Raw genomic sequence first — 144179 nt, 5'->3', positions numbered from 1 at the left:
GGTAAACATCGATAGACATCTATCCATATTAAGAATCAAGAAACTTACTTTATGATACATCTCACATTTATAAAATTAAAAAATTCATAGAAACTAACTAAATCGCAACTTTATTTTAAATTATCATTAACAATAAAATATTAAATCAAAACCTCTCGATTCTACATTTTAATGTCCAAATTTATCCCATATGAAAATAAAAAAATTCCAACCCACAAGGAACAACAAGGAACAACTAAATTGGTTTTTTCCATGAATTAAGACATTATGTAAACATTGATATTAAAGATTCAAATCCCCATAACTCGAGCCAACCAAAAAAAGGAAAATAAAAAGAATTATATTAGTATTTTCTAAGAGAAAAGGATTTCTTTTAAAGTGTGTCTTAAACTATTTCGATATGGATAAACATCTTTTCCAAATTCTTCCAACTCTTATCTGCGCCCTTTCTCTTTATATTATGAATCCATTCCTCGTAATATGTAATATTATGTGGCATGTCAATAGGTTTGATGTAGATTCATGTTCTACGAGGTTGATATTCTTGCATTCCCTAATCACTCGAGGCTTATATCTCGATTTATGGGAAACATCATTGGACGTAGTAAATAATTATGATAATTTCTTGAATTTTATACAATATCATTCCTTTCCCCACCTCCAGTGACTTGCACTACACTTATTTTGGTTTGTTTCTCCAACTTTCAAAGTTGCATGTTCATTCTTGTAGGGAGAAATATGTTAACAATCCAATTACAAATAGATATAATTGACTGAAAAAGATGTATACCCAAAATGATTATTATATCTAAATACCCTTTGTACTCAATTGAGATTTAAAAATTATATTTCCATTAAAACTTAAACTTCTCACCTTAAACATGGAATGTAAATGCTAGAATGTAACTTGTATGCAAGACCCATTTGTTGGAACTTCACACGAATGTTATGAATTCCCTCTTCATAATGGTTGGTAAATATTTTTTGATAAGTAATATTTACTGTAATTTTGTGGAAATATTTAAGAACATAATCCTTACTTTCACTAAATGGTAAATGGTTCATTAAGAAAAAGCATGATTATTATTTCACCAGAACTAATTTAAATCAAAGAGATTACCATTTAGGATATTATTTCTTCCACTTTTTAAGTAAGTTCTATAATATACATCATGTGTTGATAAAGTTTTTAATGTTGTTAGCACTTCGTAATTCGTCCAAACTAAGGAGAGGAACCCCAATGTAACCACAAACCACTTTAAAACTGGATTGTAGCCCTTCCAATTTCAGAGAGGGCTCTCTCTATATGAATCTTCAGTCTTAGTTCTTAGGCTAAGTATGAAGATCAGAGAGAAATATGTTTAACAGTGTGATGACAAGGAAGAAGGAAAGCCCATTGGCATGGAGTCATATTAACCTAATGATTTTTAGTGAGAGGATGAAAAAATGAGGAATATTTAGACAAGGGCAAGGTAGGAAATCCTTCTGGTGTTTTTTATCAAATTTCGTTGTAGAGGGGTGGGAAGAGGAATAGTGGAATCAACAATATCTAAAGCATCTAATTGAGGATGAATTCTAAATATCTCAATGGAAGAAAAACACTAAATTATTCAATAAGCCATAACATATCACTTAAAAAGTGAATTCTAAAACAAATTATGCTTAATTAAACATGAAGACGTAAAATTTTAAGCATGATTGTAAAAAGAAAAAAAAATCACATACATAGGAGAAAAAATCACCATCAAAAGTTGACACATGAATCCTTGAGAAAATAGACCTTGCCCTTCATCATCCACTGAAAACTTTTTAAAATGAAAAAGTATAATGCACATTGTTTGCTTTCTCTAACGCTGACCAACCAACCTTTTGCACGCTAAAATTAATGAGATATATACAATTAGATCATCCCTAGACTTAGGGGGTTGAGCTCAACCATTTCCCAAAATATAGAGTTAGTTAGATTAGATTTAGAAATTGTCTGCTTGGAAATAGGGACCAAATTTATGGAAACTAGAGGTCAAATATTAGATCATATCTCTTGAATAATGACATGTGTTACAAAACCAAAGGCAGTTTTTGTAGATGAGCTTGTGATTGATAGAAACCTCTCTCCATTTTCGAAAATTCTTCTCCATATCCTCGGAATTTGCACCCAAGGACCAAGGCTAAAACAAGAAATGATGAAATCTGCAAAATAGATTGTAAAGATTCATTCAAATATTTCAATATATGATACATGTGAATAAAAAGAAGGAAGGTTTTTTTGTTTAGCTTGTGTTTGAAAAAAGCCTCTTTTGGTTTTCCAATATTAATTTCCATTTGATCAAAAACCGATTTTGAAGTTAACTGCTAAAACAGTAAAAAACGTAATAAATCCCCTTCAGCCAAAACGCAATGATCTTCCTTTTCATATTATATGATCAATGCTTGAATTTTGAACCAGAAAGACACTTTAGGAAACTTGTCATAATCATATAAATTTATTCAAGAGATGGGGAGTTGAATTGAAAGGTCAAACAGTTGAATGTGTGGAAGCGCAACGCGTTCACTGCGCTACTTCAAAAGCACAACGAATTCATGATTTGCATGCTTCTTATCATCTCCTAGGCTTTTGAGTGTATCACGCGTGTGAAAAACAACCTGAAAATCATTAGATACATATTGGATAACATTTGTTGATACTGTAAACTCCCATCCTTGAAAAACATCACCAACAACATAAGTGTAGTGAATTTGATTAAGTGTTGGGGTCTCCAGTTGAGGAAAATAGCTTGTTGATGATGCTGACAGTCTTAAAAACCCTCTTGAGCCTCCATACACAGGAAATAGCAGCAAAACCATGATCCTTTATCAAATTTTAATGCTTTGACAATAGCGCAACAAAATGGAGAAGCACAACAACAACTTGTGATGAATAATGATATGATGGATTGTTTGATGTGACCTTGCAACTTACTTGAAAAGACACCATTGACTTGTCCCAATAATGAGAAAACAAAGGCCCACTACTATCTTCACTCATGTTTTGGATTAAACCTTATCCTAGACTTATTAAACCTAAACCCTTTTAAAATTTTAACAACTTGATTTTATTTACCAATCAGACTTTAGTGTATCCTATTGACACTGAATCTTGATCTCTATGAGATCATAGCAGCACCTTACAAATTTACCAAAATAATAAAAAAGACTAAGCTTCACTTTGACTACTATAAGATAAGGCACTAACAAATGTAATAAATTTATTATAGAAGTTGAATTGTTCTATTCATAAATGGCACACTGATTATTATTTCATAAAAACACATAAAAAAATCATATTACACTCTACTATAACTTTATTGTAAATGATTTTTTTTACTTGTTATCAAATCTAACTTATTCCTAATTTAAAAGAAGAGATTCTGTTAAACACACATGGAAACATAGAATAGGAAAGATAAGTCATGTGAGTTCATATTTTATTAACAGGAGATGTACATTTATAATACAATGTTGTGACTCTTGGGTTTCAGATCCCAAGGTCTCTTGGACTGCTTTTGTCCATTCGGCTTCCACACTAACCCATTAGGATTAGGTGTCCAACATTCCCCCCCTTAATCCGAAGGGTTATGTATGAGTCCAAGAAGAGAGCTGTAATACAAAATGTGCAAAAAATGCATGGCAGCACTAGGCTGAATGTGCTCTATGAAATGTTGGTATAAAGGGCAGTGGTTTAAGGATGACCACCAACACTGGAACGCTTAGTGCAGTTCCTGGAACTCTTCCAAAACTGGCAAGAAGCTGGAGTCTTCTGCTAGAGGAAGTGTTCTTAATCTGTGATGGTTTAAGGATGACCAACAACTCTGGAATGCTTAATGCAATTCCTGGAACTCTTCCAAAACTGGCAAGAAGCTGGAGTCTTCTGCTAGAGGAAGTGTTCTTAATTTGTGATGGTTTAAGGATGACCAACAACTCTGCGATTCCTGGAATTCTTCCAAAACTAGCAAGAAGCTGGAGTCTTCTGCTAGAGGAAGTGTCCCAGACTGCCAACTGAAGGCATGTTCAGGCATCTTTGTCTCTGGATACAACTCTGAAACTGGTGTGGTAGGTTGTGGCTCAGGCTCGCTTGATGTGACTTTGAAGCTTGTAGATGACCATCATTTCCCCCCCTGTCAGGTACAAGGTGAGAAGATGGAGAAACTGCAAGACTGTTCAATATTCTGGAACAAGTTCTGATATGTGTTTGGAATATCTTCTTGGCTGTTGATGCCCATTGCCAAGAAGCGATCTATCCAAGATGAATCTTTGTTCTTGCAGGATGTTTGTTTCTGAAGCATATGTGTGAAGAATGGCTGGTTTTATGACAATGCTTACATGGATGAAGATCAAAATAGTGATCTTTCAAATGGCCAACTCGATCAAAGTGTTGGCATTTCTCAATCTGTTGTTGTTGTTGTTGTTGTGGAAGAGGGGCAGAATCTAGAACAGCTGAAGCTGAACTGTCATGAGGAGCAAGTGAACTGTTATGAATGAATCCAGCACTCTGAAATTGAATGGGCTTGGCATAGTCTGGAATATGAAAGGACAAGTCCTTGTCATATCCAAGACCAGTTTTGTGCTTGTTGTGGACAAGCTGTTCCCAAGGTCTGATGATGGGCTTGGGAAGTGCAGTCTTAGTTTCTGCATCTGCATGTACAACTGTTGCTTTATTGGGTACTGAATGAACTTGAACAATATTAACTTGCTGTTTATGGGAGTCTGTTTCATTGTTATGAACATAAACAGGTTCAGAATGATGACTCCACTGCTGTAATTCTTCCTGCTGCAGTTTTGATTCAAGCTGCAAAAACTCTATCTTTTCTTGTGCATATTGCAGACATGTTTGAATGTCTGAAAGAGAGGCTTTGTTAATTTTGACTGTGTTGTTAGCAGTGGACATGATTAGAGTTCTCAATAACTCTAATATTCTTTCAAGCTTAGCCATTTTTCTACACCTTAAAAATTGATCACAACTACTACTCAATGCAGAAAAGTAATATCTACTCACAGTACAAAGACACAGAAAAATCCTTTGTAAATGTGCAGCAAATGAATCAAGGAACATAAACTATAATGAGTTTTAAATATAGTTCCACAACTGGGGCAGCAGCAACTGCAAACTTGTTTGGATCCTTCAAATACTCGTTCACTCTTCAACGTATATCAACACTTCAGTATCAGCTAGTGAGAAGAATATACATCCACACAAACAGCCTCTAAATGGCATCCAAATTGTGACAAACTCATTCTGGTATGGTAGAAACTGACCCAAAATACCAACAGACCAACCAGCACAGAATCTTCTGAACAATTGTAAGTACACGACAACAATCATACAAAAAATTATTCATCTATTGAATGTCATAAACAGCCTATTGTTCTGTCGAGAGGATAGCAAATATCCTTGCTGGCTAAAACTGTATAACAAGAACTAGTGATTAAAGGAAGAGCTAAGCTGAAAGCAAGCTTCAAGTAGAGCAGTGTAGCAAAAGGACCATGCTTCAACAATAAAAAACTGGCAGGCTTTGTCTCGGCTACATTCACTCTTATTTTCCTCTTTTCCATAAGGCCTTTTCCTCTATGTCTCAACGAAAGCAATTTGCATGCACCATGTCACGATGCACCCACTTGATCAAACCTACTATGGACAAGATCTATTATCAAACTGATTGGATCTATACCCCGCTGATAGAATCACTCATGTAGCTTCACATTTCATATTATCTCTCTTTGTAAGATTGAATTCGAATACAATGATAATTTTCATGCCTAAAACCCATAAAGGCATCTTTCTGGGACAAGAGTTTTGGATCCAAATATAACCAGATCCATTAAAAGATGTTACTTATCTTCAGGCACAATAGCATATATTATACGGTCATAATGAGCTTAAAAGAGAACCGCACTTCCTTCTGATTTGTTTAGCCAGCTTGCCATATTCATGCAATGACTGTCAATCTAGATAAACCTACATTCTCTGAGCGAGTACCAAGAACAGCTTCTGGACTTTTGAGCTCAGCTTCTGGACTGTATATATGTTAACAGGTTCTGGACTGCGTATATGGAATGGCGTTCAAATACCTTAATCGGAGCAGCGTTCAAAACTTATGGGATCTCCGTCTGGCACCACGAACATGGGAAGAGACCTGGGCTCATCACGCTTCTGCTGTGTTCACACACCATTCATTTATGAACATAAACAGTAACTGAGCTTACAAAATGGCAAACCCCTTCACCTTCAGCATGTCAAACCTCATTCGAAATTTAAGAACATCAGCTTCAAAACTTATTCAGGGCGCACACACCATTTCGCTGAGACCACTGAGCGCAACACGAATATGCCTTTTAAATCCAGCAGCTTCAAAACGCAGCAACTTCAAAAAGTATTGGCAGCGTTTAAAACAGTTGTGACACCATTCACCATCTGAATTCCATTCGAACTTGGGAAACACACCATATGACGTTGTTGAGAGAATACAGTTTTAAAAATTGAAATGACCAGCACCGACTTGAGTCTATCAATCCGAAAATTTAAGGTGCCTGTCGTAGCTAGATTTTCGCTGTGGAAGTCCGTGGCAAACCAGCTACAAGAAGAACCATTTCCCTTGCAAGGGATGGGGAAGAGGCAGTCTTTAAGCATCGTTTGTATACTAATATCTTGATTGAGACTTGCCCAGATCAAGATGAAGTCATCACGCTACTGGAATTTTGTAGCTGGCAGAATCAGTCATTCAGTTTGTGTTTGCTGCAGGATATAATGGAACTTGTGCAAAGGGCTGTAAATAATGAATTAAATAATCTTCTGACGCGATTACTGCTTTTGAATGATTCCCTACAGATGACAAGGCAAGAGATAGCTCTTCTTGGATTCAAGAATTTTCCTCTAGGAATTATGGATTTACTTGTTTCCCGGGACCAAATGAGTTCATACAAGCGTTACACTTTGCTCAAGTTTGTTGTGAAGCTGGTTGCCCGATCCCCAGATGCTCGTTTGCTACTTCTAGGGAAGCAGGTTGAATGGTCAATAGTTGTTGATTGGCTTCAAGATCATCTGGATACAGATATATCTTCTGTCACTTTACAGGGTTCTAGGGTATCAAATGGTGATATCTCTCGAAACCGTTTGCAGAGGACTAGTACATCAGAACGAACTCTTCACCAAGCTCACAATTTGTTCAACTCTTCAGAAGGAGATCACTAATATTCTTTCCTTATTTGGCTCCTTGTATTATGATGGTTCACAATTTTGGAGTTTTTGATTTTTTTTTTGAACTATCAAGCCAACAGCGTGAACTATCAAGCTTCCAGAATGTGCACTGATCTACAGGAACGTCCATCCGATTCTTCTGCTACAGCTTTGAAGTGCGCTCAATGCAAAAATGGGTATTGATTTGACACAGAGAGAATCAGGCAGAGCTGTCAGATACGTTAGGGTGGCAAGGAGAATTTTGGTGTATCTGAGCAACAGAAATCAGAGAGAAGGAACGCTAATGGACCGCTGACAACATTGTAGGAGCAGGTATTCGATGGGAATACCAAGCGTTACCCATTATCACGCAGAGGGCAGATGAGTGCAGGTGCGTGTTAGCCAGACTGTTTGCAGCATGAAATATGCATGCACACACTAATGACAATTCTATCTGCAGAAATACAAAACTGACATGCACAGAGAGGCCACAACAAGTGGCTCAAATTTGGGCAGGGCAGAAATTCGCCTGGTGCTCTGATACCATGTTAAACACACATGGAAACATAGAATAGGAAAGATAAGTCATGTGAGTTCATATTTTATTAACAGGAGATGTACATTTATAATACAATGTTGTGACTCTTGGGTTTCAGATCCCAAGGTCTCTTGGACTGCTTTTGTCCATTCGGCTTCCACACTAACCCATTAGGATTATGTGTCCAATAGATTCATAGAATATCTCAACTATTTCTAACAACTCATGACCTAATTTTTTTACTATTAAAATGTAAACATTAATTCTAATACTACTTTCATTAAATAGTTGACAATTCATGATCAAAATAGTGTAAGAGAAATACTACTAAAAATATATTGTTATTTACAAATCGAAATAAAAAACTAGCATTTATAATATAATCCATATACTAATATGATGTATATCGAACCTTAATACCGTACTATATATCTAATATTAATACCATGCTATTAATTTTTATCACATGCATATATATCGAGGTTTCAAGGTCCGTTTTTATCAAAACCTTTCAACACACTAACATGATTTTATCAAAACCTTCGTGGAATGGATAATTGTTTTGATGGTTGTTCATAAATACAAAGACATTACAATAGTACTAGTTACACGTCAAAGGGAATTTAGTTTTCTTGGTTTATTAGATGTTGGATTTAACACGTCAACAAGGGAGGCTGCGAGGCAGCAAGTCCCTGCATTGAGAACCGAACTAGATGTTGATTCTGTCAAACTGAATTGGTCATCCTGCAAAACTGAGCTTCTAAGCCTTGACCCATGAAGGAGCCTGTCAACTTCTGCCTTCATCACCAAGTAACACAGATGCTAGCCTGTAACCTTGGAACCTTTCACCGGGAGGGAAGGAAGGGGAGCCTAAATCTATCAGCAGAAGATGAAGCCTGTAACCTCTCACCTTTAGCCAGGCAGGAACCAGAAGCCAGATGCCTTTACCCTCTTGCCTTTCAACTCTAGCCTTTGCCTTTCAACTTGAACCTTCTGAAAGAATACAGATGCCTTTGCCTTAAGCCAAGTCCAACAGATGGAATCAGCCTTTAGCCTTTTCACCTTGAGCCTCACCTTCAACCTTTAGATGCCGGTACTTCATGTCCCACAGTTGCTTCTAGCTGATAGCTTTATGAAATGCACCTGCATTGAGTAGGCTCAGTTAAAGGCAGAGACGAATATCATTGTAGAAATTCATATAAAGGCAGACATTTAGCAGAATCGCAAATAGGAAAACATATCCAATCTTGAAAATTCTCTTAAAAGCTATATTAGTTGTACCCACTTAAACAGTGAACCAAACCTTACCGATACCCTCGAAATACATGGGTTTAAGAGCCCATTGGAATATAGAATAGACACAGGTTGTTTCTAACATGCTCTGTAATGTCAATTAAACCTGAATGGAGTAACATGAAGCACAATTGATGAATCTACCTAGTAAACTCTGGCAGAAAAATCGGCATATGTTTTACTCTTTACTCTAAGGATTACTTACATGCAAATTATAGTAAATTGTAAGTTTGGGGTTTGATCTATTGACAATTTTCTGAGTTTGGCTATTCAAGTGTATTGCCCAAGATGTAAATGGCACAGTTGTACACTTGGGCCAAACTGGTCCTGTGTACCAAGAAGACATTGAATAATAAAATTAGAATAGTACAGACGGAAAAAACACAAAAAAAAATCCATTAAAAGACAAATTCCGCAAATCTTTGCTTTTTCTGCATGGTTTCTTGCAAATCCAGCAGGTTCCCTGCTTCAAGTGACGTGAATTGCTGTAGTTATTCTGACATGTATCAGACTTGGTAAAATTGAGTGTTTGGCAGCTACTTTAGTAAAATAATTTTTCATAGTGTCTCCTGTAAGCTACTTTATTGTTGAAATTAGAAATGCACCAAAGAGCCTAAAAAGGAAAAGATTATATATATAGAGACACACCCACAACTTTATAAGATCAAAAGATCACCAACCATTCTATAATACTGTTGTATATTTCATTGCTTAAAAGTTTCCCTTCTTGTCAGTAGTTAGTAGGCCGGGGAGCCTTACAAATACACACACATTTTAGTGCCATTTTGTTTTGCCACAATGCCTGGAAATGGCATTTCCTAGCAGATCTATAACCGGTGATCAAATAATGCAGGAAGCAGACCTAATACAAAATCCTTGTTATAGAACTAGAATGAGTAGAAGCCTTAATGGCCTTCCAAACAACTTCAATATTGGTTTTATCATTCAGAATCTGAAATAGTGTAGGGCACAAGACTCATATATTAGAAACAATATGCAGTGGATAAATTTGGTGGGGAAAATACTAAGAAAAAGAAAACAATACCTTAAGCTTGAAAATCTATTATACAACCTCAACTGAAGTCTGAACATGCTTGCCTACAACTGAAATTGAATGAGAAGACAGCGTAAGCTTGAAAAGCTATTATATAACCTCAGCTGAAGTCTGAAGATGCTTGCCTACAACTAAAATTGAATGAGAAGACAACCCATAGACTTGAGTTCCATTTCGGTTCTCAGTAGAATCTTAGCATCATTTTCCTGGATTCATTATGGTAAAAAACAATGAGATTGTCCTTCAGTCTTAAATTATCTAGAAGAATTGAACTCTGACAGATAGAAGTAACAGTTATGCATCTATACAGAAAAGTTTGTAGCATTTATTGTTAAGTTTTCTTACCTGGTAAAAAACTTTGGGAATACGCCAAACATTATTGTACGAAACACAACCATTATTATACTAATCACAACCAGTAGAGCTCTGAGATATGCCACACCACTTGTGGTTTCTTCTTCCACGTCAAGCAAACATTTCTGTATACACTGCAGAATAAGAGGATGGTCCTTCATCAATGCAAATATCAGTTACATGCAGGTGGGTCACACATATGGCACTATGCATGGTGATCATGGCGACAAGTAAAATGGGGCCCGCAACAAGTGGAATGGTAAACTAATGATCATGGCGACAAGTAAAATCGGGCCCGCGACAAGTGGAATGGTAAACTAAATAAATATCATATATTTAGTAAATTCATGTTTTTCCTTGTTAATCAAGTGGTCATAACGCAGTTGAAGAAGGCTATGGAGGACAGCAGAGAAAATTCATCTACGGGTTTGCCAGTGTGCCATACCGTACGTGTCGGGGCTGCTTCGAGGCCATCTGTTGAGAGGGATTTACAAGTGAACACATTTGGTTCTATATATTTTAGTAACTTCCCAGAGTTTCAGCTCTCTGAAGCTTCTTTAACATTCTGGCAGGTTTCTGTGCAATTTTAATCCTGTTGTAGCCCATAATTTGGCGATTTTCGAGCCAGAATTGCCCAATTTTGAGGGATTTTCACGACGATTGGACTGAGGGGGTGAGCTCGCTTGAATTCCGATGGAAAATAATGGTGAGCTCCTGCATTATTCTATGAACTTTGATTTTTGTTCAACTTTTCGCGTATATTTTCACTCATTTGAGCTGAAGAGCCTTTTAAGAAGTGTCCCTGTGCTGGATGAAGTGCTAGTATGCAGAGCTGAGAGGAATTATGCAGACCTGAGAGGGGACACAGGACCTTTAGTTTACCCTGCAGGGTTCCTTTACTTTTACATGGCCTTTCAGTTTCTCACAGGCATATGCTTCTGAAACCTCCTTTACCGTTGGAAGAAACGTTCTTGGTCTTTGTTTTTGTATGCTTTCATAATGCAGGTCAGTAGACGCGCTGGTGGCCTCAATTGCTCCAACAGCCCATAGGATTACAGCCAAACGGTGGAGTGCTTCATCAGAGTATTAGCAACCGGTGACTTGGTATGATCTTCGAGCTATAAGCTTCCTCGCCAAATCGTTTATCTCTCTCCGGCATTGAACCGTACGAATAGAGTCTTTGAAATGAGTCTTATATATGTAAAAACAACTCCAATTCGATTTCTCTCGACCTGCATTTCTCCTTACTAATTAATAGCGAGTCAGGTCGATTCTTACAGTATTCACTTGTTTAAAATTGTATAATCTGCAATGCAAATTCGATTTTAGATTGCAAAGAGTTTTATTCCAGAAACATGTATATCAGGCTTTGTGTTAATTGTATTGAGTTTAAATTATCTGTAAATTGAAATGATATTATATATTTGAGGTTTATGGTGTTAAAAATATTTAAGTAAATGTTTTTTTTAAGTCAATCGACAAGAAATAGCAACCTAACCTTTGGTCGAGTGCATTTCCGCTCCCAACTGCCCCCTTTTCTCCTGCTGAATGGATCGTTGTCTCTAATAGATACAATCACTCATTGCTTTATGGATTGAATACAGGAGGGAAACTTGTTGCGGCTAGTGAATCCAGAAAGACTGTTAATCCTGTGCCAAGCTTCTTCCTTCGTCAGTTTCTTTCGTCAAGTCCGGATTGGTTGGGACCGCTTCCTTTTGTGATAAGCACCCGCCAAGAACAAAGCCAACTACCAACAACGTGGAATACAAAACAGAAAGATAAGTGTTAGCCAAAAACAAACCGCCATTGCAAGTTGCTCTACAGCAGGCCTCAACTTTTTCCTGTAGAGCATCACTGGAAGTTGAATGTTACATCGCTCTCTCATTGCTTATCTTTGCACGACATGGTTAAACTGTTGTAGTTTTGACAACAATGGAAAAATGAGATGACTTACCACCAGAAGCGAAGACAACCCAAGCCGCAGACTGGCTCATCATAGCTTATCTTCATTATCATGCAGAAGAACTGACGCAGAAGAACTTTGGCTTATGGAAAACTCTCTTATGCAATCTGGCAAAAGGGACAACTGTTCCAGTTTATGGAATGGAGGGAGGCCAGCAGAACACCTGCACCACCTTGCATCGACATGTACACCACCTCATGCACAACACCTGCCAACTTGCAAACAAACCTGCTATAGCCAACCTACAAACAAACCTGCAAACAAACGCAAACTAATGTTAGCGAACTAATGTAAACATACCTGTAACATTAATATGAATTCTTCGACCGCCACAGATAATAAACACGGTAAAGCTAAATAAACCTATGGTCCAGCCTCTTCTGCCTTGGGAAGAGGCCAAATAAGAGGGCAAACATGGTCACTTTCGAAAACTTTGGTTATCCCGACAATGGTAAACACCGCGCCATTTGAAAACTTTGGTCACCTTGCCATAATCCGCTTAAATTAACAACATAGCGCTTCGAATTAATGCTATAGCATCGCATATGGATTACTATAGTCCCTGGCCATTGCCAGATGGTAGGGACTAATAAATGTCTTAACTTCCATTATGAGTATTATAACTCAAAGGACCAGACATGTTATCATAATGTATTGGAAGACCCGAATAAAAAAATCTATGCTTTGCAATCCATTAACCATAACCAAGTTTAAAATTTCAAATCAGATACTCCATATTTTGTTACGAAACTGACAGTAGTTTCGTGCACCTAAATTTCAATTTTGTTCACAAATATATTTGCGAATGAATGTTTCAATGCGAGATATTCAACATCTAAATTGAAGCATTCATAAAGGAGCATAACATATTTCTCTAGCATTTAAATTAGTTAAATTTAAATGTTGAATAGTGGTCTATTCATTTAATATTGGTAGTACTCTAAAGAAAGGTGGAAGTTATATTATGATTCACTTTGGATATTGGTATGTGACCAACCCAATTTTTGGTTACCCCGAAGAGTTGATTACATTGATAAGACATTCTTATTAAAGTATTATTGATTGGTATTGATGCACCTAGAAGAGAGTTCCCATAGAAGGGAGTTCCCACATAAGGTTTATGAACTGTTAATTCGTGACTATACTGGTTAGCTCAGTCGCTGGAGTTACCCAAAGTGTTTGTGATTGCTATAACCAATAGATTATCTTTCTTTCCAAATTAAATGTAATTATGTGGGAACTGAATGAGTATTGATACTTTTATTCGAGAGCTTGGAAGAATAATAGGGAAAGATTGAGCATTCTACATATAAGATTAATGTTTTAACTGTGAAGAATGCCCCAAAGACTTTTTCAGTCTTCACGCCAACACACCAACTGTTCTCCTTGCAACAGCTTGTAGATGGCCATCACTGCCAAAATAGTGTTATGCCTAATGTAAGGATGTTGATGCTCCAAATTAGCTAAAATAGAGGGTATTAGGGGCTCAATGGAAGTCATGGAAATCGAAACCACGAAGACATGGAAGTCGAAACCATGTAGATTGTCCTGGCACGTAACACAAATCTTAGCAGTAAATAATGCTTCAGACGAAGCATATTAGCAACACATTAAATCTTGCATTGATTAAAAAAGTCAAACATGCCTTATCCACTGGAAGTTGATATATAGGCCTTTGGTGAATTATCCATTGGATTTTGTATTATATAAAGAATATTCTCACATTATCAAATCTGGTAAGATTAGAAATTACCACAACTTCAGTTTTGCTTCCTGCAACCTCTGTCTTTCTCTCTTCCTTTGTTGGGTCCCTATAATACTAGTGATTACCCCATTAATATTTTAGTTATACCCCTTATTTATATTGTTGTGCCCCTATTACCCCCCATATTGTTATTTCTGTGCCCCATAGAAGCCCCCTATTGTTATTTGTGTGGCTTTATATTATTATTGTTAGGTCGGCTGGATTATATTGTGACTCCTTAGACTCCTATATATAGAAAGGAGGTTTTGTCATTTGTATCATCCAAGAATTGTTCATTTATGTAATGTAAAGGAGGTTGCCCCCTCGAAGAGGCTGAATTCTAAGGCGTGGATCTCTCTTTTCTATCTTTTTGTGAGCTGGTTTCATAACATTTGGTATCAGAGCTTTGGATTCTAGGGTTTCGCTGCTCCAAACAGGTCATCGTGGCATTTTCACTATAACTTTTTTTCTGTGATGTTTCAGAAGTCGCAAAAAAACCCCATTTGAGAAGAATTTGCGCTGAACCTTGGGTCCGAATTTCAGAGCTTTTTGCGCGATATTTGCGGAGATATGATCTGAGGAAGTTGGCCTTTTTGCAGACTCCTGAATTACATTCAAAACAGGTGACCTGGGGAAAATCGTCATAACTCTCTCTCTGAGGATCGGATTGAAATTTCGTAAAAAGGTACAAAAAGAGGACGGACTGTAGTTTCTTGTATGTGTGTTTCAGATTCAAAGGTTGAAACAGTGACTCGTGGCACGTCGTACAAGTTCGCTCTACTGAACCAGTCTAAAAGCAAGTCACTGTGGGAGATTTCACATAACTCTTACTTGGAGAATCCAATTTGGCTCAGACTTGTGGCATTGGAAAGAGGACGCAAAAGGCTACTACAGGTAGCAATTTCAGAACTGGATGATCCAAAATTACAGAGATACATCAGATTCAATATCAGGCTTCTATAAAGTGAAAAAAGGTGTGTAGTTTTTTTTTAAAATTTTTATGTAAGCTTGGTTTAACGGAATTCAAAGGGCATAGTAAAGCATTATTATCGGTAACTGATGCCCCGAGGAAAGAAAATGCAAACACCTAGTAAGGAACCTGAAAGCTCTAGCATGACTCATGAAGAAGAGGAAGAAATGCTACATGATATATCAAAATTACAAGAACAAGTGCAACAAATGTCACGCTCACAAAAGCTAACAGAAGCTAAGATAAGTGGCGTGGAATCTAAGATAAATGGCGTGGAATCTAAGATAAAGGGCATGGAAACTAAGGTGGAGGATTCGATGGTAAATTTGAAGATAGATTTGAAGACAGACATGGAAGAATTGAAGAACTTGCTACAAGAAAGGGTCACTAATGGTGAAAAGGTAGTAAAGGAAACTCATGATGAGAACAAAAGAAATGTTAATCATGATTCCATAGATTCTAATGTTGGATCGAAGACTCACCATGTTCCAAAAATCGATATGAGGAAGTTTGATGGCAAGGATCCCGCCACATGGATATTACAGATGGAGCAATTCTTCGATCTCAATAATGTGCAAAACACACAAAAGGTACGTATGGCAACTTTATATTTGGAACCAAATCAGTTTGTATGGTATCAATGGCTTTGTTCTCGTAAACAATTTATCACTTGGGCAATTTTTACGGAAGAATTGATAGCACATTATGAGGATACAAAAAGCAACACTTTTTTTAGCCAATTGATAAGTCTCAAACAAAAGGGTTCAATAATGGAGCACATTGAGGAGTTCCAAAAATTGAACATAAGGGTAAAAGATATTCCAGAGGAGCATAGGATTGATGTGTTCATAGGGTCTTTAAAGGATAATATCCAACATGATGTGCGCCTTTGGGAACCTGATTCATTAGAGAAGGCATTCAGGTTAGCAAGAAAAATGGAAAGCAAAATTATGGCAACTAGGAAGCATACCACTCACAACTATAAAGATGGAAGTGTTGTTGCCCATAGTCTTCCACAACCTACAAGGTTGACACCACAACAATTGGAAGAAAAAAGAGCAAAAGGGCTTTGTTACAATTGTGATAGCAAATACACAAAAGGTCATAAGTGTGCTGAGAAGAAATTATTCTACATAGATTGTGAAGAGGAAGAAGAAAAGGAGCAAGAAAGGTCAAAAGAAGAGGATATATTCCAGGAACAAAGCCTAGATGAAGAACAAATAAATCCGACCATATCTTGTAATGCATTGGCGGGAATTACCACTCCTCAAACCATCAAGATAGAAGGACAAATCAAGAAGAAAAAGGTAATAGTGTTGATTGATTCAGGAAGCACCCACAATTTTATTCATTGTAGGGTAGCAAAAGAATTGAATTGCTTCCTATATCCAGCACCAGAGTGTCAAGTGATGATTGCAAATGGAGGAACAATAAATTGCTCTGGAAAGTGCCATAATATCAAGCTATCCATGGGAGAATATGTATTGACTAGCCCAATGCTTTCCATTCCAATGGGAGGTGCTGATGTTGTACTAGGAGTCCAATGGCTACAATCCTTGGGTACAATAGCTTTTAATTTTCAAGAACTTTTCATCAAATTTTCTTCGGAAGGAAAGGAAGTTGAATTAAGGGGTATTGCAGGGAAACCAGGAAAGATAATCAGCTCTAATGGTATGACAAAGCTTCTAAAAAAGGAGCAAAGAGGTGTAATTGCACAATTATGTTCGCTAGATGTTTCCACATTGGAATCATCTATTTCTCCAGATCTCCAAAAAGTCTTGGACAATCATTCCAAGGTATTTGAGACTCCCAAGGGTCTCCCACCTATGCGTGATCATGATCATGCTATTCATCTGATTCCAGGAAGTGTTCCTCCAAACATCAGGCCGTACAGATATCCCTATGTCCAAAAAAGTGAAATTGAACGTATGGTTGCAGAAATGCTAGAGGCTGGTATAATTCAACCAAGTCAAAGTTCTTTCTCAGCTCCAGTAGTATTGGTGCACAAGAAGGATGGATCATGGCGCATGTGTCCAGATTATAGGGAGCTCAACAAGCTCACTATTAAAGATAAGTTCCCCATTCCTGTTATTGATGAATTACTGGATGAATTGCATGGATCAATTTACTTCACCAAGTTGGATCTTCGTTCGGGATATCATCAAATCAGAATGAAGATTGAAGACATTCCAAAAACGGCATTTAGAACTCATGAGGGTCATTATGAATTTTTGGTCATGCCTTTTGGCCTTACCAATGCACCTTCAACATTTCAAGGTTTGATGAATTCAATTTTCAAACCATTCCTTAGAAAATTTGTGTTAGTATTTTTTGATGATATACTAATCTACAGCAAGTCTTGGAAGGATCATGTTGAACATGTTGACAGGGTGCTACAACTATTGGAGGAGAAACAATTATATGCAAAAAGATCCAAATGTTTCTTTGGAGTCCAGGAGGTGGAATATTTGGGTCATATTGTATCTCATGAAGGAGTTAAGGTAGACCCTAGCAAAATTAAAGCCATTAAGGAATGGAAAATCCCCACATCCATAAAGCATCTGCGAGGATTTCTTGGGTTGACAGGGTATTATCGCAAGTTTGTTAAGAATTATGGGAGAATAGCAGCACCTCTAACAACATTATTGAAGAAAGATTCATTTTCATGGACTCCGGAAGCAACAAAGGCCTTTGAACATCTTAAAGAGGCAATGTGCCAAGCACCGGTCTTAGCTACACCGGACTTCACAAAAACCTTTATTGTGGAATGTGATGCTTCAGGAAATGGAATTGGTGCTGTTCTAATGCAAGATGAAAGACCCATTGCTTTTGAAAGTCGTCCAATCAAGGGAAAGTTTTTAAGCAAAGCTATTTATGAGAAGGAAATGTTGGCAATACTCCATGCACTTAAGAAATGGCGACCCTACCTAATGGGAAGACACTTCAAGGTAAAAACGGATCATGATAGCCTTAAATACTTTTTAGAACAAAGATTATCCTCTGAAGAGCAACAAAAGTGGGTCACAAAGATGTTGGGTTATGACTTTGAAATCATCTACAAAAAAGGGAAGCAAAATGTGGTGGCAGATGCACTCTCAAGAAAGGATGAGGATGTGGAAGCATTGTTGTGTGCCATTTCTATTATCCAACCAGATTGGATAAACGAAGCAAGGGAGGAATGGAAGAATGACGAAGAAGTGTGGGCACTTATTCAAAAGCTACAACAAGATTCCAGTACTTCTGATACATTTAGCTGGAAAAATGATTCGTTATGGTACAAAGATCGCTTATACCTCTGTAAGAATTCCCAGCTAAAACAAAAGATTCTTATGGAATTGCACACTTCTCCCTTAGGAGGGCACTCAGGATTTTTAAAAACTTACCACAGGGTTAAGAAGGAATTTTTTTGGGATGGCCTTAAATCAGATATTCAAAAGTTTGTGGCGGAATGTTTGGTTTGCCAGCAAAATAAAGTTGAAACAATTAAGACACCGGGTCTATTACAACCTTTATCCATTCCAAGCCAACGTTGGGAGGAGGTTTCAATGGATTTTATCACAGGTTTACCCAAGTCTGAGGGAAAGAGTGTCATCATGGTGGTAGTTGACAGACTTACCAAGTATGCACACTTTTGTGCATTATCACATCCATTTAAAGCCAGTACAGTTTCTACTGCATTTATGGAAACAGTTCAAAAGCTACATGGAAACCCAAAGATTATTGTAAGTGACAGAGATCCCATTTTCACTGGAAATTTTTGGACAGAATTATTTTCTTGTCTTGGTACTCAGTTAGCTCATAGCTCATCTTATCATCCTCAATCTGATGGGCAAACTGAGATAGTAAACAAATGTTTGGAAGGATATCTTCGTTGCTTTGTATCTGATAAACAGACACAATGGGTCAAATGGTTGCCTCTGGCTGAATGGTGGTATAACACTTCCTTCCATACAGCAACAAAAATGACCCCATTTATGGCACTTTATGGGTATCAACCACCATCCATCACATCATATTTAAGAGAAAATTCTAAGGTTCAGGCAGTGGAACATCACATCAAACATCAACAACAAGTCCTCCAACTCTTAAAGGATAACCTCGTGTTGGCACAAAATAGAATGAAACAACAGGCAGATCAACATCGCAGTGAAAGAAGTTTTGATGTAGGTGATTGGGTATTCCTACGGCTACAACCATATAAGCAAATGTCCCTAAAGCAAGCTAAGAAGGATAATAAATTATCACCAAAGTATTATGGTCCGTACAAGGTGTTGCAAAGGATTGGTACTATGGCATACAAATTGGAGCTTCCTGCAGCTTCTCGATTGCACCCAGTTTTCCATGTTTCATGTTTAAAGAAGGTTATAGGTGACAAGCTCCCAATTCAAACAATATTGCCAGAACTTGATGAGGAAGGAAAAATTATATTGGAACCAGAAGCAGTCATAGAAACAAGAACTCGACAGCTACGAAATCGATCAATTTCAGAGTATCTTATCAAGTGGAAGAACTTATCCGCTGAAGATTCCACATGGGAGGATGAGAATTTTATGCAGAAGTATCCAGAACTACTCAAGCGTTGAGGACAACACTTTTTTGAAGGAGAGGGGCATGTTGGGTCCCTATAATACTAGTGATTACCCCATTACTATTGTAGTTATACCCCTTATTTATATTGTTGTGCCCCTATTACCCCCCATATTGTTATTTTTGTGCCCCATAGAAGCCCCCTATTGTTATTTGTGTGGCTTTATATTATTATTGTTGGGTCGGCTGGATTATATTGTGACTCCTTAGACTCCTATATATAGAAAGGAGGTTTTGTCATTTGTATCATCCAAGAATTGTTCATTTATGTAATGTAAAGGAGGTTGCCCCCTCGAAGAGGCTGAATTCTAAGGCGTGGATCTCTCTTTTCTATCTTTTTGTGAGCTGGTTTCATAACATCCTCCACTCTGATATTTGTGTCCTTGGCTTCCTCTTTTCTTCTACTTGAAAAGTTGCTTTCATGATAATACAATCTTCTTTCATATTAAAGCTTTGTTCTCCCTCTTGCCTATCAGCAATATTCCTCCTCCCCTTGTCCTGCATGGGAATGTTGCCTTCTGTTGTTGTTTCTTCCAGGATTACTGTCATCTGTGGAGCAACCTGTGAAGTCCCTACTAAGCTGACGAGATCACGGAGTCTGGAGGCATTGTAGTAGTATCTCCATTGATCATCCTTTGGCCAATGGAATTCCCCGTTGATCCATACAAATACCATGGGTATGATACAAATTAAAGTCCCTAGTACCGAATTCAAACCTCACTATCTCCTTTCCCTCTACATCTGCGAATTTCAAGTTCTTTATCTCGTATAATCAAATTTTCAAATGAAGAGTGGGCCATGGTCCTTTCTTCTTCTTGTGCAATGTTGTTGAAAACCTTGTGGCGAGATGGTATGATACTTCTTGCATGACAATCGTGTCGGTGACATACCTTGGTAAAACATGCAGAGGCTTCTTTCTGCCAAACACTCTAAGGAAGGTGGCACTTGGTGAGGTATACCAATCTGTGATGTTTGCTATTGGCTCCATTGCTTCTCGTGACATGCAAGGTGGATCTTCTTCAAAGATGAGATTGTATAGTGGGATGATGAAGTGGTCAGTTAGCTATGCCATTACTCCTCGATAACCATGGAAAATTTTAGGGGCTAATATTTGCAGATGGGCTATTTTTTCATTTTTTTTCCAAAAAAGAGATTCGCCAATTTCCATTTTTTCTAAAAATGATTTGCCCAAATTTTATAGTATAAAATTATTTTACCTTAAAAATCGCCAAAAATTTATAGTGAATATAGACAAAATCATTAGAAATTTGACTATTTTTACAAATATATGACTAAACATTTTAAAGTTTGCATATTAAAAACTAGTAAGATTCGCTAATGTTTCTTAACTTTAAGATACTTTTCCATCCTTAAAATTTTCCCTGTCGATAACTGCAATCTGAAAGAAACTTGCAATAGATATGTATGGAAGGATCTCGTGGTGTCCATGTCCAGTTCATGCCAAGGAACTACTGTTGTGCACATATTGCATCCAGTAAATATGCAGACATATCAAATCTTGCCCGCTCACCCTCGGGAGGACTTCGAGCCTGTGCGACATGGCCCTTCAACTCTTGAGCCAACATATCTGACCAGTTGAATGACTTCCTGTCATTCACCACCTAGTTCAATAAGACTTCCCACCCTTCAGGAAAGGTTTCCATGCTCTACTGACCATGGATCCTACAAGCTAAGATAACCAAGAGCTAGTAGGCCTTCTTGAGGGACTTGGTCTTGTACACATGGGTGGGTGTCTGTCGAAACTTTGATGGCTCTTTCACCCAACCTTTGAAAATGTCTCTTGTGTTCACATAGTTGTGGGTGGCATAGAAAAGTGATTCCATGCACTCTACTGGCTCGAGCAAGTGATACATGCATTGATAGTCTTCTGCCCAAAAGGTGGCAAGCTTATGTCCGATGGCACTGCTCAATGCCATCATCTTCTCATCAATGTGTGAGACAATCCAGTTGATGACATCTGCACACGGGAAGGATGCATACCTACATGAAACCTTGTATGGTCCTGACTACCGGATGCTTAGATACACTTGTCAGTCCTCTAAGTCTACCTCAAAGTCCTTTTCAAAAGCATCTTTAACCAGCTGCCATGGCAGTGATGATCCCTTTCTATAAATAGTTGAGTGTCTACATACACTGGAAAGTCTACTTGTGCTTGCTCAACTGCCTCCCCAATACTGCTTTCAGTGGTTTCTTTTGAAGCAACTCTCTTAGGTGCCATGGTAACAATGACTGCTGGAGAGGTGCTCAACAACTGTTGTACCTGCGGGATAAAAAAGATACTCATGGCAAGCAAATATCAGTCTTAAGAAAATATACTTACAAGGCATGATCAATCAGCAAACCGGGTATCTGATGGGGAGGATTGTGCAATTCTCATTGACAAGAGGGATAAGATTCCTGTGGGAACTACACACTGCGCAGTCTCAGCAATGAAGGTCAAAGCTTGTGGCTTGAAACTGCGCAATGCACAGTTTAGCCTGGGCAGTGGTTTGGGAGAGATTGCACATTGCACAGTCTTAGTGGCCATGATGACAGACTGGCTCCTGGAACTGTAGAGTGCATAGTTGGAGCCAATTTGTACTATGCACTGCGCAATTCCAAAGGCCAAGCTTGTGACTTGACCCTTAGGATTTCACAATGCCCAGTTGGGCAAAGTGAAAACCGACCAAGGAAAGTGTGCAAAACGAGGAGATCTAAGAGATCGTGTGATATTGAGCGAATATATGAGTAATTATGAGTAAATCAATGTATATCAAGTGCAACAATTACTCAAACTAATGGAAAATCAAGTATGTGAGGTGAGTCGTAGCAACGACGACCAATGGTGCAAAAATAGGAAAATTAATGCGACACTTGGGAAAGGAAATCTAAAACTAAAAGAAAAAAACTTCTACAAGTTAAAATAAGTTGAAAATCCATCAACCATGAAGATAAATAAGTGAAATAGCACTCAGACAAGCAAAATGACAGAAAAAGCAGTAAAATATGACAAAATCAAAACTCACCCGGAAAAGAGATGATGATCGCACCAAAGGTTCCTTGATCTCCTCAGAAATGCTAGATCTCCAAGATCAAATGTGAAAATGAGATACAGAAGCATCGATTAAATAGATTTGAGTGAAATAGGCATTATGACGCACATGCCTAAAATCAAGGAAAATTTTACACTTAGCAGATGTTTCTAAAAATAGTGAAACTGCCTCATTCAGGATACTAAAATAGATCCTTATTTTAAGGGATACTTTTTTTCTTTTTAACTTTTTTCTTTTCTTGGGGAAACTTTCCATGCAAACTACCGAGAAATATTGCAAAGTTCTGGGTAACTGGGAAACTTTTCGGCTCAGTTCATTATGCAGTTTCTGAGCTTAGTGAAGGATTGCAGAGTTTCTAGAATCAGTGTTGGGGCTGCCTTCCATGACTGCGCAGTTTCTGAGCTTAAGGCCTGCTGCTAATTAGGACTGCATGATTCCTATCATCAAGGCTGCTTTCCCTCAAGCATTGCGCAGTTTCTGGAGGCAAGCCCATAACTATTGTGATACCAAGTTGGCAGATTAGATTGTGTCTTAGAAGAATCAACTAAGTGTGAAAAAAAGCTGGCACAAGCACAAATGAAAATTATAAGTCTTATTCAAGGCATGGATGCCTGGATCAGTGTAAGATGAGCTCATGTGCATAAGAAGGAAGGCTCCAAAATCAAAGCATAGGAAAAATTTTGGAGGGTGGTTGTAGCCGCTAAAACACAACCCTTATACCAATTCTTAGAAACCAAGATAATATTGAGAGGAGGGTGAATTCATATTATATCCAATTTTAATAATTATAAACAATAACTAGTATTTCATGTTATTCATAAATCAATAAAATAAGCAACACATAGAAACTCATAAAGGCACTAGATGTACATGGAAACCATTAAAGCAAGAAAACCACAAAATTTGTATCTAATATTATTGTTACATCAAATTTTCTAGCTCCAACTAGAGGGAGACACCCATCCCCTGAATTTACAATCACTTACTTGAAGGAAGCACCAATTCCCTAATCTTCATAGGCTCTAACCTAAAGGAAGCACTGACTCTATGATCTTTACATGCTCTAACCTAAAGGAAGAACCAACTCCTTGATGTTTTATAGGCTCCAACCTATTTTACCCAACAATCCTTATTTCATTTTCAAACCCAAATTCACAGGTGTGATTTATACAACTTTGTCTTGTACAGCTAGCATATTCTATGATTCAATTCTTGTTCCAAGTCCACTACTCATCTTCACAAAAAAAAATTGAATTTTTTGTTGTTGTTACATGTCTCCAACAAACTTCATTTCACTACTTTACTTTATTCCTTCATGCCACAAAATACCACGGATAATTCTTTTCACAAACTTCATAGATGATCTCGGATTGCTTCCCCAACCTTAACTACCAATATTTGTGGTTTATTTGTACTCTCCTATATTGATCAAATATAACATCGCTGATGTTCAATCTGTGTTATTTAATTTTTCTTTGTTGGAAATCTAATCTAGATGACTTGGAGATAACTTGATTCCTTGGAGGGCTTAAATTGAATTGCATGAAACCATATTATGTGACCATATTCTTGAAATTTTTGATTCTCAATGACTTGTATTATACACTTTAGCCCCAAAAGACTCTTTCTTTATTACATAGGATCACAAGTTGTGACCCAAGGTTACTTCTTTATCAACCTGCCACTTCACCACTCATCAACATTTTCTCATGTCCTTTATGCTCCAACTTTAAATGGATCACAAACCCCTCCGTGCTTTCTTATCTAGTGCCTACAAAAAAGAGTAATGACCATGCTTTATTGCTTGTCATTCACAACTTTATACTTGTTACTTTTTGTTTTTGACAACACTTTACTAGTCGGGTGGTGATAGATAGATTGGAATATCATTCAACAGTGTTTCCATTTGATGGGAAAACCTTTTCCCAACGCTTCTCCACTTGCCACTTTACCATTTATCAGTGTTCACCAATGCTTATTCCCTTACCATTGGAAAATGGGTGGTGTTTGATGGCGCCACCTTCATAAACATATAAAAAGCCTTCCACAATAAAAACCTTTGCAAAATTGGTCCATGGCACAAACTTCAAGATTTTTCCACATCACATGTGATGTGTTAATCCACATCAACCAATTAGATCATGCCACATCATCATTACTACCATCTTTGAAGACATATCACTACCACATGTCACCATAAAAAAGGTTCACTTGGCTTCCCAAAAAGGTCAAAATTGTGTGCCACATGCTATGACCACATATTTCCACATGTCACTACCACATATCATTTGTTTAGTCAACCATGTCATTTACCTGCCACCTGTCTAGCTACATGGCATCATGAAAGTTGTGCCAAGGCTTGATTCTTGTCACCTCACTGATCTGTTCATTATGTGCACTTTACATGGTACTAGTGGTCCAATAATCACCTTGGTACCAAACCCAAGTGCCCTGTGACATAGACCTTGCCACCCTAGATGCCCTTGCTATTGTTTGTGCATTAACAAGACTAGGTGGTTTGAAAAGAACCTAAGCACTTTATCCTAGCACCTTGTAGTCACGGGTATGGACATGTAGCTTATCACTCCTATACTTGATACCCATTTCTAAGTTTTTAAATAAATTTCCTATCACATTTTGGTGTAACAACAATCCTGCTAGAAGCATGAGGCTTTTGGAACCTTTCCTTAAACTTCCAAATTTCAATCTTATTTTCCATGATATTCCTTTGGAGTTAGATCAAGTTCCATATGCCATTGGAAAGGTCTCTAGGAGGACCATTTAGTTTCCTCATTGGAGCTAAGGAATTGAAGAGAAATTCCCTTGAAAGATATAAATTCCATCATTGTCCTCAAGTTAGAAAACAATACATTAATGATAACATACTTATTTGTTAGGGGAAATGTTATTTATAAAATGATTTTTTTCCACTAATGTTATTTTGCAATATTGTTAGTTGGGAAGATGTTAAAAAACAAGAAAGAGTTTTTGTTTTTCAACATTGGATAAATATTTGTAAATGTATTAAAATAGTGTTATTTTTAAGAAATTGTGTATTTAAGATTTTTATTTTTATTTTCAAGAATGGATAATTTTTTTAAATGTATTGATATGATGCTATTTTTAAGAAAATTGTGTTTTTTAACAAATGTTTGCGTTGGATATTTTTTAACTAGGAGTCCATCTTTTTAGATTTAATGTTGCGAAACCCACATCCAATTCAACCATAATATTATAGTACCATCTTCCTTGTATCTAAAGATAAAGGTAAGCCAACCATTTACAAAGAGATGGAATCGTGGAATATGCCTAAAAGGTGATTATGTTCCATTTATAGTAATTCCAATAAGGTATTCTTAGAAAATTACCAATTAAACAAGTGCCCTATCAAATCTCACTTTTCCATTTTAACCAGTAGATTCATCTCAATATCCTCACCAAAAACCAATCTAACCTTGTTCTCTGGAGCTTCAATCCATTACACTATCAAAAGTCGATTTTCCATTTCAACCACTAGATTCATCTCAATATCCGCACCAAGAACCAACCTAACTTTGTTCTCTGGAGCTTCACACATTTACACCCCTTCTTACATAGCTTTACCTTTGAATAAACTCTCTCCACCATAGTTGTACTGACACCACTGAGTCCTAGGTTACTTTCAACCCTATTTTTAAATCCAATACTTCCATCTAACTCTTCAAACCAAGCTAAATTTTCCTTGTAATTCCCATAATCCCTACAACTCTAATATGAAGGGTTTGCAAGAAATAAATCCACAAATGATGAAAACCTTATGAATTAACCTTACATAAGGAAGAATTTTTATTTTAATTGTTTAATGTGATTTTTTCGTTATAACGAAAACTCACCTTTAATGTTGATAAAGGATTTCTTACAGACATTTCACTTTCAACTATATTGGTTGTACCATCTTACATTTGAGTTGAGCGTTGTCTAAAATATCTAAATGAGAAAAAGCATATCCCTTAGTCACCTAGTGTTCTATCCATATCTTCCCTGAAAATCACATTACAAATTCCCTTAGCGATAATGCATCTATCTTTGAAGGGTTATTTGCAACAATCAACCAATTCCTCATCAACTACTACGTTTTACAAAATCTTATCTCTAAATTTTCTTGCATATTATTCCTCCCAAGTGTTTTCCTTCATAAATCTTTTTGGAAAGCTTTCCCCATCCTCAAGAACTTAAAGCAAAATGACGTTGTTAGTATTTTCTATGTTGAATTTGTTTGGTACGACGTATTGACTGGGGCTCAGCAAAAATAGAGGAGAAATTGTTTGAAATGGTTGGGAAATTTTTTTTTTTTTTTGTTATGTTGAAATGGGTAGGTATGTCGTATTGTATTGACCGCCATTATTTTTTTGGAATTTGGTTGGTATTCAATTGATTAAATTGTCTTGAACTAAAAATTGATAAGGATGTATACCATTATTGAGTTAAGAGTAATGAGTGTTCTACAATCTACTAGGACATTGATATTGGAATTTATGTATGTAACAACATCTTAAAATATATATATATATATGTTATAGAATTGAAAATTAACAAATTTATATCTCAAGAAATTTGAGCTCATTCAATGCTTCATAGATTTCAATTCAAGATGGATTTAGGTTAATGGCATATGAAAAATTTATAATTAATTATAATATCTAGATCAACATAATTACCAACTTGATAAGGATTTTCAGAGCACTTGATGTAGCATTTAGATCATACCAAACTGTTGAAACCATGAACACCATGCTATGTATTAGAGAAGTTCGCATGTAGTCTTCTGAATGGATCCCTAAATCTTGTTGGCTCCTAAATCCAACCATTCAAGTTTGTTTCAATTTCCTATTTTAGATGGGATCACACTTGAAATATTACCCAGATCATAATTATACAGTTGAACAATCTCCCTCAACTTCCTCGATTATGGTGGTATTTTTCCTGACAATTTGTTATCCCCCATAAATAGAATCTCAAGAGGAGAGTCATTTCCAAGAGATGGAAGAATGTCTCCTTCCATCTTGTTGGATTCGAGAGCTAGGTAGTCTATGTTTTGTAGTGAGCCTAGTTCAAGAGGAATTGGACCTGTCATATTGTTGTGTCCAATGGACACTTCTTGGAGAAATGTACAATTTCTCAAAGACGATGGAATATATCTAGTAAGGTGATTTTCCTTCAAGCAGAGATGTTCCAACTTGCCCAGATAGTCAAACTACATTGGTATAATCACAATCAAGTTGTTAACTGATGATCTAATTCATTGAAGATGAGTACAATTGCAGAATGATTTTTGAATAGGACCCCATAGCAAATTATAGCTGAGATCAAATATGCTCAATGCTTTGAGTCTCCTTCAGGTTGAATTCTTCATGTGAAATTATTATGAGAGAGATTCAAAGTGTGTAATAATGAAAGGCTACCTAGAGATGGTGATACTACCTTCCAATATTAATCCAACAAGTTTTATGGCCACCACTCTCTTCATGCCCTTTCCGCACTAGATTCCATTCCAAGAGCACAAATTTTGTGAGATTTGTGGTGTCCAGTTGAGGAGGGATATAAATGGATCGGACATGATCACATATCTGAATGAAAAAAGCACTTGCACTTCCCTTGTGTCATGAAGTGTGTCCATGGGTGATGTCAACTCAAAGTCCTCCAGCTTCAGTTGAAAGTAAGTGCTTCTACAAAGGTCACTCATTTAAAATTTAAGGATATCGAACACTATCAAGTTAAAAAAACTAAAATGGGAGAGTGTATCTTGATCCTTTACACACAAGCTCTTTAATTTGGCATCTAAAAAATTCTTCCTTAATATTTGGACATATATGCTCATTGTGCCTACCTTTGAAAGCCAGGATAAAAGCATTCCCTTTTGCTAAATTTCTCTCTTGGTGAACCACATACCTTGGCAAAGAAGCTGCCTTGCTTTGACAATCCAATAAGTTTGTATGTTTTACTTACGGGTATCCTTCATCTTGGTGTCAATGATATGATTCATTGTGTAACCACCCCTCCCACATTTACCCACTTTTATAAGCTCTCAAAGGTAAACATGAGTTGAGTGTCACTATGATATGACCTAGCCTCCAATTTCCAGTTATGGAAGTGGGGCTTACAAACAAGAAGTAAACTGACATCCCTCAGAGACTACATATCACTCAGGAGCCTACTAACCACCCTAGGTGATCAATCCCTGAGTTGGAACTCTTTTTAACTACGTTTACCTCTCAACCGCACCCTTGACACACTGTGTGTGCGGTTATGAGGCTCCAACTACACCCATAAGATTTCATGTATGTGGTTATGACCAATTATGTGCATGTGGTCATGAGATCTATGCCACTTTTTCAGGCTAGCCTCAAGGCCACTATCCAAAACCACCTGTAACTTTACAGAATCATAACAATGATGATGACAATGCTAAACAATCAAAACTTGAGCAAGGTCTTGACCAATATGTGCCTAATGCAAGATAGACATTTCGTCAAACATATAGTAAACATATAAGCTACAGGTCATGAATGCATATATGATCACAACTTCTAAACTTCATATGAGAATCACGAGGAAGGCTCTATGCCCTCTCTAGCTAGCTGCAATAACACTTGTTAACTCACACATTCATCAACCTTCCAGTAACTTATCAAATCATGAACAAGATCCATAGCTAGAGGACATAATAGAACCATGCATATAATGAGAATAGAAACCGTGAAAAATCAACCATAAGATCACCATAATAACCAGTATTGGTGCTCATAGATCACAATAAGAAAATATCTCATATTAACATATTAATCAACTCAGGGATTTCCACATGCCACCTGACCATAGGTTGGGTTGAACCAAAACTCTCTTTCAACCAATCACCCCCACGCCATATTCCAAGCATGAATGTGGGATCATATGGGTTTAACCAAAATAAAATCAATCAGGGATTCCAAATGGAAAACCACCTCAAACCTCAAGCACAATTATCTCACCTATACATTCCAAAGATCACTAACATCAACCAGATTGGTCTGTACCCAGGTTGTCTAGGGCTCTAGGAACTAGTAGTTGAACCCACAGCCTCTAGGGAACCCAAGTTTTTTCAAGGTTTCAGATAATTTGTCCCAACCCATAAGCTCTAAGGACTAGTAACTCAACCGATAGTCTCCAGGGAACCCAAGTTGTTTCAAGGCTCCAAAGAATTTATTTCAACCAACAACCATAGGAAACCAGAGAACCAATTAGAAAAAAAAATGGGGAACCCAATACATGATGGTTATTCAATAAATGGCAAGGCAAGGTTGAAATCTTTGTCACTCTAGGAAAATATCCTTGTCAATGACAACTCAAAACCAAGGAACCAAATGCATATACCATGCTTCCAAAAAAAAGTAAGGAATGTAGAAATTAGGTTGTATATTTGAAACTTCTTATGAAGTTTTAATCAAAATCACAAGACATAAACCTACTCTACTACTTTGTGGACATTAATTCACAATTTAGAACAAAAAACACATACATGTAAGAAGAAATAATACACATTCACCAATTATTTTTATATGGGGAAAGTAATCTGCTAAAAACCTCAATGCCATCTTGCATTAATCAAATGAATAGAGATGTATTACAATTTCTTTGCTCAATTGAGAACACCTCGCAAGTGCATAACATATCTCTTTACTCATTGAAGGCCTATAACCTAGACTTAGTCAAATTTTTCCTCAGCTTGAGCTCTTATTTTCTTGTGTCATTCCTTGAGGAATTAGCCCCTATTATTTAAGAATTCTTGTAATTGAATTGTGCAAATCCTTAGGCTGATCATCTGAATGCATGCAACACCTATACACTCAATATTAGTCTACAACTAATGTTACACTACCTTGTAATCTCCACCTCAACTGGCTAACGTGAATTCTCTACATGCCCTAGATATTTTGGGTTGAATGATTAGTTAACTAGATGATCACTGAGTTTGACTGAAGTCCCATTGCTTAATTGACCTTCCACTAGTTCCTCCAAATGTTGAAACTAGTTTAACTAAAAACAACTTTAGATAACTAACCTTGATTGCTACAAATTAGCAATCACACATGCTGAACTAAACTCCAACTCCTTCAACTCGAATTAATTGAGTAAACTAGGTAACACAAGCCATGTCACATAATTTAGCATCATCCAAGCTGTCTCCTGATGTGGAAATTTGAATTTTCTCAATTTAATCAAGGCAAAATCAAATTGAGAATTTCATGCTACATTTTTCAACACTCCCTCTCAGAAATAAAGGGATTATCAACCACCCCTATCCTACACCTATGGAACTCGAACTTCCCTCTTGACAAGGCCTTTGTCAAAGTGTCAACATCTTGTTCCTCTGTTGGAATGTACTACTACAACATTATCTGCCTCTACACATAGTCTCTGTCACACAGGATGAGTCGATCTTGCGGACAAGATAGACCTTCCTAGAATCTAAAGAAGAACTAATGACAAGCAAACCAACCAGACACTATCTTTCTCTAAATATTCTTTAATAAACAAAGGCAAACAAGTGTTTTTAGGGCCTACCTTGGGTCCTTCGCAAGTTTGTGGATGCCCTCGCTCCTTTGATCCAAATGAGCTCCTTTGTCGCGAACCTGCAAACACAAACAAGGCAAACAAATTAAATAGCACCTGAAAAGCCAATTTCATAAAACATATTTAACATGAAAGTCAAGGAGTCCATGAAACAAATAACATAAGATACTTGTTGAGAAAAATGAGTTTGATTGTATTGATTCAAAAGAAGAAGAACTTTACAACCTGTGCCTTGACGCTATACAAGCTCCTCCCAGGGTCCAGCAAGAAGTCTCCTCTACTTTGAAAAGTTTCACTCACTCCCCAATGAAGCCAAAAAGTTATGTGATCTCTCCTCTTAAGCTCAACTAGGAAGTCTTAATTTCACCAGCATTTACCCTCAAAATGTTCAACTTCTAACCTCTCTAGTCCTCACCCCAATGCCTGTATTTATAGTGCAATGGAGGGAAGATACTAGTTCCTCCTTCAAAGGGATAAAGCCCTCCTTCAAAGGGATAGCTCCTTTAGTCAAGGGATTAGCTCCTTCTCTTTTGGGATGCATGAACCACCTCAGAGCGAACAATCCACGTCAAAATTCCTTCTAGAATCCTCTAGATTTTACCCAAAGTGAGTTTTTTAAGATAAACTTCGCGCCTTTTGACTTTCACAGGGGTACGCACCCACCCCTTTATAGACAGAGCGTGCAAATATGCAGTTGACACGAAAAAAGGGTGCGGGCCTGCAGGTGACAGTGAGAGAAAGTGCAGAACCAGAGTTTTTATTGATTTTCAATGTCTTTCTCTCATTTTCAAAGCTTGACTTAAAGAGCTGAGGTCTGAGACTTGCTTAGGAGGATAGTATAAGTGTTGATAGACCCATACTGACTACAGATAGTCATGGTGACGATATTTTTGTGTAACAGATTGCCCCCTAAAGTGCAAAGTCTGTAGTAGATGAGGATTTCATTTATCATATAGGAAGAGTGAAGTACTTTATCATTTCGAGGATCATCTTGTGGAGAGCCCGGTCGGAACCTGTAAAAAAATTCAATGCAAGATATATATATATATATGAGATCATATCATCACTGAGGTAGGCATTCCCATACTCAGATCAAAACTAACTAGAAAACTATCTACTGCTCTGATATAGGAATGATCTTGTAATACATCACAAGTATAGACACATGTAGACACAGTATGGACGCAGCCATCTGTTTTTGAATAGTCCACATCATAATGAATACAAAATTCCTCGCAGCCTGGATGGTGGAAACTAGATCCAGGGTCTTCATTTCTACTTCCCGAAATAGTACGATTCTATCCATGCGAATAAATGTGTTGAAGTCGAACATGGTAGAAACCACTTGATTACCAGTCAATGATGTAAACTGTTAACAAGTGTGAGAGAAACCACCATTAATGTCAATGGCTCTCAAAGTACCCAGTACAATCCATGAGATGTGAATAGATGTGTTGATGTCGAACATGTCACGGAATCCCTTGATCGAAGGTCAATGATGCAACCTGTCGTCAAAGGCGAGAAACCTGCCATTGAGGCATGCAGATCCCAAGGTACTGACGATTTCTAGATCATCTTTCTAGATAATGAGCTGAAGTCGATAGAAAGCGATCCATCGCAGGCAAGCCCACGACACGAAATCATAGATCAAGTTGAAGAAATTTTGTTGCAAGGACTGACTCAGGGATGGTCAATATGGATGACAGATATTTTGTAGATGAATGGCTTATTGGCAGTGACCTCTTGAACACATAACGACACAGCAAATGGTTTGGTGACAATTGACCCAAAGTTAATACCCAGAAACCGGCTGAAGACTTTCAATGTGGTTTGATCAACTGTTAGGCAAAGGATTTCCCAACCCAGGTGAATAAAAGTGTCGTGTTCAAGAGGGGTTACAAAGTATGACAATCAGGCTCATTTTTCTCATTTTCCCCCACCATTTCTAGCAAGTACCTCTTTATTTTTAACAAGCTTGAGGAGGATAACATTTGCTTGATTATAAGCTCATCCTTCGGATGAGTCCAACTTAGTTTAGATTCGAACCCTAAGAAGGAGTGGTTCGTTCCTGTTTGTAATTGAACAAGTCCTTTACTGTGAAATTTTAACGAGTCCAGTATAGGAGAAACTCGGCGTTTTTCAATTTTAGAGAGTCTGAAAAACTTAAGAAGACTCCAGGGTTGACCTTTTTCGTAAATTTGTGTCTCCCAAGCCCGAAAATGTATAAAATAATACTTGAGAGAACCGCTTGATCTTTCGACCAAGGAGTACTTTTCGTAATTAGTGCCACTGATCTGAAAAAGTAAAAAAGTGATCAACGACACGTCATTTTATAACCAATATCGAATCTGAAATGACAAAGATCTGACAATCTTTTAATGTTTTTACGGTCAGTAAAAGAGCTGTAAGTGGGCCGTCTTTTTAGTTCCATTTTAACGAGTTTAAAAAGAGAAAACTCGGCGATATTTTCATATTTTAGGAGTCAGAAAAGAGCTTAAAGGTGACTCTAAATGTTTTTTCGTTGAAAATGGTAGATTTCGCCTGAATAATCCGTATCCTGAACAAAAAGCAAATATTACTCATACCTGTTTGAAATGGATAAAAATATTGCAAAAATACCCTTCCAAAGTGAAACATAAACAAATTTGCAATTCATTTACTCAAAAAACTTATAAAAAGGGGCTCCTGTCAATTCATTTTTACCGTTTGAGATTTGGGTGAGAAAATAGTGCTTTTGTTCAGAAAACTTCCCGTGAAGATTGCGGAAAATCCAACCGTCGGAATCGAACGCCATCTTCTCCAGGTAATCCACATCATCCTACTCTTCATTTTTAACCGTTTCATTTCTTGTTTTAGTCATTCATTTTATTTTTTGGAGGGTTTCTAGGCTTAAATTCCGCGCGCGAGGGCCCGCAGGTGTAACACTGGTAACCCGCGGGCCCCGACTTTTTCTCCATTGGGAAAAAGCTAGGGGCCTGCACCTTCCATCCAGACCAAGCACATACCCACGCACTGTGTCTAACCCGGAGGGTGCGTTCCCCTCCGCGAGGGTTTTTAACCCAAAAACTCTCAAAAATGGACCAAACAAAATAATTCCTAGCAATTTAATTAATCTTTTTACTTGATGCAGAGAGTACATCATGCTAGATTGGCGTGAAAGAGAGCATGAGGACATGGATGCTGCCACATGGAATCATCAACCTTCACTTGATGCTTTGAGGGCGTGCGGCTTGTACAAATTCTGGACCATTCCTGGCATGAGGGCCCAGGTGGCTTTCTTACAGTGGCTGGTTGATAGATGGAGCATACAGGACCACTGCTTCTTCATTGGTGGTCACCAGCTTGAGATTGAGCTGGCAGACATATATTTCTTGACTGGTTTGCCTAAGAGAGGCGAAGACTTGACTCTTTCCAGGACTAGGCCAGGTGGCCAGTCTGTCGATAGCCTCTGGCTAGAGTTCTACAACAGCCAGGCTAGAGACAAAGGGATAGACATAAAGACCATATCCCGTCCTGAACTCATGGTGATTGCGTTTACTGTCACCAGACTTTGCGGGGCTGCCGCATTACATATTGCCATCGGATCCCAGATGCGTATGGCAGTTGATTGCTTTCGAGGCACCATCTTCAACTGGTGCGATGCTGTGTTGGCCAATGTGAAAGGCCAACTGACCAGGGCCAAGAACGGACGACTAAAGACCTTTGGTTATGGGGCTTTGGTCGTGAGTTTTGGCCTGGAGAGGGTTCCTATGCTGATCCCGCAGCACCTCACTGTTGGAGTTGGGCTTCCTCGAGAGCCCAAACTGATGCGATGGGTCACAGTTATGGCCCATCATCCGAACGAGGGGACAGAGGTTGTTCGATTCAAACCTGAGTATTTCCAATGGTTGGAAAACCAGGTTTTTTCCATTCAGGATTTCCCTTACGCTGGGGTTGATTTTCGTGGTGACCCAGACATGGCTCTTCCTCCAGGAGAGCAGTGGGATGACTCAGGTAAAATCATTTTCAACATTTTTCCTATTTTAATTTTTTTATTATTTTTCCATCATCCCAAAACTGATAGTAAAAATTTCAAAATCCAGATGTGGGTCCACAGCGACCAACCGCTCTCCGGCCTTACGAGAGGAAACAACCAGTTGCAGCCGCGCCAGCCCCACAGGACGAATCAGCAAAGGTTTTGGCCGAGTTGGAGGCTCATCTAGAGCGCTTGACAGGAGATATTCCTGAGACCACTATAGATGAAATTCCTCGTCGACTTCAGCGCTATGTGATTCAAGTCCCAGGACCTTTTAGGAGGTTCCTTTGCAAGGTGGCCCGTGCAGTGGTTTCTTATAGAGATCATCACCAGTGATAGGATGATCGCCTATTGTGGGCACAGATGACATTTTTGTTTTTTGTACTTATCATTTTTGCCGATCATAAGGTTTTTTTCAACCTATGATCGAGGACGATGTATTTTTTGACACACTCCTATATATATATATATATATATATATATATATCACTATTACCGGCTTATCTTGTTAAACATGTGTGATGAAATGTTTTTAAATTTACATGTATGATTATTGCAAATGTCTATTTAACATTCGAGAAGCAATTGCATCTGCTAATGTATTTAAAGATCTTGGAATATGCTGATATTCAATGTAATCAAACTCACGTTCCAAGAGACGCACTCTCAAAAATAATCTCAATAACACTGGATTTCTAATGGCGTATACTCTATTAAGCTGTGATACAATGAGTTCAGAATCTAACCTCACTATCAAACTCCGAATCCCAAATGAAATAGATTCAGATAATAACTCAATCACTGCACTATATTCGGCAATGTTGTTCGTTGTTTGACCGAGGCTTACCCCATGCATAGATACCAACTCGTCAGAGGGCGAATAAATAACCCAAGCTGCGGAAGAAATGTTCTGTGTATTACGACAAGCACCATCAGCAAATCCAATGTATGTTTGGAGAGGCATCGACATCTGCAATATCAAGAGTAAAACCAAGATAAGCAGGAATAATGACGAAAAAACACTCTCTAAGCTAAGCACACTTTTTAAAACTAAAACACACTAGCTAGAAAGAAAGATTAACCTAACTAAAATCTCCAAACCCATCTTTTAAGCATAATACCTCTTCAAGTAAAGACCATTTCTGGGTTTACCTAAAGAGTCCCCGTCAAAGTTTACCAATTCATAGGCCCCTTTTGCTAGCTTTCGCTTAACAACATAGGGCCCATGCCACATAGGAACGAATTTTCCAGCGCCTAATTTATCATTAGCTTGATCGTACAATAACACTAGGTCTCCTTCCGAAAAATTTCGAGGGGTCACATTTCGATCATACTGAGCTTTCATACGTTTCGCATGAGTTTCGATCGCCAATGTAGCATCACGTCGATTCTCATCTAATTGAGCTAAGTATAACAAACGTCTTTCCTCTTCGGAAGTAGCTGGAAGTAACTCGATGGCCATTTGCAGTGACGGGATTTCGCACTCAATGGGTAACACAGCTTCCAGACCATAAACTAGTTGGAAAGGAGTGAACCCTGTTGATGTTTTCACTGAGGTTCGGTACGCCCAAAGCACTGAAAATAGCATGTTGTGCCAATTTGACTGATGAATCCCAATGATTCGTCGGATCATGACGACTAGAACTTTGTTGATGGACTCAACCAGACTGTTAGCTTGTGGATAATAAGGAGTTGAGCTATCGTGACGCAAGCCAAGCTGGCCTGTAAGTTCTGTCGTCATAACGTTTCGAAAATGGCACCCATGGTCAGTGATAATCACTTGTGGAACACCAAACCTAGCAATTATATGATTGAATATGAAAATTGCTGCTGTTTTGCCATCTGCCTCAAATGTAGGCATCGCCTTGGCCCACTTGGTAAAATAATCTACTGCAAGGATGATATACGCATGCCCCCCAGCCGAGTGAGGGTTACATGTAATAAAATCGATACCCCATTTGTCAAAAGGACCAACGACAATTATAGGGTGGAGAGGAGCAGGTGGAGCGTGCATCTTTCGATCAAACACTTGACAGTTGTGGCATTTTCGGACTGCGTTAATACAATCTTTAAACAATGACGGCCAGAAGTAGCCAGCGCGCAATATCTTTTGGGATGTGGCATACCCAGACATATGACCGCCACACGCTCCAGATTGACAGTCATTAAGAACCCTTTCAGCTTCCTCATGAGTTAAGCAACGTCGAAAAACCAAGTCCGCCCCACGGCGATAAAGAGTATCTCCAATAATTCTAAATTGTTGGGACTGGAATCGTATTTTTCGACGTTCTGATTTTGAAATTTCCGTCCAAAAGGATTGGGTCTGGAGATAGACGATGATATCCCCATACCACGGATCTAAAGTGATGATTAGAAACAAGGATTCGTCCGCAATGGGCTCCTCCGCCACAGTTTCCGTGTCAGCACGCGGGAAGTCACACATTAACTCCGCAAAAACTAAAGATTTCTTAGACTTAGATTTTTCAAACTCCAAGTCGAACTCCTGCAGGATGATGATCCATTTGGAGTACTTGCCCCCTAGCAATTGCTTGGTCAAAATGTAGATCATAGGGTTGCAATCAGAAATTACTGTAGTTTTACGTAGTAGAATGTAGTGACGAAAATGTTGGACAACTTGAACAGCTGCCAATGCCAATTTCTCCACATGTGAGTATTTTAGCTCAGTTGGATTTAACGTTCGACTAAGGTAATATATCACATGTTCACTTTCGAATTCATCTTCCTGGACTAACACCATTCCAATGGTGGAATGCGAAGCTACGAGGTATAAGAAGTAGTCCTGGTTGTAGTTGGGAGGATGCAACAATGGTGCATGGGTCAATTCGTGTTTCAGTGCATCAAAAGATTTCTGAGCTATCTCATCCCAAAAGAATGAAGTATTCTGTTTTAACAACTGGGTAAAACCCTTAGTGACCTCGGTGTAGTTAGGAATGAATCGTCGTAAAAAGTTTGCTTTCCCTTGCAAACTTTGGAGTTGGCGAAGACTCGAAGGAGGAGGCAAATTGATGATAGCTTCGACCTTCGAGGGATCGACGCGAATGTCGGCTTTCGAAACTACAAACCCCAGCAATCGACCCGTTTCTATACAGAAGACACATTTGTGTGGATTCAACCAAATCCGATAATGCCTACACCTCATAAAGATTGCTCGTAAATGGATAAGGTGATCAGCTCGATGTAATGAATGAGCAGGCAAATCATCGAGATAGGGTTGCACAATGTGCTTGATGTCATGAAACACATAAGACGTCGCCCTCTGAAAAGTTGCTCCAGCATTCTTGAGCCCAAAAGGTAATTTGCAGTAAGCAAATGTCCCCCATGGACAAATGAAAGCCATTTTTGGTTGATCGGCAGGTAGAATATTTATTTGATTATATCCGGAAAAACCATCCATGAAGGAAAATATTTCGCTGCCGGCACAATCATCAATTATTTGATCGATATAGGGAGTTGGGTAATTGTCCTTTAGACAGGCTCGATTAATGTCCCTATAATCGATACATATTCTTATTGTCCCTTGCTTTTTATTCGCAGGAACAATATTCGATACCCAATCCGTTAACGGGATCGGATAAATGAACCCTGCTTTCAGTAATTTTTCAACTTTTGCTTTAATTGCAGTAGCTTTTCTCGGGTGAATCTGACGCAAACGTTGCCGGACGGGTTTACCGTTCGGGTAAGTTTTTATTTCATGAAAAACAATCGCGGGATCAATTCTTGGAATTTCCTCATAGGACCAGGCAAACACGTCGCGGAATTCTTGAAATAGGGCCTTATATATTTGAATTTCGTCATCTGTACACGAGGCACCTATATGAATGTTCTCAACAATTCCAGGATTAACCGAAATGTCAATAGGAACAGTTTGAGAGATGTTTCCCAAATTCAAGTCCGAATCATGACATTTCATTGGATTCTGAGGTTCCTTGACATATTCAGTCGTAAAAATTGATGAAAAATCATTTTCAAAACGATCATTCTCGGGCAAGAACGAAGATCTATGATGGAGATCTTCCCATGGTAAATCATCTACACATAGGATTTCACGAATTTGCTCATCAGAGTGAACAAGTTCAGGAAACGTAGTCGAGTCCGAGCTTGATGCGAAAAGTGATTCCTCACGGACCACATTCATTAAGTCAATTTGGGTTGAAGATGGGTCGGAAAGCGACTGCACGGCCTCATATGCAATTTCATATGGACTCAAAGGCATAGCATCACCAAATGAGTCTATCTCAGATTCAGAAGGGATGATCCAAGGATCATCATAAACAATGGTGTCTGATGTAATCATATGAATGGAAGAAAATGAAGACGATGCGTTGATCGGAGGAAAAGGAAAAGTTCCCAGTAAACTGGCATCTTTAACTAGTCCTACTCCAACATCCTTATACAGGATAGTCGTTTTACCGACATGCTGAATGCTTTCAGAAGAGGCTGGGTTGGATGAAAAGTAAGCCAGCTGGTCTATTGTTACGATATTTCCATTATGTGGAAACTTTATAACCTGAAAGACCGATGAAACGACAGCTGTCATAGCGTAAGACCAACTTCAACCCAAGAGAAGGTTGTAATCTAGAGGGGCATCAACCACCTCCACATCTAAATTAACGGTTTTTCCTTCAACCCCTATAGGTAGATCCTATAGAATGCCAAAAGGATGAAACCCACGGCCATCAAATGCCTTAAGAATCGTCGGGGATTGATTTAGTGAAGGAGAACCAAGCGATCTCCAACACTGTATCGACATAATACACGTTGAGGCTCCCTCATCAATCACAGTTCTATGAATAGGCCTGTTTTTTACTATCACTGGAATCTGGAAAGCCATTTGATGAGGCAAACGCAGTGTACTATTTTCTAGATCGAAAATTATTAGGTTCGGGTCCTGAACGTCAACAGCTCCTATAGCCGACAAAAGTAATTTACGCTGTGCTAGACATGATTGCAGCACTTCCAAAGCCGAAATTGCTGAGGGTGAAATAGCTAAATCCTCAACAATGTTATAATTCTGAGCCGCTCTCGCATGTGGATTGAAAGCAGACTTTCGAAGTATACCCTTGGCGGGCGGTTTGATTACTAAGTCTGGGTTAGGTTTCTCGATTTGTAGTGGATCGGAACCAGGTGCTGAGGTTGATGGGTTAGAATGAGAAGATTCTACTTCTTTACCATCAACAGGACTTTTACTGCCATAATCTTGCAATCGAGTCGCAATCCTTACATGGGACATCATCAATATGGGTTCCTCATTGGCATTTGAGGAAGAACCTATCATCTTACTGTCTTGACATGGAAAAGGATCCTTCAAAACAGCAGGAGTTTGGGAACCTTTGACAATCTTCGCAACCTCTGCACGATGAGGCCAGTCTCTTGTAAAATGATCTTCATCACAAATGAGACACGGATAATGAGGTTTGCGTTTTTCATCTTTGGATTTCGCTTTTTCAGGTTTCTCTTTCGAATCTTTGTCCGTTTTATTTTTCTTCTTCCCTTTCTTCTTTCCACCGGTTTTTGATTTAGCTGTAGATGACTCTACAACATGAATATCAGCGGAAACTTCCACGGAAGAATCTCCTGTCGGGGAATCAGGCAAGGTTATGATAGGAGAAGAATTCTTGGAAGACTTCTTCTTACTTTTAGTGTTAACCGTACCAATCATACCGTCAGCGGCATGAGACCCAGAAGGAGCTGCAGCAATTTGATTTTGCTTGGGAAGATCGGGGATTTTCTCGTGTAACGTACCCGACTAAGTATAAACTAAGTCAAGGTACCGTGCTTGAGCAATCACTTTCTCCTCAGTAACAACTCTGGCTTTAGCCACATCTTCAGTGATCTTTGGCAACAAAGACTTTACAGACCATTCAGCCAAAATTTGATTCGGAATAAATACCTTCACTAAATGCCGTCGACGTCTCCATTCATGAATATGATCGGAAATATAAGTGGACGTCGATTGCTTTAACGAAGTTAACAATTCCGTGCCATTGTCATATCTGACTGGAAACTGAAAATGAGTTAAAAACGCGGTAGCTAACTGACTAAAATTATAAAAAGTGCCTCGCGGTAAATGTACCACTTAGCCGCGAGACCAATCAGAGTGCGCTGGAAAAGTCTAAGACGTATCGAATCATCTGAAATGGAGTTAGACGCACACCAGAGGTGATAAGTCATCACATGGTTCGACGGGGCCTCTCCTGATTTGCCTTCGAACTTAGGAATGTCATTGGGCAACTTATTTGGCATTGGCGGCCAAAACAGAAGATAGTTGATTGGATCGTTCGTTAGGCGCGACAAGTCAGGCAAGTCCAAAGTTGCGATAAACGGTAATTGACGATTAGGGTCCCTAAAACTCTGGGTCATGAGACCAGCCCCAGGAGGAGGATATCCAGGATAACTTGGAATCGGAATTGCATTTGGGATATTCTATCCTCCCGGGAAACCAGGATTAACCGGACCGTACTGGGGTTGTTGAGGTTGTTGATATGTGTACCCAGGGTACGGTTGATACTGATAGACTGGCTGCTGCACAGCAAGACCGAATTGGTACTGTCCCTGGTACGGTTGATAAGTAAATTATGGTTGACTAGTGATAACCGTACTTAAACCAGGTGTCCTGCAGGCATCTGAACCGAAGTTTGAATTGTGGGTCCAGACTAAGGTAAAGATGCCTGAGGAGTTGATACAGGAACAGTAAAAACCAGAGCTGTCGATACTCCAGAAGTAGATGGGGTAGATTGAACCGATGTTGCAGCAGTTTCATCAGCCGTTTGAGGCGGAGTACGAGGCGCACTAGGCCCAGGCTGTGAAACTACAGAAGGTGCAGAAGTTTGAGTGGTAGACTGGATGGGTTGCTGGGGTGAACCAGAAACCAAGGGTTGTCCAGTTTGAGATGACAACTGCACATTCGGTTGCAACACCTGTTGAACTTGAGATGGATCCCACACTAAATTCACTCCGGGGTACGGACCCATTACAGGTTGAGGATATGGGGGACCATAACCAGGTTGAGGGTAAGGTTGATAATTCAGAGGCACATTTCCAGTTCCTTGAACATATGATTGACCGGAAGGTGGTTGGAAACCTGGGTTCGAGTACTGACCTTGGGGTTGAAAACCTTGAGGCACGTACTGATACTGGGGTTGACCTTGAGGTACATATTGATACTGGGGTTGACCTTGAGGTACATATTGAGGCTGGGGTTGACCTTGAGGAACGTACTGAACCGTAGGTATGTACTGTCCTTGAGGTTGCCCCCCAGACACAATTTGGGTACCTTGAGGTTGCCCCCCAGGTGATATTTGAGGACCTTGAGGCTGCCCCCCAGGCGGTAACTGGCCACCTTGGGGTTGAGGATTAGGAGTAGTACCTGACATCATGAGAATATCTTCTACACTCAACGGTTTTTTACCATTGTTTCCAGTTAATAACCCTTGTTCAATGGGTTGAGGAGATGCTCCCGCAAAAGTACCAGAAAGTGACTGATACCCAGAGGGAATAGAAGGACCGCCGTACAAAAAGGATTCTAGTGATTGAGTAAACATGGATGACTGGTTCGACATATTTAACGAAGGAAAATAACCTTCAAGTGTTGAGTGATAAGGAACACGAGGTGGTGAAAAACTTAACCCTGGGTTTTCCAAGTAATTAGTTAAAGAAAGATACCAAGTAGTGCTCCTAGGGGGACTGCAAAAAATTGATTCACGTTCCCTTAGATCAATAACAGGTTGATTTTCAGGGATATAAATGCCTACTTCTTCTGGAGTAGCAAGTTCTTCAATAGCTATCAAACCAGAAGGAAGATCTTGGGTAATTATTCTTTCTACCCTAGGTGAATCAGGACCACTAGAAGTTGAAGAGACAAACCCCGATGTTGGAGTAACAGGTTCAGATATCTCAGGTTCTTCACCTATATCACTAGTAGATGAAAATCTACCAGCAAGTTTGGAAACAGAAATAGATTGCGGATCGTAACCTATTACTAGAGTTTGGTAATCAGGATGCACAACCAATGAAGACTCTCCTTCTTCAGGTGACACAACTTTATTGCCACTAAGAGTGACAAGGACTTTCAAGCCTTCAAGCTGGCTCGGGACTTCTTCAGGAGGTTGGCCCCGAAGTCTACGGGACTTCCTCAATAAATCAGCCACGGTTACAAACTCAGGAGACTGGCCCCGAAGTCTACGGGACTGTCTTGGTAATTCAGCCACAGTTAAAAACTTTAACTACTTCACACGAAAACAAAGTAAAATCTCAATGAAAACCACCTAAAGTCTCTAAAGAACCAAGCAAATTTGAATCACATGCCTAAAGAATCTAGAGATCAAACACACACAAACAGTAACTTTCCGGACCGAAAACACTAGTTGGTGATGAAATCCAACGTCGCAGAATTCAGTACAGAAATGGTGGTTGGAACAGTTACCCCGGCAACCTGCTTAATGAATAGACTGGCACAAGTTCCTCCATTTAACCGTCTCGAGTGAAGTGAACCCCCCAGAAAATCCAAGTGAGTCTAGCCGACGTCTGCTCCAGGTACAGTGGGATCTTCTCACCACTATCACCTCAGGAAGAATCCTAAAGAATATGGTCACTAAGGCTACCAACTGAGACAAATACACCTGGGGGAACAGTCTACGATCTGATATGCATGCAAGGGCAGAGTACCAAGCTCAATCCCCTTGAAGGCTCCTTGACATAATCCAAGGTTTACCAACAAGTGACCCCAGGCTCCTCGACAATGGTTAATCCGAGGTTTACCGTTTTTAATACGTGAATATCTGGCGTCGTTCCCAATGAGGAAGGATTGATTCCCACACTGGTTCGGACATGATCTCGTGCTTCTCCTTTAAGAGGAGCTTTCCCAGAGCATAAATGCAACAATTGGATTTCTTCCTACCACAAGATTCAGCTACTTGTTTGTTTTACTTGTCTTGGAGAGTTAATTACTCTCCTACTCCAAGACACTAGCCTAAGCTAAATTGGTGTATCAGAGCCCTAGAAATAAAAATGTTACTAGATGAATTTTACTTTAAGCATTATTTTTATTGGTTTTTGTTTAAGTCAAGAGGTGGCGGAGATGAAACTCGTGGTGTAAAGACTCGACTCAAAATCACTAAAAAATGCACTTAAGATGATTAAAACAATCTTTTCTCTTCGATGAACTTCTAGCTAGGAAAGAGTTTGAGAATGCAAATACTTTGTAAACACAAATCTTTCTTAACAAACAAATTAAAAGAAGAGCTTTTCGTTTTTTCCAAAGCACTCAAAACGAGACAACTAGTTATTTCACAAAAAATTTCCCTTTTCTTTTCAAAGCACTCAACCACTACAAAAACAAACTTTTTTCAAAAGAGAGATTTTTATATTTTTCATAAAATACTCAAAACTATGGAAATGACTAACTTTGAGATCTACAAACTATAAAAACCTATTTGAAGTCAAAGCTTACTAGATGTATTTTTCGAGGATGTTTTACTTAGCAAAATGCAAGCTAAGGACTAATTTATGCAGAATCACAACTAGTCAAAAAACAACCAATCTTTCGTTTTCTTTTTAAAAAATGAAAATCCAAACTTTTAAACACAAGCTTTTCGAAGTTTTGAAATGAGAAAACTCAAAGCGGATTCCTCAACAAGGGGAGATTTCATAAATGGTCAGACTCATAAGAAGGCTGGTAGACACCAAGGTGATCTGAGGTCCCTACAGCTTCTAAGCTCAGAGCCACTACACAACCAAAATGAAAAACAAACCCAACAAGCAAAACTCCTAGGAATTTCACCTAAAACCCTAACACTAATGAAATTAAACCAAGGAAAGCTTTTGACAGGGAACCAGTAGGTCTGGGTAGTAGCTAAAACCTATAAACAAATTCTAAACTGATAAAAAAGAGAAAAATATAAAATTTCTCAAACTTTTGATAGGGTACGCAGGCAGCATGTTTACACAGGTGCCTTCACGCTCTGTGCACAAAGCAAAAGTGCGTACAAGTACACACTGTGCTTAACTCAGAGGGTGCGTGCCTCTCCCAAAACTATGAAAAATAAAAACTAATTCAAAATCAAGTAAATCTACCCAATCCCACAATCATCAAGTCAAAAACAGAAACGAAAACACAGTTTCTTAGGTCAAAGTAAAAACAAGGAAAACAATCAAGTCCCCAATGGAGTCGCCATTTTGTCACACGGAATGAGTCGATCTTGCGGACAAGATAGACCTTCCTAGAATCTAAAGAAGACCTAATGACAAGAAAACCAACCAGACACTATCTTTCTCTAAATATGCTTTAATAAACAAAGGCAAACAAGTGTTTTTAGGGCCTACCTTGGGTCCTTCGCAAGTTTGTGGATGCCCTCGCTCCTTTGATCCAAATGAGCTCCTTTGTCGTGAACCTGCAAACACAAACAAGGCAAACAAATTAAATAGCACCCAAAAAGACAATTTCATAAAACATACTTAACATGAAAGTCAAGGAGTCCATGAAACAAATAACATAAGATACTTGTTGAGAAAAATGAGTTTGATTGTATTGATTCAAAAGAAGAAGAAATTTACAACCTGTGCCTTGACGTTGTACAAGCTCCTCCCAGGGTCCAGCAAGAAGTCTCCTCTACTTTGACAAGTTTCACTCACTCCCCAATGAAGCCAAAAAGTTATGTGATCTCTCCTCTTAAGCTCAACTAGGAAGTCTTAATTTCACCAGCATTTACCCTCAAAATGTTCAGCTTCTAACCTCTCTAGTCCTCACCCCAATGCCTGAATTTATAGTGCAATGGAGGGAAGTTACTAGTTCCTCCTTCAAAGGGATAAAGCCCTCCTTCAAATGGATAGCTCCTTTAGTCAAGGGATTAGCTCCTTCTCTTTTGGGATGCATGAACCACCTCAGAGCGAACAATCCACGTCAAAATTCCTTCTAGAATCCTCTAGATTTTACCCAAAGTGAGTTTTTTAAGATAAACTTCGTGCCTTTTGACTTTCACAGGGGTACGTACCCACCCCTTTACAGACAAAGCATGCAGATACGCAGTTGATACGAACAAAGGGTGCGGGCCCGCAGGTGACAGCGAGAGAAAGTGTGGAAACAGAGTTTTTATTGATTTTCAATGTCTTTCTCTCATTTTCAAAGCTTGACTTAAAGAGCTGAGGTCTGAGACTTGCTTAGGAGGACAGTATAAGTGTTGATAGACCCATACTGACTGCAGATAGTCATGGTGACGATATTTTTGTGTAACAGTCTCGTAAATGGTGATACTATATATCTATATGCTTGGATCGATCATGAAAAACATGATTTTCAGAGAGCTTGATGCAATTATTATTATCACAGTCGATCATAGTTAGATCCATCATTTGAAAAAACAATCCAACAAGTATCTTTCTCATCCAGATTGCCTCACATGTTGCTTGACTGGCAGCCATGTATTCTGCTTCTGCTGAGCTGAGCACCACATGTATTTGCTTCCAACTGTACCAAGAAACCACTGCACACCAAACACTAAAAAATTCCACCTAGTGTACTCTTTTGATCTGATGGACTCCCCGCCCAATCTACATTTTTGAAGCCACATAGCTTCACTCCCTCTATCCGTCTGTACCATATTCAAAATTGGGTAGTGCCTCTGAGGTACCATAGAACATGCTTAGTTTCCCTCCAAAATAATTTGGTTGGCCTAAGCATATCTTGGCTCAGCTATTTGACTACATAACACATATTTGGTCATGTGTTCACAAGATAGATTAGTGAACCCACCAATTGCTGGTAAATAGTAACATCCACTTCCTCACTTGAAGTGGCATCCTCTTTCCTCTAGTTGGTCGCTAGAAGTGTCTTTATGGGTTTGAAACTTTCCATGTGAAAACTCTTAAGTATCATTGGCATAATTTCCCTAAGAGACAAATAGTTCCCCATCACCTCTCCATACTTCCAATCCAAGGAAGTAGTGCATGAGACCCATGTCATTCATTTCAAATTCTCTTGCAAGGTCCTTCTTTCAAGATCTGATCAGCTTCTCATCACCAGATAAAACTAAGTCATCAACATATAAGACAATAATCAACAATTTACCTTCTACCAAGATATGATAAATGTTTGCATCTGCTTCACTTTTGGTGAAACCCAAACCAGTGAGATAGCTATCAATCATGGTGTACCAAGCACAGGGTGCTTACTTTATACCATACAACACCTACTTGATTCTTCATACATGAGACTCCCGATCAAAAGTATCAAAGCCTTTTGGTTACTCGATATAGACCTCCTCCTCAATAACTACATTGAGGAGTGTTGTTTTTACATCCATCTGGTGGGTCTTCCACCCCATCTGTGTAACCAATGTAAGAATTGATCTAATGGATGAGTACCTTGCTACAGGAGCAAAGGTATCCTCATAGTCAATCCCCTCAACTTGAGAGTACCCCTTGGCCACAAATCTAGCCTTGTATTTTTCTATGCTTCTATTTGTTGCATGATTTACCTAGAAGATCCATCTTAAACCCACAATTGATTTATCTACTAGTATTGGGATGACTTCCCAAACAATGTTCTTTACAGCTGAATCATTTCCTCCACCATTGCATCAAACCATATAAATTTCTCTATTTCTTCCTCGAAATAGGATGGTTCATTCTCTACAAGCTGAGTCATTAGATCCATGTAGCTATTGTACCGATTGGGTGACCTTCTCTTCCTCTGCTAATTTGAAGGAGCACCCACATTCTCCCTCACATTCTACACAAGTATCTCAACTTTGCTGGTCCTTTTTCTACCTTCTATGGATGGTACTTCTTGAGTGGATGTTTCCACTCTCTTCTTCTCAATTTGTGGCTTCTCTACAACTTATTGATGTTCCTCCTTTGGAGCTAAAATCTCCTCCTCTGGTGGGATTTGAAGCTCCCTCTCAGGAGAGCACCACAATTCTTTGTCTTCATTAAATTTTACATCCTTTCACACAAATTTCATTATGAGGGATGGAAAGTACACACGGTAGTTGTGGGGAATTTATGTGTAACCCACAAATACCCCCAATTACATTGTCGACTCTGTTAGCATAAGGTTTACACCTTCATTTCAATTCATCAATGTCAGTCTATATTTTGCAAATCATAAATCATGTAAATGGAGGTGTTCTATTCATTATAAGGGTTACCAATATTAGGGAAATGTCTCATTAAAACTCTTTTACTTGACCCTAAGTCAATGCAAAATTTCTCTTAGTCACTTGACCTATAGCAAAAACTTGGGTGGCGCTACGAAATGTTTTCAAAACGCTTTTTGAAACAAATTAAAACTTGATTTCTGACCCGTTAAGTCATATTTTTTTAGTGCTCAAGAGATGGTTTGTAAAATAATGGTCCTCCTCCTGCATGATGTAACATTTTCTAGTAGTTTTAAGCCCATTTGAGTCGTTTTAATTCAAACCCAAATTTTCCCTATTTTCCTTAAAACAGAGTTTTCCAGCAAACCTAGATTTGTAGTTTTCATGTGCAGGAAGATTGTTGAGTGTCTTTCATTCTTCTGTTAGGGTATTTCAAGGTTAGTAAAAGTGTTTGTAGGTCTAGGAGCTTTGTAATACGGGCCAGTTTGGCCATGTAAAGAGATATAAAACCCAAAAGTTGATCAAAGTCCACCAAAACTTACTAGAAGGGTGACAAGGAGTCAAAACAAGTTGGACATCCTTGCTTAAGTTTAAAAATACATAGAAAAATTATTAGTTTACTTCAAGGGTAGAGTATTACATAAACCCTAATTTGGTTGCCTCAAACCCTAATGCTTCTTCAATAGTTTGGCTTACTCAGGTTAATATTTCAAGAAGTAAATTATTTTTAAATGTACTATGGTCATATATTAGAGGTTTTTATAGCTGAGGATGTGCAGAGCATACAAGTTAAAATAAGGAAAAAACAACCTTGAAAGGGAACAAATTTACCAACTAAAGGAGAGAAATGATTTAAGAAGAAATGACAACACACTGCTTTTTCCTATTTTGGTAGCCCTGTTCAAACAAAGATTCTAAGCAGCTCATAATTTTATTTTTTTTAAAAGGAGGTTTTTGTTGTAAACAGACTTTTTTCAAAAAGCCTCTTTCATATTTTACTCAGACCTCATGGTTTATAAGCTACAGAGGAATGTTTTAGGTCTTGTTTTCAGATTTTGTAATTCTGTATTTTCTTGTTTTAGTTATTATTTTCAAAATCCATTTCCGAACAGATGGAGATGAATGACAAGAGGTTTTTGTAGATATCATGGTTTTTAATATATGAATGTACCTTTGGACCATATGTTTAGGAATTTTCCAGATTTTTTGAAATTATGTTTCCTATAAAAATGCCAAGTCAACCACTGAAGGCCACCTCACCAAATTCGACTTAGAGAGAAAAATAAATATGGGCTTTTAGATCCATTTATTTTGGATCTTGATGGTTATTGTAATTAATGCTTCCCACAAATTGTGAATCTGAATCTCTATTGTATTTTCCTATATATTTAATCACAAATATTAAGAAAGGGTTGGATTTTCTAAAAATTATAGTCACTGTCTAGTGTTTTGAATGCTTCAATAATTTCATTATCCAAGAGCACTAGGTTCTAAACAGTGATATAAGGATTCATGAGATAGTGGATTTTAGTATCTATAGGCTTTGTGTTTTTAGATTTCTCCTTCAATAATCTCATAACTGCATTTCCTTCTGAATGTTAAATTAATTTAGAATTCATTATGTTCTTGATGCTTTGAGTTAGGTTTTCAAAGGTTCTCATTCTGATCTTCTTAATCCACCTTAGGATTCATTGTGAATGCCCTATTGTGGTGGATTATTTTTCTTTTTCATCGTCCATCTAACGAAAATTGCAAAGCTCTAGGATCTGTTATCAACCTTGCCTTTATCAATCCTAATTAGACAACAAGTTATCTTTGTAAGCCTATCTAAACCCTAGTTAGTTGACTCCATCACGCAATGAGCTATTGATTTTAGGCCCAACCAAACCCTACATAAACACAACCTATATAAAGATCTAGCCACAGTGTAAAGATTAGAGAGATCCTTCTTTGGATTGAAGGGGTTAGCCTTCAATCTACAAGTTGGATTGAAAAGGTTACCTGGAAATTTCTCTCCTACAACCAAGAGAAACTTTCTAAGTGCTAACATCTTGGAGACCATACCGATATTACAAAAGGTTTATCATCCCCATAACTCATTTGAAGATCATATCTACTTTCTAAGAGCAAACGAAAGGTTAAATAATAGATTGGTTGTTCGATTTGTCTTGGCGACTCTAGTTTCAGTGAGATCCATAATTGAAATTGTCACTGGTGACTCCGCAATATGAATATGGCTTCCATGGAGGCTTATATATCCATAAGGTATGCTCCTATGAGCTTCTCACATGTTCCTGGTTTTCCAAACTGTTTTCCCCGCATAGACTGGCAAATATATCTCCCAAAGTTCAATGATCAGGAAGGAGATGATGCAATTTTGCATCTGATTAAGTTTCATAGACATACATATAAGCTTGGGATTCAGTTTCATAATGATTGTTTAATGAATATGCCTAAGGTCGCGAAGCAGGGTCTGTCTCTTCTCTAGCGGGGTGATAAGGGAATCCACTAACACACGATGTAGCGATGGTCGTTTTCAGGCAAGAATCCCAGGCAGGGTCTAGTCTATTTGGTGGCCTAGCAATAGCGTAAGTAAGTGGTGGGAAATTCCCCACCCACAATTTGAAAGCGCGAAGGTCCGTTATGGACACCTTGGTAGACAAATCTATGTCATGGTATGAGAGATTAAAACCAGGTAGCTTATACTCTCTTAAAGATTTCCACACAATATTCTTGGAGTATTATGCAACATTTCATCCTTCTTTATCACTGTTCCAAAACTGTTGTGAGTATTGTGAGGATTTTATTCAGTACTTGCAAGATATTTATGATGATGAGGAGCTTATGGATGATGAAATTATAGAAGCCCTTTATGAATATTCTTCTCAACAAGAAACAATAGAAACTAGTTGTTGTGATAATCATAACAATTTTCAGCAAATTAGAGCTTCTCCCTTGACTGAAAATGAAATAGATCAGCTTCTTGGTGTAGACAGTCATGTTTCATCCCCTGAAATTGATGAAGATATGAAATAGGTTTGTCAACTTTTATGTGACCAAGAGTATAAGGGTAGTCCAACAATTGCCTCTTCAAATAAATCATTTTCTGAGTTTTTGCCCCATGATGAAATTATTGAAAATCAGAATTATGCAAGTGCTCATATTGGTGTTTTCTTACATTCACAAGGGAATCATGTACAATAACTTATTTCTCTTCATTCATCTTAAAGTCAAATTGACAGTTTTCAAACAAATTTACTGAAGATTAATGAGGCAAGATCAGAATTGTTTGATGAGAAAGAAAGTTTTTTTTAATGCATATGATGTGGTTGTCATATTTGAACCTATTCTATATGGTATAAAGTATTTTTCTAATGAGAATGATGAATAGTCTACTGCCATTTTTTTTTAGAATGATGTTGAGAATCAAGGTATAAAGCAAGAACAACCAACAACTGTAAATGAAGTTTGTTCTCTTGTGTTTTCTCATCAAAAATAGGTGAATTTTCATGTTTTCCATGATCAATTTATTGTACTCATCAGTGAAGGTGGTGTTTGTTTTGTTCATAAGCTCAAGCTTTGGATTCAATTTTCGTTTTGAGTTGCCATCCTTTACATTCCTCTGTTTGCTTATAGAACATGTGAACAAAATTTCAGTGAGTGGCCATCTCCTTGCCCGGCTGAACTGGAAATTTCGTATCACCTTATTGGGAAGACTTTCAGTAGGATAGTGTAGATAGAGGTGTGCAATAAGCTTGTCAGGGAAAGCATGAGTTTCAACATCTATTTCAACTTTTTGTTTTTCAGTATGCAGTAGTTTCAGGTCATTTTGCAGTTTGCTTTCAGTTGCAAGTCACGTTGGGAGAAACCCAATGGATCAAGAACAAGGTCTACATGTTCTTACTACCTCTTAGGAGACAGTATCCCCGTTGGAGACAGTTTTTAGCATCAGGTTTACATCTTCATTTCAAGTCAATAATGTCAGTCTATCTTTTTGCAAGTCATAAATCATGTAAAGGGGGGTGTTGTATTCATTATAAGGTTTTCTAAGCCTAGGGAAATGTGTCATTAAAACTCTTTTACCTAACCCTAATTTTATGCAAAATTTCTCATAATGACTTGACCTATAGCAAAAAATTGGGTGGCTATACAAAATATTTTCATAGCACGACGCTAAGAATTGTTTTCATAACACTTTTAAAAAAAACGTAAACTTGATTTTTGACCCGTCAAGTCATATATTTTGAGCGCACAAGTGGTGGTTTGTAAAATAATGGTCCTCCTCCTACATGATGTGTCATTTTCCGAAAATATTGAGCCCATTTGAGTCGTTTTAAATCAAACCCTAATTTGCCTTGTTTTCCTTAAAACAAACTTTTCCAGCAAACCTAGATTTGTAGTTTTCATGTGCAGGAAGGTTGTTAAGTGTCTTGCAACCTTCTTTTAGGGTATTTCAAGGTTAGTAAAAGTGTTTTCAGGTCCAGGAGATTTGCAAGATGGGTCGATATGGCCATGTAAAGAGATATAAACTGTAAAAGATGACAAAAGTCCACCAAAACTTACTAGAAGGGTGACAAGGAGTAAAGAAATGTTGGAAATCTTTGCTCAAGTTGAAGAAGACAGAAAAATGATCAATTTATTTCAGGGGAAGAGTATTACATAAACCCTAATTTTGTTGCATCAAACCCTAAAGGTTCTTCAATAGTTTGGATTATTCAAGTTAACCTTTCAAGCAATAAATTATTTTTGAATGTATTACGATCATATATTAGAGGTTTTTGTGGCTGAGGAAGTTCAAAGAATAGAAATCAACATAAGGAAAAAATAGCCTTGAAAGGGAACAAGTTTACCAACTAAAGGAGAGAAGTGATTTAAGAAGAAATGACAACACTCTGTTTTTTCCTGTTTTAGTAACCCTGTTCAAACATAGATTCCAAGCATCTGGTAATTAATTTAAAAAAATCAAAGGAGGTTTTTGTTGTAAACGAGCTTATTGAAAAAAGACTATTTCATATTTTACCCAGAACACATGGTTTAGAAACTACAAAGGAATGTTTTAGGCCTAGTTTTCAGATTTTGTAATTTTATATTTTCATGTTTTAGTTACTATTTTCAAAAATAGTTTCCGAACATATGGAGATGAATTTGGGAAAACCACAAGAGTTTTTTTGGAGAGAATGGATCAATGAACAAAAAACGCCTTCCATTTTATAAAATATATCATGGTTTGGAATATATGAATGCACCTTTGGACCCTTGTTTTGGGAATTTTCCAGATTTTTCAAAATTTTGTTTTCTAAAAAAAGGCCAAGTCAACAACTGGCATTAGGGGAATTTTGAGGTCTAAAATGGGGCTCCTCTACAACCAAAATAAACTTTATAAGAACCAATAGGGTTCAATATGATGATATCAACCATGGGGGATGATTCACCATTTTTGGAGTAAAAAAGTAAAAAGATAAAAGAATAAAAAATAATAAAACTACTTTTTCAACTTGTATTTTAAACTTATCTCTCTAAGGGTTTACTCAAATTTTGAGTGAGAGTACTCATTGGATTAAAAATTTAATTCCTCATCCAAGGAGTACCCATGTTGTATACTTTCGATGGACCGTGCTACATGAAAAATGAGAAATACATGAAAAAACGTGATTGCAATAACATTTTTCATGTATTTCTCCTTTTTCGTTTAGCACGGTCCATAGTGTATGGAACATGGGTACTCCTTGGATGAGGAATCAAATTCTACATCCAACGAGTGTTTCCACTTGAAATTTGAGTAAACCCATAAGGAGATAAGTTGAAAATACGAGTTGAAAAATAATTTTTTTCTTTTTTCCCTCTAAAATTTGATGATGTAATCTAATCTTATTTTATTATTTCCACTATTATTTTATAATTTCCTTAGGAGGCCCATTTTATACCTCAAAATTCCCCTAATGAGGCCACCTCACCAAATTCAACTTAGAGAGCAGACTAAAGATGGATTTTCATATCCATTTATTTTGGATCTTGATGGTTATTGTAATCAATGCTTTCCACAAATTGTGGATCTAAATCTCTATTGCATTTTCCTATATATTTCAACAAAAATATTAAGAAATGGTTGGATTTTATTAAAATTATAGTCAGTGTCTATGTGTTTTGAATGCTTCAAATATTTCATTTGCAAATATTAGTAGATTATAAACAGTGATATAAAGATCCATGAGATAGTCAATTTTAGTATGTAATATCTCCATGTTTTCAGATTTCTCCTTCAATAATCTCATAAGTACGCTTCCTTCTAAATGTTTGGAAATTTTAAATTAATTCAGAATTCATTATGTTCTTGATGCTCTAAGTTAGGTTTTCAAAGGTTCTCATTATGATCTTCTAAAGCCACCTTAGGATTCATTGTGCATGCCCTATTGTGGTGGACTGTTTTTCTTCTTCTTCATCCATCTACAACAAATGACAAAGGTCTAGGATCTACTATCCACCTTGCCTTTATCAATCTTGATTAGACAACTAGTTATCTTAGTAAACCTATCTAAACTCTAGCTATTTGACTCCATCACAAAGGAGCTATTGATTTCAGGACTAACCAAACCCTACATCAACAAAACTTATCTAAATATCTAGCCACAGTGTAAAGGTCAGAGAGATCCCTCTTTGGATTGAAGGGGCTAGCCTTCAATCTACAAGTTGGAGTGAAAAGGTTACCTTGGGAATTTCTCTCCTACAGCCAAGAGAAACTTTCTAAGTGCTAACAATATCTAGCTTCTTCCTTGATTCTTTGGAGACATGGCATTAAACAGAGGCTCCAAAATTCCTGAAGTGAGACATATCTGATTTTCTCCCCGAGAAAGCCTCCTCGTGTGTAATCATGCCCATAAATCCAATGAGGACTCCAGTTCTGCAAATAGACGATTGTGTTTCATGCCTCAAAGTAAAAATGTAGAGGTAGGCCTTGATCATGTAACATCACCCTTGCTTCTCCCACAATGCTATGCTTATTTCTCTCAGCCACCGCATTCTACTGTGGGTTGTGGGGTGTTGTCAAATATCCTCAAATACCTTCTTTTGCACAATTTTTTTAAATTAATTCGACACGCACTCACCACCATTATCGCTCATGAGAGACTTCACCTTCTTTCTCGTTTCTTTCTCAACCAGTGCCTGGAATTCTACAAAATTGGAGAATGTATCATCCTTCTTCTACATGACGAAGATCTAGCACTTTCGTGAGAAGTCATCAATAAAAATGACAAAATATTTGTTCCTGGTAGTGGAGTATTTCGAGAAAGGTCCACAGACATCAGAGTGGATCCTTTCCAGGATGGCATGTGCTTTATTGTCTCGATCATGGAATGTGGATTTTGTGTACTTCCCCAAAGTACATCATTTGCATACATCCTGATGCTCAAGTGCTCCTTTGGGGAGGCCTGTGGTTATCTGTTGCATGACCTTCAAAGCGCCATGGTGAAAATGGCCAAGTCTTCTATTCCAAAGTTCACTCACATCGCAACTCTGCACCTTCTCCACATTTGTGCTTAATGCATCACAATTCTCCAAATCTAGCTTCTACAGGTTCTTCACATGAACCTCGATTTTCTTCACCTGTCCCGTGGCTATGTGTCTCAGGAATTCCTTTCCTTTTTTGAAGATCACATTGTAACCATGAACTTCCAAAATTGCAACAAAGATGATATGTTTCTTTAGGCCCGAAACGAATACGACATCCTTAATCCTAATGGGGGAGCTCAACTCCTTATGAAAGGTGATTGTATCAGTCATGTTCATGTTATACCTTTCATCGTCCCCCATCTCAATGTGCATTTGCAAATATTTCTCTTCCAGTTCACCAAAAAAATCTATATTCCCCATCATGTGGAACAATGCACCTAAGTCCAAGTATCACACGCTCCCCATAACTATGTTGGACATGCATGCAATGAGGGTAAAGTCAAGCTCTAACTATGAATCCAAAGCTTCACCTACTGCTCCTCTTAAGGTCTTATTACTTATCTTCTTGTCTGGACACTTCGTGGCATAGTGCCCAAATTCATGACAATGGAAGCATTTAATTTTTGACAAATATTTCTTCTTGCCCCCTTGACTAGAATCTAGTTTGGATTGGGATCTCTTCCCTTATAACTTTTTCTCCTTTCCATCTAATGAAAATTTTACTTCATCCTCTCCCTTAAATGAAGTCCAATCTCTCATTAAGGGCATTTTGAGGTCTAAAATGGGCTTCCTAAGGAAATTATAAAATAATAGTGGAAATAATAAAATAATATTAGATTACATCATCAATTTTTAGAGGGAAAAAAGAAAAAAAAAAATCAATTCGTATTTTCAACTTATCTCCCCATGGGTTTACTCAAATTCTGTGCAAAAACACTCGTTGGATGGATAATTTGATTCCTCATCCAAGGAGTACCCATGTTGCATACTTTCGATGGACCTTGCTACACGAAAAATGAGAAATACATGAAAAATGTGAATGCAATCATGTTTTTTTCATATATTTCTCATTTTTCATGTAGCAATGTTCATCAAAAGTATGCAACATGGGTACTCCTTGGATGAGGAATTAAATTTTTCATCCAACGAGTACTCCCACTCGAAATTTGAGTAAAACCTTACGGAGACAAGTTGAAAAAGTAGCTTTATTATTTTATTATTTTTTAACCATTTTACTTTTTCACTCCAAAAATGGTGAATCATCCCCATGCTTGACATCATCATCTTGAATCCTATTGGTTCTTATAAATTTTATTTTGGTTGTACATTTTTCTTAGGAGGCCCATTTAGACCTTGAAATTCCCCTAATGAGTATTCTCCCTTATTTCCTCTTATACCAAATCGGACCATAAGTGCTCCCAATTCGATAGTTTCTCCCTCCTGTTCACTGAATCTTGATAATTATGTCAGCTCTTAGGAAGGCCCAGAAGGACTAGGCTTACATAGTATTTTTTAAGGACATTAACATCGACCCCGCCAAGTTCATCATGACAATATGTAAACTTGTTCATATACTATGGAATTGTGTCATTTGTCTACATCTTGATACTTCGAAGTTTATCCTTGAGTGCCAACTTCCTATGGTCACTATTATTCTTGAACAATTTTGTCAGCGATTTCCACATCACGAACAAATTTTCTTTTCTGTGGAGATTCGAGACAATATGATCTCGTACTCCCTCCAAGATTATTTTCCTCAGCTTGGCTACATCTTTCTTCCATTGAGCAAGGTTTTGGGCATCAAATACTTGAGATTTTACAACATGTGTTTTGATGTATTTAGTAATCCATTTTCATCCAGTACTGCCTCCATATGATCCTTCCATGAAACAAAATTAGAGGTGCCTACCAAGGCATAATCTAGCCTTAGTCCATTGAAGACCATCTTCTCAGCTTTGAAGAAATCCTACTACACTGATCTTCAAATTTGAACTTCTAAGAAACAACTTTGAATTTCTTGATCTAATGTAAATCTAGTTCTGATACCATGTAGAAATTAGGTTGTCTATTTGCAACTTCTCATGAAGTTTTAATCAAAATTGCAGGAAACAAACCTACTTTATTGCTCTGTGGACATTAATTCACAATTTAGAACAAAAATCTTGTACATGAAAGAAGAAATAACACACATGCAACAAATATTTTTATCTACATAAATAAATATGCTAAAAACCCCAATGTCTTCTTGCATTAATCAAATTAATAGATATGTATTAGAATTGATTTTCTCAATTGAGCACACCCTGTAAGTTCATAATCTATCTCTCTTCTCACTTAAGGCCTCTAACCCAGACTTAGTCAATTTTTTCCTTGTCTTGAGTTTTTATTTCCTTGCATTGTTCCTTGAGGAATTAGCCCCTATTATTCAATAAATTCCTCTAATTGAATTTCACAATTCCTTAGTTTGAGCATTTGACTACATGCAACACCTGTACACTTAAGACTAGTTTACAATTGATGTTACACTACCTTTGAATCTCCAACTCAACTGGGTAACTTGAATTCTTTGCATGCACTAGATATTTTGGGCTAATTGATCAGTCAACTAGATTATCATTGAGTTTGACTGAAGTCCCATTGCTTAATTGACCTTACACTAGTTCCTCCAAAAGTTGGAAGTAGTGTGACTAAATGAACCTGATATAACTAACCTTGATTGCTACAAATTAGAAATCACACATGTTGAACTGAACTCTAACTCCTCCAACTTTAATTTACTGAGTAAAATGGGTGAAACAAGCAATATCACACAATTTAACATCATTCAAGTTGTTTGTTGATGTGGAAATTTGAATTTTCTCAATTTAATCAAGGCAAAATCAAATGGAGAATTTCTTAGTGCATTTTTCAACAAGGAAATGACACATGCAACCAATTACCTACAAGTTAGGACTATTGTAACTTCTAATCCAACTATCTCCTTACTCTCCCTTGATTTCCTTTGCTTTCTTTCTCTAATCCAAGTGATTGCTAGTATGCTCCAAGAATTCTCTAAGTGTGCAAGAGTGTATGAGAGAGAGAGAATGAACGGAGAGAGCCAAACTGAACTGACCAAATCTAGAACTGACAAAAAAAATATGAACTAATTCTCTGATGCCTTTCTATCATTGATCTCCCTTTTTCTTTATTTTCATTCTGTTTTCCTCTTATTTCCCTTGCATGAAAATTTGTGCCTATCCACCTTCCCTTTCTCCTATTTTCCTTTCTTTTTTTAATTAAATGTCATTTATTGCTTCTTTTCCTTTTCCAATTTCCATAGCCATTAATTACACCACAAGTGATTTCCACTATAATGTTTTCCCACCATTCAGCTTGGAATACGTCTCTCGTGACCTTGGTCTTGTTTTTTTTACATGGAAAATCAAACAAGGGTTGTTACAAACCCCTCCCCCTTGGGGGAACACCAACCTCAGTGTTATATGACACTTATGACAAACAAAACATGTTTCCCATGGATATTTATAACACAGCTTGATGCAACATTTACATCATACCAAACTGTTGAAACCATGAACACCATACTACTTATTGGAGCTTTATAACACAACTCGTTATCATATTTACAATATATCATGTTGAGAAATAAAAAACATACTACTTATGGAGTTTTATAACAAAATTCATTACAGTATATACAATACACATATTCATGTATAAATATAAGTCAAAATACATAAACCAAACACATCTACTCAACCAACAAATAAAGAAAGATACAAGGCCCACATATGATCAACCATCTCCCATGTAGCTTCATCAAGTCCAAAGTGATTCAATTGCACTTTAACCTTCTCTAGTTATCGGCTCCAGATCATGCACTATTTCCACAACAACATGCACTGAGGTTCTACCAAGAATTCTCCCTCTAGTTCCACTTGAAATATAGACCAATTAATCACATGATCAACATCTTGGACATATCTCTTAAGAAATGAAACATGTAAAACATTATGGAATTTCACTATTGGCAGTAGTGCAAGTTGACAGGTCACTAATATAATCCTCTCAAGGATCTCAAATGGCCAAAAATACCAAGGTTCCAGCTTGGCACATGCCCCAATTCTCAAGGAGCTCCTCTTGGGATTGATACACAAGTACACGCGCTCCCCAACTTGAAATTCCTTGAATGTTCTATGATGATATACATAACTCTTCTCCCTATCCTGTACTGCATTTAAAATGCTCTTAATAACCTACATCTCTTATTCCATCCCATCTATCATATTCAGTCCAGTCATGACCCTGTTCACTGGATCACTCCAACTGATAGGATTATTGCAACTCCACCCATAAAGAGCCTCAAATGGGCTCATCTTCAAGGACTCCTGAGATCCATTATTATATGAAAAATCCACTAGTGGAAGATACTCCTCCCACCTCCTCTATTTATGCATGACATACATCCTCAACATACCCTCTCGAATCATGTTAACCCTATTTGTATGTCCATCTGTCTGTGAATGATCAGTTGCGCTGAAACCTAACTGTGTCCCCAAGCCTGCAAAAAACTACTTCCAAGACCTGGAAGTGAACTTGGCATCTCTATCTAATATAATCTTCTTGGGAACACCATGCAACCTCACTATCTCCTTGATGAAGATTTGAGCTACCTCACTAGTTGAATTAGTATACTTCACTGAAATAAAGTGAGCTACCTTACTCAACCTGTCAACCACAAACATGATGGAATCATGTTGTCTCGATGACCTCCAAAAACCTATAATTAATTCCATGGAAATGACCTCCCTAGGCTATAATAAACCATATGGATGCTTATACTCTTCGTTCACCCATTGACAGTCCAAGTATCTTGTAATAAACTCAGCCACCTCTTTCTTCAAATTCAGCCAACGATATAACTTCTTAACAACTATCAAAGTCTTCTGATATCTCGAGTGGTCTGAATACAACTTGACATGAAACACCCTCAAGATAATATTCTTGATCTCACTTCTATCTGGCACATAAATCATGTTCCTAAATCTAACCAAGCCATATTTCATGAGGTGATACTCCTCATCTTTTTCACCCTCACTATGTTGCTACAATATCTGCTTCAACTATTGGTACCTATCATCATGCTTCCCTACATGCGATAAGCGCTCTTATAAATTTGTCCCATATGAACTCACAACTGAAATTTGATTCTCCTACACTCTCCTACCGAGAGCATATGCAACCCTATTCTCCTTTCCTTCGATGTATATGATCTCAAATTCAAAATCACTTTGTGTAGCCAACCATCTAGCTTGCCTGGAATTCAGATTAGGTTGGTCAAACAAGTATCTCAACCCATTGTGATCACTCATTAGGATGAACCTCTTCCTAAGAATATAATGTCTCCACATCTTCAATGCATGAATGATAGTTGCAAACTCAAGATCAAGAGTCACATAGTTCCACTTGTGCTCATTTATATTCCTTGACTCATAGCATAATACCTATCCTTCCTGCATCAAGACTCCTCCAAGTCCTTCCTTGCAAGAATATATACAAACCAAAAACTCCTTATAAAGATCTGAAATCTTCAAGATTGGAGAATTTGTAAGAAAATATTTCAACTGTTCAAAACTATCTACACACTCCTCAGTCCATTTAAACGTCTTCCCTTTTCTTTCCAAATATGTGATAAGATAGTCAATCCATGAGAAGTTCTTGATGAACCTCTTGTAATAACCTGCTAATCCCATGAATGATCTGACCTCATCCACATTCCTAGGAGTTTGCCACTCCTTGGAAACAACATGTCCCAAGTAATGAATCTGAGACTGAAAGAAACTACACTTGTTGACCTTGGAATATAACTCATGCTCTCTCAATAATCTCAACACTATGGCAAGTTTCTCTGCATGCTCCTCCTCATTCTTTGAATATATCAATATGTCATCAATAAACACTATCACAAACTTGTCCTGGTAAAGACACAACACATTATTCATAAAACACATGAAAGTGGTTGGAGCATTGGTAACACCAAAAGGATCCACCACAAACTCATAATTTCGATACCTTGTATGGAATTCACTCTTGTATATGTCTTCTTATTTGATGCGCACCTGATGGTATCCTATTCTTAGATCAATCTTTAAAAATATTTCCGCTCCCTTCAACTGGTCAACAAATCATCAATCCGTGGCAACAGATACCTGTTCTTGATAGTCACTTTATTCAACTGCCTATAATTCATGCACAGTCTGAGAGTATGATCCTTCTTCCTCAAAAATAGTACTAGTTCACCCCAAGGCAACACACTTGGCCTTATATATCCCTCATCAAGAATTTCCTTAAGCTGCAACTTCAATTCCACCAACCATGGAGCGCTCATCCTGTAAGGTGCCTTAGATGTTGGTACTACTCTTGGCATCAACTCAATATAAAAGTCCACCTCTCTATTAGGAGGAAACTCTGGAATATATGCAGGAAACACATCCTAAAACTACTGCAAAACAAGATATGCCTTCAAGACTTCCTCATCTTCAAAATCCTTCCCTTTATCACTAGAAATATGAACAACAAACAATAAGTATAATATCCTGCAATTGTGCTTTGACTGCATAGTTGTAACAGTTCTCACTGATATAGGCTTCTTACTTCCCTGTAAAATTCTCCTTTCCCCATCATCATATAGGCACACAATAGCCTTATCACAACAGTCCACTTTAGTCATGTTGTAACACCCTCTTCCCACATTTACCCAAGTAACTGGCCAACTGGGGTAAATATGTGACGAGAGACTACTATGATTAGATTCCACCTCCTATGTGACCTTAAGGAAGTGTAATTGATGGAAACACAACATACAAACCTTCCACATCAGCTACATGACTCCTAGGAACCATCCCAACCACTCAGGTAGCTAGCCCCTGGATCCCACTTAATTTTTTGACAACTTGACCTCTAGACGCTCTCATGCTATAGACCTGCTATCATCTATGAGGCTTTGGACGCTCTCATGACAAGGCATGCTAGCATATAGAGACTATTTTTCGCAGTGTTTTCCCAGTGTCCTTGGGATTTGAGCCACTCTTTTAGGCCCAAAGCCTAGGTCACAACCCAGAATTGAATGACACCTTCAGAACATTAAGATAATAGGGAAACAATGATGAAAAAGTAAATACTTGAACAAGCCCTTAACCATACCTTGACTAGCCATGACAGCCATTTCATCAAACATATCACAAATATGTAATCTACAGGTGTAAACAATAGATTTAAGCATAGGGATCTCATACTTAAATGAGAATCACTAAGAACCAATGTTCCCTCATATCATTTGTTGCATTATCATCTATTAGGTCATATATACATTTTCCATTCATTTACAAGTAAAAACATGATGAGAGCCTATTGTAGTGGCTACAACCACCCTCCAAAATTTTTCCTTAGCCTGTTTTGGAGCCTCCCTACCAACCTTGACAGCAACTTGCCTTGCTTCGTCAAGTCCTCAAGCTTCAATGTCTTTCTTGCTCAATGGCAGTCTGTCAATCACAACTTGATATTTTCCCTTCACAGGCTGCTCATCCGGACTTGGTCCAGTTGCAGGCTAAGCAGCTTCCCCTTGAAAATTGTGCATTTCTGGAGGGAAACCAGCCTTCCCTCCAGAAATTGTGCAATCCTCTCTGGCAGACTGCTGGGCTCTAGGATTGCGCAATCCTGCTAGCCAACTCTCCCAGCAGGATTTGCGCAAATTTTCCTAGTAGCAGGTTGTTCAACCCAGTATTTACGCAAATCTGGATAGCAGTCAGCTGCTCTACCTAGAAATTGTGCAAATTTCCTAGGCAGCCAGCCCAGCTCCCATCCAAAAATGCACATTTTTCTCCAGTAGTCTCTTGCATGTGCAGCTAAGTTGACCAGTTCCGTCCGGGACCGAGCAACCCTGACTTGCATGCATGGGCTAATTCTCCCAAGGCAACATGCAAATGCATCCCTTGTTTTAGGGATTTATGTTTAGCAATTGGAGGTTACATGCAAGGATAATTTCAAAAACCTCCCACCAAGTGTCGCTTCCCCTAGATTTGTGGCATGCACGTCACAACCTCGATGTTATCAAAACTCATCAACCGGATGCTACAGAGCTCATTCCTCACATCAACCTTGTAGCTCTGACATCCCACATCACATCTAGGAGCAGTCGACACATTCAACTTAGTTGTTTTGGGGTAAGCTCGCTTCCCATGCCTTGTGCTACATTTATGTCACTTTTTGTGTTTTCGCTTGTGGGAGTATTGTTTGCTTGATTTCTTTGAATGCTTGTTGTTGTTTACATATATACTAGCTTGTCCTAGCTCTGTTTCAATTTTCATTTCTATCTCACTGTTGTCGCATGCATGAAACTGTTTTGCACGGATGTTCGCCCAACCAGCGAATTGCCTCACCCACATGCATGTTGATCTTCTTGCTGAATCTTTCATTCATGTTTTGCATGCACTATTAATCACTTCTAATCATGGGTTGGATTGCATGCATGTCATTAAGCGCACACATGCAATCCAACCCATTCAACACACTCACCAAGGCGAAGACAAGAAGCAAGTCCAACTGGGGTTGAACATGTACTTCGGCAAGTTGATGTGCATGACCACTAGCATACACTTGAAGATCAGCACGGACATTATGCATTAGTGTGTTGTCGGTTCAACTATACCCAAGAAGACCATGCGTATGTTAGCAGACGAGTTGGATGAAGGGGCCGAACCAATGCATTGGTTGCAACAGAGGCAAGAGTTCGCTTCAGCAAGATGTCACCATGAGGTGCATGCACACCATCACGGATGACCAAGCTTGGCATCAGCTCACCACCTTCACCGTCACAAGCATGTGAAAGAGTTGGTCTCATCATAGCGGACCGAGTGTAAGTAAGTTCTTGCAAGGCTTGCTCAAGTCATGTTGTCTCATATGAGTACATGTGCATTGTAATGTTGAGTCATTTCAAGTGTAAGTCAGGTGTCAATAGTTGGATGTAACAGTCATAGAGTAGGTGAAGAGTCATGAGGGTAGTTGAACTGTCACAAAGGGGAATGTCAAGGGACACCCCACCCTTTTCTATAAATAGTCCCTCATTACTCATTGTACGGCCTTTTGGTCAGCCAAGCTTCTACTAAGACTATCTTAAGAAGGCTTGGACAGTATTGTAATGTGCCTTGGCTTCTCCACTACATGGAGCTAGTACATCTCTTTGGAGGAGTAGGTGAATGTGGCTGTAACGTTCCACTATTGGGGCTAGCAGGTTTACATGGTGTATTGTATGATTGTGACTTACACTTCTTTATATAATAAGAGCCAGTACATTTTCATGCATATGTTGTTATTGTAGTTGGCCTGCTCTGGTTGCTTTAATGATATATGTTGTTTAACTTATGTACTTGTGTATGAACTGATTTGTATGCAATTATATGAATCTTGTTGTTAATGTGTTGCATATGTTGTTAATGTTTTCATCGTCCGTGTCAACTACTTTGCCGGACATCATATAGACCTTTCACACGGACCTTTCTATAACAACCATCACACTCGTCTCGGACTGATCCGTGAGTGTTGTGCGTGTTATCTTACCTTGTATGACGTGACTGTCGTATCCAAATGGACTGCTCCGCCAGAAGCTGTGCATGTCTTTTGTGTTATGTGTTCCTAGCCAAGTTGGGACTGATCCCTTTCAACCTGGAACTCACCTTCACCTTCTTCTCCCTTCGAAGTGTTAGAACCTCTCATACACCTTCCTTGACTCACTGCATCAGTCACAACCTTGCTACTGATAGAGTTGTCTTACTTGCCTCTGTGTAACATCACAGTCAAGGCATTACCTTATAACCCATTGCTGGGACTCCTACACCAAACGGTCTGAGGTCTAATTGGGACTTCCTACTGGGGAGATCCCCTTGACATGTTGGCAAGTCTAGCACCGTCAACATAGCCATACATAGCCATTGTCATAAAACAGACACATAAACAGCATAATAGCAACAGAAATACCAATGAAATCAAAACCGTATGATCCACATATAAACGAGTACAATAGTCATATAAATATAAGGAGAAATAATCTCATATGGATGATGCAAAATCCAAACCCAGGATGGGACTACCAGGCTCCATCTGACCATAGAATGGCTGAGCCAAATATCTCTTCAGCCATTCACCCTCGTGCCATATTCCAAGCGTGAATGTGAGATTCAAACTAGAAGAACCAACCAAGGCATCTTGAGGCTAAACCACCTCACCCTCATCAATAGAAACCAGGCTTTATTGTAATCCATCAAAGATCACTAGGCCAACACAATGAACATGTAATAACAGGCTTTACCATGATCTCCACCCAATCACTAGGTCAAACAAGCATGGATGCCACCAGGTTTCTCCACCTACATCATGAGGAATTTCCATATCTCCTAGTCTCTTGGGCTTTACCGTAGTCCACACCGTCTCACTAGGCCCTAAACCGAGACCCACTCTCTAGGCTTTACCACATATCTCAACCCAAGATTACAAGGCCCAACAGAGAGAAAACCACCTCTTGGCTTTACCGTATATCTTATCATTCACCGACAAGGATTCCTAGTCCCACCGAGGTAACACAATATTGGATTTACCGCAACCCACAGTCTGGTCAGGGGTTACTAGGCGAATCGTTTTACCATGATCCACAATCTGGTTCAAGGACCACTAGGCCATGTGCTCTATCATTTGGATATCCACCTCACTCAGCTTCAAATCCATTCGGCAATCCATCTCAACCAAACATGAGAACCCCATCACACCATGGCTATCTGGAAATGGCAAGGCTAGGATGAAAACATTGTCACACCTGGAAAAACCCATTCCATAATAGAAAAAGATCTTCATGCAATATCATGCATGCCAAATCTAGCAAGGAAAATACACATGCAAATTGACGCCCACAAAGAATATTGTTGTAGTTGCTTGATCCTGCTCTTCCTTGTTTGATCTTTGCTTCCTCTTGCCTTCTTTTCCTTTCTTGATCCAATGCCAAAATGATCCAAGAAAAGTCCAAGTATCCAAGAGTGAGAGAGAGAGAATAATGAGAGATATCCAAAACTGAATTGACAAAAGGTTACAAACTGATCTTCATAAGCCTTCTTATCAATCAGGCATCTATTTTCTTCATTTTCCATTATTTTCCTTCATTTTCCTCCTCACATGCAACATGTGACCTTTCACCTTCCTTTTCTCCTAATTTCCATTCTTTTCATAAATAAATGTGCCAAAAATTCCATTTTGCCTTTCCAAAGCCTTAGCCATTTCCTTTGTCAATTCCTTAGCCATAATAAACCAAATGAACACCCACTAGGATGCCTTGCCCACCATTCGGCTTGGAATAAGTGTCCCATCAACTGTGGTTATTATTTTTGGATTTATTAACTTTTATTAAATGGAATTTTCACCAGGGTTGTTACAAAACCCTCCCCCGTGGGGGCCACCTTCCTCAGTGTTCAACCAAACTTATACCTCAACAAAACCATTGAAAATAAAACATAATTCCCATGGAGATTTATAAAATAGCTCGATATAGTATTTACAATTATCACCCTACTGAGAAGAAAACCAACATGACAACATAATGACATGACATCCATACCGCTTATTAGAGATTTATAACATAGCTCATGGAGGTATTTACATCCATATACATCTGTACATATACCAAAACATATACCAAAGACATATACCAAAAGACCATACCAAAACTTACTTTCCTCAACTTACAAACAAAGAAGGATACATATTCCACACCTGATCTGCCATCTCCCAAGTAGCTTCATAGGGCCCAAAGTGCTTCCACTGCACTTTAACCTGCTTGATTGCTCGGTTCTGGAGCATGAACACTTTTTTTTGTAATATACACTGAGGCTTTGACTGGAATTATCTATTTGGTTCCACCTATAATACAAACTAGTCAATCACATGATTAAAATCTTTAACATACTTCTTAAGTAATGACACATGGAAAACATCACGAAATTTCATTTTCGGATTTAATGCAAGTCGATAGGCTACTGGTCCAATCCTCTCAACAATACTCAAGTGTCCACAAAACTGTGGTGACAGCTTGGCACATGATCCAATCCGTAAGGAGCTCTTCTTTGGTTTGATGCGCAAGTACACATGTTCCCCAACATGGAACTCCATGAACAACCTTTTCCGATATGCATAGCTCTTCTTCCTATCCTGTGCTGCCTTTAGATTATTCTTTATAACACGCATTTCCTATTCCATGTCTGCCAACATATCCGGTCCAATCAATACCCTATTAACTGGATCACTTCAACTAATGGGAGTATTGCAACTCCGCACATACAATGCCTCAAACGGACTCATCTTCAAGTATTCCTAATTCCCATTATTGTAAGAGAAATCTACCAGTTGAAGATACTCTTCCCACTTTTGTTGTTGATGCATCAAATACATCCTCAACATGTCCTCGAATATCCTGTTGACCCTCTTTGTTTATTCATCAGTCTGCGGATGATAAGTTGTACTGAAGGCCAACGCTATGCCCAAACTTGAAAACAAGTCCTTCCAAAACTTGGAAGTGAACTTTGCATCCTTATCTGACACAATATTCATTGGAACACCATGCAATCTGACCACATCTTGAATGAATACCTGTGATACATCGCTAGCCGAGAATGTATACTTCACTAGAATGAAGTGTGCAACCTTTGTCAACCTGTCCACAACAACTACGATGGAATCATGATGTCTCACTATCCTCAGACAACCTTTGATGAATTCCATGGAAATGACCTGTTGTTTCCACTCTAGAATCGAAATTGGTTGTAGCAGTCCACCTAGATCCTTACACTCTGCCTTCACATGCTGACAATCAAAACATCTAGCCACAAACTCTGCTACATCCTTCTTCATATTCAGCCAATAATAAAATTTCTTCACTATAGTCAATCTCCTCTAGTAGCCTGGGAGACCTTAATATGGTTTCGCTTGAAACTCTCTCAAGATCACCTTCTTGAGCTCACTATTGTATGGCACATATACCCTATCTCTAAATATGACCAATTTGTTTGCTGTAAGGAAATAGTTCATATCCTGTGCACTTGGTGTTGTACCTGTACCTATACCACTACTTTTACCTATACATGTACCTATACCACTACCTGTACCTATACATGTACTCTGCTACAACTTGTGCATAATCTCCATATACCTGACATCTTACTGACCTACCTATAAGATCTTGTCCTGTAACTCTGTCCCATAGGAGCTCATAGATGATAAGTGATTTACCTGTACCCACTTGCTAAGAGCATATGCCACACTATTCTCCTTTCCTTGGATGTACCTGATCTTGAAGTCAAACTCATTGATCGTGGTGAACCATCTAGCTTGCCTGACATTCAGATTCAACCAATCAAACAAATATCTCAACCTAATATGATCACTCATTAGTACAATCCTCCTGCCAAGAATAGTGCCTCCACATCTTCAATGCATGTATGATCGCTTCTAACTCAAGATCATGTGTCAGGTAGTTCTGCTCATGCTCATTTAGTTTTCGCAACTCATAACATACCACTTGTCCATCCTGAATGAGAAATCTACCAAGTCCCCTCTTGCAAGCATATGTACACACTAAAAACTCCTTGTTCGGATCTGCAATATTTAACACAGGAGAATGTGTCAACAACTACTTAAGATGCTCAAAACTAGCCTCACACTCCTCTGTCCACTCAAACTTCTTACCCTTTCTCTGCAATGATGTAATAGGATAATAAATCTGTGAGAAGTTCCTAATGAACCTCCTGTAATAGCCTACCAATCCCATGAAGGATCTCACCTCATCCACATTTCTAGGAGCTACCCACTCCATGATGGCTCTTATCTTTTATGGATTTATTTTGATGCCCTCCTTGGAAACAACATGTCCCAAGTAGTGTACCTCAGTCTGAAAGAAACTGCACTTGTTGAGCTTAGCATACAACTGATGCTCTCTCAACAACCTCAATATTGCTGCTAAATGCTCGGCATGCTCTTCCTCATTTTTAGAATATACCAATATGTCATCAATGAACACAATAAAAAAATTATCCAAATACAGATGCAACACACTATTCATCAAGCACATAAATGTAGTTGGAGCATTAGTCAAACCAAATTGAACTAAAACAAACTCATAATTCCCATTCTTGGTCCAGACAATTTTCTTGTAATTGTCATCATCTTTGATGCGTACCTGATGGTATTCGGATCTTAGTTCAATCTCCAAGAACATTTTTTCTCCCTTCATCTGATCAAATAGATCATCAACCCTCAGTAATGGGTACCTGTTATTGATGGTCACTTTGTTCAACTGCATGTAGTCATTGCAAAATCTGAAAGTACCATCCTTCTTCTTCACAAACAATACTGGTGCACCCCAAGGTGATACACTTGGCCTATTATATCATTTAACCGACATTTCCTTAAACTGCAAATTTAACTCTACCAACTTAGGTGTACTCATCTTGTAAGGTTCTTCTGATGCTGTAGTTGCCCCTAACACCAACTCAATAGAAAAGTCTACTTCCCTATGAGGTGGAAACTTTGTAATGTCCTCAGGAAATACATCCCAAAACTATTGTAGAACTGGGTACCTTCTCAAAACATCTACATCCTCAACTTCCTTACCTTTGTCACTATTTATGTGCACTGAAAATAACACACACCCTTTCATGTGACTACGCCTGACCTGCATAGCTGTCACCATACTAACTGATGTGGATTTCTTCTTTCCCTATAAGACTCTTGGTTCCCCATTTTCATCCACACACTCAATGGCTTTGTCATAACAATCTACCTTGGTTCTATGAAGATACAACCAATCCATGCCCAAAAAAATATTGTATGATCCCAATGGTAATACATTCAAATGTGTTGTGGTAGGCATACCATTCAAATCAAATGCACAAGCTCTTACCCAATGATGAACTCGCTTCTTTGTACCTGTATCCAACTGCACTAACCAAGATTATGCATGCAATTCCTTACTAAAACCACACTTATCCACCAAGTTAGGACTAACATAACTATAATTATATCCAGGTTCAATCAAAATAGAAATAACTTGATCACAAAGCTTACCATCCATCTCAATGATAGATGCCTGATGGTCTGCCTGTTTGTTATCCAATGCTGCATAGATACGAGGAACGCTCTAACCAACATCCCCAATAGTCTATGCCTCCTGCGCACTATATATATGAGGCCTAACACCCTGATTCCATGGAAAATCTCTCTTAAGATGCTCCTTACTGCATTTCCAACACTCCAACCGACCGATACCCTCACCTCTATGTTGTTGCTCCTGTGACCCATGTCCCTGTCTAGGTGCATTGAACCTCTTTTGCGGTGCCACATTTTCTTCCTCATCTACATTTTGATGCCTTGCTCTTTTTGGCTGCCATTTACCTTTACCTTTGTCTTTCCCTTTCCATCCTTGGTGATATTCATTCTTATGCTTTGATTGTTCATAACAATGCTTCAATTTCCCAATGACTTCCTCAAGTGACCAAGGCTCATCATACTCAATCTGATCTCTAAATACTAATGGAAATCTGATGACAAATCACTGAAATTTAGCCTTCTCTTCTTTAAAATACGGTACATACCTCAATAGATACAAAAACTTGGTAGTGTACTCTTCATCTGTCATTGATCCCATATTTAGCCAATAAAACTCTTTGGCCTTACTGTCATAGTACCTTTTTGGCAATTAATTCTTCTTGAAAAAGCCTCTTGAACTCATGCCAACTCAAGTCATTGGTCTTGATGTCTCAAACCTGCTTCACATCTTCCCACCAGATGTCTGCTTTACCTCTCAGGCTGAAGATGGCTAATCTAGCCTTCATATTATCTTTGTAATTATGAAACTCAAAGAACTTCTTCATCCCAAGTATCCAAGCCTCTACATCTTTCAGCTTCTTCACATCTCCATAAAAAGTAGGTGGCTTTGCTTTCTTAACTCATTTGGTAAGTATCCCCTATCAATCCTCCTGTAACTATGATAATGATGACGATCATAACGCCTATCAGAGTGAGAACTAGAATAGTACCTGCATCCATCACCTCCCTTATCAAAAGTATCCAACAATATGCCATCTCTAACAGTGTCATGCTTATCTAACTTGTGACCACCATGAGACCTACTTCCATATGCCCCATTAGTTATGTCCTCCTTTCCATGGTTGATCCAAAGTGGCCCTTGTCACTGCAATTCTGACAAACTCTGAAGAAGTATTGCATTAACCTCTACTTGTTTCTCTTATGCCTATATGATCCTATCATTATTTTCCTTACAACTCCTTATTTATTCCTTCAAGCTTCTCAATGTATCTTCAAAAATAGAAGAGTGGCCAACACTACGTTGCTCACTTGATTCACAGGGAGAGTCTTTGCAGTCTATCATCTTGCTAGTCATTTTGATCTTTCTCCTGCAAGGCATACTATGTTAGCTAAACCAAATCACAATAAACTAACGTACCTTAGCATAATTTGGGGAGGATATCTCATCTGCAAGATCATCAAATCAGTGTGATACATGTATAAACATAATCATAATATCATATAGACATATAATACATAAGAACATAACCATGTAACCATCAATCTAGCTAGAATCCAATCATCAATGCATGACCATATCAACTACACATACCATGACCTCATGCATGAGAAAAACAAAAAATACCTACATACACTGAAAATACGCAAGTGTACAACATGTAACCAATCATACAGTTATGACGACATGCTTCATAACAACAACATCCTCTTCCACATGGCGACATCACTACAACCATGTTTGACACCATGCATATGCAAAAAGCACATAGACCACAAGGATGATTAACACATGTGAAAACAACATGAATGCATCACCAACACACCACCCGTCCAGTCTGAGGGGTGAACCATGCTCTAATACCACTCTGTAACAAACTGCTCCCACATCTACCCAAGTAACCACCCAATCGGGGTAAATATGTGAAAAGAGGTTACTATGATTAGATTCAACCTCCTATGTGACCTTAAGGAAGTGGAATTGACATAAAAACAACATACAAATCCTCCACATTAACTACAAGACTCATAGGAACGATCCCAACCACTTAGGTAGCTAGCCCCTGGGTCCCATTGAAGTTTTTGACCACTTGACCTTTGTACGATCTCATGCTATAGGAATGTTAGTGTCCAGGAGACTCTAGACACTCTCATGACAAGGCATGCCAGTGTCCAGTGACTATTTTCCTCAGTGTTGTGTGAGCATCCCCAAGATTTGAGCCACTTTTTCATGCACAGAGCTCAGGTCATTGACCAGAATTAAATGACACCTTCAAAACAGTAAGATAATAGGGAAACAATGATGCAAAAGTAAATACTTGAACAAGCCCTTAACTAGACCCCAACTAGCCATGATAGGAATTTCGTCAAACATATCACAAATATGTAATCTACAGGTGCAAACAACAGATTTAAGCATAGGGATCCCATACTTATTCGAGAGTCGCTAAGAACCATTGTTCTCTCACATTATTTTCTGCATTATCATCTATTAGGTCATAGATACATTGTCCATTCAGTTACAAGTAAAAACATGATGAGAGCCATACATAGCCACTATCATAAAACAAATATATAACCAACAAAATAGCAACAAAAATACCAATGAAATCATAGCCATATGATCCACATATAAACTAGTATAATAGTCATATAAATACAAGGATAAATAACCTCATATGGATGATGCAAAATCCAAACCCGGGATGGGACTACCACGTTCCATCCAACCATAGAATGGCTAAGCCAAATCTATCTTCATCCATTCACCCTCATGCCATATTCCAAGCATGAATGTGGGACTCAAACCACAAGAACCGACCAGGGCATCTTGAGGCTAAACCACCTCATCCTCATCAATAGAAACCAAGCTTTACTGTAATCCATCACGGATCACTACGCCAACACAATGAACAAGTAATAATAAGCTTTACCATGATCTCCACCCTAGGCCAAACGAGCATGGATGCCACTAGATTTTTCCACCTACACCATGAGGAATTTCCCTATCTCTTAATATCTCAGGCTTTACCACAATCCACACAATATCAATAGGCCTTAAACCGAGACCCACTCTCCAGGCTTTACCGCATATACCAACCTAGGATTACTAGGCTGAACGAAGAGAAAACTACCTCTTGGCTTTATCATATATCCTGCCATTCATCGACAATTATTCTTAGGCCCACTCAGGCAACACAATCCTAGCTTTACCGCAACCCACAATCTAGCTCAAGGGTTACTAGGCCAGTGGCTTGATCGTGGTCCACAGTCTGGTTCAGGGACCACTAGGCCATGTGCTCTATCATTTAGAGGTCGAACTCACTTAGCTTCGAATCCATCCGAAAATCCAGCTAAACAAACCATACGGACCCCATCGCATCATGGCTATCTAGAAATGGCAACACTAGGATGAAAACATTGTCACACCTGGAAAAACCCATGCCATAAGAGCAAATGAACCACATGTAATACCATGCATGCCAAATATAGCAAGGAAAATACACATGCAAATCAATACTTGCAAATAATAATATTGTAGTTTCTTGATCTTGCTCTTCCTTGCTTGATCTTTGCTTCCTCTTGCCTTCTTTTCCTTTCTTGATCCAATGCCAAAATGCTCCAAGAAAACTCTAAGTGTCCAAGAGTGAGAGAGAGAGAGAGAGTAATGACAAAGCTCCAAAGCTAAAATGAAAAAAGGTTACAAACTAATCATCATAAGACTTTTTATCAATTAGGCCTCTATTTTCTTCATTTTCCATTATTTTCCTTCATTTTCCTCCTCACATGCAACCTGTGACCTTTCACCTTCCTTTTCTCCTAATTTCCATTATTTTCATAAATAAATGTGCCAAAAAATTAATTTTTCCTTTCCAAATCCTTAGCCATAATAAACCAAATGAACACCCACTAGAATTTCTTGCCCAACATTCAGCTTGGAATAAGTGTCCCATCAACCGTGGTTATTATTTTTCCTTTATTAACTTTTATTACATGGAATTATCACCAGGGTTGTTACCCCTGTGAATGAACCACTGATCCATGTCAAAAATAATACTATATGAACCTAAAGTAATCAAATTTACATGTTTTTATTAGGCATATGATTTAGTTCAAATGCACAGTATATCACCCAATGATGAACTCTTTTCTTGGTCCATGTAGCCAACTACACCAACCAATATTTTGCATGCACATATTACATCTAAATAATGGATGTCTAATGATCAACCTACCTATTATCCACTATTGCATAAATCTAAGGAATACTCTGACCAACATCCCCAACTATATATGTAACAACCCTAGTTAAAAAAATCATGCAAAATATATAAATACCATGAATTTATGGGATACTTATTCCAAGTTGAATGGTGGGTAAGACATCCTAGTGGGTGTTCATTTGGTTGTTTACGGCTAAAGGGAATTGGCAAAGGCAATGTCTAAGGGTTTGGAATGACATGAGGCATTTATTGAAATTTTATTTATGAAAATAATGGAAATTAGGAGAAAAGAAAGGTGAAAGGTCATAGGTTGTATGTGAGGAGTAAATTGAAGGAAAATAATGGAAAATGAAGAAAATAGAGGCCTCATTGATAAAAATGCTTCTGAGGATCAATTGGGAAGGTTTGATCAGTTTAGCCTTTGATCTCTCTCATACTCTTGGACATTTAGAGTTTTCTTGGAGCACTTTGACATTGGAGCAAGAAAGGCAAAGAAGGCAAGAGGAAGCAAAGATCAAGCAAGGAAAGGCAAGATCAAGTAGCTACAACAGGCTTCATTACAGGTATCGACTTGCATGTGTATTTTCCTTGCTAGATTTCGCATGCATGGGATTGCATGTGTTTCTTTTTTACCATAGCATGGGTTTTTCTAGGTGTGACAGTATTTTTAGCCTAGCCTTGCCATTTTCTGATAGCTTTGATGAGATGGGTTCTCTCATATGGTTTGTGTTGGATGGCCAGATTAGATTCAAAGTTGAGTGGGGTGGATCTCCGAATTGACAAAGACATGGTAGTAGTTGTCCCTGAACTAGACTAAGGATGCATGAAGCCATTGGCCTAGTAACCCCTGAACTGAACTATGGGTTGTGGTAAAGCCAGATTGTGTGCCTCAGTGGGCCTAGGAATCTTTGTTGGTGGATGGCGAGATATAAGGTAAATCCAAGAGGTGGATTTTCTCTCCGTTGGGTCTAGTGATTCTAGGATGGAATACATAGTAAAGCCTAGAGAGTATGTCTTGGGGTACGGCCTAGTGATCCCTAGGTCAAACTGCGGATGCACGGTAAAGCTTGAGAGACTAGGAGGCACTCAAATTCCTCATGGTGTAGGAAGAGAACTCTGGTGGCATCCACATTGATTGGTGTTTCTGATGTGTTCTATGAGTCCCATGTTCATGCTTGGAATATGGCATGGTGGCGATTGGCTAAAGAGAGACTTGGCTCAATGAATCTATGGTTGGATGGAACATGTTAGTCCCATCACCAGTTAGTTCATTGCATTGATTAATGAGAAATTACTTCCATTGTTTTCATGTGTAAATGTACTGACGTATATATGGATTTTGATGGTTGATATGTTCATTGTATTTATGTTCCTATTATGTTGGTTATAAGTACATTTTATGGAAGCAACTATGTTTAGCTCTTATCATGTTTTTACTTGTATTTGAATGGATATTGTATCTATGAACTAATAAGTGATAAGGAAGAAAAAGACATGAGGAAACAATGGTTCATGACGATTCTTAGATAAGTATGGGTTTCCTACACTTAATTCTATTGTTTACACTTGTAGGTTACATGTTGACAATATGTTTGATGAAATGCCTGTCATGGCTAGTAGGGATCTGGTTAAGGTCTTGATCAACTATTTTTCTTTTGCATCATTGTTTCCCTGTATTTTACTTGATTCCAAGCTTTCATTCCATTATGGGCAGTGGCTTGGGCTCTGGGCCTGAAAAAGTGGCTTAATTTTGGACGTTGTTGGCATAGAACTGGCAAGTTTGGTCCACAGTCATTAATAGGCAGGCCTATGAGAGCGAATTTAGGTCTCTAGTCACCTTCTTGCCCATAGGATGAGAGTGAATATAGCCCAAGAGATCCAAAACAATAGTGGGACCCAGGGATAGACTGTCTGAGTGGCTGACTTGTTTCTTGAGCATTCTGTTGATGATGTTAAATGACTGTGTGTGATGTTTTGTCGATTCCACTTCCTTAAGGTTACCTAGGAGGTCGAATATGATCATAGTAGCCTCTCATCTCATGTTTACCCTAGTTGGTATGGTTACCTGGGTGGATTTGGGAGGAGGGTATTACAGAGTGATATTCGAGCATGGTTCAACTCTCAGACTGGATGGGTTGAATGTGTTAGTCATGCATGCATGTTAGTTGCATGTGTGTCTCCTATGCTTGCATTTCATGTGCTTGTTGCATTTTCTTGATGATTGATTAGGGTTGTAGTATGGTTATCATGGAGAATTTGATATTGATTTTCAAAAAATTATTTTTCATGAGTACGTGATTGGTTTCATATGGTCATATGTCGCTTATATGTTGAATTTATGTCAGCTACTTACATCCTTGTATGTTAGGTTACATTTTTGAATATTTTGGATTACATGTATCAGTCTTGTAGGTTGATTACAATAATTGATTGCTTATGTTCGACTACATGCATCTATGCGTATGTGTGGTTGATTTGGAATTGCTTATGCACATTGTTGGTTGCATGTGGAAATGTGTACAATGGAGTAATGGTTGTTTTCATGCATGAGGTCATGGTTTGTTGAGTTGATATGGACATGCATTGATGACTAGACTCTAGCTAGAATGGTGTGTATATGGTTTTGTACTCATGTGTTATATGTATATATGCAGTTGTTATGCATGTACGGTCTTGGTTATATTTATGCATGAATAGTAGGTCAAACATGCTTTGTGAAATCATTGTATGCAATTTAGGTCATCATGGTGTTATTGTTATGTTATGATGCTGTTGTAGTGGCTACAACCACCCTCCAAAATTTTTCCCTAGCTTCATTTTGGAGCCTCCCTAACAACCTTTCACAGCGCCTTGTCTTGCTTCGTCAAGTACACAAGCTTCAATGTTTTTCTTGCAAAAAGACAGCTTGACGATCAAAGCTTAATGCATTCCCCTCATAGGTTGTTTCTCAGACTTGTTCCAGCTGCACGCTGAGCAGGTCCCTAAAGAAATTGCACAATTCTAGAGGGAAACCAACCTTCCCTCCAGAAATTGCGTAATTCTGTCTGGCAGCCTGCTGGGCTCTAGAATTGCGTAATTCTGCCAATCAACCCTCACAGTGAAAATTCCACAATTTTCCCCAACAGGGCTGCTCAACCCAAAATTTGCGCAATCCTGGGTAGCAGTCAGCTGCTCTACCTAGAAATTGCACAAATCCTCAAGGCAGCTAGCCCAGCGCCCATCCATAAATGTGTGTTTTCTCCTAGCAGCTTGCATGTGCAGTTGGGTTGACCAGTTTCACTCGGGACCAAGGAACTTGAATTGCATGCATGACTTGCTTTTTCCTATAATAGGAAAATGCAACATGCAAAGAACATCCCTTGATTCAGGGAGCTATTTTTAGCAGTCAAAGGTTACATGAGAGATCATTTTAGAATCTTTCCTCCAAGTGTTTATTTTTCCTAGATTTGTGGCATGCACATCATGAGCTTCAAATTTATTTATTCAATGCATCAAAGCTCATTCTTTCACATTGATCTTGGAGTTCTGACATCCCATAGCACATCCAGGACTCTTCGACACATCCGGCTCAGCTATTCACAGGTAAGTGGTCTCAACTTGTATTTTTCAACATTTTTGTTGCTTTTGTCTTTTCACTTCTGTGAGTGTTGTTTTCTTTATTTCTTTGGACAATTGTTGTTGTTTACATGCATACTAGCTTATACTAGCACCGTTTCAGTTTTCATTGTCGTCTCACCGTTGTTGCATGCATGAAACTGTTTTTCACGAATGGTCGTCGATTCGACAACTCACTTCACCCACATGCATGTTGTTTTGTTTTCTGAATCTTTCATCCAATGTTTGCATGCACGATCAATCACTTATGCTTTCACTCAGTATCGCCATGCATTCACTTTCATATTTTCTTTCAGTTGCCCGTCGGCGGGTCTGGGCAGTCTTGGCCTGGGCTCTACCTCACCAAGACAACATTGCACAATATCTAGAAGGAAGGCTTTGTCTTCCTCTCTAGAAATGCACATTTCTTCCCAAGAACTATCCTCTAGGACTGCTTTGCACATTTTTGAGGGACAGTGACTGTTGGCCCAAAAAATTGTGCAATGCAATCACTGAGCCTGCAGTCATTGCCAGTTGGAATTGTGCATTATGAAATTCCAACAGTCAGTAGTCAGCCAGGATTGTGCATTGCACAAAATCAGCATCCAGTCTTCCCTCCCAGACAGCCCAGACTATCTTTTGTGCAATTCTGACAGCCAGTCACCCAACCTCCTAAAAGAAATTGCACAATCTTTGCCTATTATTTCCTAGGTATGTGTTATGTCATTCCCCAAATTTGCTTTGGTTTTCACTAACAGATTTCTTGCCATGCATGTTGCTTTGTCTCTAGATATTTCAGGTGTTCATCCACCTCTTAGCAGTACAGGATCAATGGCCTCCAAGAGAGAAAGATTGAAGGACACTAACGGAGGTGCAACTGGGGTAGCAACTAAACAGGTTTCTGCATGCCAACCAATCTATGGGGATACCAAGTTGTTTCTAGACAAGGACATCAAGATGAAATGGAAAGAAGTCAATAAAGCATTTTCAGGCACTTTTAGGGAATACCTTGAAGACCACCAGGTGTATGTAACATTCACAAGTCCGGCTTGTACCGGATTGCATGCAGATACCCCGCATTCCCATCCGTGGACATGATACATTATATCGTCTCACACACTCATCCCGAGATGATGAATTTAGTAGTGTCAGTGGGATGAATATTGCAACCTTATAGGCATAGGATTATGATGATATGTATGAGATGTTGAAGCCTGTGACTATCATGGAGACTCCCTTCAGCATACCCAACAATAATGCCGACTCCAGAGAAATCTTGAAGAACTGGGTAAAGGAGCTGGCTAGATTCAAGTTGACACCCAACCAGATCTACAAAACAAAGATACTACAGAAGGCATATCAGTACTTGGTCATATTTTCATGTCGACTGTGTGGCCAAGAAAGCACGGAAACCTTCCCATAGAGTTGGGGGATCATGCTGGACCAACTGGCTAGAGAAGGAAAAACATGTAACTGGTCCAGCATGTTGGCTCATCAGTTGAATGAATACGTAACGAGCACCCAACAGTCACCCAAAGGTATGCAAGTAGAGATCTAAATATCTGCCTATATCTTAGATGAAATCTGTGCCTGATAGGAGTTCCTAGGTTTGGAGTGGGCATGGTCACCGGCAGAGATTGCTATGAACACATATTGTAAGTTCTTGTCCGAATGAAGATTCAGACGAGTTATCACATGATTTTTTGATCATGTTTTCACCCCTATATACAAGATGATCTTCGAACATTATCCACCCTGCATGTCGAAGGCAACAATGGAGGCACTCATAGACATTGCTGATTGGTATGCCTCACCGTCCGACACCTTCATACGAATGTTCAACGCGGAGAAGCCTCCGCATGTTCTACCGAAGTTTTCCTTGGACATACTCGTCATGTAGGAAGTAGCATATCACATCTCGGCAGGATTGAAAGCTAGACTGCATCGGTAGAAGAAGGCACCTTGGCCTGCTCTTCCGCTGCGCATCGGGTTATACGAGATACATAGTTTTAAGCAAGAAAATGTCAAAGCAGAACAGATGAAGAATTACTCATTTGACCTTGGAAGTTACAATCCTTATGACCCACATTGTGTTGTGAAAGATCGTTGCACGAGAGAAAAATTCAACTGGAACCACATGGCATTTCATTGGGCGGAGGTGGACCCATGGAGATATTTCCACAGTTTCTCCAGACCCAATGAATAGGTCGACTTTTCTATGGAGTGGTTAGCGAAGCAACATGAAGCAACATCCCAAAGAGAACCAGTAGCAGCAGCAATAGTAGAGGTAAGAATACAAGTGTGCAACAAGGGCAAGAGGAAGATTGTCAATTGCATGGAGGAAGAGAAAAGTTGCAAGTTTTGAGCAGATCCACTTGTGGAGAAAGTGACTTTGGCTATAGAGGCAAATAGGCAACAATGCGACAAGCGAATCATGCAAAGGTAGAGGTAGAAGAGAAGGATGGAAGAAATAGAGAAGGAGATGCATGAGTTGAAGGAGCACCTACGGAAGGAACAAGAGCTGCACAAATAGGAGAGGAAAGCGCAACAAAAACAAGTACAGTAGGGGGCGCAACATGTGAAAATAGATGAAATAGCACTCGTACAGGTAGTGGATTCATAAAAACATCTGGCATTAGGTATACAGGGTGAACCATCGTAGGAGTATAACTTCGCTCGTGAGATAGAGCAAGCACTTCAACAGTTGGATACGAATATGGAGAAATGGGAATGGGAATAAGACATTGACCTCATGCCTCACCACCAAGAGGTCGACTTACTTGCTTCACTGCATCCAGATGATGAGCAAGTCTCAAGTGACCAAGGAGGCACCGAGATCCTTGGAGATCAACCGGAAGGAGAGATGCACAACATCTCATTCGATGAGTCTCAACATAGAGTTGTGCAGTCTCGTAAAGTGTCAACTCTGGATGATCATACATCTCCTATGCTAGTTGAGGAATGAGTGATCGTGTTTCGCATGCGCAAACATCAAGCATCCTTGGCCGATGCTACCAGAGTGTATGCCAAAGGCACTAGCTCAAGTGTTCACTTTTTGATAGCTGAGAATGAATGAATGGCTAAGGAACTACAAATAGCCAAGAAAGGAGGAGAGTTGGTGACAGCGTCCGCCCGAGCTGAACTGAAGAAGGCAATACTAGATGAAGTATTGTCCCTTGACACAGTTATGCGAGCGTTGTATTCCAAGTTTGGTACCATGCATAAGGTAGTCATCCATCTCAATGGATGGCAGCAGCGATGTGCTAGAAGAGCACGTATCTTGGCAAACTTGCATGCTACTATTGATCACATGCAAACATGGATGATGAGATACAAGGGAGCCTCGCTTCACTTGCCTAAGATGATGAAGGTCAATGAAGTCGAGCTGAAGGCACGTCTTCGGAGTTAGATCCGGAACAATGAAGAGCTCCCGCAACTCATCGCTAGTATACAGGCTTCCCATGAATGTGTATTCAAGGGTATGGATGTTGTGGTGCACGCACATGCGATCCCATCTATTGGGACTCTCACCTAGGCGAAGACAAAGGCACAAGTCCAACTAGAGCTTGACTCGTACTTCGACGAGTTGATGTGCATTGCCACCAGCCCAGACTTGCCCATCAGTGCAGACATCGTGCACAAGTATGTTGTTGGTTTGGCCACATTAAATACAATGATGTGCATGATTTCAGACGAGTTGGACAAAGGAGCCCAAGCAGTGTACCCAGTTGCTATGGAGGCAAGAGTCAAGTTCCAGAAAGATGTCACCTTGGAGAAAACGGACACCATCAAGGACTACCGGTCTTGGCATCAGTATGTTACTGTTGATCATCATGAGGATGTTGAGGGGTTGGACTTCCATGGTTGTCTAAGTCAGAGTGATGTCTAGCATGGCTTTCTTAATCCATTTTGTCTCACATGGGTACATGTGCATTTTAATGTAATGCCATGTCAAGTGTAAGTCAAGTGTCGATAGCTGGATGTAACAATTCTAGAGTAGATGAAGAGCCATGAGAGTAGTTGAACTGTCATGAAGGGGAATGTCAAGGATCACCCCACCCTTTTCTATAAATAGTCCCTCTTAACTCATTGTAGAGGATTTTGGTCAGCCAAGCTTCTGATAAGACTATCTTGGAGAGAGCTTGGACAGTGTTGTAATGAGCCTTGGCTTCTCCACTGCACAGAGCTAGTACATCTCTTTGGAGGAGTAGGCAGTTGTGGTTGTAACGTTTCACTGTCGGAACTAGTGGTTGGACATGGATGTATTGTATGACTAGAACTTACACTTCTTAATATAACAAGAGCCAGCACATTTCATGCATATGTTGTATTGTATTCTATGCTATCTGGTTTACTCTAAATGATATATGTATCAGTTTACTTATGCATGCATGTATAGCTATTTGTGCATGTATATGTGAATCTGTCTGAAATGTGTCGTTGGTTTAACCATCTCTTTGGATTGCTAGCTAACTTACCTTCCATGTTGTGATGCATCTTTGCTCATGTTTTCCCTTCTTAACTGCATGCTATCACAAGTTTCCAAGGGGCGCACTCATCTCAAACCCATGTGTTAGAACCTCTCATGCACCTTCCTTGGATCACTGCAACTGTCACACCCTTGCTACCAATAGAGTTATCTTACTTGTCTCTGTGTGAAATCGCGGTCAAGGCATTACCATACGACCCACTGCTGGGACTCCTACACCAAATTTTCTGAGGCCTAATTCGGACTTCTTACCGGGGAGATCTCGTGACATGTTGGCGGGTCCAGTACCGTCAACATTTATGGTGCTAGAAGGAGGGCCAGATGACAAGTTGTTTCCTCTCATCCTGTTTTGGACCTTTGCATATCTATCATTGATTCTTGCACTCTCCTCCCTCAACGATGTTTTTCCAATCACAAATATGTCACCATCCTGAGGGAGTTTTTTGATCACTTGTCCAATTACACGTATGATGGTGAAGGCGAAGTGACCTAGCCTGAGTTCTTACATGACTTTATTTCCATGCTTCATGAGGAAGATGGATGTTTTGACAAACAGGCCAGCTTGCTACTTGCATACACACTTCACGAATCTCCACATCAGTGGTTGCGCAGCCTAACGGCTAACAACATGCACTCACTTGAGCACTTATGTGATCTCATTGAAGACACTTTCTATCATTTTGATCCAGACCATATTGACCAAAAGCTTTTACAACAACGAAAGGCTCCACATGAATCGGTTATGGATTTTTGGCAACGCTTTCGTGACTTGCAGTTTCAAGCTCTGAAGAGCCAAATTAAATTTTTCTATCTTTGCGATGGATTTGAGTATTGCGTTAAGAAATCTACTCGTCCCAAGAAGAAGTTTGAAATCAAGCCTCACTCAATATTCTTCAGAGATGGAGCTGCACAATCTCAGATGGAGACGGTCACTGTCACAAGTGACTGTTTGCCGTCCTCTCATCAAACAACCCCACCACTTCAGAGCGATGTTGAGGATCATGCTCACACACCAGTTTAGCTATCACATCCTCCCATATCACTTCGCTTAATTTTCACACATATTTGGTTGTGAGTCCATCGAGTTGTCATATATATCTTCCTCCACAACCTTCATCTTCGCACTTGGTTGTTCCTCCGGATGATATTGTCTTGTGTTCTTCCATCCCAGACTCTACACTTGTTATGAATGAGGAACAAGCCACTGATGAAGTTGGTGTTGCACAACCATCATGCACTGTCATTCATGAAGAGTATGAGTGGGAGCTTGAGTATAAACACTCAGCGAAGGGTGACTCCCTTCCATCCGAGCCCCCCCCGTTCCTTCCTGACATCTTTGGTGAACTTGCCATCCATGATTTCGCATGTGTATCTTCATCCATGGATGCACCCATTATTGATCACTCACATGATACACTGGATGTCAATCCATCATCTGAAAATGAAGAGGATAAGTTATTCATTGAAAATCCACTTGTTCTTTCATCTGCCTTTTCCGGAAACACAGAGGATGAATCTGTTTGCTTCTCATCTAGATCATGGCTGTCGTGATCCATTTATTTCCATATTCGGTCATGACCATGATTCTATCACAGTTGATTTTTCGAAGCCACTGGTCTGTGATGATCTATCTGACGATGAAGTTGAAACATTCCAAACTGTCGAGGCACTTCAGCCTGAGCTGATGGTTATGTCAACCCTTGCTGTCTGAAGGTTGGTTTCACTTCCAATTAGGAAATTGTTCAATCACCTAAGGCTCCTCATCACTCATCTGTATGCATTGAAGATCAATCTCACACACAGATCATGCTTCCTCCACTCGAACTACACGATCCTATCACTCATGCATTGGAGGAATCTTACATTGCAAGCACACATGTACAATGCAAGTTGTCTTTGTTTCTTTCGTTTGCTTGCATGTCATAGTCAAGAATGTGCATATGCCTCACAACTGCACACAGTGTCACACAGCACTTGTGATATGTCCACGGACTTCTTGTCATATACTTGCACTCACTTATGTCCTGTGGGCACTTTGAAACATGAAGTGTGGTTGTCTTCATTGTTATATCTTTCTTGCTTGCTGGTTCACACAACTAGGTTTCTTGCGGACCAAGCCTTCACCAACATGGGTCAACCAATGCGCCAATGGCTGCATTGGAAATATCACTTCATGTGATCAGGCCCATGCACCGTTAGCTTAGGAGTAGGAGTAGTGTTTTCTTTCAGTTTGTTTTCTTGCATGCTTGTTTGCTTACTTTGTTTATTTGTTTGTTTGTTTGTTTGCTTGTTTTCTTACTCGCTTTGCTTTCGCTTTTGCTTCTACTTCTGCTTTGCTTTGTTGTTTATTGTTTGCTTGTTTTGTTCGTAGGTTAGTTTCACATGAAACCATGTATGACTCTTGAAACAAGCTAGGTAAAGTACAAGAGACCTTGTACAACTATCACTACTTGGTTATCTGTCATCCTGCCTTTGTATGAAGAGCTTGTTACTTTTAGTCCATGATACATCGATGGAAAATACGTATTGTTTGAAGTGAGCCTTGGTGAAAACAAAATTCTTGTGTGCAAGCGAGTGTCACCTACTCTAGTCAGTTGTTTTTGGGTTAACCCTTGTCAGCTCAGTCAAGTAGAGTAAGGTGAGGGGGAAAACCTTAACAGACACATCAAAGGTATAATACACTACTTCTCTATTGGAACAACATCTTTTTCTCTCAATAAGTCAGGATCCCTCTTTTTCCTCTAAAATGAATAAGTGTTATGCACAATTATGAAAAAATAAAAAAATGAAAAGTGAAAAAAACACAAAAATGAAAAATGAATAAGGCGAAAGAAGATAAAGGCTTCCTGTGTAGAGAGGTGATGCAAATAACTCCATTGAAGTACTGACCAGGCTCGCTGGTACGGAGCCATGCTTTTGTTCCTATGTGACTCTGTCGGGGTATTGTCCAGGCATGCTAGCAGTGGAGAAAGAACATAGATGAAACTGAGACTCTGATGACTATACTGCTTGTGCACCAATATACCCCTCAACCCCAATTGAAACAACTATGTTGCCTTGGCTTGGAATGTGTATCAATCGACCAAGAGCTTGGCAGATGCTACATCTTACAATCAAGCTAGTGTGAAACCAAGATGAGCTGAGAACTGAACAATACTTCCGGAGGTGTTAGACTTGTTTTCACGAACAAGATCCATTCAGAGAGCTGGAGTTCTACCAGTGTGTCACCAAGTGTTGTAGCGGCTACCACTACCCTCCAAAATTTTTCCCTAGATTCGTTTTGGAGCCTCCCTACCAACCTTTCATAACACCTTTTCTTTCTTCGTCAAGTACACAAGCTTCATTGTTTTTCTTGCAAAAAGACAACCTGTCGATCAAAGCTTGAAGCATTCCCCTCAAAGTTTGTTTCTCGGACTTGGTCCAGCTACAGGCTGAGTAGCTCCCTCAAGAAATTCCGCAATTCTGGAGGGCAAACAACCTTCGCTCCAGAAATTTCTTAATTCTGCCTGGCAGCCTGCTGGGCTTCAGAATTGCGCAATTCTGCTAGTTAACCCTCACAGTGAAAATTGCGGAATTCTCCCTAGTAGGGCTACTCAGCCCAAAATTTTCACAATCCTATGCAGTAGTCAGCTGCTCTGCCCAAAAATTGCGCAAATCCTCTGGGTAGCCAACCCAACTCCCATCCGGAAATGTTCATTTTCTCCCAGCAGCTGAGCAACATCTTGCATGTGCAGCTGGGTTGACCAGTTCCACTCGGGACCAAGGAAAATTGACTTTCATGCATGACTTGCTTTTTCCCAGAATAGAAAAAGGCAACATGAAAAGAGCATCCCTTGATTCAGGGAGCTATTTTTAGCAGCTAGAGGTTACATGCAAGATCATTTTAGAATCTTTCCTCCAAGTGTCGCTTTTTCCTAGATTTGTGGCATGTGCGTCATGAGCTTCAAGCTTATTTATTCGATGCGTCAGACCTCATTCTTTCACATCAATCTTGGAGCTCTAACATCCCACAGCACATCCAGGACTCTTTGACACACAGCTCAACTATTCACAGGCAAGTGGTCTCAACCTGTCTTTTTCAACATTTCTATCACTTTTTGTGTTTTCTCTTGTGTGAGTGTTGTTTTCTTGATTTCTTTGAACACTGGCTATCATTTACATTCATACTAGCTTGTACTAGAACTGTTTCAGTTTTCGATTCCATTTTAATGTTGTCTCATGCATGAAACTGTTTTTCACAAACGATCGTTGATTCGACGACTCTCTTCACCCACATGCATGTTGTTTTGTTTTCTAGATCTTTCATCCAATGTTTGCATGCACGATCATTCACTTATGCTTTCACTCAGTATTCCATGCATTCACTTTTAGATTTGCTTTCAGTTGCCCGTCGGTGGCTCTAAGCAGTCTTGGTCGAGACTCTGCCTTCCCAAGATAGCATTGCGCAATCTGGAGAAGGAAGGCTTTGTCTTCCTCTCCAGAAATGTGCATTTCTACCTAGGAATTGTCCTGCAGGACTAATTTGCACATTTTTGAGGGACACTGACTATTGGCCTTGAAAATTGTGCAATGCAGTCACTGAGCCTATAGTCATTGCCAGTTGGAATTACGCATTGTGCAATTCCAGCAGTCAGCCTGGATTGGGCATTGCGTAAATCCAATAGCTAGTCTTGCCTCCCAGATAGCCCAGACTGCCTTTTGTATAGTTCTGGCAGCCAGTCACCTAGCCTCCCAGAAGAAATTCCACAATCTTTTCCTATCATTCCCCAGGTATGTGTTATGTCATTCCTCGAATTTTCTTTTATTTTCGTTGACAGATTTCTTGCCATGCATGTCACTTTGTCTCTAGATCTTTGAGGTGTTCATACGCCTCTTATCAATACAAGATCAATGGCCTCCAAGAGAGAAGGATTGAAGGACACTAACAGAAGTGAAACTATGGCAGCAACTGAACAAACGTTCACATGTCTACCGATCTATGAGGATACCAAGTGGTTTCTAGACAGGGACATCAAGCTGAAATGGCAAGAAGTCAATGAAGAATTTGCAGGCACTTTTAGGGAAGACCTTGAAGATCTCCAGGTGTATGTGAACATTTAAAAGTCTGGCTTGTACCAGATTGTGTAGGAATTTATAGGATACCCCATGTTCCCATGCGCAGACATGATACACTGGATTGTGTCACACACTTATCCTGAGACGATGATTTTGAGCAGTGTCAGTGGGATGAAGATTGCACACTTCTGGGAATAGGATTGTGATGAGATGTATGAGATGTCGAAGCCCGTGACTATCATGGAGACTCCCTTCGGCATACCCAACAACAATGCCAACTCCAGATAAATCTTGAAGAGCTGGGTACAGGAGCCAACTAGATTCAGGTTGACACCCAACCAGATCTACAAGACGGAGATATTATGGAAGGCATATCAATGCTTGGTCATATTTTCATGTTGAATGGGTGGCCAAGAAAGCACAAAAACCTTCCCATAGAGTTTGGTGATCGCGCTAGACCAACTGGCTAGAGAAGGATGACCATGTAACTAGTTCGACATTTTGGCTCATTAGTTGAAGGAACAAGTAACGAGGGCTTGACAGTCACCCGAAGGTATACAAGTAAAGATATACATGTCAGCCTATATCTTAGATGCAATCTGTGCCTGACAAGAGTTCCCAAGTTTGGAGTGGGCATGGTCATCGACTAAGAGTGTTGTGAACACATATTGTAAGTTGTTGTCAAAATGTAGCTTTAGAGGAGTTATCACACGGCTGTCCGATCATTTTGTCACCCCATTTTACAAGATGATTTTCGAACAGGATCCACCCTGCGTGTCGAACGCAGCAATGGAGGCACTGATAGACATTGCTGATTGGTATGCCTCACTGTCCAGCACCTTCATATGAATGTTCGGTGTGGAAAAGCCTCCACATGTTCTACCGAAGTTTTCCTTGGACATATTCGTCATGAAGGAAGTAGCATATCACATCTCAGCAGGGTTGACAGCTAGACTGCATCGGAAGAAGAAGACACCTTGGTCTGCTCTTCCGATGTGCATCAGGTTATACGAGATACAGAGTTTTAAGCAAGTGGATGTCGAAGTAGAACAGATGAAGAAGTACCCATTCAACCTCCAAAGTTACAATCCATATGACCCACATTGTCTTGTGAAAGATCATTGTGTGAGAGTACAGTTCAACTGGATCCACGAGGAATTTCATTGGGCGGGGGAGGACCCATGGAGATATTGCCACAGTTTCTCGAGACCCAATGAATAGGTTGGCTTCACTATGGAGTGGTTATCGAAGCAACATTAAGCAATATCCCAAAGAGCACCAACAACAGTAGAGGTAAGTATACCAATGCACGACAAGGGAAAGAGGAAGATTGTCGATCGCATGGAGGAATAACAAATTTGCAAGTTCTGAGTAGATCCACTTGTAGAGAAAGTATCTTTGGCTATAGAGGTGAAGAGGCAACAATGTGACAAGCGAATCACATAAAGGTAGAGGGAGAAGAGAAGGATGGAAGAACAGAGAAGGAGTTGCATGAGTTGAAGGAGAAACTATAGAAGGAACAAAAGTTGCGCAAACAGGAGAGGGAAGCATGGCAACAACAGGTACAACAGGGGCCACAACATGTGCAAATAGATGAAACAACACCCGTACAGGTAATGGATTCATCAGAACATCTGGCATTAGGTAGATAGGGTGAACCATTGTAGGAGCAGGACTTTTCTCGTGAGATAAAGCAAGCACTTCAACAGTTGGATATGGATATGGAGCAACGGGAATGGGAATAGGGCATCAACCTCATGCCTCACCACCAATAGGTCGACTTACCTGCTTCACCACATCCAGATGATGAGCAAGTCTCAAGTGACCAAGGAGGCATCAAGATCCTTGGAGATCAGCCAGAAGGAGAGATGCACAACATCTCATTCGACGAGTCTCAACATAGAGTTGTGTAGTCTCGTAGAGTGTCAAATCTGGATGATTGTACATCTCCTACACAAGTTGAGGAACAAGTGATTGTGTCTGATGTGTGCAAACATCCAGCAGCCTTGGCCGATGATACCAGTGTATGCCAAAGCCACTAGCTCAAGTGTTCACTTTATGATAGTTGAGAATGAGTGAATGGCTAAGGAACTATAGAAGGCCAAGCAAGGAGGAGAGTTGGTGGCAGCGTTTACCTAAGCTGAACTAAAGAAGGAAATACTAGATGAAGTATTGTCCCTTGACACATTTATCCGAGTGTTGTACTCCAAGTTTGGTACTGTGCATAAGGCAGTCGTCCATCTCAATGGATGGCAACAACGATGTGTTAGAAGAGCACGTATCTTGGCGAACTTGCATGTTGTTGTTGATCACATGCAGACATGGATGATGAGATACAAGGGAGCCCTGATTCACTTGCCTAAGATGATGAAGGTCAGTGCGGTTGAGTTGAAGGCATGTATCCGGAGTTAGATATGGAATTATGAAGAGTTATCGCAGCTCCTCACTATTATACAAGCTTCCCATGCATGTGTATTCAAGAGTATGGATGTTCTGGTGTGCGCACATGTGATCCCATCTATTAGGACTCTCACCCAAGCGAAGACAAAGACATGGGTCCGATTAGAGCTTGACTCGTACTTCGACGAGTTGATGCACATTGCCACCAACCCAGATTTTCCCATCAGTGTAGACATCATGCACAAGTATGTTGTTGGTCCAGCCGCATTGAAGACAATGATGCATATGCTTTCAGATGAGTTGGATAGAGGAGCCCTAGTAGTGTACCCAGATGCTATGGAGGCAAGAGTTAGGTTCTAGAAATATGTCACCTTGGAGTACACAGATACCATCAAGGACTACTGATCTTGACATTAGTATGTTACTGTTGATCATCGTGAGGATGTTGAGGAGTTGGACTTCCATGGTTGTCTAAGTCAAAGTGATGTCTAGCATGGCTTGATCAAACCATTTTGTCTCACATGGGTACATGTGCATTGTTATGTAACGTCATGTCAAGTGTATGTCAATTTTCAATAGTTGGATGTAACAGTCATAGAGTAGATGAAGATTCATGAAGGTATTTAAATTGTCATAAAGGGGAATGTCAAGGGTCACCCCACCATTTTCTATAAATAGTCCCTCATAACTCATTGTAGAGGCTTTTGGTCAGCCAAGCTTCCAATAAGACTATATTGGAGAGATCTTAGACAGTATTGTAATGAGCCTTGGCTTCTCCATTACGCAGAGATAGTAGATCTCTTTGGAGGAGCAGGTGATTGTGGCTGTAATGTTCCACTGTCGGAACTAGTGGTTGGACATGGATGTATTGTATGACTAGAACTTACACGTCTTAATATAACAAGAGCCAACATGTTTCATGCATATGTTGTATTATATTCTATGCTATCTGGTTTACTCTAAATGATATATGTATCGGTTTACTTACGCATGCATGTATACTTATCTGTGTATGTATGTATGAATCTTTCGGAAATGTGTTGTTGGTTTAATCATCACTTTGGATTGCTAGCTAACTTGCCTTCCATGTTGTGATGCATATTTTCTTGTGTGTTCCCTTCTTAACTGTGTGCTATCACAGGTTTCCAAGGGGTGCACTCCTCTCAAACCTTGTGTGTTCGAACCTCTAATGCACCTTCCTTGGCTCACTACAGTTGTCACACCCTTGCTACCAATAGAGTTATCTTCCTTGCCTCTATGTGAAATTGCAGTCAAGGGATTACCATACGACCCACTGCTGGGACTCCTACACCAAATGGTCTAAGGTTTTTTGGGACTTATTACCGGGGAGATCCCCTAACATGTTGGCGGGTCCATCATCGTCAACAGATGCTAATGTGTTGAATGAGGTAAAGCAGTAAATGCAAATCATCAAAGTGAAGTTGCAGCATTGGACCTCAAGGCAAGAGCATGTTGTCATATAGGTTTGTGTTGGGAATGCATGTATGTAAGTTAAGGATTTTTATATGCATTAGGGTTATATACATTAGGTTATGTACACGAATTTTGATGTTATGGTTATGTACCTCATAGATGATGATTTATTAGCATAGTCATATGCACATGTGTCAGATAGTCAAGAATAATAGTAACATGTGGTTGTAAGCATTATTATTGGTTGTTAGGGTAGATAACTTGATGATTTTGTTATATGATATGTTGTTGATGAGTATGTTATATGTTAATTTTTTATTTTTATATGACAGTTAGCTTGAAGATTAGGTTTTATGTTGTTGATGAGCACGATATATAGCTTATTATTGTTATATGCTATTATCTCGATGATTAGGGTTATTCATTGAGATCTTGATGTTGTAATTTGGATTGGTCATATGTGTGATGGTTATGTTCATAGCATTGAAGATCTTGATGTTATATGTATTATGTTAACCTAGTTTGACCTATGCAGATAGTTACGGTTGTGATATTCAGGTATGAGCCAACATATTTGTGATATGGTGTCATACTAATCTACACTGATCATACATATGTGATTGTTATGCATGAATGACAAATGCTTATGAGCTTATGATGTGAACATGTTAGTTATTTACTATTATGGATATAATGATTTATGTTTGAGTTGATATGTTGTGAAGTTGTATCATGTTAACTTAGCTTTATTGTGTAGACAAGATAGCCTCCCTTGATATACATTAAAGTATGAGTTTTCTTATGTCGTATGTTTGGTGCTTAGTTGTTTGATTATGACGTTTATTGTTGTTTGAGTGTTTGGTGCCTAGTTGATTTATTTAACATGGTATGTTTGCAAGTGGGTTGAATGTTTGATGAATTAAATAATATGAGTATGATTTCCAATGATCTTGCTTTAAGATGGTTTTACTAACACATATGTGTTGAGAGAGTTGATATATACTTGAGTGTAGTAGGTGATAGTTGCAACATTGTGTCTAATGACTACGAGTTGACTATGGATTATGACATGATTGTTAGTCTTGTTAAATATTGATTTCAAATTGATATATATGATTGTCTTGATATTTGGAACATGTGGTTGACATGTGTGAACAGTTGCAGGAAGCATGCTAGTATTAGTCTGACAAGGTAATAGTTTATGTGTTTATATCACTAACATTCGGGTGATGTGACGGTGCATAATAAAACTAAATTGCAACAAGGAAAAGTTCAAAGAAAGGAATTGGGCAATAATTCCTTTGGCTATGTTCAAAAAACCTAATTCCAAATGAATGAGTGCTTTGCCTACAGGAAGTATTCTTAACCTTAATAATGTTTGACATTATGTGGATACATGCTATACTCATGAACATGTACTTGACATGTATATTAGCTAGTCTTTAGTTATAGGTGGATCTGTCAAAGGATTGGAGTCCCTTGAATGATGGCATGGATGTGTTTAGTTGCAACCAACGTGCTTGGTACAACAAGATGAGGTAACTAGTGTATTGTTATCTTTATTTATGCACTAATAGTTATATGTTAACGACAACACAATGCAAGGATTTTCATGGCAAGAGAGGTTGCCATGAAATCTTGAAGAAGACTCAGGTTGATCTTTTCTTGGGAACCATGGGTATTGAGTCATGATGTTTGTTGATTGCTTAGGGATCTTTTGGTGAATTGTCATGCTTGATTTGCAGTTTTGTTTGCATATTGTGCTTTTATTCTTTTGTGATTTTCTTGCACTTGATTTTTGGTTTTGTTTGTGTCTAGTGCATGACCATGTCACTTGGGTTGTGGTGTCGATTATTGGCTTCATGGTTTCCTTCTTGGTTGTTTTTTGTATTGCCTTTTATGTTTTGAGTCTTTGGAATTGGTTGGGAAAGAGGAAAGTTGATGGATCTCGGGGAGAGTTGTGTAGTACCCAAAATGTAATGTAAGATTTAGATGAAGCTATGTGCATGAGTAAGTGCGGGAGATGGTAAAACTATGACAATCAGTTGGATTGGTTGGGTCCATTGGTGTAAATGGATAATGGTAGTATAGTCATGAGAAAGGCAACAGGAAGGTGAAGTAAATGGATCTAAGGTGTCAGATGCCTTGGCTATGTTGGGAACAATTATTCTCAATGTTGTGCATGTTGTGCACAAATAAGGAAGTTCTCTTAACCTAGACCTTATAACATCTAGAAATTTTGTTGTGATCATGATTATGCTGATGTTTATATGAATACATGTATGTATGTATGTATGTATGTCATTTTCTGATACGACCATGATTTTTTAATGCTAATGTTTATGTATATGTATGTATGTATCTATTATGAAACCAACTCACAAAAATATAGAAAAGAAAGATCAACGCCTTAGAAATCAGCCTCTTCGAGGGGGAAACCTCCTTTACATTACAAAAATGAGCAATTCTTGGATAATAAAAATGACAAAACCTCCTTCCTATATATAGGAGTCTAAGGGGTCACAATATAATCAAAGCTGACATAACAATAATAATATAAGGGCACAACAATAACAATAGTGGGCTTCTATGAGGTACAATAATAACAATATGGGGACAATAGGGGCACAAAAATAACAATAAATGCTACAATGACAATTGTAATGGGGGAATCACTAGTATTATCGGGACCTTACATGCCCCTCTCCTTCAAAAAAGTGTTGTCCTCAATGCTTGAGTAGTTATGGATGCTTCTGTATAAAATTCTCATCCTCCCATGTGGAATCTTCAGTGGGTAAGTTCTTCCACTTGACAAGATACTCCGAAATTGATCGATTTCATAAATGTCGAGTTCTTTTTTCTGTGGCTGCTTCAGGTTCCAATATGATTTTTCCTTCCTTGTCAAGTTCTGGCAATATTGTTTGAACTAGGAGCTTGTCACCAGTAACCTTCTTTAAGCATGAAACATGGAAAACTGGGTGCACTCGAGAAGTTGTAGGAAGCTCCAATTCGTATGCCATAGTGCCAATATTTTGCAACACCTTGTACGAACCATAATAATTTGGTGATAATTTATTATCCTTCTTAGCTTGCTTGAGGGACATTTGTTTATATGATTGTAGCCGTAGAAATACGCAGTCACCTATATCAAAACTTCTTTCGCTACGATGTTGATTTGCCTGTTGTTTCATTCAATTATGTGGCAAAGTTAGGTTATCCTTTAAGAGTTTGAGAACTTGTTGTTGATGCTCGATGTGATCTTCCACTGCTTGAACCTTAGAATTTTCTCTTAAATATGATGTGATGGACGCTGGTTGATATCCATAAAGTGCCATAAATAGGGTGATTTTTGTTGCAGTATGGAAGGAAGTGTTATACCACCATTCAGCCAAAGGCAACCATTTGACCCATTGTGTTTGTTTATCAGATACAAAACAACGAAGATATCCTTCCAAAGATTTGTTTACTATCTCAGTTTTCCCATCAGATTGAGGATGATAAGATGAGCTATGAGCTAACTGAATACCAAGACAAGAAAATAATTATGTCCAAAAATTTCCAGTGAAAATGAGATCTCTGTCACTTACAATAATCTTTGGGTTTCCATGTAGCTTTTGAATTGTTTCCATAAATGCAGTAGAAATTGTACTGGATTTAAATGGATGAGATAATGCACAAAAGTGTGCATACTTGGTAAGTCTGTCAACTACCACCATGATGACACTCTTTCCTTCGGACTTGGGTAAACCTGTGATAAAATCCATTGAAACCTCCTCCCAACATTGACTTGGAATGAATAAAGGTTGTAATAGACCTGGGATCTTAATTGTTTCAAATTTATTTTGTTGGAAAACCAAACATTCCACCACAAACTTTTGAATATAATATTTAAGGACATCCCAAAAAAATTCCTTCTTAACCCTGTGGTAAGTTTTTAAAAATCCTGAGTGCCCTCCTAAGGGAGAGGCGTGCAATTCCATAAGAATATTTTGTTTGAGTTGGGAATTATGACATAGGTATAAGTGATCTTTGTACCATAACAAATCATTTTTCCAGCTAAATGTATCAGATGTACTGGGATCTTGTTGTAACTTTTGAATGAGTGCCCACACTTCTTCATCATTCTTCCATTCATCCCTTACTTCATTTATCCAATCTGGTTGGATAATAGAAATGGAACAAAGCAATGCTTCCACATCCTCATCCTTTGTTGAGAGTGCATCTGCCACAACATTTTGCCTCCCTTTTTTGTATATGATTTCAAATTCATAACCCAACATCTTTTTTACCCATTTTTTCTGCTCTTCTGAAGATAATCTTTGTTCTAAAAAGTATTTAAGACTATCATGATCCGTTTTTACCTTGAAGTGTCTTCCCATTAGGTAGGGTCGCCATTTCTTAAGTGAAAGTAGTATTGCCAACATTTCCTTATCATAAATAGCTTTGTGTAAATACTTTCCTTTGATTGTACGACTTTCAAAAGAAATGGATCTTCCTTCTTGCATTAAAACAACACCAATTCGATTTCCTAAGGCATCACATTCCACAATAAAGGTTTTTGTGAAGTCCAACGTAGCTAAGACTGGTGCTTAGCACATTGCCTTTTTAAGATGTTCAAAGGCCTTCGTTGCTTCTGGAGTCCATAAAAATGCATCTTTATTCAATAATGTTGTTATAGATGTTGCTATTCTCCCATAATTCTGAACAAACTTGTGATAATACCCTGTCAACCCGAGAAATCCTCGCAAATGCTTTATGGATGTGGGGATTTTCCATTCCTTAATGGCTTTAATTTTGCTAGGGTCTACCTTCACACCTTCATGAGATACAACATAACCTAGATATTCCACCTCTTGTACTCCAAAGAAACATTTGGAGCTTTTTTCATATAATTGTTTCTCCTCCAATAGTTTGAGCACCTTGTCAACATGTTGAACATGATCCTTCCAAGACTTGCTATAGATTAGTATATCATCAAAAAATACTAACACAAATTTTCTAAGGAATGGTTTGAAAATGGAATTCATCAAACCTTGAAATGTAGAAGGTGCATTGGTAAGGCCATAAGGCATGACCAAAAATTCATAATGACCCTCATGAGTTCTAAATGTTGTTTTAGGAATGTCTTCAGTATTCATTCTGATTTGTTGATATCCTGAACAAAGATCTAACTTGGTGAAGTAAATTGATCCATGCAATTCATCCAATAATTCATCAATGACAAGAATGGGAAATTTATCTTTAATAGTGATCTTTTTGAGCTCCCTATTATCTGGACACATGTGCCATGATCCATCCTTCTTGTGCACCAATACTACTAGAGTAGAGGAAGAACTTTGACTAGGTTGAATTATACCAGCATCTAGCGTTTCTGAAACCATACGTTCAATTTCACTCTTTTGGGCATAAGGATATTTGTAAGGCCTGATGTTTGGAGGAACACTTCCTAGAATCAAATCAATAGCATGATCATGATCATGAATAAGTGGGATACCTTTGAGAGTTAGAAATACCTTGGAATGATTGTCCAAGAATTTTTGGAGATATGGAGAAATAGATGATTTCGATGTGGGAACCTCTAGCAAACATAATAGTGAAATTACCCTCATTGTTCTTTCTTTAGAAGCTTTGTCATTCCATTAAAGTTTATTATATTTCTTGGTTTCCCTGCGATACCTCTTAATTCAACTTTCTTTCCTTCTGAAGAAAATTTCATGAAAATTTCTTGAAAATTAAAAGCTATTGTACCCAAGGATTATATCCATTGGACTCCTAGTACAATATCAACACCACCCATTTGAATGGAAAGCATTGGGCTATTCAATACATATTATCCCATGGATAACTTGATATTATGGCACTTTCCAGAGCAATTTATGGTTCCTCCACTTGCAACCATCACTTGACACTCTGGTGCTAGATGTAGGAAGAAATTCAATTCCTTGGCTATCCTACAATGAATAAAATTATGGGTATTGCCCGAATCAATTAACACTATTACCTTTTTCTTCTTGATATGTCCTTCTATCTTGATAGTTTGAGGAGTGGTAATTCCAACCAATGCATTACAAGATATGGTCAGATTCATTTCTTATTTCTCTAGGGTTTGTTCCTGGTGCATATCCTCTTCTTTTGACGTTTCTTGTTCATTTTCTTCCTCCTCTTCACAATCTATGTAAAATAATTTCTTCTCGGCACACTAATGACCTTTAGTGTATTTTCTATCACAACTGTAACAAAGCCCCTTTTCTCTTTTTTCTTCCAATTTTTGGGGTGTCAACCTTGTAGGTTGTGGAAGGCTAGGGAAAACAAAACTTCCATCCTTATAGTTGTGAGTGGTAGGCTTCCTTGTTGCCATAATTGTGCTTTCCATTTTTCTTGCCAACCTGAATGCCTTCTCCAATGAGTCAGGTTACCAGAGGTGAACCTCATGTTTGGTGTTATCCTTTAAATTCTCTATGAACACATCAATCCTATGCTCCTCTGGAATATCTTTTACCCTTATATTCAATTTATGGAAGTCCTCAATGTGCTCCATCATTGAACTCATTTGTTTGAGGTTTATCAATTGGCTAAAAAAAGTGTTGCTTTTTGTATCTTGATAATGTACTATCATTTCTTCCGTAAAAGTTGCCCAAGTGTCAATTTGTTTATGAGAGAAAAGCCATTAATACCATACAAACTGATTTGGTCCTAAATATAAAGTTGCAATGCGTACCTTTTGTCTGTTTTTCACATTATGGAGATCGAAATATTGCTCCATCTGTAGTATCCATGTTACGGGATCCTTTACATCAAACTTCCTCATATCAATATTTGGAACATGGTGGGTCTTCAATCCAACGTTAGATTCTATGAAATAATGACCAAAATTTCTTTTGTTCTCATCATGAGTTTCCTCTACTACCTTTTCGCCATTATGAAGCATTTCTTGTAGCAACTTTGCCAAACCTCCTTTCAAACCTTCCATGTCTTTCTTCAAATCTTCAATGTTTAATTCTAAACCATCCATCACAGATTTCATGCCATCCATCTTAGCTTCCAAACCATTCATCTTAGCTTCCACGCCTTTCTTTAAAACATGAATCTTAGCTTCTGTTACCTTTTGTGAGAGTGAAATTTGTTGCACTTGGTCTCGTAATTTTGATATATCATGTTGCATTTCTTCCTCTTCTTCATGAGTCATGCTAGAGCTTTCAGGTTGCTTACTAGGTGTTTCAATTTTCTTTCTTCAGGGCATAATTAATGATAATTATGCTTCACTATGCCCTTTGAACTTAAAACTAAATTTTTAACCCAAACTTATGCAAAATTTTAAAAAAACTACACACCTTTTTTCACTTTGTAGAATCTCGATATTTAATCTGTTGTATATATGTAATTGCGGATCTCCAAGGTCTAAAATTGCTTCCTAAGGTAGCCCTATGAGTCCTATTTCGAATGCCATTTGTCTAATCAAAATTGGATTCTCCAAGAAAGAGTTATTCCCAATCTCCCAAGATGACCGGATTATATAATTTTTCAGTACAGCGAACTTGTACGAATTTCCACCTGTCACTGTTTTGACCTTCGAATCTAAAAAAGATACACCAAAAACTACAATCCGTCCTCTTTTTGTAACTTCTGACGAAATTTCAATATGATTCTCAGAGAGAAATTTATGACTATTTTCCCAAGGTCACCTATTTGTCATGTAATTCAGGAGTCTGCAAAACCCTAATTTCCTCAGATCATATCTCCGAAAATATATCGAGACAAGATCATAAACTTGGACCTGAGGTTTAGAGTGATTTCAGATAAAAGGGTTTTTTTAACTTCTGAAATGACACAGAAAAAAGTTATAGAGAAAATTCCACGATGACCTGTCTGGAGCAGTGAAACCCTAGAATCCAAAGCTCTGACACCAAATGTTATGGAACTAGCTCACAAAAAGATAGAAAAGAAAGATCAACGCCTTAGAAATCAGCGTCTTCGAGGGAGAAACCTCCTTTACATTACACAAATGAAAAATTCTTGGATAATACAAATGAAAAAGCCTCCTTTCTATATATAGGAGTCTAAGGGGTCATAATATAATCAAAGCTGACATAACAATAATAATATAAGGGCACAACAATAACAATAGTGGGCTTCTATGGGACACAATAATAAAAATATGGGCACAACAATAATAATAAGGGCTACAATGATAATACTAATGGGGGAATCACTATTATTATAGGGACCTAACAGTATCCATGTATCTATGTCACTGTTTGACAGGGTCATCAAGAATCGTGCTTCTGGAGGAATGATTGCTTACACAGGCGAATGACAGGAAGAGGTTGTTGGCTATGAGGAATCAAGAGGGAAGAGAAGCCTAACAAATATACAAGGTCATTATCATGTGGTTATGAGTTGATATTATGTGATTATATTATGTCTATATTATGAACAGGTTATACTAAGGGATACAACAATGAAATGAAATCCATGTGGTCTATAGCATGTTGGGACAAGCATGGATAAGACACTGGAAGCAGGGTTGCTTGGTAAAGAGTCAGTATGGTTTTCAATGTGTGGTACTATTTTTGTTCACATGTTGTATATGTTGTACATGTTTCATCAGTGATATTGTGCGCATGTGGTGTTGTGTATACATCAAGTGTGTACATGTTGCTTATGAAACGTTATGTATAGGATGGTATAGATAGTGTTGTTCGAATGTTGCTTATTCAGTGTTGGGTATAGATGGTGTTATGTACATGTTGGATATATGGTGCTTTGTACATATTTTACTGTGTGCATAATGGATATGCGGTGTTCTATGCATATGGTGCTCTACGCGTGTTGGATATACGGTGTTGTGTACATATGATGCTATGTACATGTTGGAAATATAGTGCTATGTACAAGTGACGTTGTGTGTAGGTGGTGCTATGTACATGTCTTTCATGTGGCGCTATGACTCATAGAAAATTTTAGGGGCGAATGTTCGCCCTTTGGCGAAATTAATGGGTTTTAAATTTTTAGTGGGTGAATATTTTGTATCATAGTACATTTTTACAAATCACTTCAAATAGCCCACCTTATTTTAAGGGAGAGGGTAAAAAAGGTAAATTTAGCCCTTGAAATTAGGAGTTACAACCTTCCATTCGCCCATTTTCAACAATAGGTTTTATTTAAGTGAATCCTATGGGCCAAATACCATATTTATAAAAGAGGTATGGTAAATTAATAAAAATATCAATAAATGAGAAGTATGGTAAATAAATAAAACATTTTTTATATTTACTCCATAAGTCACCTTATATACATGCAAGGGTGTAAACAAATAAAAATATAAGTAAAGTGGAGGTATGGTAAATAAATAAAATGTCTTTTTATACTTACTCAAAAGGTATGTTAAATAAATAAAAATATAAATAAACTAGACGTATGGTAAATAAATAAAACCTCTTTTTATATTTAGTCCATAACCCTTTTATTTAAGTGAATCCCATGGGCCAAATACCATATTTGTAAAAGAGGTATGGTAAATTAATAAAAATATAAATAAATGAGAGGTATGGTAAACAAATAAAACATTTTTTTATATTTACTCCATAATTCACCTTATATTTACGAACACTCAAAAAATGCGTTATAATTAGGTGAAACCTATGGGCAAAATACTATTGGACAAATACCATGGACTAGATTGTTATTAATACCATGCAAAAAAACATTATTAACCCTAATATTAGTATTAATAAAAATAAAAATGGCACATGGTATTGACCCATGGTATTCACCAAAATGGCACATGGTATTGACCCATGGTATTAACTTGGAATGTAGCCTATTTAAATGGGGGAATTAAACTAGCATAGATCCATCTTTACTTTGGATCTACTAACCCCCGAGAGGTAAAAATATTTGATCCTCAAGAGTAAAATTGGATGTTGTAATTTAATGTATTTTAAACATTTTAGCTTGGTTAAAAAAAAATTAAAAAAAAAAATCAACTATTAATTTTGTTAATTTTTATAAACTACTAATAGTAATTTTTAAGCTCCAGGTTTATGATAACCCATGGTAATACCAAGATCTTACAAGATTTTATAATTAAGTAAAATATTCGCCATGCTTGGTGAGAGATTCGCCAAAAAATATATATATACATATTATATTATTGATAAAATCGCCTTCCATTTTTCCTATATACCATGGAGATTCGCCCATTTATTATACTTATAAATTTAGGGGGGGTTCTTAAAATTTTCCTTGCGCTATGTAGATGTGGTGTCGAGTACATGTCATGCATGTGGTACTGTGTACATGTGGTATTGTGTACATGTTTTACAGTGGTGTAGTGTACATATGGCGTTGTGTACACGTTGTGCAGGTGGTGTCATGTACATGTGATGTTGTGCACACGTTGTGTAGGTGGTGCTTGGTACATGTGGTACTAGTGTACATATGGGATTGAGTGCATGTCGTACATGCTATGTTGTGGGCATGCAGTACTATGTATTTGTATTGTGTAGTCATGGTATCGTGACATAGGCATTCATTGTGTTGCACTCTAGACACGCATTTGTGTTATGTTGTACATTGTGCATGTATATGTATGTACACTGGTGTAGGTGTATGTGTTGTATGTCAGGTATAGGTGCATACGTTGCATGGTGTTGTATGGCGTGTGTGGTTTTATGTGTGTGATGCACACTATGGGTATGTGCACCTGGTGAAGGAGAAGGAACTGGGAGTTTGCTAGGTGTGGCAATCAATCCTGTGTGTGTACAAAAGAACAAAGGAAAAATTAAGGCTCGGTGAAGGATAAGTATCAGTATTTTATTTCATCTTTATTATACATGTGGTTTATGATTATGGTGTATGCTGATTATATGTGATTTATGATTCTGGTCTACGATGATTACATATGATCTATGATTTTGGTTTATGATATTTACATGTGATTTATGATTTTGATGGTTATGTTTTGAGCTAACCTGATGTGATATTTTTATACATGTTGATTCAATCATATATGCTAGTTTGACTTGTTGTGATAGGAAATGAACAGGATTGCAAATGTACCTTATTGACGAGCTACCAATGAGGTATGATCTGAATTTATTTCAATTTATTTTAAATCTAATGGAAGTTATGTGCTTGGTATAGGAATGCATGAACATGCATGGTTGGGTGGTTGAAATTGACTCCAAGAATTGGCAGTAGCAACAAAAGAAATTGGAACATGTAACAGTATGTTGGTAAAACACTTCAGGAGCAGGGCCATTGTAAGAAAATGGTACCCAATATTGTCCATTGATTTCCATGAGCATGTTATGACTGGTATGATGGTTTTTAGGTAGGGATGTGCCTTGGTTTTTGTATCTTCCGATGCGAGGAAGCCTTGCTAAGGGATGGACTTCCCAGGATGGGGGTGCCAGCGGAACTTGGAAGGTGAGTGATTCCACGAAAGAGGGTGACCAGATTCTCGAGGGACTATGTAGAAGAGAAGGAAAGGTCACAAATGGATTTGTTTTGGTCATTAGCATTACTATATGGAATCAGATGCACATTGGGGGTGCGCCCTAGAACAATGAGACGGTAACTGTTCGCTGAGAGGAGAAGTGGCACAGGATTGCAGTGTTGGACATTGGATGTAGAATTGACTTTACAGTGGATTATGGAATTCCTGGGAAGGAGGTGAATCCTGGTACTACTTTTAGGCTGGAGGTGTGAGCCTATGGGTTCCCTTGTTGATTGATATGGGCATTGTACTCTCTTATTTGTTGGTTTAGTAAATTTTGATATGTGTATATGTGTGTATTATTGTAAATACTGTAATGAGTTGTGTTATAAAGCTCCAGTATGTGGTATGGTTGTTATATTTTCATGTTGTGATGATGGTTTTCTTTTGAGAAGATCTTTCATTGTAAATACTACAACGAGTTGTGTTATAAAGCTCCATGGGTAGAATGTTTTGGTTTCAGAAGTCTTGTTGCTTATAGGTGTCATTGACCACCGAGGATGGTGTTCCCCCAAAGGGGAGGGTTCTGTAATAGTCCTCATTAAAAAACTCATGTAAAATATATAAATACCACGAATGATCGAGACACTTATTCCAAGTTGAATGGTGGGTAAGACATCCTAGTGGGTGTTCATTTGGTTATTTATGGCTAAAGGGAATTGGAAAAGGCAATGGCTAAGGCTTTGGAAAGGCATGAGGCATTTATTGGTATTTTATTTATGAAAATAATGGAAAATAGGAGAAAAGGAAGGTGAAAGGTCACAGGTTGCATGTGAGGAAAAAATTGAAGGAAAATAATGAAAATGAAGAACATAGAGGCCTCATTGATAAAAATTCTTATGAGGATCAGTTGGGAAGGTTTTATCAGTTTATCCTTGGAGCTCTCTCATTGTTTTGTCTCTCTCTCTCATGCTCTTAGACACTCTTGGACACTTGGAGTTTTCTTGGAGCACTTTGACATTGGAGAAAGAAAGGAAAAGAAGGAAAGAGGAAGAAAAGATCAAGCAGGGAAAGGCAGGATCAAGCAGCTACAATAGGATTCATTATAGGTATCGACTTTCATGTGTATTCTCCTTGCTAGATTTGGCATGCATGGGATTGCATGTGTTTCTTTTCTATGATGGCATGGGTTTTTCAGGGTGTGACAAAATTTTTAGCCTAGCCTTGCCATTTCTTGATAGCTTTGATGTGATGCGTTCTCTCATACGATTTGTGTGGGATGGATGGATTGGATTTGAAGCTGAGTGGGTTGGATCTCCTAATTGACAAACACATGGTGCTAGTGTTCCCTGAAACAGACTGAGGATGCATGAAGCCACTGGCCTAGTAATCCCTGAACCAGATTGTGGGTTGTGGTAAAGCCAAATTGTGTGCCTCAGTGGGCCTAGGAATCCTTGCTGGAGAATGACGGGATATATGGTAAAGCCAAGACGTGGATTTTCACTCCATTGGGCCTATTGATTCTGGGATGGAATGCACGGTAAAGCTTGGAGAGTATGTCTCGGTGTAGGTCCTAGTGATCCCTAGATCTGACTGCGGATGCACGGTAAAGCCTAAGAGACTAGGAGGCACTCAAATTCAAATTGATTGTTGTTTTTTATGTGTTCTATGAGTCCCACATTCATGCTTGGAATATGGCACGGGGGTGATTGGATGAAGAGAGACTCGACTCAGCCAATCTATGGTCAGGTGGAATGTGGTAGTCCCATCACTAGTTGGTTCATTGCATTGATTAATGAGAAATTACTTCCATTTATTTTCATGTGTAAATGTACTGATGTATATATGGATTTTGATGGTTGATATGTTTATTTTATTTATGTTCCTATTATGTTGGTTATATGTACATTTTATGGCAGCAACTATGTTTGGCTCTCAGCATGTTTTTACTTGTATTTGAATGGATATTGTATCTATGACCTAATAAGTGATAAGGCAAAAAAAGACATGAGGAAACAATGGTTCATGGTGATTCTCAGATAAGTATGAGATCCCTACACTTAATTATGTTGTTTACACCTATATATCACACGATGACAATATGTTTGATGAAATGCCCGTCATGGCTAGTAGGGGTCTAGTTAAGATCTTGATCAACTATTTACTTTTAAATCATTGTTTCCCTGTACTTTACTTGATTCTGAGCTTTCATTCCATTCTCGGTAGTGGCCTGGGCTCTGGGCCTGAAAAAGTGGCTTAATTCCCAAGGTCGCTGGCACAAAACTAAGAATTTTGGTCTGCAATCATTGGCAGGCAGGACTATGAGAGTGACTTTTGGTCTTTGGTCCCCCTCTTGCCCATAGCATGAGAGTGACTATGGCCCAAGAGGTCCAAAACAATAGTGGGACCTAGGGAAAGGCTGTCTGAGTGGCTGAGTTATCTCCTGAGGTTTTTGTTGATGATGTTAAATGACTATGTGTGATGTTCCATCGATTCCACTTCCTTAAGGTTACCTAGGAGGTCAAATCTGGTCATAGTAGCCTCTCGTCTCATGTTTACCCCAATTTGCAGGATTACATGGGTGGATGTTTGAGGAGGGTGTTACAATATATTCCTCCTAAGCACTCTAAATCTAAGGTATGCCACCCTGGTGCGATGGGCACTCACTTCTACAATGCTCCCCGCCACAATTCCAACACCTCAAAGGTTTCCTACCATTATCCTTATTCTACTCCTTAGGATGAAATCTATGTCCTCTGTCAACTCCATTGAACTTCTTATAAGGTGCTACATTCTCCTTGTCACATGCATCCTTTGGTCTTCTTTTCTTCTTAGCCCACTTTCCTTTAGTCTTCTCATTAAATTTCCATTCTTGCTTAGGTTTAGACTTGCACTTTGACTGGTCATAACAATGCTTTAGCTTCCCAATGAATCCATCCAATGATTGAGGCTCATGATACTCAATCTTATCTTTAAATTCTAAAGGAAATCCATTGATGAACCTTTGGACCTTTGTCTTCTCATCCTTAATATAAGGCAAATACCTCAACAACTCTAGAAGCATGGTGATATACTCTTCATCTAGCATGAAACCCATCGTCAACTCATATAATTCCTTGGCCTTTCCATCATAATATCTCTCAAACAAGTACTTATTCCTAAAGAGTATTTTAAACTCATGCCAACTCAACTCCTCTACACTAATGCCTCTGACACGCTTCACATCGCCCCACTAGATATCTACTTTTCCCTTGAGATTGAAGATAACTATCTTGGCTTTCATATTATCTAAATAATCATGCAATACAAAGAACTTCTTCATCCCAACTATCCATGATTCTACATCTTTTGATTTCATCACATCCCCATCAAAAGTAGGAGGATTGGATTTCTTGAACTCATTTCGAAAATAGTACTTCTCATTCCTCATATAAGGATGTTGGCAGTAGTGATGATGATATCTTTCATAACCAGAACTAGAATAAAATCCATGAGTGTTAGCCTGCCTGTCAGGTGTATCCAAATATATGCCACCTCTGACTGTGACATCCTTGTCCAACATGTGCCCTCTATGAGACCTACTTCCATATGCCCCATTAGTATTTTTCCTTCAATCCATGAATTATCCTTAGTTGTCCCTTATTCTACAAATCTAGAAGACTCTGAAGGATGACTACATTAACTTTTTCTTGATTTTCCTTAGCTCTAACAATTCTTTCATGTGCCTCAATCAACATGTTATTATCTACATTGCAACTTATAATCCCTACCTTCAAACTTATCAATGTATCTGCTAAATCAGGAGAGTACTCTTCTCCTTTCTTCCCAAATGAACTTTCCCATTACATAGAATTCACATTAGGCATGTAAGGGGAGTCACATGAATTGTAGTCCAAAATTATGCTCTTGATCTCTGATCTTCTATCTCCTACAAGCATGTCATGTTAGTTAAACCAAATATAGACATAATCAAAATCATACCTTAGTGTGTTTCAGGGGTTGTCATCTTGTTTGCATAATCAATCCAAATTAGCAAGATATAGATAAAAAATTACAGCAGCATACCAACATCATTCATGATAACACAAAAATTCAATAATTACCACAATAATGCATGCATACTAGACACATATACAAGTAACATGCATGTATAACCATATGCATTTAGCCAATCCAGTCCAACTGTTTGAACTTAGAAACTCGGATACCACTTTATGGTATGAAATATCACTCAAAAAGAACAGAACCCACTCTGGTACCAATTTGTAACCACACCTCCCACATTTACCCACTTTTAGAAGATTTCTAGGGTAAACATGAGTTGAGTGTCACTATGATATGACCTGACCTCCAAGTTCCAGTTATGGAAGTGGGTCCTACAAACTAGAAGTAAATTGACATCCCTTAGGCACTACAAATCACTCAGGATCCTACCGACCACTCCAAGTTATCAATCCATGAGTTGGAACTATTTTTTTCACTTGTTTTACCTCCCAATAACACCCTTGAAACACTGCGTATGTGGTTATGAGGCTCCAAATCCACCCATAAGCCCGTCTGCATGCGGTTATGACCAAAATTTCTTTGTTTTGTGCATGTAGTTGTGATATCTATGCCACTTTTTTAGGATAGCCTCTAGACCACTTCTTAGAACTATCTATAACTTTATATAATCATAACAATTATGATGGAAATGCTAAACAATCAAAACTTGAGCAAGGTCTTGACCAATACATGCCTAATACAAGATAGACATTTCATCAAACAGTTAATAAACATATAATCTATAGTTCATGAATGCATATCTAATCAAAAACTTCTAAAATTCATATGTGAATCACTAAGAAGGCTCTATGCGCTATCTAACTAGCTGCAATAACACTTGTTAGGACACGCATTCATCAAACTTTCAGTAACTTATCAAATCATGAACAAGAGGCATAACTAGAGCACATAATAGAACCATACATATAACCATCATATAACCATAATAGAAACCATGACGAATCAACCATAATAACCAATATAGGTGCTCATATATCACAATAGGAAAATATCTCATATTAACATATGAAAATGCCAACCAAGTTAGGGACTTCCACGTACCACTCAAAAATGGATTAGGCTTAACCAAATTTCCCTTTAATCCAATCACCCCCGCACCATTTTCCAAGAATGAATGTGGGATCATATGGGTTAAACCAAAATAAAACCAATCAAGGCTTTCAGAAGCCAAACCACCTTAACCCTTAAGCACAATGATCTCACCTATATGTTCAATAAATCACTAACATCAACCAAATTGGTCTCTACCCAAGTTGTCTAGGTCTCCAAAAACTAGTAACTCAACCCACAAGCTCGAGGGACTAGTAACGCAACCCAAGTTGTTTCAAGGATCTAGAGAAGTTTTTCCAACCCATAGCCATAGGAAACTGGAGAAAAAATTAGAAAACCAAAAGGGGAACCCACTACACCATGGCTATCCACAAAATGGAAAGGAAAGGTTGAAGTCATTGATCTCCCTTTTTCTTCATTTTTCCTCTAATTTACCTTGCAAGCAAATTTGTGTCTCTTCACCTTCCTTTTCTCCTATATTCATTTATTTCCATAATTTAATTCCATTTATTTCCTCTTTTCCTTTTCCAATTCCTGTGCCAATTTCCATAGCCATTAATTAAACCACAATTGACTGCCACTATAATGTTTTCCCACCATTCATCTTGGAATATGTGTGCCATGACCTTGGTCCTATTTTTATTTACATGGAATATCAACCAGGGGCAATTACACATTACATCCTATTCATTGTAGTCAGGATCTAGTTCTATAGGGGCCAATTGCCTGAATGTTCTAAGATGTCCAACAAAAGTGGAAAATAAGGTCAAAATAGCTTCACATTAAATATTGGGTGTAATCTAAGGAAAAGGGGAATACCTGATTCAAAATCCTTTTCATCCACAACCTTTTTTATTGTGTAAGAAACATATTGGAGTGGTATAAGCTTCCTATCGGGTCATATGTGTTGTTACTTTTGTAAATTCAACTACACCATAACACCACCTTGAAACTTGTGTGGAACTCAATTTTGGTCATGTTGCTTCTTATATTTGGCATCAAATTTTGTAAGATATCTTGAATATGTTGTTGGAGTTGATGGATTTTTTCAACAAATGTAGTTTTTCTATTGCCTAATCCTAAGCATTGGATGACTTTGTCATTGAATATACATTGTGCAAAGCTACATCAATTGAGATCAATGGTTGGAACCCAAAGCACACTTTAAAAGGATTATGGCTTGTTATCACCTGGATTGAACGTCAGGATGAAGGAAGGCAATGCCAGGGTAACCACAAACCATGCTTAGCCGAGTAGCTAGCCCTACTAGGCCGGGAGAGGGATCTCTCGTAAGGATCTCAACCAAGATGACTGGATCAGGAAAATGATTTTAGGCTAGGTATAGTAGAACGAAGTTTTGATTGTATTTTGAAGGGTTTTTGCCAGATCAGGAGGAGCTGGACAGTTTAGGGCTAGGGAATTAGGTCATAATTGCAGGGTGTTCAATGGGGCAAGGTAGGCATAAGGTTTAGCACTCTAGGGCTTAATGGGATGAGATGTTTTAGACTGGTGAGAAGCTAAGAAGAGCATGTGAAAACCATGGATCCTTCCTAGACTGTAGAAAACATAAAATGGTGAATGGTTTCCCAAGGCAGAGCATTGATGTAATGAATTCTGCCTATCAACTTGAAAACATTCAACTAGAAGCAATGAAATGATTAATGGAATAAATAAAACACATTAACATATGATTACAGAAGAATAAACTGTACTAAAACTCCATACCACATGGATCCCATAAAAATAGCTGCAATTCTTATTAATCTCCTACTAAACTGCTACAAATGGTGTACAAACAAGGTATGAGCATCCATCTGAGTCCAACCCTCTACAAAGAGAAAGAATAAGAAGATATAGGCATTATTTCAACCTCCTCCCATCCTTAGGGGTCGAATCCATAAGATGAGGAGCTAATCGAACCAACACTGAACAAGAAACAGGAATATAGGAATTTTAACAACTTGCCTCTAAAAGTGAAAAACTGATTCATTTGAGCTCAAATTGACTTCTAATGTAATGAATCTACCCTATACTACTAATTATCCATCATATTTACATGCCAAGTCATCATTTACAATGGTGAAACATCCTCCATGAGTGAAAATCCATGAACACAGTTAAAAAATGGAAAAATAGCCATCTTGTGCAAATTTTCCCTACGCGCAACGCCACTGGCCCAACGTGCAGTGCCACTTTCAAGTCCCTTGTGGAGGCTTTCCCGGAATCCAAATTGAGCTCATCATAGCTCATTGGAAATTTTGTCAAGTCTACTTTCCAAAACACCTAGAAATTATTCATTTGGAGCTCATTTGACCCCTCAAAAGTTGATTCTCCCAAGCTTGCTTCTGTGTGTCCAAAATTGGCAGAAAGGTCATTTTTAGGGTGTTTTTTGACCTTTTGGTGGACCAATTTTGCCCTAAAAACTTAGAAAATCCATAGGTTGCATGTAATCATCGCTTTGAATCCAAAAATTCAAGCCATTTGTCCATTGGATGCCCCTAGGAAAAGCGCAGTGCCAGTGGCGCTGCGTGTTGAGTCAAATTTTCTGTGTGTGCAATTTCCAAAATTTGCAAAAAAAAAAAAAACTCCTCCAAACCTGACCAAAATTGGTGAGCAGCACCACCATCAAGCATCTTGATGAGCCAAGGAAGCTTCAGCAAGCAAGCTAAGCTTATCCTCCTCTTTTTTGCCTTTTAGAGCCCACCTTAGCCTAGCTTTCATCTCTTTGGCCCTATTGGCCTTCTCATCTATCCATGTTTGCAAATTTTGAGGTTGTGCACTCCTAGAAAAGGGATGAAGGAAGTGAGCAAGAGTTATTAGGAATAAGGGAATGGGAGATGACCTTGTGAGGTGTTTTGTGGGCTAGAAAATGAAGGGGAGGGTATGAATCATGAAAATGAGGGAGGGCTTGGTTTGTTTGAGGTATTGCTTTTTGGGAAGAGGTATAAACAGATGTGGATGTTATGGAATAGGGATAAAGGGATAAAGGGATAAGGAAAGATTTTATAGTTATAGTGATGGGTGATAGTAGGAACAATGGGCATTTAGGGTTTTAGGCATAACTAGGGGCAAATCTAGGGTTTCATATTCACCATGGGGGATGATGTTCAAAAGTTTGAAATGCAAACCAAAACTGTAGTGAGGGAGGTCAACTTACTTCAAATGAAGGTAAGTTAGAGAAATTTTTAATTTTATTGAAGTTTTGAGGACTTTCTGGCCCTTCTGCTCAACGCGCAGCGCCAACCACAAATGCGCAACGCCACCTCCTGAACGGACAACGCCACTCCCTAAACGTGCAGTGCCACTTCAATCTGACTTTTGACTTCCTTCCCGATGTCCAAATTGAGCATGGGATAGCTCATTAGAAATATTGTCGAGTCTACTTTCCAAAACATCTTGAATTTTTCAATTTGGAGCTCATTTGCCCTATCAAAAGCTCAATCTCCCAAGACTGGTCAAAATGTGCAGAATGAGGTTGCCAAAATGCAGAGTTCTATTGCAGTCAACTTTTGGAGGTCTTCCTCAACTCCAAATTGAGATCATGATATCTCATTGAAAATATCTCTATGTCTAGTTATCATTTGACTCATCAAGCAAGTCTTTTGGACATTCCATCTAGGAGAAAATTTGATTTTACCAAGGTCACTCCAGAAGGGCAACAACTCTCCTGTGGCAAATGATTGTTTGGACATTTCTCCCAAACCATGAGACCTGTGTAAAAAATGAAGGAGGTTTTTCTTCTTGGGTATATGGTGGAAAAAAATCTCTCTCACATTTGTCAAATTCATCTTTTCTTGCTCAGAAACATCATTTGAATAAAACCTATCCCGATGTGTGGAATAGGGGATTTGTAGAAATGAAGGGAAATGAAGGGGATGAGGGGCTTCTAATTTCTTGAGAAAATTTTGGGAAGTATGGAGGGATGTTAGGAAGTAAGGGAAAGTATAATTTCAAGGATTGAGTGAGGGGAAGGGGTCAAAAAGGGAAAAACATAGGCCTAACCTAGAAAAGTGTCAAATTGTAGCAATAGGCTAGGGTTTGTGGGAAAATGATGAATTTGAGGGATATTAGTGATGGGAAGTGTTTAAGAAGGTATATTAAGGATAGGGGAAGGTGTATGAGCATTAGGATACAAGTTTTTATTGATGATTTGACCATCCAAGAAAAATTACCTTCAAAACCCTAGGAGAGGGAAATGAGCCTTACCTAAGCACAACTGAAGCACAAACAAGGTGTAAAATGACCCATTGGAACCTAAAATAATGATGAAAACTCTTTGAATGATGGTACACTCAGCCAAATGGTGACATGAACCAATACTTGAAATACTTTGGATTGACCAAATTTTACTTGAAGACTCATTGAAATGACAAATTTTTGACTTTGACACCCCAAGACCACTTTATAAGAGCATATTTTGATCACTGGTGGAAGGCTGCAAAGACTGACACTAACATGGCCAATAAAGTTGGATATTTTATACCTATGTTAGACATCTATAATCCTTTCATGCCATGTACATGGATCCCTGGAGTTGTACATGTGCAAGATATTCACAATCATCCCATTAACCACTTTATTTTGTCTATATGTTTGGAAATGAAAGGCAGATGATTTAGTCAACTTATTACCCATTAAAGGCCATAGGTTAGATGAGACGCTACTAAGGAAATTTCTATTCCTATTTGAAATAATGGTATGAGGTAGCTCAAAATGAACCCAAATACACTGAGAGAAGAGTTTAGTCAACAAGGCTACTCTTCTTATGTGGTACCAAAATGGAATCTTAGAGAATCGATTGAAAACCACAAACATAAAATCATTACCATGCTTGGTGGAGGGAAAACATTAAGTGTAATCCATGGTGACTAAATTGTGGGTATTGTTTGGGGTAGTTAGAGGAATGTCCAACTCCTAATTCTTAATGGCTAGTTTAGCAATGGCACGGGAAATGCAAAATATGATATAACAGTGGACACTCCTTCCAAGATTTGGAAAATACAAATAATTTTAAAGTATTTCTATTTTCTTTTGCACACCAAAGTGCCCTATTTCCAAATAAACTTGGCATGCTTGCTTGAAGGAAAAAAAAGGTGGTTCAAATAGCGCAAGAGTTCATATTTTAATTTTAAGTATAGAACGTGTTTGCTTGTGATCAATATATGGCATGTAGTAGTAAAGTGGGAGTTGTGGTTATATAATTGTGGCTACTCATCAGTCTAATTCCCACAAGAGTTCATAATTGTGGTTAGTATTGTAACTAGGGGATAATTTAGATGGTATACAATGTAGTTGGTGCTACCTTTATTGTACTTACTATTGAAGTCAAATTTTTGTAGGTATGTATACCATTTACTTTTGTTTTCATAAATTGAATAGGCATGCGATCAATTTGGATGATTATATACTTCCCTAGAATATAATGCTTCCATTATCAACATGCCTACCCGATGGAGTACATCTCCTTCTCATAGGTGGGATATATGTAGACAATATGAAAGCGTATTTCACTATGATAGGACACCAAATTTCCTTGATGATTAAGGGTTGTACTGATAGCATTGTCGTGTGCATTTGACTCAATCTAAAAAGGCTATTGTAGGACTAGGAGGGTGAGGACTTTTGAAAATCATAGGTGATGTTTGAGATCCTAAAATGATATTTATTATGGCTTGGACTATGAAAAAATTACTTTATCTCCACCCTTGGTCACTTTTCTTAAGGGGAAAGTGATATGAGACAACCCCAACAAAAACCTTCGATAGAAGTTACGAAGGCCCAAGATGTTGTAGAGATCAATTAGAATTGTTAGTGTTGGCCAATCCAAAATTAATTCGATCTTGGCACCCAACCATGATGTATCCCAAATATTGAATTCTCTACATGCCAAATGAGCATTTCTCTAGATTGGCATATAAATTCTATTGTTACAAGGTGCTAAATACCTACTGAATGTAGTAGAAGTATTTGTCCCGTTTCTATAAATATTAGGATGTCATCAAAATATACGACCACAAAATAGCTTCTAAATGGTTGTAGGATATCATCAATCATCTGCTTGAATTCCTTTGGAACATTACGAAAGTCAAAGGGCATAACCATTGGCTAAAAAGGCATTTTCTGGATTTCAAGGTTCTCTTCCACACATTGGTTTATTCAATTGGAACTTGGTGCGATTTGGGTTGTAAAAGGAATGAAATGAATGGTCAGAAATGGAATGAAGCACACACATAGAAATATAATAGAAAACATAGATATATAGTGAGAACCTAAATTATTTTAATAAGCAAAATAATATAATAATATAGAACACAAACTAGCTAGAATGGTGGCAGTATCTCCAAAGAGAGAGAAATGGTGGCTACATGTATTTGCCAAAAGTTATTACAAGAGGCCAAAAGAATGGAACTTTTACATAAAGAAAGAACCATAGAGGTAGAAAACCCTAACCCTAGAAAATGAAGGTCCAAAAGGTTTTAGGGACCCTAGGTGTTTAGTTGGCACACTGAGGATTAAAATTTTCAACTATGTCCAAGGAAATCCATTGCAACCCTTATGGCCAGAAAATATCATTTAGGGCCTAAAATGGCCCTAGAAAATTGGGACCTAAAAAGCCATTGAAAATCTGTCAAGAAGATAGAGAACCACTGAGGTAGTGGAAGAGGTGGGTAGACATAGATATGTACCTATATTAGTATTTCCCTCTTAGGAAAAATTTGTTTCCATTTCATTAATTTTCTTCATCGAATGAGGAAAATTTGATGAAATTGGCTCTTGTTTAGCCACTTTCCTTGGTGAAGAAGTTTCCTTTCTTTAACAACCCAATGGAGTTGTGTTCATTGTTGAAGGTATCATGCATCCTAGTTCATGTGACGTAATCCATTTTAGCATTTTTAATGCAATCAAGATTGAGTTATATGGGGCCCAATTTCTTAGCTTCCTCTGAGATTTCCAAAGAGGTAGAAAATATGGATTAAGTAGCTCCACATTAAAGACTACATGTAAGCAAAGGAAATGGGGAATAATGATTTCAAAAAAAAAATTCACCCATATCATTTGTAAATGTGTAGGGAACATATCGTATTGGTCATATCTTCTGATGGGTGGCTCTGGTACACTCTTTCTATAAATGCAACCACACCTTATCACCAACCTAAAACTTGTGTGGATCCCGATGGTGTTCATGTCACTTCAGGTACATGGCACTAGCCTTGTACAATATATCTTGAACATATTGTTGAGTTTGTTGGATCCATTCAAAAAAAATTGCTACTTGTTGGGACGAGGTCCACTGGGTCAATTTTGTTAAAATATTGTAAGTCTCCGCATTTTGAGGAGTGGAGCACGAGTAGTGTAGGTCAAATAGGAGTCAAGGGTTTTTAGGAAGGTCAAAACCCCTTATATTTTGGTATTGTTATAAGATCAACCCATGGTTTGCGGACTATGGTATTGTAATAGAAAAGAGTTTAAAAAGGTGTCTTAGCAAGTCTAAGAATAGAAATCACTTGATGAATGAAACACTTTTGAGTCTGTAATTGTAGATCTTTTTATTTTTTGGCGAAGGGGAAGGCTCTTGTAGCTGAGTGCGTGCAGACCTTGGTAAGTCTGGAATTGAGTGCGTGGGCCCCTGCAACTATGTGCATAGGGTATGGAAAGTTGTATAAGGAAGATCTGAAGTAATAAAATATATTTGAAGCAATTCTGTGTCTATTTTTATGCACTTGTGTATTTTCTGTATTTACGTGCAACTGAATGATATTTATATGTATTTTATCTTAATTACTTTGTGAATATCTGGATCTACTGTTAGCTTTTATTTCATGCATGACTAGATGTTCACACGAAGCTTATAACTCTCTTTAATTGAAAATCACTTGAGTTTCTTGAATAAGGGTTTGTGAAGGTCAGATTAGGCCTAAACTATAGAAACAACCTTAAACCACATCACATAACCTCATGGATGCAAAAGCCTGGTTCTAGCATCCCCCAATACTGCCTCATGTGAGACTAAAACTTGCGCTACGCGGGTTGTTGCCTAAAGGCCTGATAGTGTAGGGTTTTTTTGTATAGCGCAACTAACTCTGAACTTGGGTCCAAGCCCCCTCAAGCCAACAAATGGTTATGTTGCCGGGACCAGGATCTATCCGAGGGATTTGTGATGTGGCATAAGTGGATATAGACTAAGAAGGAAATCGAGAAGTGGGTAGATCGAAAGTTGCATGAATTTGCAGGTCAGGAGAATAGGAACCCACGCTTATCAAAAGAAAAGTGGTTATAAAGGTATCTCTACACAGAAGTACATGAAGTTTTCTTTTCATCGTTCCCCTGTGAATTATACGAGTGGCTTTCCAAATTAGCAGATAACGAACCTACTTGGAAGCACAACTATCCTATTGTCTGGAATTTAGAATTATTGAAACATATTGAAATATCTAATTATAAGATGGTGATGGTTGTTGATTACTGGATTGATAGTATTCTGAGTGGTTTCATCACTGAATTTGCAATAGGTACGTCATTGTTTTATAGCAAAGCTGAATGACAATTCTTCAAGGGTATGAGAGGTAAGTACTTGAAATCATTAAAAACCTGGATTAAAATGATTTTGTGTGAAAATAGGGTTATGCCTTTACCTTAACATATAAGAGGGGTATGACTGGATCTATGCTAAGTGGAAAGCGATTCAAAGTAGGTCAAGACAAATTTGTTGAAAGTGAATACAATCCATTATTGGGAGAGTCTGAAAGTGAAGAAGAACAAGGTAGCCCTAGTATGCCCGAAGGAGTGGCACAAACGGTAGATCAGGGTACTTCTGGCATTCAACATTCAACCAGTCCACCTCCACCTTCACCTCCACCTGATACACCTACACCTCCCCCTCCACCTCCACATCCACCTCCACTATTCAGTATGGAACATACGGTGAAAATGCTTGTATTCAGGGGTCAAGGATTAGAGGATCCTCAACAATTTTGGTTCGTCACAAAGGTTGTGTGGAAAGCGCAGTAGATCAATGATGATGATGATATGAATAAAGTGCAACTAGTTATAGTGTTATAGGATAGAGCGCTTACCTGGTTTATCAGATACAACACGACTCATCTAACTGCTTCATTAGCTAACACAAAGGATGCGCCGAATGTAGAATATACGAAGCTGAAGTCAAAAGATCAGTGTGTGACTGAAATCAAGGATATCAAGAAGAGGGTTAATGAATCTATGTGGGATATAGATCAGCGACTGAACTGTTTACTGAGACAAGCTAATCTTTAGATCTCAGATGAACAACATAGGGACTGGTATATAGCCTCACTATTACCTCACTTAAGATTGTCGTTATCTTAGTAGAAGATTGGATCTCAGGCCGAAGCATTGGAAATTGTGATGTAGCTCGAATCTTCACGAATCCTGGATAAGAATGTAGGAGTTCAGCGGATCTAGGTGCAACTAGCAAGCTTGCACATGGAGTTGCAAGATCTGAAGAAGGGAAAGGAAGTTAAGCTAGAGACACATTCTGAAGTTTGGTGCATAAAATTCAAGGCTGAAGGTCATCATAAGGATCAATGCCCCGTATTCCAAGATTATATAGTTGTGGGAGGTCCTAACCCGCTAAAACCTTCTGCTAGATCAAGCACCGGTGTAAGTACCTGGTGTAGTATTTTCCAAGTTTCAGGACAACATTCGACAGATAATTGTTCCCTATTACAAAAGTTTATACAGTATCGAAAGAAATTTTTTTGTAACTTTTATAAATCAATTGGTCATGAAGAGAGGAATTGTCAAAGCTATGAAATAATGATGGACATAACTTCACTTAATAGAATGCAGGTTGAAAACCGAGTGCAGAATGACTAAGGCTCAGCTACAATTCATGAAGGATTCCAAGGACGAGGAAGAGGATGAGGAGGAGGAGCTGGAAGAGGTTGGAACTAAATTATTTGTTAAAACTGTGAAGAACCAAGACACTTTGCATGCGACTGTCAAAATACGACGCACCCTTCATGTCAGTACTATCATGAATTTGATCATGTTATAGAAGATTGCCCAATCTTAATAGCTAATATGCAAGAGAAGAAGAACTAGCAACCGACGTAGAATATTCAAATGATGAGATTCGAGCCACACGAATATGATCCCAGTGTCAACAGAGTCACACGAAGTATTGTAGCCACTCTTGAAGACAAGGTTGAAGGCAACCAGCCAAAGTCGGCTTCATGGTTCTGAAAATCTGGTGAGAAGAATGTTGGGTTTGATTTATATAGAGAAAAAGAGACATTCATTGAGTTAAGAAATAATTTATGAGACCAGGTGCTTCTACGTCTCAGAACTAGATTTCGATAGTCTCGCAGAAGGAGAAATCTGAAGATGCTACTGCAAAACAAGATTCATATCCCACTGTGTTGAAATCGTTTCTATAGACCTGTATGAAGTTGCTACGGGATTAGAAGGCAGTAGAGGGACTGTAAGGAATGATTGATAATTGCACCAGAAAGGATAAGATATTACCAGGACAACACGCAGTCAATAAGGTAAACCAAAGAAAGAAAATAATTGGGAGGGAGATGTGGCTGACTACGCAGATCAGTGATTTAGAAATGGAGTAAGTAATCCTAGACTTGGGCTCTAATGCTAACGTACTATCAAAGCAGATTTGGGAACATATGGGAAAGCCTAAGTTATCGTGGCCACCAATTCAGCTTCTCATGTCGAATCAACAAAAGATAATTCCAATGGGACGCCTGCATGGAGTAACTGTAGATATTGAAGGAGTAAGAGAAGTGGATGATTTCGAAGTTATTGAGATTGTTGATGATAGTAATCCCTACCCAGCATTGCTCAGGATTGATTGGGCCTTTGACATGAATGCAATCATTAACTTAAAGAAGTGAAGCATGGTATTTGAAAAGAATGAACTTTGAGTAATTGTCTTGTTGGATCCAGCTGAGGGTGCATGATACATAGAACCAAACCATGACTATTATGAAGATGATGACATTGAGCACATCTATAAGTTAACTACATGAAATGAAGATTGGATCAATCCCACTGCAGATGGAAGGATCAGCTAGGAGAAGGACAATTCCTACCAATCAGATTCAGATGAAGAATTAGAAAACTGGCAGAATCAGTTGCATGAGGTCTCTACACTAAGATGTAATTGGCTTAAAAAATCGCTACGTTGTATATCTAATGAGGTACGTAAATTACCCTATTATGATGGATTGGGTGATGTCAATATATTTATTGACCATTTTTAAAGGGATGTACTAGAGGAACGTCGGTTCTAGGCCTTAGATCTAGAATTAAGGGCTACGCCTGCAAGACGGTGGGGTACACACAAGGATAATTTTGCTGACTGGAAGTAATATCGTATAATGATGCAATTAATATTTGGCCATGTGAACACTTGAATCACTGAGAAATACACAGGGAAGGATGATTCCTGTGAACATCCAACAAGATGGACTAAGGCGTGGGGTGAGATACCTCAACATGAGTGGGTGCATATCTTTATTCATACCCTAGATGTTATCCTGAAGGAATGGTAATTAGAAATAGAGCTGCGACACAGGATTGCCAATTAGGATGAGAAGAAAGAAAGTTTCTTGTTGAAGTTTAGTTTTGAAGATGGGTTTGAATGCATTGATGAAGTGCTTCAGGTAATTAAAGCAGTAATCTTCCAAACACGCATCAAACCTGTCACGTGGATACAACCTGATTGGAGTACGCAATTACAACATGATTTAGAATATTACAATGTTACAACAGAAGAAGTTGATGAGGATCCACAAAATATTAATATCCCTAAATCAGAGGGACGACACGAAGTTGCTGGACCTACTACGGAGGTCCCCGATATTTCACAACCGATGCACATAAAGCAGGTAAACATTGGTCCATAAGCAAAACCAAAATTTGCGAACATTGGCAATTACTGGGATGATGATACAATGGATAAGGTTGCTGAATTATTACATGAGTATTAGGATTTATTTCCAACCAAGTTCTCTGACTTGAAGGTGATCATAGGAGATTTATGGATGATCAAGATAAATTTAAAACCTGATACGAAGCTAGTTAAGCACATCCAATATCGGTTGAACCCCAAATACAAGGAAAAATTATGAGAGGAACTTGATAAAATGCTTGCGGCCAGAATAATTGAGCCTGTAGAAGAATCTTAGTCGGTCAGTCCTATGGTGGTCCACGAGAAGAAAACAAAAGGTGATATCAGGATTTGTGTAGATCTGTAGAAGTTGAACGATACATGTGTACCTGACTCATTCCCTATGTCAGTTACAGGTGAAGTCCTCAAGAATGTTGGTGGACAGGAAGCCTATTCATTTATAGATGGATTCTTGGGATACCACCAAATTAAGATCTTACCTGAGGATAGAAACAAGACTACCTTTGCTATAGAATGGGGGTCGTTCCAGTGTACTGTCATGCCCTTTAGACTAAAAAATTCTCTTGCGATTTTCTCTAGGGTGGTTGTCACAGTGTTCAAGGAGTTCATTCATACATTTTTGGAAGTCTACTTCGATTATTGGACAATGTTTGGACTAGTCAAGAAGCATGTGTCTAGTCTACATGTGATGTTGGATACCTGTAGGAAGTATCAGATCTCTCTGAACTTGAAGAAATGCATTTTCTATGTACCTTACAGAATATTGTTAGGCCATGTTGTCTATAAGCAGGGATTGATGGTAGACCCTCCTAAGATCACCGTAATTATCAATCCGGATCCCCTAGGAACGTAAAGCAGCGACACGCGACAATGGGTTATACTGGATACTATATGAAGTTTCTTAAGGCATACGCGCAGATCACTGCGCCCATGGAGAATTTGTTAAAGAAGGATGTTACGTTTTGTTGGGATGATGATTGTCAGAAGAGATTGGATACTCTAAAGGAGAAGATGGTTACGATGCCAATCCTAGTATTCCCCGATTGGAAGAAGGAATTTCATGTGCATGTGGATGCATCTTGCATAGCATTGGGAGTCGTCTTAACACAACCAGGGGCAGGAGATATCGATCACCTGATTTCCTTCGCCAATCAGAAACTATCTAAGGCCAAAAGGAACTACTCAACCATAGAGCGTGAAGGTTTGGCCATGGTTTATGCACTACAGAAGTTTAGGCATTATCTACTAGGTGTGCACTTTAAGATGTACACAGACCATTCTGCTTTGAAGTACTTGGTCAATAAGCCTGTGTTGGGGGGTGGGGGCGAGGATTTGTAGATGGTTGCTCCTTTTCCAAGAATATGATTTTGAAGTGATAGTGAAGCCCAGGAGATTGAATGTTGGACCAGACCACCTTTCTCAGATCAAAAATGGAAAAGAGCCTACAAATATTGAGGAAGGATTACCTAACACACAACTCTTTGCTATTAGGGTTGTGGATGAGCATTTTGCAGACATCATTTAGTTTTTATCTACTGGTGTAGCTCCTGAAGGTTATACAATGCAACAGAAGAAGGAACTAGTTGTCAGGGCTACCAATTTTTCTGTGATTGCAGGACAACTATATAAGATGGGGTCGGATGAAGTTCTACGCTGATATGTGCCTGAATATGAAAGACACAGTATTCTAGCTGAAGCACATGGTGGTGTCGCTGGAGGACACTATGCAGGTAAGGCTATTGCGCAGAAGATCCTATGTGCAGGATTATGGTGGCCAACGGTACATAAAGATTCCAAGGAATACTACAGTACATGCGATGTGTGTAAAAGGACTGGGAGACAATTGCAAAGGGATGAACTTCCATTAAATCCACAGGTCACGTTACAAGCATTTGATAAATGGAATTTGACTTTGTTGTACCTATTCAACCACCAGGAAAGAAGAAGGGAGCGCGCTATATTATCACTGTGACATAGTACTTAACCAGGTGGGTCGAGGCATAGCCTATGAAGGATTACAGTGTGGACACTGCTGCAGAGTTCATATTTGAGTTTATTCTATCTAGGTTTGGATGCTCGAAGATTCTGATGAGTCACAGAGGGTCACACTTCCGGAATGAGACAATCACATATTTAACAGAATAATTCCAAATGTACCATTAGAAGAGTGCACCATATCACCCCCAAGTGAATGGCATTGTTGAAGCTTTCAACAAGATCTTGGAGAATGCCCTCACAAAGGTATGCAATGTTAATAGGAATGATTGGGATGTGCGCATACCAGTGGTTATATGGGCCTATAGGACTACCTATAAGAAATTGACTGGGAAAACACCTTTTCGACTGGTTTACGGACAAGAAGCAGTAATGTCGATGGAATACATAGTGCCCAGCCTAAGGATCACAACAGTAACTGAGATGGAAGATCACAACATCATGGAGGAATGCCTAGCGCAACTTTTGGCGTTAGAGGAAGACCGCTTTTTGGTTGGATTTCATCAGAGGGTAAAAAAAACTAGAGAAAATGCATGGCACGATCATCACATCAAGCAACGCACCTTCAAAAATGGTGATTTGGTACTAATGTATGACAACAAGTTTACCAAATTTCCAGGGAAGTTTCAGATTCATTGGATAGGACCGTATGTAATTCAGGACATTTCGGATGGTGGCGCAGTTCAGCTCGTGAAGCAAAATGTGGAAGTATTTCCGAGAAGGATTAATGGGAGCACGTTGAAGATTTACAAGGATGATCCCGCCCTTGCACAATGACTACATGGATGCAGGAAAGTCTTGGTGCTTCTAGAAGTTGAAAGAAAGCACATGATTGTAAACTACTCTGCCAAGGAAATATTTTGTTGGAGAAGGAAGGCTGCGTGATGTGTCAAAAGAACATGCAGGCAGAAATTGCGACGAAAAAGTTGTGCCACAAGGAGGATTGTTGCATAGCCTGCCCAAAAAATGATTATTGGAGCTGCTACAGTTGATTTGAAAATGATTTTGTTGTTAAAGGGAGTAGGGAAAATGAATTTAAGACGCAAATCTGGGTGAATCTGCTGCCAAAATTGCATTTATGAGAAATATTTGCGAGGGAACGGATAGTTTGAATTCGAATCAGGTTATAAATATTGCACCCCACTCCACACTTGGCCATTTTTCTTCTTGATAAATTGTTATGTGTTGTTTCACTTAAAGAGTCGAGTGTATTTTTGCATGTCTGGTTACCTGAGTTGACCAAAAGTTGAACAAGAATTCTTGAAGAGAGGGTTAGGAAACATCATGACTACAACACCACCAATCCCTGCTATAGTACCCTAATTGTCGAGACCAAAGCCTACTGCCTCTGCAGCAGGAGAGAAAAAAATAGAAAAAGCCACAACAAATCCTCGTTCGACAATCACCACAAAAGATTCCAACTGAGCAAAGAAAGAAGGGTCGTATGGATAAAAATAAGAAGCCTATGGAACCCTAGGACCTGGATGAAGAAGAGATGAATGTGGGGATTGAGGATATCAGTGTAGAAGGCATGGAGCCAATTTCTTGGTTGTCGTTGTATATACCCCCACAAAAACTGACCGCCAAAGTAACTAGGGACCCCGACTCTATGAAATTCAAGGTATTCACGTTGTTGCTGCTGGAGGAAGTACCTATTGAAGGTGACTTGTTGGCTTGGGTACCATTTTTGAAGATGGAAGATTGGGATTTGGGTGACCATGAAAAATTTCCACAACTGGAACCCAATAAATACTTGAAGATAGTCTACTTTTCGACTTAGTCACCGGAGAATCCACAGTAAGAACCATTTTCTGCCAATGTTTCAAATCCCAACCGGGATCCTTCATCAGGACAACTTGAATGCTTGATAGAAGAAGAGCTTATTTGAGGGTTTAAATAGTAATGAAGAGAGAAAAAGACTTGGTGGGTGTTAAAAGACTTGAACCGGTGAAGTGGGCGACTGGGATTGAGCGTGCAGAGTTCTCAACATGCTATATGTCCCATATTTTAGCCACAACATTACTAATACCATTTTTTTGCGCCAGTTGTTGGCACTGGTTCATGATGGGTGTCTTTGGCTGGGAGGGCCCATCCCAATTGATGATATGCTGATCCATAGAATCATAGCACTACCATATCAGGGTGCTAACCCTGCAGATTCTTTTGTGGGGAAGTCACAGGAGAAAAATCTCATGGACCAAATGAAAAGTGACTTCGGGTTGGTGAATAAGTCTCAGGGCTATGTCATTAGTTCTATCTCAAATGAAGTTGTGCAGTTTGCTGCAAAAATATTGGCAGGAAAAATCATGCACAAGTGTCGTGCTGATGAAGTACTGGCACTAGTAGTATCCTTGGCTGCGTAGTGCAACAAGGGGGTCCAATTCAATTGGGCGAAGTACTTATGCCAAGAGTTCTTGGATGATTTTTGCGAAGTGCAAGAGGAAGGAAAAGCATTCCACTATGCGTGGTTATTATTATTGATCACACTGATAGCTTGGAGGACGCTAGAGGATTCCCAGTTCCCTACAATGAATCTGGAGTTGTACAAGGCTGCAAAATTTTCCTCATTGTGGGCAACAGAGGACCCTGCCCATGTCATTGAAAATAAGATGTTCTGGGTAATGTTTGAGATGGAATTGTGTATGGTAATTAACCAGAAGCCATAGTTGTGACCAAGTATGTTCAAAGAATATCAATGCATTGCAGATTTTAAGGATGATTCCAATCATGTATACATCCGCGCGAGACGTGACGAATAAATGGATGTGTTGCTATTTTTGGTCACCGAAGATGATATCACACAGTTATTCCTTTAGTGGCCAACTGAATGGCACCTTTCAACAAATATTGTCGAAGGTATAATAGGGACTAGTACAGAAGGCGCAGCAGGCACTAGTAAAGAGGTGCAAAAGGAAAAGAAGACGGTGACCATTGACCTAGAGAAGAATACCGTGTAGGAACTAGAGGGCGAGCACGACAAAGAGAAGCATACAGAAGAACTTGATTAGGGTATCGAAGACCCCTTTGTAGACCCGGAGAACGTTGATTCTCCCTTTATTCTTAAACAACAACAAAAGTTAGGTGCAGGAGGTGCATGAAAGAAGCACAAGTCTGATAAGTCTGTCGGTGTAGAGGCCATGGTCCTCACTGAGAGGGGCCTTGATGAAATTGGAGATATTGTTGGGTCTGTGACAAAAGATATTTGGGGCCACATTGAATAACTATACCAGTCCATTTTGACAAAGGTCCTAGTAGGCCTCAAGGAGTTGCAGGCTCAGGCGAGTCAGGTTCAAGCAAGTGTGGTTCAAGCGAGATGGTTTAAAGCAAGTGAGAAACCAATGACATCAGGTAATGTGTAGTCGATCCTCACTTTAGAGCTCTGCATTGTACCCCTTCCTGATGGATCCTTACATCTGAATGATGTCATAGAATGAGAGAGTTCCCAACTACCTAAATATGTAAGTATTAACCTCATGGTGCTCCCCTATCTACATTGCATGAGCTACACGAGGGTGTAGAGGATGAGCTTAAGGTGCGAGAGAAACGGGCTCTCATGGTGATCAAGGATGTGCAAATCACGAGTCAATAAATCTGCAATGAAATGAACAAAGCTCTCCAGGATCATGATGAGGTAGCTACGATAAGGGCATAGCTAGAGAAGTCCATTTCCAGAGTATGCAGTGAGATCCCAGAGCTCCAGATTCTGTCTAAGGTTGCTTCTGAAGAAAAAGTGCAGCAGCTTGTAGATGCTTTAGAGAATCAAAGGCGCAGATGGATAAAGTTCACTTCGATCTGTAGCTACAAATTATTGAGCTTCAATTGAAGTTGAAGTCCACCACACCACTAAACATCTGAGAGCAGCGCGAGGCTGCCATCATAACATAAAGAGCAAAGCTCGACGCTATAGTCAAAGAGTGTAGCCAACTGGTTGAAGAGACTCTAGAACTATGGGCCTCACTGCAGGAGAACCCACAGGTGAAAAATATTGAAGTCTCCATCTGGGATAAGTAGCTGCAGTATGATGAAATAAAGGAAACGAAGTGCACCTTAGCCCTAGTGCAATGGTTCACCCAGTTGAAAGAGGGGACATCCCTGCAAGGACAAATCAAGGAGCTGCAAAAGAATATGTAGATCATCACTGCCTAGATGCGGCCATGGGAAGAAGAATCATGGAAACTCTCACAGACTGTTGAAGGCACACTCAAGAGTATGCAACAAATGCAATGAACCGTTGGCTTAGTAGCAAAAGGGCCAACTACGAAAAAGTTGGTCGAAGAATTTTGACAAGCAAGAGTTCAATGCATGGAGGTACTTCACCCAGTGAATTCTTTGTTCACCAACCTGAAAGAAAATATCAAAAGTGTACCAGTGGATTGAATCGAGGGATGAGTCACATAATTGTGTTAGGGGCCTATTGGGATGGGGCCCCCTAGGTCAATTTTGTTAAAACATTGTAAGTATCTGCATTTTGAGGAGCAGAGCGCGAGTATCGTACGTCAAATAGGAGTCAAGGGGTTTTAGGAAGGTCAAAACCCCTTATATTTTGGTATTGTTATGAGATCCTCCCATGGTTTGCGGACCATGGTATTATAATAGAAAAGAGTATAAAAAGGTGTCTTAGCGAGTCTAAGGATATAAATCACTTGATGGATGAAATACTTTTGAGTCTATAATTGTAGATCTTTTTGTGTTTTGGTGAAAGGGAAGTCTCTTGCAGTTGAGTGTGCGGAGACCTTGGTAAGTCCACAACTGAGTGCACGGGCCCCCACAACTCTTTACGCAGGGTCTGGAAAATTGCATAAGGAATATCTAAATTAATAAAATATAATTGAAGAAATTTTGTGTCTAGTTTTATGCACTTGTGTATTTTCTATATTTACATGAAACTAAATGATATTTATCTATATTTTATCTTAATTATTCTACGAAGATCTAGATCTACGGTTAAGTTTTATTTCATGCATAATTAGATGTTTACACGAACCTTATAACACTCTTTAACTGAAAATCACTTGAGTTTCATGAATAAGGGTTCGCGAAGGTCAGATTGGGCCTAAACTGCAGAAAATGCCTTAAACCACATCACATAGCCTTCTGGATGTAGAAGCTTGTTTCTAGCATCCCCCAATACTGCCTCGAGTGAGACTGTAGCCTGCGCTACATAGTTTGTTTCTGAAAGGGTCGACAGTGTAGGGTTTTGTTGGTTAGCGCAGCTAACTCTGAACTTGGGTCCAAGCCCCCTCAAACCAACACTACTCTATCTATCCTTTCCTTAGCATATGACAACCCTAGTGGTGAAGATGTAATGGGTACATCTACATCAATTGGGGGCAATGGTTGTAAACATAAGCACACCTAAAAAAGGCTATGCCTAATTGATATGTTCAGGGATTTTTTATAGCTATGTTGAGCATATGGAGTGTTCTTTTTCCCATGCACATGGATGCTTGTATTTGTATGTGTGCAGTATATGTACAATTGCCTGTTGACCACTTATGTTTGTCCATATATTTGGGTATGGAATGCAGTCGATTTGGTCAACGTGGTATGTATTTGATACCATAGGTTGTAGAAAATGGTACTGAGAAACTTGTTGTCCCTATCTATAATATTCATCTAAGGTAGCCTAAAATGAGCCCAAAATTAGTTAAAGAATAAAATGTATATTTTACTAGATTTTTTCAACAACGTCATGTTATTGACTTTGGAAATATACATTCCAAAATGCTCAAATAATAGTTTAGAATTGGCTTTAGTGGTGATGCTCTTCTTTCATGGTGCAAAAGTGGCCATCTTAGAGAACTAGTTAACAAACACAAACACACAATTTCTAGCATGGTTAGTGGAGATAAAACCTTACATGTAATACATGCATATTGACTCTCAGGGATTATCTAGGGTAGGTAGAGGATTGTACAACAACTTCTTATTGAGGGATGGTTTATCAATGGTACAATAAGTGTACAATTTGATATATCAGTGGATTTAATGTTGAAATTTTTTCCAGTATAAATACTTCTAAAGTACTATATTGCCTTATCCACACCCAAGTTCCCTACCAACCAATTATAGTGTGCCTCCCAGATCCAATAACATCCTCACTTGAAGGAACACAAAATTTTTAGAAATTTTGAATAATATGACACTTATTCACAAAGATTATCTTGATTATACACTATTGCGGAATACATGCATAATACATAAGCTCCTCTATGTTGATCATCAATTTAGCAGCATCAAGAAACAATAACATGCGCACATAGAAGCATCAATCACACATATCAACACAGTATGTACCCGGGGAAAGCTTACAGTTGAAAACCCCACACTATCTGTATATTATATTGATTGAGAACATGTAACAATACATAGTACAATACTCCTCACAAGCACTCAGTACTATCTCCACCTGTTACACACAAAACTAGCTCAGATCCGAACAAGTCACAGGTTCAAATCTCCTCCGCTGCTTTGCCTGCCTCTATTGCACAATTCCAAGTGAAAATCACGTGAGCACAAGCTACAATTGCCTTGTTATTGGCTCACACTACGCAATCCTCATTGGCATAACTTAATCCCATTGATTGTGCAAATCTCATGCACAACTGATAGTCACGACTCACCCTTTCACTTACCTCCAACACCTGTCTCTGTTGAACTGTCCATGCACTGAGTTAACTGATGTATTATTTAGTTTCTTTATGAGTTAATAATTAGTGAATTAATTAATAATTAATTCACACAACTCATGACTAGTGTATTCTTCAGTTAGACTGAATACAACTAGTTCAACTGAACACAACTCCATCAACTCCACATCCAACTCCACATATCTGACATGCATGAGTTCTAACTGAAGTCCTCCATGCAATAGCTCAACTAACACATAAGAAAAGCATATTTCCTTCTATCAGCTGCATGTGCCACATCCGTAGCTCGAACTGAAGTGCTCCAAGAGAATAAGATAATGTTTAGAGTCCAAATATTACTAAGGGCTAATAATATTTGACTGTTTCTATTTTTAGCCTGGCAGTCTAAAAATCACACCGTTGTGAACCAAAAATAGAAGTCCATCTATTTTTCCCAACATGACCAATCATCCATAAACAACATCCTGCAACTCATAGACCATGATCCATATGTCTAAAAATAGACATAGTCTAAAAGTAGACTTTGCGCCAAAAATAGCCTGCGGGCTCACTTAGTGAAGGCGACTTCTTTTCACTAATCTCCATCATCTTGTTGCATTTACAACAATCCCTCTCAACAAGATATGGATTATCTGCAACCCCTATCCTGCAACTCTGGAATGTTCTGCATGCAACACATTTGCCCGATCCACTTGCTCCAACAACACTTGGAACAAAAACACTCCCAACTGACCACTCTATTGGGCTAGGAACATACTCTGATGCTGAAGCTCTACCTGCTGCTGAAAAGTGCTCCCTCTCTGACATCTGCGCTACTACAACATCTCCATGCATCTCGCACCATTGCACACCTCTCTGTGCCACCTAGCACTGTGTAAAAAACTTGTGCCTCTCGCATTGCTGCAGCTTGCTAACTATGCATTGTCCTTGGATTCCCTGCACTATCGCTCTCTCTGCTGCTCCATCCGCATCTGTCTCTACCCAATCAGTCAGTTCCTGCTACTCCACATCGGGGCTCCCGTAGCAAGGTCTCATCCAAGAGGTTGGGTACGTCAAGGATCGTGCCCCTCCTCCTTGGGATGATCAATCCATTTCACTCCACCTCCTACCTGGAGGTATGGCTGCATGCGATCCCTCAGCCCACCTGGCTCGAAGTTTCCCCCTACTAGAGGTCTCTACATGAGTATATGTCTCTACTTGATATCCTCTCAGCTTCCCTTGTTGTGGCTGCTCCACAACTTCCTGAAGCTGCTGCACCAATCGTGGCTCCTCCACAATCGTCTGAGACTTCTTCTGGCTCTGCATGTTGAGAGGTAATATACGCTCCCTCTCAACCACCAAGTCTCCATCAGTTGCCTTGCTACTCAAGGCTTTGCATGCATCTTGAACCTCAAGAGCATATAGGATCTTGACCCGTGAACCAATCTGCTTCACCTGTCTAGTGAGGATGTGTCTAAGGAAAACCTTTCCCTTACTGAAGACAACATCATAGCCTCTGTCCTCCAGCATCGCGATCGACACCAATTTTCTCTTCAGTCCTGGTACATACTTGACATCAGTCAAGGTAAGGCGAGCTCCATGCTCCCTCTGAAAAATAACCGTGCCTACACATGAGACACTATACTTCTCATCATTACCCATCCCTATGAGTATCTGGAGATCTTTCTCCTCCAAAGTACTGAACAAACTTTTGTCACCGGTCATGTGGAAAGAAGCTCCACTGTCAAGAAACCAACCACTTCCCACCATGGATGAAACCATGCATACGAAGAGTGTGAAATCCAACTCAAACTGTGAAGCAAGTGCCTCACCTTCAGATCCTTCCCCGGATCCCTTCTTGGACTTCTTCTTTGGGCAATTAGTAGCATAATGGCCCAACTCATGACAACGAAAGCATCTCACCTTCGACTTGTCAACCTTCTTCCCATCATTGGAAGAACTAGATTCGGAAAGAGAACCCTTCTCCTTCCCCTTCTTCACCTTACTCGCTAAGGCACAGTTCTCCTCATCATGCATGGATGAAGAGTTGTCTCTAGTGCTCCGTCTAATCTCCTCTTGCACAAGATCCGACCAAAGTCTCTCCCATCTTGGCAATTTCTCCCGACCATTGACAGAGTCCTGATAGGAATGCCAACTCTTCGGAAGACCAAGGAGAACCAAGCTCACCAAGTCCTCATCATCGACAGTCACCCCCACACTTCCCAGCTCATCCCGACATTGGGTGAACTTCGTGAGATACCTGGGCATACTGTCTCCATTCTCACACTTAATGTTTCTGAGTTTATCCTTGAGCGCCAACTTCCTCTGGTTGCTCTTGCTTTGGAATAGATCTGTCAACGCTTCCTACATCAAGTATGGAGAATCCTTTCCATGTAGGCTAGACACAATGTGATCCTTCATGCCCTCCAACAGAATCCTTCGACACTTTGCTATGTTCTTTTTCCAAACCACAGCTTCAGCAGCATCAGTAGGTTTTGGGACCTCAGCATCTATGAAATCCTTCAACCCATTGTCATCTAACACCGCCTCCATCCTATCTTTCCATGCAATATAGTTCGATCTGCCCTCAAGAGCATACTCCAATCGCAATCCGTTGAAAGACATTGCAACATTGACACCAAGAAAACACTGCTGCAAATTCGAATTCCACCAGCTCAAAACTTAACTACCTCTGATCTAGAATTCATGAGAACAAAGTATTTCTCGTATAGAGATCGACTGTATGGGCATTCACTGGATATATCGCCTTCCAAAAGAAGGATGAATCAAGAGGCTACCTGGCCTGATTACAGACTCTGCCTGAAGAAATAAAATGTAAACACTTTCTGAATAATAGATCTGATGATCAACTCTGCTTCGATACTATGTAGAAAGTTTTAATAATATGACGCTTATTCACAGATATTATCCTGATTATACACTATTGCGGAATACATGCATAATACATAAGCTCCTCTACGTTGATCATCAATTTAGCAACATCAAGAAACAATAAAATGCGCACATAGAAGCATCAATCACACATATTAGCACAGTATGTACCCGGGGAAAGCTTACAGCTGAAAACCCCACACTATCTGTATATTATATTGATTTATAACATGTAACAATACATAGTACAATACTCCTCGCAAGTACTCAGTACTATCTCCACCTGTTACACACAAAACTAGCTCAGATCTGAACAAGTCACAGGTTCAAATCTCCTCCGCTGCTTTTCCTGCCTCTATTGCACAATACCAAGTGAAAATCACATGACCACAAGCTACAATTTCCTTTTTATTGGCCCACACTGCGCAATCCTCATTGGCATAACTCAATCCCATTGATTGTGCAAATCTCATGCACAACTGATAGTCACAACTCACCCTTTCACTTACCTCTAACACCTGTCTCTGTTGAACTGTCCATGCACTGAGTTAACTGATGTATTCTTTAGTTTCTTTATGAGTTAATAATTATTGAATTAATTAATAATTAATTCACATAACTCATCACTAGTGTATTCTTCAGCTAGATTGAATACAACTAGTTCAACTGAACACAACTCCATCAACTCCACATCCAACTCCACAGAACTCACATGCATGATTTCTAACTGAAGTCCTCCATGCAATAGCTCAACTAACACATAAGAAAAGCATATTTCCTTCTATCAGCTGCATGTGCCACATCCGTAGCTCGAACTAAAGTGCTCCAAGAGAATAAGATAATGTTTAGAGTCCAAATATTACTAAGGGCTAATAATATTTGACTGTTTCTATTTTTAACCTGGCAGTCTAAAAATCACACCGCTGTGAACCAAAAATAGAAGTCCATCTATTTTTCCCAACATGACCAATCATCCATAAACAACATCCTGCAACTCATAGACCATGATCCATATGTCTAAAAATAGACATAGTCTAAAAATAGACTTTGCACCAAAAATAGCATGCGGGCTCACTTAGTGAAGGCGACTTCTTTTCACTAAGCTCCATCATCTTGTTGCATTTTCAACAAAGTTGGTGCAGATAGTGTAAGAGAGCATCCTAGAGGTAAAGAGTTTGTAACTTGTTTTCTTATGAACAATGTTGGGTATGTGGCAATGAAGTTAGAGTCAATATTGAATAATTGTGGCTACCTAAATATTTTATTCCTATAAGAGCTAAGAACTATGGTTAGCTCGACAACTAGGGGATGACTAAGGTATTCTACAACATGATCAGTGTTTCCCTTTGTGTACTTGATGTTCAAGTGGAATTATTCTAAACCACTTCTTCTTATGAATCAGGCCATTAAAATTTTATCTAGCTCCACCCTTGGACACTTTACTTAAGGTCCAATAAATATTAGGGAACCCAAACACAAACCTTCTATTAAATTTAGCAAGGTCAAAGAAGTTGTGGAACTCTATTAGAGTCGTTGGGGCTAGCAAATCCCAAATTACTTGAATCTTGGTTGGATCCACATACAGCCAGTGTTCATCCATGATGTATCTCAAATATTGAATTCTTAACATGTCAAATGTGCATTTCTCCAAATTGGCACACAAATTTTGTTTTCACAAGGTGTTGAGGACCTATTGAATGTGCTGCAAATGTTCATTGGAGATGAGGATGTCATCTAAATATCAAACCTCAAAATATTTTGGTAATTGACATAGGATATCATCCACCATTCTCATAAATGTTTCTAAAGCATTAATCATGGAAAATGGCATTATCAACCACTCAGAAAGGCCTTCTTTATAATTGAAGGATGTCTTATATACATCAATTTTCCCAAATGGAACTTGATGGTAGTCTTACTTTATATGAATATTACTAAAGAACTTGGCACCATTAAGTTGATCAAGAATATCATTAATTCGAGGAATTGTGAAGCTATTCTTGACAATGATTCTCTTCAATGCTCTACAATCAAGCCAAAGTCTCCATGTCCCATCCTTCTTTAGCACTAACACAATTATTCTTCCACAAGGTTACAAGATTGATTGAATGTGAACCTTTTGTATGAACTCATAAATATGATGTTTTATTTATTCATTCCTTAAGAGAGAGATCTATATATTGTGTCATTAGATAAAGAGGAACGAAGTATCAATTCAGTTGAGTGTTCGACATAGAAATGTAGGAATAGGTGCCCTCATAGGTGAAGCAAAGATATCTCTTTATTTCTCTACAATCTTGTTGATGTAATTTCATTTTGTAGAGAGGCCCCACATTGAGGATGTGTTGTTTGGTATTAATTTCATCTCACATTTGGACTAAATCATGAAAAGGACTAAATTTGCAGTGTGAGGGATTACCTTTTGGAATTGTTTTTCTGAGATCAATGAAATTACAATAGTTGGAACTACCTCTAGTACCCTATAAATATAATCTCCTAGAGTAACAATGACACTATGGGGATGATATTAATAAGAAGAATGATGTTTCTAAACATAAGATTACCCTAAAATAACACCAAAACTTTGAGTGGTGAAACATTACACAATATGTTATCTCTGAAGGGCTTAATGCCATAGGTTTAGTAGCATTGTTGGTTGGTGTTGATGTCTCATACATAGTTTAGCCAAGCAATCGTGTATGTTTGTTGGTGTGGCACTATTGACAAATTCAATGTCTTGATGAAGATGACTAAGAATATTCTCACTCTTGTTGTCAACAATGAAATGTATTTGGGTACCCTTCACCCACATATGTGAGAGAAAGAGGCACTCGTCCTCCTAAGGATCCTATGACTCTTTTGGTTGAATGTATGTATTCATGATGGTAGCACTAGGTTTTGCATTGATGATCCACTTTTCTTTAACTTATTTTGAATCAGAATTAGAGTCAGATTCCATATCTTTTCCTTTAATCTCAATCAACAATTATTGTTTTGAGCAACATTCTTTAGTGTTATTTTGTGGCATATTGTGGAACCCACACCACTTTCCATTGTCCCTTTTAAAATTACATGTGTATGAAACTACAATACTTTAGAAACAAGTGCCACTCAGATTATTTTATACCCCCATATTTTAGTGCAAGGTATGGAAAATATTGGGGTACTCCAGCACTGTCTAGTCTCTCTCCTATTGTGGAGGTTTCCATCTCATGCATTGGTCATCATAGCTCCCTACAGGTTAGAATTCCTTATATGGGCATTAAAAAAAGTTATCCAAGTGGTATTTCCTTGAGTACTATATACTCTTCTTCACTGTATTTCCCAGTACCCTTTCCACCAATATTTGACATGGGGGGCCAATTTTAGGAATGTTAAAGTGATATTTTAATTTTCAATTTATTTTTCACTGAGTAATATCCATATAATAGATTTAATCATTTCTAAAAAACATCTACATCTGTCTAGTCTTCAGATAAATTGATATCAAATTTAACGTATACCTTGAAGGGTGTTGCACCTCCAAAATCATTACTTGTTGAAGGTACCTCAGAGCCTACTTTTGGTAGTAGTCAAAGGAAATGGGAGAAAATTTTCATCATCTCATTCCTCTATTGCATAAGTGCTTCATCGGGCAACAACTTGTTGTTATATCATGCTCTGTCAGCTCTCTTTTCTTCTTCTATGAGAAGCCACTTGGGTTGGAAAAATAAATTTTTCCAACATGAGGCTAGCTAAAGACTTAACTATTTATACCTTAACCTGATTAGGGACATGCATTAAGAAACAATATGGTGTAGATTAGTATGATACCACCGATTTTGGTTTTATAAAGAGTGAAATCAAGGGTAGGAAAGAAAGCGAAACACATAAAGAGAGAAAGATAACAAATATCATAGTAATATAGTTAAAACATAGATTCTATTAATAAATAAGATAACAAAATAATGTATAACACAAGTTGGCTAGAATGTTGGTAGAAATATCTAAAGGCAGAGAGATGTGGAAGCTACATGCTTTCTCTAAAAACTATTAAAAGAGGCTGAAAGAATTGAATTTTAACACAAATAAAAAACCTTAGATGTCCAAAAACTTAACCTTGTATGATGAAGTGTCAAAAGGTTTTCGAGACTCAAGGTGGTTAGTTGATATATCAACTTCCCAAGGGCATAACTATTTCATACAATGTCCAATTGGGGTGCACACCGGATCATTAGAAAGAAATATTCGATGATTACAATTTTTGAATAGGTTCAAGGCATGCCATGGTATCCCATGTCCCCACAAATTTCCAAGAAACATCATTTATGGCCTCCAAATGGTTTCTTAACCCCTTTGCATTGGAGGACATAATTATCATTGGGAAACCATACCTAAAGCATGGTCTATTTTAAGCTCCCATTTTAATATTTGTTTCTTCCCTTGTTTAATTCCAATTTTCACATTCTTTAGGTAAGATTTAACTGACATTTCCTTCTCCTTCTAGGGTTTTAACCATCCTTTTCCAAGTCTAAACTTAACCCCATTTCAATTCCATTTGAATCCAATTCCATAACACATTTTCTAGACCTCAATGGATATTTATACTACTCAAATGTTATAAGGGATTCCTTAGAGGTAGGGGGATTATTAAATATTACCCTAGATTTTCTTTATTGACAAATACTTTCTCTACCTCCTTAGGTCCAGAACCCGACTCTCTTATTTCTTCTAAGACAACGCAGGAAGAACTATCAACACTTTCTATTTATTTTCTTTCTTGCATGCCTTAAATGAATTATTTTTATACACAATCAAACTCAAGAAGTGGTTGTGTACTGGATTTTGTAATTAAACACTATAATTTACAAGTAAATTAGTAGTAGTTACATACCTACCTAGAATTCAGAGAGGTTGTGAATTAGATATTCGCTCATCGTTATAACTTGATCTTGTTCAAAACCACTTAAAACCATCTCCCATATTATTGATTTTGGTGATACCAATTCTCTCTCCATAAAAAATTCCTTTTAATATTAGTCCATAGTGGATTGGATTCATTTTATATTCAACTTTTATACGTTTTTGTTAAATTCTTTGCACTATAGACTGTTATTTCCATCCTTAGATATAAATCCATGGATTTTTTCCTCCTCCATTTAAACTTTCTTAGTTAATTTGAGAGAAAAAATCACTTGCTAAATACCTATAAGAATGAAACCTTAAGCAATGGAAGGGTATAACCAGTTGCCTAGTGTTTGCGTATATTGTCTATTCCCAAATTCTCTCTAAAAATCCTCCAATAAACCCTCCTTGAAATCCACCTCCACTAGATTATGAGAAACCATTCCTAAATTCATTCTCTTATAACGTTTTTACACCTTCATAAACTTCCCTAGGCTATTTAATATGGCCCTAAAAATTTCCAATTACTAAAACTATAAAGGAATATGCCACTATTTGGCCCAAAGAATTTGTATTATGAATTTCGCAATTTGGGGATCAAATAGGGAGTTCACATTTATAGAGTTAATGGTGCAAAACCCACTTCCACTTCAACCATAAGAGTTATCCAACCACGTACCAAGAGATGAGTTTACATAGTATAGCCTAAAAGGTGCTTTTGTTCCATTTCTAGTAATTTGAATAAGGTATTTTCAAAAAAAATCTTGTTGAAGAAATTCCCTATCAAAGCTCACTTTTCCATTTCAGCCACTAGATTTATCTCAATATTCTCAACAAGAACTAATATAACATTTTTCTTTGAAGCTTCACACGTTTACATCCCCTATTACCTAGATTTAACTTTGAATAAACTCTCTCCTCCATTACTTCACTCACACCACTGAGTCCTAGGTTACATTGAACCTTATTTTCAAGTCTAATACTTCCTTATAACTCTACAAACCAAGCTAAATTTGCCTTGCAATTCCCATGATCCCTACAACTTTGATATGAAGGGATTGTGAAATGTAAATTGAATGATGAAAACCTTGCTTCAACCTATATTTCATCACCTTCTACCAATGGATACAAAGATGAATTAACCTTGCATAAGGAATAATTTTTGTTTTATTTGTTTGATGTCATTTTGTCCTTATCCAAAAATCACTTTTAATTTTGATGAAGGATTTCTTAGAGACTTATCACTTTCAAATATATTTGTTGTTCCATCCTCCAATTGAATTTGGATTGAGTTTTGTTTACATTATGTAAAAGATCTAAAGAATATCTCTTGGTCACCTAGTGTTCTATTCATATATTCCCTGAAACGCCCATTACTAGTTTCTTTGGTGATGATGGATCGATATTTGAAGGGATATTTGGAACAATGAACCAATTCCTCATCAACTTCCTCATTTTACAAAACCTATATTTACATTGTCTTTGTTCTTCGTCCTCTTGAGTGTTTTCCTTCATAAAGCTTTTTCGAACACTTTCCCCACCCTCAAGAACTTATAGAAATTGTGAGATCATTAGTACCTTGAAAACCCCATACAAAATACTTACACATTTCAACATCATCCAAAATGCTATACTAAGTAAATTTATAGTTTCTAATAATTTGTTTGCAAGTCTCCAAGAGCTAGCAAAAAACGTGAGCACATAATATACAAATATTATATGGATCAAGAACATAGATGTTTTCAATTTTATTCCTTTTAGAACTCCTATCCTTTTTTCCCCTAGAATTTCCTACATAGCCCTTCAACCATTACCAAAAACATAAATGTAGACAATGGACATCTTCATATTAGTCCTTTAATGGGATTTAAGTAATTTGTTTTTGATCCATTTATTAAAAGTGAAAATTACCATATTAACATAGAAGCCATAGGTAATCCACCATGAAGATAGAGAACCATTTTTCTCAAATACAACTAGTTTTCTCTATCATATGCTTTGGATAAGTCTACCTTCTAGTCCAATGTATTTGTTATACAACAAAATGACCTCCTCATTAGCTCATAGGGGAAATACATGATGGTTGAAGCAATGACCAAGTTCACAAGCCTTGTTTCCAAGCTAACGCTGCCTATACACTGACAACATGCTTTATAAAGCTTCTCTGCAAGCCTAAGGGAGCATTAGTGACCCCAGTAACTCTACTTGTTACTTCGGGGATAGTGTTAGTGAACTCTAATGAGGATCTAAGGGTCAAAGGAGCAAATTGACTAAGAAATATCCCTACATTATCTCCTAAATCTACTAAAAAAGCAAGGAAACATCAAAGTTTGACCAATTTGAAGGATTTCTAATCCTAATGAAGAAGGAAAATGGGAAAGAGCTCAAAGAATGGCAACATCATTTCTTTTACCTAAATAAACTCATGGAGAAACTTGGCAACCTTAACCTCAAATGCTACATAAGCAGAGCTAGGTGTTAGGCATGGAATCCCCCCCCACAACATGTTTTGGGGCTCAAAGCCCAAGTTTTGAATAATATTATTGTAAAAACTCCACGAATTGCGGGCGCAGAGTGCGAATTGTATGTTAGAGTCATAGGGCTATCCACCCTAAGTTTTGAATGTAGTGTTGGCCTACCCATGGTCTGTGGACCATGGGATTGTATAAATAGAGTGAGGCTCTAAGTTGTAAAGCAATTAAGTGAAGTGAAGTAGAATTAACAAACGGATGGAATAAAAAGGATAGCGAGCATAGGGCAAGAGTCTAGTGTCTTGGGACGTAGTAGTAGGAAGAGGCTCTGTAGCTGAGTGCACAGAGGCCTAGTAGAGTCTGTAGCTGAGTGCGCGGACCCCTACAGCTGAGTGCGCAGGGCAGAGTCGATTCTGTAACCAAGGAAGAAAAATAATAAAGAGAAGTTTGATTCCAAATCTTATGTATCTGTTCTTGTGCTATTTCCTGTTTAATTATGTTTTTTTCTTTATCGTACGCCCTTATATGAATGTTGAACATTGTTAAATATAACTAGGCACGTATTAATAAGCTAAGTGATCGAATAATATCGGGTTAATAGTACATAATTGGGTAGTAACATGAATTGGGCCTCGAGTAAGGCTACACAAAGACAACATTGCAGGCTGTGAAGTACTGATAGGTGTGTGTAGCGACGTGCGCGCAGGGTCAAACCACAGACCACCGAAAATCATCAGACATCTCCAGGGTGCGAAAACTTGGTTCTAGCACCCTCCCATACTACTTCAGGTGAGACCTCAGTCCGTGCTCCATGGACTGTTGCCGAAAAGGCTAGTAGTACCGGGATTTGTTTGGATAAATCATCTCTGAACCTGGGTCAGGCCCCTACAAGCCAACAAATGGTTCCGTTGCCAAGACCGGGATCTGCATAAGGGATGTCTGATGTCATGTCACTAGAATCCAACAAAGAAAGAAATTGAAGGGTAGTTGGACAAGAAGATTCACGAGTTCGCGGCACAGGAAAATAGGAGTCCGTGAGTATCTAAGGAACAGTGGCTGGAGCGCTACTTATATATGGAAATCCACGAAATTTTCTTTGCATCTTTTCCTTCTGAGCCAAATGAGTGGATCACGAAGATAGCAGATAATCAGGTAAGGTGCAGGCTCGATAAACCAATCATGTGGACTCCAGAATTAGTGCGCAGATTACAAGCATCAGAAGATAAGATCACATGGGCTGTGGATCATTGGCTCCATCAAATTATAGGAGGATTTATCACTCAGTTCGTGGTAGATACGACCATCAACTACAGTGAGGCGAAATGACGCTTCCTCAAAGGACCACGAGGTAAGTATATTAAATCTTTGAATACTTGGATTAAGATGTTTTTGTCTGAAAAGTGGGTTATGCGAATAAATTAATGTTTGGGACTACGCAAAGTGGGAAGATCTACATAAATGGAAGTAGTGTTGAGCCTCAAAACTGCCATTTCCTTAGCAACTCTTCTTATCCCTTTTATTTGTTTTTCCATGAAGAAAATGCATCCCTATCATCAATAACCAGTATACATTGCCTTAAGGAGAACATTTTAGTGATTTACATGTTATGCTTTTATGTTTTGTTGTTTGAATAAGTTTCTGTCTTTTAGCTACGGAACGCAGACTATTTTGCAGCTAATTAGATGTTCCGCAACTATCTTCATGCTTTGACAGGTTACAGGTGTCAAATGAGGAAACCAGCCACATGGGCATCTCTGGAATGGTCACGACATGGATCCTATCCTAGTCAACTAGCCCAAATCGACAAAGAAACCAACTCAAGACTCCGGTCAATGGAGAAGTCAAATGTAAAGACCAAAGGAAATAGGACTCTATTTGGTGGATAATCAACATGTTTCATAGTGATGGGATCCAAAACAACTTCCTGAACCCATGGACTCCAACAATCATCTGTGCAACCGAATCCAACAGCCATCATCTTAGACTTATATCTCCAGCAACAGAGGAAGAAAATTTTGTGTGCCTGTCTACTATGTGTTTTTGGCTGTAGCTTATTTTTCTCCACAAACAGTTGCATACTTTTCTTATAAATATCTGTGTAAATAACTCAGAACCAGTTCAAATTTCCTGATGTATTAAGCTCAGACTACTGCTCTGTAAATTTGAAAACTCATTTCCTATGTTTTTTTATTAATATGAAGACTGCAAGTTTCATGGATATGTGAAGGAGTTTCTTGTAGTTTTGATTGGGTACGCATGACCTGAGCAGTTGTAGAGGGCCCCTGCGCTAACTGAGGTTTTATTTCATTTTGTTTTATCTTTTCTAGTTAACTATTAATTCATCATTTCTTCCACAGTGTTCATAACCATTTACTAACCTTGTTTATAATGCAGTCTTTATCATTTTCTTACTAATGCAGAATAGCTTCTTTCAATACATAATAGCTTTCTCTTTGCTTAATTTCTTTCTAGTTTTTATCAATAGTTAGAAGTTGAATTTAGTAGTGTAGAGTAGTTTGTTTCATTTTCTGTTTCATTAGTCTTTAGTTTTTCAATTAAACTGATCAATACCATTATTGCTCTTGCCATTTCCTTACTAGTTTATTGACTCATGGTGTAGATGAATGTTTCTAAAAAGCCCTTCTAGTTGATGACTCATCTTAAACTAAGTGGTTGAATACTTCATTCATGCAATGAGTCTTTTCTGTATTCTTGCATTTATTTTCTTAGAATAATGAAGTACAGAATTCCTCAAAATGCCATCACAAGGAGGTTTTTCTCCCAAAATTGAGAGGCAGAGTAACTAAGCACTTCATTTAGTTTTTTTTTCCATAATAGATAGTTGCAATTTCATTTTCAGTTTTAGTATTTCATTTAGTTTTGTTTCCATAATAGATAGTTGCAATTTCACTTTCAGTTTTTAGTATTTCATTTGGTTTTGTTCCTGTAATTAATTAGACAGTAGTTGCAATTTTACTTTTTAGTTTGTAGCTCATGATTTGGAAATAATGATATGATTGGAAATAGAAACTCTGTTTTCATTTCTTGATTAAACTTTGCTTCCAAAGCTTACTTAAGCTCTTTTAGTTCTCATTTATTTAGGCTCTTAACAGTCTTTACATAAGTTAGATTTAATATTTTGTTAAGTACATTGTAAATCATTGGGATTAAAGGATCAAAAACCCCCAAAACAACATAAAAATAAAAAACAATGAAGTAAGAAAGGGTCATCTAGCACATATAGTGCACTACACTTCATCATTTTACAATACATGGATTGATAATTTATGTAGAGCAATTTAGGACACTAAATTGACCAAACAAGTAGTGAAGAGTTAGAAACTAGTCCCTTAATTTCACCCTCGCGATAAAGCGAGGAAGAACTCACGAAAGTTTCTCCGAGAAGCACAGTTAGCCTGATAAGGTAGCGAATTCCGCGCTTACCACCTCCACCTACACTGCCACCCGTTTCAACACCTTCACCTCCATCTCCACCCACCCCACCTCCACCACCACCACAGTTTAGTATGGCAAGTGCGATCAAACTACCGGTATTTAGAGGAGTAGGGAATGAAGATCCAAACCAATTCTAGTTCGTGGTAAGAGCAATATGGGAATCACAAGGATTCGTGGATGAAAATATAAAAAAGGCTACATTGGTGAGCGCATTGCAGGATCATGCATTAACATGGTATATTAAGCATTCTAATGACCATCCAAACGTAGGGATCGCAGAAATCTAGGCCACGCTGAACAGGGAATTTAGCAAGCCAAAGTCGGAGGAAAAATCAATTATTGGGTTTAAGGAGATCGCGATGCTCCCGAGTGAGACCCCTTAGGATTTGGACCAGAGACTGAAGAGTATGATTTGCGAAGCCAACATGACTTTAACGGATGGACAACACCATGCATGGTTTGTAGCATCATTAACACCACATTTAAGGATGGTGCTATCACAACAAAAGCTTTCCACCCAGGCCGAAGCCCTGTAGATGGCAATGAGATTGCATGAGACCCCTATACAAGATCCTGGTCTGGGAGTCCAACAAATCCACGCGTAACTGCAAAATTTGTGTCTAGAAATGAAGAGTTTGAAACAGGACAGGACGCCTCAGCTTGAGGTGCGCAAGGAGGTATGGTGCATAAAATGCAAGGGCCAGGGGCATGACAAGGACCATTGTCTAGTATTCATGAATTACTTGGTGGGAGGAGGGCTGATGCCATTAAAACCTGAGGCACAAGTAGGACCAAGCGCGTTGCCTGCATTATGGTGCGTGATTTGTCAGATAGGAGGAAACCACACTATGGATTATTGTCATCTATTGCAGAAGTATATGCAGATGTACCAGCAATTGTTATGTAATTTCTGTAAGTCGGTAGGCCATGATGAACACACATGCAGAAGCTACAAACTAATGATAGATCAGACCCCTACCTATAGGGTACAGACCGAGACACGAGCCCTCGACCCAAATGCAGGAATGGCGCATGCTAGATTTCAGGGGCACGGACGAGGACGAGGTGGAATGGGACCAGGAAGGGGTCGCGGACAACTAATTTTCTACAATTGCGGAGGGCCCAGACACT

The sequence above is a fragment of the Pinus tabuliformis genome, chromosome 2_2, assembly GCF_031772625.1.
Source record: "Pinus tabuliformis cultivar Carrire ecotype Pingquan chromosome 2_2, CPIR1, whole genome shotgun sequence".
NCBI classification, from domain to species: domain Eukaryota; kingdom Viridiplantae; phylum Streptophyta; class Pinopsida; order Pinales; family Pinaceae; genus Pinus; species Pinus tabuliformis.
This window is presented reverse-complemented; position numbering follows the sequence as displayed.